Here is a 139,705-nt window from a genome sequence, read left to right on the forward strand (position 1 = left end):
TAAAGTCCTTCACATGAGCTAGTTGAAGCAACATTTTATTTTTTAGAAATGTGAATATAGTTGGCATTCCAGTTTTCCCTGTTGGAGTCAGCCCTTGTCAGTCTCTTGTTCTGACAGGAGCATGGGGGAAAAAAAAAAAAAGGAGTATTAAGGAGTATTATTCACAACTGTCTTATTGTGAGATATGAATTATGGAAGGGGAATATTTGGCAGTAGGTTTGCTGTTTTTTTTTTTTTCAAATGGTTGAATGTGAGACTGACTTTATTGAGAGTCTTATTGCTGAGATTTTATTTTGTGCATCCTGTCTGTAGAAAGCCAAATCTGTCTCAATATAATAGCTCATTCACTGAATACTGAGACCAAAGTAATAAATAAATACATGAGTCTCCTCATAAAGCTATGCTGATTTGTACTATTATGCAAGGTTTTATCTTTCTTCTGATCCTCTGGTAATTACAGCCCTAAAAGCCTTCAGACGTCACATATCCTGCATGCACTGTCTGAGTTTAAGCATATAAAGATAAGAATGGAATACAACGGAGTGTTTGAGCCTTTCCTAGTCAAAACTCATCTATGGCAGCAGAAGCTTTATTTGCTAAAAGGCTGAAGATGAAAGCCCAGAAACCCAGAACTAACACATCAAACTTTTCCAAATTTTTACAGAAGTTTTGTGCTAATCTTTTCCTTGCTTATTTGCAAAGCATTGTTTTTTCAGGGAATTCTGCTCACATCTACACAATGTAATACACACTCCTCTTTACAAATTTACCAGCGCCTTTGCAACTGAGGTACAGCTAACACGCAGAAGCGTGTTTACTAATGTGCAGACCCAGTGCTTGTGTCATTTCATATAAACCATTACTCTCTCCCTGTTCCCTGCAGGTGCTAGCAGCTGGGGTCATCACACTTACAGAGGAAGCTGATGGTTCACACAATCATCTCTTCTACTGAGTAATTTGGTTTTCAGTATTTTCACCTACTCTGAACAGGCCAAGGACTTTCAGACAGCCAACCACACCTGCTGCACCGGTGGTTTTCTTTGGTAGACAGTTATTTTTTATTCCTGAAATATTAAATTGTGTGCAGAAATTTCCATTTTAAACAGAAGTTTAAGAAAAAGACTTTATTTGTTCCTTAAAGACAAAATTAATATGAAGTTTGCAATTATATATAAATTATTGTGCCCCACTTAGGACTGAGGTTGTCCAGGCGAATGCTACAGTACCCAAGATATTCATGACACAAGCAAATAACCTCCAGCAATAACCATAGCACACTATAGTATGTAATTACAGTGGCTCCCAGGCATAAAGCTGTTGTAAAGTACAAAGGTTTGCGTATAGAGAGGTAGTGGAAGTCAGCTCAGGAAATGTTGAATCCTTGTACATAGACACATCAGGTATTTGTTGCAGATTACAGTCATCCTCTGGGAAGCTGAAGTATTACGTAGGTTCTGGCCAGAATCTAATGCAATATTGAGAGAGCCTCTGAATTTGCAGAAAGGCACCCATTTGCTTCAAGCACCGAAAACCTTAGAGCCCTCAAAGATTTTCAGTAACTAAAATGGCACCAGACTATAATTTTTTAAAAATTCTCTTTAAACATGTCACCGAAAGTTGTTATTAATTTCTTCTCCTCCTCATTCAAAATATGTACCTCAAGTTTTCTGGCTAATGACTGGAAGGGTTTACTTTTCTTCAAATAGCTTAATCCTTTCTCTATTAATAGATGTCTCTAAACAAATGTTATCTGACCTTCTGTTTCATGACAGAACTGGGTAAACTCAGCTGTTCAGGAACATGCCTCTTGGTGCCTAGAACTGTTTTATTAAGATATCTTTGAAAAACAAAACTTTATGGGAGAAACAGCTTTGCAAGAACTTCCTAGTATATGTCCATAAGGAATGGCTGGATTATTAAAAGTTATTACAACAGGGGGCTGTCAATGCAGTGTAACCCATGCAAGGATGCATACAGAATGATCCTGTGCTTTAAAAGACCCAAGTTTCTTCCACGAGTATTTCTAGTGAAATTTCAAAAGATTTCTTCTGCCTACAGTTAAGATTTTCCTAGTTATTAGAGATTATGTTAATTTCAAGAAAGAAAAATAAATTAATCCTTAGTTTCTGTGGGATTGTTTCAATGGGAAAGGCAGAATCTTTAGTGAAAGTTACTAGGAAATCAAGGCAGAAGCGTTGAATTGACTTTCTACATAAAAATCCAACTCATTCAGGAGCAAAGCTTTCATTGACTACAGCAGGAACTGGTCTGCAAATGCTAAGTTCTCTTTTATGGAGAAGCACATCTGCCAACGAAAAGTATGCTTTGCGTTGGGTTGTGCCGAATAAAGAAAAGGAACGGATGGTCAGCATTGAAATTCTCTTCAATAGCCAAGCAGAGCATAGCAATGCCAGCAGTGGCAGCTGCAGCTTCTGTGCCTTCCTCATTCACTTCTACAAAAGCCTTGTGGACAATTTTAGAGAGGAAGAGGTCACGTGCCCCTGACATTCCTGACAAGTCAGCCTTGCCACTGTCAAATACATCCAACAAGCCCATAGCGGCTAAATCTGATTCAAGGTCATAGCTTTCTTCTAGCTTGAACTTTGGCAAATACACGTGAACATCAGTGGAATATAGATGCTCTGTCCATTCCTGGAGCTTCTCTAAGGTAAGCTGCTTCTCCAGCTAGAATTAAAAAGACAGGGATCATTACATATAACCAGTGTAGAAATATTTCATTTTCAGTAACATTTACTAGGCTTTATAGAGCAGTATGCAACTATAGAAAAATGACCATACCTGTATCTTTGATACAGATCAAACAAGTGGTATTAAAATTAAGTGGAGTCAGTGCATTTTTTACTGTACAAAGTAATGCAGACATTTGCTTCTTGCTGCAACGTACAGAAGGGAAAAACATGCACTGATAGCAACTAAATCCTGTCATTCTTACTGTTTAATCTAACTAAATGGAATTACATAATTAAAAACAAGTAACAAAAATAATCAGCAGAGAGCTCAAAGAAGCTGATGTGTTCCTGGTCATTTGATGGAAAATAGTCTCGCTAAGGCTAAGAAAACAGAGACTTTCAAAGTTAATGAAAGAAAAGTCCTGTCATTAAAAAAAGTAAGCAAGGCAAGTTAATTCTCATAGTTAACTTTGTTTTTGCAGTCTCCGTCATGGCTCAAGCCAAAGGACACACGAACAGAAGCTACAAAACCAGAACACAACTTCTCTTCCTGATGCAGCATGTGCACTTATTCTTTATTCCACTGCTAACAGAGCATTATCTAAAAATATGCTTGATAGATATGGGGCTCTCAGAACATGGGTTCATTAAGGCTTTAATTGTGAATGGCTGAACTTATCCATTAAATAACTGTATTAGCTTAAACTGTTCACCTTCTGCAGTCCAGTGGAGTCATCTTCAATGTCATCAGGTAACAGCATGATCATACTAAGTTCTCTTCCATCATAAGGCAGCTCTAAAACACGCACGTTCACTTGAGGGATATATCCAAAGTTAAATTTATTTTTCTGATACATCATTTTCACTGTCTTTCTTTCATTCTGGATGGGTAAAAGGCACCAAAAGTAAGTTAAGAAATTATTAAGTTAAAGAAGTAATAGAAAACAAGTTTAAAACGGCTTTCTTGCAAAAACTCTTCCTCCATTTTATCAGGTGATTATAAAACAGCCTTCTTCAGACTCCTGACTGCCTGTTTAATAACAATTCTTCTGAAGACATTATAATGAGTTGCTATTACATTTGGTTCTCCTTAGGCTCCTATAGCACAGTCCTCACAGGAACTAAAACAATTCCTTCAAGTTGCTGTACCTTTATATCACTCTAGCCCCAAAAATTACAATGTTAGAAGTCAACAAAGATCAACTCTGCTCAACATAAAGCAGGTGACTGTGCACAGTTCTTGCAAAGCAGTTAACATAAGCAGAATATAGAACAAGAAAATGGGGCTTAACCAAAAGGTGCGATCATTTTAATACTGCTTACAAACAGGCACAGTTCATAGCAGCTGCAATTGCTCATGGACCGAAAGTCTGCTAGGCACGGGCAGGGTCCTAATCTGTACCTGAGTATTGTCTCTGATACTATTCCAGTAAGTGAGGGAACAAAGAGCTTGCGGAATACAGAAACATACTAAAATGCATTACAAACTCTTTCAGGTGAACTGAAAAAATTCATGAAAGACTTCCTATTTACATTTTTAAAATTATTTTATCTGTAATCAAAGCTTCACTTTAACACCTACATCCTTTGACCTTTTTGTTAGCTATATACTACTAAGACATATGTGTATTACCTTATTTAACTGAAATGGCCTGTCAGTGGTGTTGGCTTCTTCAAATTTTTCTGCCCAGTTCCCTTTGAAATAAATAGCATTCACCAGTACGAGCTTGGTCATGTTATCAACTGAGCCTTCAGACAGCAGATTGGGGATTTTCCCTTCAGAGGGAGCAGAAAAAAAAGGTCACAACAAAATCTTGAAATAAGTTGATGGCATATAAAACATATATGAAGAAACTGTTGCCATAGAAATACTACAAATACAAAACTCTAGTCCATTCCTCTAATAAAGTGTGTTTCAGCACCTGTCTCTTTACTTCACCATACTTTTTAATAGTACACACTACTATAACTTTTGATAGAGAGTAACTTGATGAAAATGTAATATTTTTAGCTTAAACTGTCACATATGATTCATCATACAAGAACTAGAAAACACACACATTTAGGGTTACGGGATTTAGAAATAGATAGACAATATGGACTGGGACTGTTTGAAACAAATTCTGCAACCCATGAGTCTAAACTTATGTTTAGGCATCTCTCCTGCACTCATTGGCCTGAACACAAAAAAAAATGAAAATGTCTCTGAAGTTATGGAACTGTGTAAATGTCTTGCTTAGGCATTTTTCTGGTTCTGTCAATGCATCAATTGAATATCCCAGGGCAAAATCAAACTGTTCCAAAAGCAGCAGGAAAGAAAAGATTCCAGCTGCTGAAGTATGAAACACTGCCAGTTACTTTATGAACCAAAACAGTTTACCTTCAGTTTTCTCCTCTACCCACTGGTTAATTTCTTTCCTGGCTTCATCAAAAGCCTGAAGAAAATCAACTGTAGCCAAATCAGCTCCATATAATTTCTGAGTATTTGTCAGGAAATCCTAGATTTTGGAATGATAAGAATAGCTTTCACTGCATGCAGGTAAGAAAACATCTCTTTATGGTGCAGATAAGGTGCATGTCAAACAGATTATCACCTGCTCTGAGGTAGAGTTCTAACAGTGCACTCCCTAGGGGGTTTCTGGGGTTGGGGTTGTTTTTTTTCCCTCTCAGAGTAAGCCTCATAGTACATCTGGCATGTACACACCTAATGGGGTGCTTACTGCAGGTGTTGCAATATTTACCTGTCATTCTCCTAAAACAGGCTCAGGCACAGCTAGCATAAAACAAAACCCTCTGAAAGAGCTGAAGAGGGATAAAAATAGCTACCTAGGTACACGCAAAGGTTTAATTCACCAGTGAAGAGGCATGTTGTTTAGACATGTTGGGCATCCCCTCCCAAATAAATACAGTGTTTTCACAAATACTTAAGTAATGTGGTCCTAGACCAATTAAAATCCTAAAAAGCTGATTGCAACAAACACAGAGCTGGTTGCATCCTAAAAAGTTGATTGCAACACACGCAGAGCTGGTTGCATCTTAAAAAGCTGGTTGCAACAGAGTAGGATGTTGTGATAGTTACTGTAAATTAAGAACTTAGACCAGTGATTTTTCTCTTGAGCCCAAGAGCAGCAGAACCAAACAAGCAATGAAAAGGATTTGCTGTGTAACATCCTTTAGGTGAGATGTACAGATGCCTGCAGATAAATGTATGTAACACTTCTGTTGACTGCCCAGTAATGTTTAGAAATATGCCTAGAAATTTTTCAACTTCATAAATACTCAAATAGCTGCATTTTTCCCACCAGCTTCCCCCACATCATGACAATCTGCACCAGTGTACCGGCAAAAAGCTGTAGGACTTCTCTCCAAAAAGCTGATTAGCAAGCCGTAAGAGATAGGGAGCATTGCTTCTGTTTATATCCTCAGTCAGAGTCTGAAATCTTGAATGAATATCTTCAACTTTGTCAAAATGAAGTGTCTGAAACAACAGAAGAGAACTAGCTGCTGCTAATACTGTCTTAAATGAACATACAGTATAGGATGGGTCTGATCCACCAGGTAGGTGGGTTGAAGAAAGATAAAAAAAGAGGCTGGAAGCTGCTTAGAGCCTTCTGTAAACCTCAAAGAATGAATGAAACTGTTCCTTGGTGCAACGCTACCTGTATCGGCCACTTGTATTAGGCTCCTGGTTTACACATAGTCACAGCTGAAGCTGTTGCTCACAACCCCGAGTCCTGTCCATGTGACGTCTGCATGCCTCCCCTCTGCGGACCACTGGGCACAAGGAGTCATTCCCAGGTGGGGAATTGAAAAGAGAGACAATGCCACAGAGGTATTTTAGCTTTCTTGCTTCCCCCTTGGCCCAAGGGAACCTGGGGTGTTGCTTTTCAGAACATACAGCCAAAACTAGCACAAGTGAGGTCTTAAGAAAATGTAGAACAATTACCTTTTATGAAAATATAACTGCTTATATATACATTAAAAAAAAACCCTGTATAATCTTAAAAATGAAATGCATCCCTGCAGTTTCTCTTTACCAGTACCTCCTTTCCCAGAGACGAGCTAGCTACCCGAGGCTTACAGATATGACGGCAGGAGCTGCCAGACCTCACAGACAGGGAAGACTAGACCAAGGCAGGGACATCCACTTAAACTTAAACCACATATTTCTCAGTAGGGAAGACTGCTGTGAAACAGCCCCTGGATTCAAAGGAAAGCCCTCGTTTCACCTTACTGGGTTTTTGGTTAGGCCTTGCTGCCCACATTAACACAAGCCGCGTTGTACACATGAATAGCTGAGCAAAACCATCACGGAGGCAACTTGCAATAGGTTTATGATCACAGAAACTAATTTCTACATGCTTGCAAACAGGCCTTGACAGTTATCAATCACGGCCTCCCTAATTAGCTATGTTTTCATAAGTAGAGCTTATGAAAACATAGCTTAATTTTCATAAGTAGAGCTCATAACTACGCTATGGGAACACACATCATTGAAGGTGACCGTGCTGAAACACATTTTTTTCCACCCAAGTTCCTTTTGCATGATTTCTGCTGTCAGTAGGTTTATCCTAGGCGAGGCTGTCAGTTTGATTACATGGCACATATGTTCAAAGTCTGTTTGTACAAGGAGTGAGAAAGTAGTTTTATTGTCTTACTCAGTAAGCAGAGCACCACTCAACAGTATAAAACAGTTCCTCCTAGAGTCCAGAATACAAAGGTGAACTTATTCCTAGGCAAGTACCTGACAATGACTGCAATGAGAGGTCTCACACACCCTTTTGCACTAGTGGGCGTTAGCCTAACAAAGGGAAAAAATAATAATGACCAAGTCCCTTCCGTGCAGGAGGCCTCAGGGGAAACTGGCACACCTCTACATACATCGTTTGTGCAACCGGTAATTAGGTTTTTTTTCAAACTATCCTACCTAACTTAAGGCTATGGTAAGAATAAATATGTGGGCTCAACTCCTCCAAGATACTGGAGTAGCTGCTAAGACACTGATACTTAGGCAGCATCATCATATATTATCACAGTTGTTATGCTTCCAATATAAAACTATATATTACTATTGTGTTTCTTAGAAAATGCACAGTATTATTAGTAATACCCGTACCATTCGTAACCTGGCATTACAAAGCAATAGTTCTTTGTTGAAATGTCTCACAAAAAACTAATAAGGCCTCGCTGCTGGAAACTCCACTCAATTTAAATGGGGGCTGATTAACTAATGAAATTAGTTTCCTACTTTGACAATTAATATGTTAAATTAAGTGAGAAACAAGGGTCATAGCAAATATGGAAAGAGGGCTCTGGAGAAGGGGAGGCAGAAAGTAATTTCAGAAAAGGGCCCGAGGAAGACTCAGTGAGCTTGACAGAAATCTTCTGAGCACATGAAAGTAACATCCTCTTTTCACTTTCCTCCTCTAAAACAAAACATTTTTTTTTTACTCACCTTCAGCACCTGAGCCTCTGTATTACCTCTGGCCCCTAAAAGGACCATGGCCAGAGCAGCAGAGACACTGACAGGAGAGAAGAAAACGTTTCCCGTTGGGTTGGTCTCATTAAGCCTTCTGAGCAGATCAAGTGCAAATCTGCTGTTGGCGTTACACAGGTTCTCCATGGTTATAGCTGAAAAATAAAATAGTCAGTAAGGACTCCAGGAAACATTCCTCCAAAACCTAACCTAACCTTGTGTGGCTCAGAGTAAAGACTGGATTGATCTGCTTGCAGCTGGGTATAGGAACAGCAATAATTTCATTGTCAGTGCATTGGCTGCAGTCTCGAAAAAAAAAAAAAAAAATCAGTCACATTGAAAAAGCCTACCTTTTTTTCCACATAAATTGTATATCCCAGCCTTCCCTATGACACTAACTTTAAAGATGTTATTTTAAAAACATTCCTTACCTTCTGCATTGAAATGGGAAGTATGTGTGCTGGCAGGACTGCAAGTTAAAGCCTTTCAGTCTCACAGACCTGGCACACCCCAGAGAGCTCCCTCACCCAGCTCTCTCCCCAGTCTTCTACCTGAATCCCACACAGGAGATTTAGACACCTTTCAGCAAGTTGTCCGTCTTTGTGGCACAAACCATGCCACGAAATGCTCTCAATCCTGTCAAAGGCTTAAGCGTACACTTACCTCCCTTCAGCAGCGTAAAGCACCGCTGTTTTCACCAGCCCGCCCTGCCGAGCAGAAGCCAGCTACTGGGAAAAGCATCCAGGTACCAACGCACCCGAGTCCCAACGGGGCTGAGCAGCCCTCAGCACAACGGGCAGAGAGCCAGGGCTTTTGTGAGCTGAAGGTGTCGTACCGGCCAGCGAAAGCAGAAGCAATGCGCAGAACAGACAAAGTTTCAGGGCTGACACCTGCAGCCAGAGCTGTGATTCATTTTGGCGAGATGCTCCCTAGGAAGCTCTTGGAGCAGGGTGAAAGGTGCAAGGGCTGGGTCAGATGCAAAAAACACCATGGAAAGGCTAATAGTGGCAGTACCACTCAAGGGTCTAAAACCTTCCTGCCCACCCAGCTCAGAATCCTGCTTCTCTTTGTTACTTGCAGCAGGACTTTTGGATTTGGCCATTTTCTAGCTTATTTCCTCACGGAGTTTCATTTGCCATCAGGCATCTGCGCATCTGCTCCCGGCAACCAGTAATTTCGTTGCAAGTAGTGTCCAGAGCCAATGACATGGAGGAGTTTGCACCAGAATTTGGGTATTTTCAGCACTATCTTTCTACGGAAATTGCAAAATAACATGATTTGCTTCCACTGCCAGATGGATAAATGCCTGGCATCTCTGCAATATTCTTTTATCTAGCTCTATGCTAGATAAAATAAAACTTAACAAAAACAAACCCAAATGTGTAGTATTGCTTTCATTGACGTACACCACCGCACTGTGCATGCGTTTCACCGAAAACAGCCGTTCTACAGCCCCCACCCCAAGGCTGCCCGAGAATCGCCGCCGCCGCGAGGGGGCTGGGGAGCGGGGAGGTGGGGAGAAAATTTTCCGCTTTTCGTCCCGCTACTGTTTCATTCCTGTACAAAGCACCAGGGGGCAGGGGTCTCCCCATCCCCTCCCCTCCCCTCCCCTTCCCTCCCCTCCCCTCCCTCTCCGCAGAGCCGGTTGCCTCCCTACCTGCCCGGGGCCGGCGCGGTGCGGTGCTGCGCTGCGGGAACGGGGGAATCCCCCCCGCGGCGAGGCGGGGCGAGGAGCGGAAGCCTGCGGGGAGCGGGGGGGCGGTGGGCCGCCCGGGAGACGCCTGCATTTCCCTGCTAAGGGGAGTGGGGACGTCGGGAGCGTGACAAAAAAAAAACCAAAACAGTCCCTCCTCCACGAGTGATAGAGGCTTGGGGGTTTTTGTGCGTGTGCCCCGTGGGATAAACGCTGCGGGGCCGCCCAGGGTAGCAGGTCTCTCTCTTCCCTTCAAGGTGTTCAATTTACGCTCAACTCTTCGGTCACATTTGCCTTTTTTAATGTAAACAACCGGTCCACGCTCCCCCCCCCGCACTGCCCGTTCCCGCACCGGGTGCGTAGCACCAGCCCCTGAACCGCAGCGCACAACAGGCAGCCTGCTGATTAAACTGCTACTCCCCCTTTCCCTCCCCCACTCCCCCCCCCAAATATTGCTTTTATTTTCTTCACCCGAGACAGTCGAGCTCCTGTGCAATGGAGTACCGCCAGGATGATGGCCACCGAGCCTGGATTTGCAGTTGTGCACAAAACCAGAGGGAATATTGTGGCCCAGGAAGAGCTTGGCTTAAGAGCTCTTAGATGCACAGCCTCTTTGCTGCAACTCATTGCAAGACATGCCCAAACTTCACGGCAACCCAAGTAAGGATACCTCAGGTTTTCAGTATTTGGTAAAATCCCGCGTTTAACAATGAATTCTGAACAAGCTACATGGAAGGCGGTTGTACTTATCAATAAATAATTGTTTTCTTCAACGTAAATAGATTTAAATAGATTAAAACGAATGCTTTACTTCTGGCTGGAAAAAAAAAAAAAGAAACAGCCTTACAGCACATACAATTTTTTTTTTATTTCAGGAACAGAAACAGCAAACAAACGGCATTAGGAAAGCTATTTCAGCTGTGTCTTTGGTATTACACAGTTAAACTGTTTCAGAAACTATGAATAGGAAAATATATAACAATAGGAAAATATATAACAATAGAAAAAAATAAAGCTTTGTCATTTAAATATTGCATAGGCACCATACACTTTTTCCTTACATTACTTTTTTATAAGGACCAATAACCTAGGTGACAGGTAATAAACCCAGGTGTCCTGTGGTGAGAAAACGATGATCGCAGCCCCCGAATGCCCTATAAGGGATGTCCTATAAGGACATCTGGTACAAAGACATACTTTTATTCCCATCCTTGCCTAAGTGCTTGTCCAGTTATTATCCAAAAACCCCTGTCTCGTCAGGATGCTTAGCAACACTTGGAACAGGCTACTGAAGACTCCTCTCACCGCTAGGGAATGTATCAAGATATTAAATGGATGAATCTGGAAGAAAAAAAAACCAAAAGGGGGGGGGGCGGGAAGGCTGCTAAAGATGTGCTCCAGCCTCATCAGAAACAAATTAACTTCTTCCTTTCCTCTGAGGTGTCACTGCCTGACTTGCTGCTGCCTGGCGGCTACAAAAAGTGACGTGCAATTGGGACTAGCAGGACAGATGAAGCCTTCACTGAGCAAGCAGGATGTTCCTTGCCATCAGCAAGAAGTTAGAGACCTCTGCACGCAGGTGCACAGGGCAGGAGAGTTGTCGTAAGTGGCAGCTGCTGTGTACGTCCAAGTGGCTCTGTTATTCTAGGCAAGCCTGAGATGGAGACCACAGAAGTGGATTCAGGCACAATGGAGCAGACAGTTAGTGCAAAAAGAGTATCCTATTCTAAAGAAATTATGTTATTATATAATGTGCCTCTTCTGCCAAGACATCTCCTTTTTAGGGAGAGCAAAATCTGCCACAGAACAGAATGCTGGAAGTTTTGTTGTGTCGGATGAAGAAGAGGAAGGGATGATCAGCAGTGAATTCTGGAACACGCAGTGCACAGCGCAGCATCATCACTCCTGCCGTGGCAGCTGCTGCTTCAGTGCCTTCTTCATTGACTTCCACAACGGACTTGTGAACCACTTCAGAGAGCACCAGCTCGTTGCCAGCTGACATTCCCGAGAAGTCTGCCGTCCCTATGTCAAATGCGTCAGGCATTCCCATGCTGCTCAAAAGGGGTTTCAGATCATAATTTTCTTCCAGTTTAAATCTGGGTAAAGACACCTTCACCTGTGTACAGTCCATCATTTCAGGATTGATCCAATCTATCAGCTTCTCGTATGTAAGTTCTCTTTCCAGCTAAAGAAAAACACAAAAGTTACATCATTAAAATAAGAGAGTCAGTTTCACACAGCCAAAAGTGGTGATTACTGTGTTTACTTAGTGCACAATATGCATCTTTTTTCCAGGGTTTAGACAGTCTCAAGCCAAAGTGCAAATTATGCATCACTACAGACTATGGCCCCAGCTGAGATCAATCCCATATGCTTTTTGGTAGATACGGTAACAATCAGTTCCTTCCACGTAAAGTTTACTTTTATAAAACATTAGATTGCAGGGTTGTTTTTTTTTTTTTTTTTTTTACATTTTTACATATGGGAAGCAAAGGCACAAGAGAACTGATGACAAGGTCCCAAAGGAACTAAACCCAGTTCTTAACCACATGGTTAAGAACTTCTGGTCTCTTATGGTCTCTTAACCACAGGATCCTCCTTCAGGTTGACAGGCTGATGAAAAAGTCTGCTCAGAATGCCCTCTGGAGTCAGCGTTAGAAAGCCTTATTAATAAATTCCTTGTCCAGAGCATGAAATAGCTAAAACTTTTATCGTATCTCCACAACAGAGGAGACTCTACACTTTCCTGTGAGCCTGCTTCCAGGTGGTGGGCCAGAGACAATCTGCCAGCTGTTCAGAAAGGAAGATTTACGGGACAAGCTACAGGACTTCCTAAGAGCTCCCCCAAATCTCCTCACACCATATATGATGTTCACCATACTATGCCTTCATCATAACCAGAGCTAACTTCTAACCAGTAGCAACGTGAGGCATGCCAACCACTTTGGGGGCAGGGAGGTGTGGGACACTTCAGCTGCTGCTGAGCACCAATGACATGAACAGCTTTGGAACTGAACCACAGGTCTGTATGCAATATCTGGAAGGATACAAACCATCTTTGCTTTCAGCTCAACAACTTACACTTTCCAAGCCAGTGGATTCATCCTGGATTGCATCGGGGAGCAGGATGATCATGCTGAGTTCACCACCGACATAAGGGAGCTCAAGGATCTGGGTCTGGAAGTCCCCGATATAGGTCATGTTAAATGTATCTGTCTTGAACATCATCTGCACAGGTTTGGTCTCTTTCTAAAAATAAAGACATGTTAGTACTGAGATAGTATGCTGGTCTCAAAATACGAAGCAGGCATCCAGTTACTCAGAGCTTTTCAGACTTGGGCTAAGGAGAACTAAGCACACCACAGAGTACAGCTCCACCACTGTCTTTTGTAAAGCAAGAAACCAGAAGTAAGGATCCCACATTAATTACTAATGTGGAAATGTCCGAACTTTCCTTTAAGGCAAAGAGGCAAGGACACATAAATCTGCTCACTTAAGAACTAGTGACAAACACTAAACAGAGCTAGTAAGAAGCAGAGCTGGTGTTCCTTGCTTTAAATTAACACAAAATAATTTCAATGTGCGTAATTTCATTTTTAGTCCACGAGGCTCCAAGTGCTACAACAAAGAGAATTAAAATATTTTTAAATGGTACTAAAAGTGCCACGAAAGTCAGAACATTAATTCTTCAAAATCACATAGATAATAAGAAGTGGAAAGATTTTTCTTCTCAATTTCATTCTCTGCTATCACCTTCCATTTTCACATAGAGCCTCAGCTACTACTGTTTACATCACTATTTCCTCCTTTTCAGTTAAGGGTTTGACTGCTTTCTCCCTTACCTTCATGAGATAATCAAGTAAGTAGCTTTTTGTTTTTAAGTTAAAGGCCATTGAAACAATGCTCAGAGAATATAGCAGACATTATTTTGCAGCAGCAATGATACATGAAAACAATGGATAAGCGAAGATAAGGCCACACAGCATGTGAAAAATCAATGCTGGAAAGGCTCCTGGGATGCTAAAGTAAACCTTTGCTACTGGACAGATTGTAAAATAACTAGCTTAAAACTTCAGGTTACACCTGGGATTTCCAATTGCTTATTTGAGCCTACTCACAGACTTCCGCAGTTCATCAATGGCCCGTCATCAGTAGGACGAAAATACAAACTTAAGCCATTTAGTTTTACATTGAAAGAGATCTGCAGTTGTTTGCTTATCTAAAAGTGAGTTCCAGCACTCCCCACGCTTACATCTTTCAACTTCCTCCAATAGTTACCTGGAACCCAAAGGCTCTGATCTTAAAATAATAATTGACTGAAGAAGACTTACATTCAGAAGTTTATGCACATGTAAAAGTGCTCTTTTCTGCCTCCAACCTAAAGGAACATTTATTTTCTTATCTAGACCAGTTTTATGCTAAAATAATCACATTCACTGACTTCCGTGAAATTGTTCATGACTGTCAAATAGCCTGACAGCTTCACTCAACTGTTTTCTTCTCCTCAGTTCTGTTTTAAGTTCTGTAACTACCTAGAGGGCTACCTCTCTCAAACAAACAAGAAGGGTAAAGGAAAAAAGAAGAGACAGAATGAAAGAAATACTTAACTGGAAGTTTCTAGTAATTACACGAAACATAAGAGGAACTAAATAAAGAGAGTGTACATAATAAAGGGAGAGGGTATAAGGAATTTCATACAGCCTACCCAAGGTAACGCTGCTTGAATGATTTATTTCTTTTTTCTTCAGAGTTCAATGTACTAATTTCAGTGTACTTCAGAGTAACAGTGTATTGTCAGCATTTTAGCACATCATACCTTGTTAATCTGAAATGGCATTTCAGCTGTTCTCCCTTTGTTGAACTGCTTTTCCCAGTTGCCTTTGAAATAGATGGCATTCACCAACACAAGTCTGGTCAGTGAATTGAGAATACCCTCTGCCAACAGGTTCTGGATTTTACCTTTATGATACATAGGAAAAAAAAAAACAAAACATTTTTACAGTTTGACCTGTATCTAATTATTATCTAATCTAGTATCCACTCTGTAATTAATACACAATAGAATTATGTACCAAACAGAGCAAGAGCTCAATGACTGTTTTTTTTTTTTTTTAATTCACACTATTTTATCTTGAAATAGCTATTCACCCAAGCCCTGGCTGCCATTAAATACAACAGGGCGTTCTGCAAAACACTCACCTTCAGTCCTTTCCTGTACCCAGCCATTTATTTGTTTTCTAGAATCCTCCCAAGCATGCATGAAGTCAGTCTGTTGTAGTCCAGCATGGTAGAATTTCTGACTTGACTCTATAAATGACTAAAATGGACATTCAGAACAGCTTTTCAGCAATATATTTTGCTCTCATTCCACTACAGGTGACTCTCAAATACACCAAGAATATTTGCTTGATTTCTTCCTCCAGCTTCACACAGAGCCATTAAAGTTTTGTCTGACATGTTCCTATCAGGTTTTATACCACCTGTTTGAACCAGGAATTGCCCACTGTATGTTATTAAGTCAGACGGCTTGTTTACTATGCTAGAAAGTTCTCCATAACTTAATTGAGTAACGATCCGGGTAGTTCCAAGGGCTTTTTGCCTCAGTGAGAGAACATGATTTTGTAAGTTTCTCCCTACATAAATGTCACTGTTAAAAGTTTTCTATTAGTCTAGGAGGTTTAATTCACTGGCGAAATTGATTTTTCTCAGAGAGGAAAAAATATACCTTCTCTCTGATTTAATAGAGTTAGATCTTTATTACCCAGATGCAAAGAGTATAATCCATGTAATTTTTATCTACTAGAGAAATGAAACATTAGCATTCTTCATAAAAAGAATCACTGTAAATCACTCCCAGGAAAAAAAAAAAAGGAGGAAGGAGGAAGCCTTCTATCTTCTTGCTTCTAAGGAAGTATCTAAAGGACCATGTGTAACACAACATCTATTATCTTTATTTAGATCTTCTGATAAGGAAAATCTTACAAGTAATGTACTCTTCTCAGTATGTTCTCTGGATGATTTACGTAACAGAGAAAAACCACAAAATACTGCCCATGCTGAAGAGAAATACCAATTCTTTTTAATCATATTTACCCATGATCAAGGGGAAAGAGATACATCAACCATTTGCTCCACAGCCAAAAATATGAATGGATCATGAAACCCTGAAGATTTAGAGTCTGATGGGTCTTATAATGCTTTGCACCAGTTCACAGACTATCTAAAAGGAGCTTCTCCACCAAGTTCTGATACCAAGCTTTCACACAATCTATCACACTGCTAGGTCTCAGCCTAGAAAATTTGGAAAGTAAAACTCAAAGCCTGCCTTTGGCCTCCAAAGGAAATAGGCAGCAAGCATATGATACTAAAAAACCCCACAAATTTAATGGTTACTTACTGAGAGAAACTCAAATGTCTTTTCTCCATAAAGTCGGTTAGCAGTTCTCAGTATATATTTGGTGTTTGGATCATTAATTTCAGAGAGAAGTGATTGATACCCATTGTGAGCATTCTCAGCTTTGTTCAGAGAAAGCACCTGTAGAAAGATAAACATCCTCAGCAGAGTCCATGCCTTCTCTAAACACACTTGCTTCAGCACATTTTTTTAATGACTTTGGGATTTAAAAACTGTGACTTTCATCACACCTCCCATCTGGAGCTTATTATGCAAGTCACATATGATGCACTCAGCCAGGTGTTGTACAAGTTATAAATTAGGATACAGAAGAGTCAGCAGTGTTTAATTTCCTTCACTGAAGTGAAGCATCAGAGGATCACAGACTGGTGGAAGCTGGAAGGCACTTCTGGATGTCATCAGGTATCAATCCCCCTGCTCAAGCAGGGCCATCTGTAGCTGGTAGCCCAGGACTCTGTCCAGATGGATTTTGAGCATCTCCAAGCATGGCAATAATATAATGTAAATTTGGAGAAACTTTTATAGATTTAAATGAAAAAAAACAAACCAAAACAAAAAACCTCCTCTGCCACTTTGCAAAAGAGGCAAACATATTAACAAAAACGACTGATTACACATTTAATACTGTCATGGCATAAGTAAAATACATGCCAAGTGATATTAGCCACCTGAGCAACTTTAAAAAAAAAAAAAAATTAAACCAAGGTGCTGCTACCATTTTGACATGCATACAGGGTGGATTTTTCTTTTCTTTTTTCTTTTTTTTATGCACAAAAAATGTATAGTCTGATATTATGCCCAATCTAGCTACTTTATGGAGCTAGATTCATCAAATCTACAAAAAAAATCCTAGATACCCGTTAATGAAATATTGAAGAAAGATCTGTCTCAAAAAAAAACCTAAAACCACAAAAAAACCTCATACAACAAAACCCAAGGATCTCAATTTCATATCAAAGAAAGCTCCCCCTATAAAAACAGGTACTACTTATATACATAGCAAAGAAACACCTCTGCTCTCTGAGACCAGAATAACAATAACAGTTTAGTGTAAGTGCAGGTCACAGACATAATACAGATTTGTTGTTCATATGGTCCAAAATTCAATACACTATGTTTATTTAGACATACCTTTGCTATTTGGGCTTCAGTGTTACCCTTTGAACCCAGCAAAATCATAGACAAAGCAGAAGAAATACTAAAAGGTGAAAAGAATAGATTCTGCCTGCTTTTGTTCTCACACAGCTTTCTTAGGAGGTCGAGTGCGAAAGTAGTATTTGCTGCGCAGAGGCTATCCATGGTTCAGAGCCTGAGAGGTAAAACACAAAACGAGAACAGCTCAAATTTATCTGAATACAAACTGGTAAGTTATTTCTGTCTTTTACATTTCCCAGTATGAACTATGCAGCAAGTGTCCTAAGTAGGCTGGGAAATTATCAACTCACTGAAAAACTGATTTGGAGGATCAAGCAACTTAAATCCATACTAGGCACTTGAGTTATGTCAGGGATTTATTGTTTGCTTTTCTGTTTCAATCCCATACCTGTAACAGAGACAGCAGTTCTCACTGTTGTCATTAGATTCTTCAGTGGATAAAGAATATTAATCTTCTGAGATCATCACATACAACAGTATTTTGTTTAGGATTTATTAAAACAAGTCTATTTTGACTTCACAAAGACAATTATTTGCCTTTACAGGAAAGCCAGAGCAAAAAGTTAGGCATCAGAATGACAGAATTACAAACTCTTACCTTCCTTAAGTCTATATATCTTCAGTATTACCTTCAGCTTACTCGTACGTGTGCACGCTGTGTTTTAAACCTAACAGCCACTCTGGTAGAAGTCAGCAGAATTACTTGACCTATAAGATTTAAAAGAAAAAAAAAAAAAAAAAAAAAGTATTTGGTCAGCATGACAGATTACTGCTGTAGTAAAAAAAGAAAAAAAAAAAATCAAAGTCCATTTCAGCATTTCAGTTCCATTTTATTGCCTACAACACAGAAACACATACAATAAATACCCTGCTTACAGACAACTTTACAGTACATGCACACTTCAACATGTGTAACTTGATGTCTGTCATACTTTATATATGAATCAGCTGCCTAAGTGGTTAACTAACCTGAGATTAAACCACACACCTATAAAAGGAGCAATAAATACTAGAATGCTGAGTTAACTACAGATAAGTATCACCAGCCATTGTAAGATATCAGCTGTTAGTAAAGGTTTCCATGTTTTGCAGTGCCTATGTTGCTACAAAATACAAAACCAACACCTAATTCATATTACTAATACATTATCTAAAACACATAGGTGGAAAGAATAAGTTTCTGCATGCATGATTTTCCACCTAAGAAAATTTCTTGCTAGTAGCTTTGCAATAAACAGTACTCACTTTTCTCTTCTCCCGTAATGGAAAGGAGAAGAAAAAAGAAAAGGAAAAAAAAAAAAAAAAGGGGGCAAGCTTAGATGGAAAGAATCCTCCAATTCTGTCTGAAACAAGTAATTTAACTACATGTACTTTACGGTATAAGTAGTAGGCACTTAGTATTTTCAGTTCTTGTCAGTTACAATGAAGACCAGAATTTTCCTACTGTCCTGATACCTGTCAGATTGCTAGCAATATGGTTTTCTGTTCTGGAGGTCAAAATGCACAGAAATAGCAACAGCAGTAAGCAGTATTACCTAGAAAATTTTTGTAGGGCTTCCATGACAGACAAGAACTTACTGACAAAAGGATGCAACTCATACTATTTGCATACCTGAAAATCAGAGCATTTAATCAAATTGTAAATAATATTTCAACAGCTGGGTCACAAGGCTAGGAGTTGTAGCTCTACAGTTATCCATGCATTTTCTGCAGCTCATGAATAGCAATATAACTACTGATACCCTTCTCATCAGAGGAGTTTTGGAGGTAATGCAGAATGACTCTACTTCTAAGGCACAAAAAACCACATGACACAAGCACGTATTTGTCAGTCAGTTGTGAACTGTTTGCTGCAAAATCCTCAGTGATCTGAAGATTTGCCTGCAGCAACTCGTTCCTCACTCTGGTCTCCCCATGGGCTCTGCACGTCAGCGGTGAGGCACTCATGCGGAGGTTTCTAGATGCTCTGATCCTGTGTGTTCCTACTACTATAAATGTGAAGCATATAATCTCAGCAGTAGACACCTATGCTTTAGGACAGTCTTTATGGACAGAAAGGCTGTATCTAGATTAAACAGCAGATACACACCACCACGTTTCTCGTAACTACCAGTTTTGCCACGGGGGACCCTGGCCAGAGCGGGGCACAGCTGTCCTCCAGGCTGTGGCCCAAGAGACAGATCCCGCCGAGACTGCAACATTGATCAGTGCCGGGTATACAAGGATACCTCCTCACCTGGGCTCAGCTGCCTCACAGGAGCCGCAAGCCGACTGTTTCATACACAGCCAGAGGGGAAGCTCGGGGTGGTGGACATCAGGTGGTGCCCACCTCCACAGAAGCAGCTCCATCGGCGGCACAGACACCCCTTTCCCTATCCCCTGAACCAAAGCATGCTTTCCTGAGGGGATTCTGAATTCTGAGAGTTGGGAGCGATGTTAAAACGCTTGCAGGGTAGGATCTCCAACAGCACCAGGTAACGGCTCCCCACTTCGCACCTCTCCAGGGGCAGGCGGTGGGACACGGGGCAGGGGGGGTGACAAAGCCCGGCGACTGCCCCCGCCCCGCCGCCACCGCCCGCTCTCCGCCCCGTCCGCCTCAGCAGGAACGGAGAGGGGCAGGGAGGAGTCCCGATGATCTGATGCTGTCCCAAGACGCTCAAGCACAAGAAGGCAACGGTCTGGCATTCGCCAGGGCGAAAAAGACCCTCCTCTGCCCTCGCACTAGACGTGTCACCATAAAGCACGTTAACACTCAACATTTCCGTGGTGCCCTCGCCACTCCACGACTACAAATAAAAAGCATTCCCTACGCACCACTGCGATTCCAGCTGACAAGAAGCAGAGGCTGCGTCACGAAGGAGGAAAAAAATATCAAAAGCCAGGCCAGGCAGCCTCTACTTCTTTAAAAAAAAAACCAAAACCCACAAGCGCAAGTTTCCCGCAGAAAACGACATCGCCAGGAACAGGGAGCCGCTGCACTCACCCTGCCGGCCGCGGCGCTCCCGTCCTTCCGGGGCCCTTCCTTTCCCTTCCCTTTTCCCGGAGGCGTTGCCGAGTCAAGGGAAAGGGCGGGAGCTCGGCCCCTCTCAGCCGCGCCCCGGACTTCGACTTTAGGGAAAATGGCCGCTGACCGCAGCCGCAGCGGGGAAGTACCGCAGCCCCCACCCTATCCCACCAAAATGGCCGCCGGCCGCCACGGCGGAGGACCCTGACATTCCCTCCTCAGTCTCCCTTTGTAGATCTCCGCCGGCCTCGCCTCGCCACAGGCGGTGATTTTCCACCTCTGTCTCCCTCTCGTGGCACAGCTGACAGAAAACACCACTAGTCCATGAGGGGTTGTTACTATTAATATTTATTATTTTTGAAGCGGGGGTTGAGTGACTTGAAAGTGAAGTGCAGCTGTAGCCGGAGACCAGATGGGTTTGGCCCCTCCTCACGTACCTGAGGGTCTCAGAGAGGCAAACAGCCCTCACAGAACAACCTGGTCTAATGGAAGGTGTCCCTGCCCATGGCAAGCATGTTGGAACCTGATGATCTTTAAGGTCCCTTCCAACCCATTCTATAAGTCTACGATTTTTAAGGAATCAGTAGAGGGACATGTGAAGCCAATTCAGGTGAAATTGGGAGCTAATGAAGACTTAGAGCTGGGATGTGGAAGGAAGGCAAGGGAATGGCCACAGGCCTTGGAGGCCTCCTTGTCATGCAAGGACCTAAGCAAAGCCTAAAGAGGAGCAGGGTCTAACTGCTGCAGGGTGAGAGTAAGTGCTAAGACTACGTCTGAATCAGGGGTTCTAGTCATGAGGGTGAGGAGAGGGCCTGTGTTAGCGTACATTTGTACACACCACTGTGCAGGGAAGGGATAGAAATGCCATAGCTAATGGCGGTTAGGGGACAGAGCTACCCTTGATGGCCTGGTCTGAGTGGCAACCAGGATGCTCCGTGCCTGCAAGGCATCATGTGCTCCTCATTGCCATGGCTGTCCCTTTGGGATAGGAGAGAAGCACAGGAGGAGCTGTGCCTCAGGCTCTGGGGTGCGTGGTCTGTTGGAGAAAGGGTTCAGGTCCCACTTCCTTCCAGCTGCAGCAGGAGTTTCAGATTTTGTTATTTGCCTCTAAGCTGAAAAGTGAGTGTCTCCTGCTCTGCAGGGTAAGGAGTAACTGACTAGGGTGAGCAGAGTCTGCCAAAGAAGAGGATGGTTTGGGATTTGTTGTGTTTGATGAAGAAGAGGAAAGGGTGGTCAGCTTTAAAAGTCATTGTTGGTGCTTTTGATCTCAGCACCAGGGCTCCTGTGGCAGCTGCTGCCTCAGTACCCTCTTCATTGACCTCCACAAAAGCTTTGTGAATAACTTTTGAGATGAAAAGATCCTTCTCAGCAGACATCCCTGTGAAATCAGCCTGAACGGGGTCAAAAGCATTTCGTATCCCCATGCTGCTCAAAGTGGATTTAAGGTCATAATTCTCTTCCAGCTTCAACTTGGGCAGGTACAGATCCACTTCAGCTTTCATCATGCTGGCTGGTTTGATCCATTCAGCCAGTTTCTCATAGGTCAGCTCTCGTTCAACCTGCAATGAGAGAGATCAGACTGTCAGTGACTTACACTCTGCTTCCTTAAAGGTGGTGAGGTATATGCCTGAACTGTCACAGTAGTTTATAATTTTTTTTCCTGGTGTGAAAATTTTTTTTTCTGTGTTTTGCTTTTTTTTTTGCAATGTGTGACTCATAATGATATTAATAGGCAGTTGCTATGTGTGCAATGGATGACTTTTACTAGTGGTAAATAAGTGGAACGTGTGGGACCTCAGGTATGAATAAAGATATTTGCCCTCATCTGTTTAGAATCTGAAACTGATCCTGGTGTGGTCATGAGTGGCTGTTGATACCTCCTGTGTCAGGGTAGTCAGCACCTGCTGTAAGAAACCTCACCACAAAATATCAGGTGCAAATGCAGACTGCAAATGACATAAAAATGAATTAATACAGCCCTCAGGAGAAGACAACTCCAGAGCATGGTGATTCACATTTGGTCCTTACTTTCCTTGTACTATTCTAGCAATAGAAAAGGGGACAAAAATTAGGCTAGGACAATTGAAGGGACATAAATTTTAGGTGTATCCCTAAATAAAATAGTGTGTTTACAATGTTATCGGATGCCCTGAAACCTAATCTGAGAAATCATGATGGTGTAGTTTATGAAACAAAGCATGCACATATCAGAATCTATTCTATCATGATTTTGAAGCTTGTTCTTCCTCACTCTTTTAATCTGTTTCTGTTACTGTCTCATAGCGTATGTGATGCAACAGTAGGTCTGTTTTACCAGCTCCAGACCAGTAGTGTTATCATTGATGTCATCTGGTAGGAGAACGAACATGCTGAGTTCATTTTCCACATATGGCAGCTCAATGATTTTGAATTTCATGGTGGTTTCATGCAGTATAAAAAATTTCTCTCTCAGAAACATCATCTGTACTGGTTTAGTCTTGGTCTGTGAAACAATTCAGACATAAAAAAAAAAAGGTAGTGTTACTTCATTTCTTAAAATGGATAATAAAGATTGCTTGCTTCATTGAACTGAAAGCAAAAATTTGTAAACAAGTACAAGACTCAGCAGTATTTGCATACTCTGTACCCTTTCCTTTGGACAGTATCACATACACCCCCTTTTCAAAGTCATTGGAGTCTTTACAAGAATCGGCATGTAAACAGACATGTATGATATCTACCTGCTAACAGAATCACATGTAACGTATTTCCTGTTTTAAAATAAAGCAGTTACCTTTGATAAGCAAGTAATTAGTGTATGTATTTCATGTTTTCTACTACATACTAAATTTTTGGAGTGAGGACCTTGATTAGGGAGAAAAAAATGTTCACTTTCTTCCTCTGCATATCATCAACTCTTGCACCTACTTCATACTTCCAGGCAATACTGATTGTCTCACTTTGCCTCTGAACCATATTTCCTGTGACCTGTGCTGGCTTTTCCTCTTTCCCAAACCATAGAGGACCGGATTACCAAAGAAATTGGATTACCCAATAGTCTTTTGAACTCCTATGCTGTATTCTGTTCACAGAGCTAATATATACTAATATATCTATCCACTATCCTTTACATGTGAGTTACATTTGAGTGTTGATCTGTTTGCAGGCTTTGTATCAGGTACGCTGCGAATTAAGCTACCTCTGTGCACCAATTTATTGGGTTTACGTGGCCAGGTTTTGGTAGCTGGGGGCTGCAAGGATGAATTCTGTGAGGAGACATGAGAAGCTGCCTCCACGTCAAGCCAAGCCAGTTCCAGCCAGCTCTAAGACAGACCCACCCCTGTCTGAAGCTGAGCCAGTCAGTGATGTTGGTTGTGCCTCTGTGGAAATATATTTAAGAAAGGGTAAAAACTGCTGTGCAACAGCAGCTGGGAGAGAGGAGTGAGAAACTGTAAGAGAAACAACTCTGCAGATACCAAAGTCAGCGTCAGGAGGTGCTCCAGACACTGGAGCGGAGATTCCCCTTCAGCCCGTGGTGAAGACCGTGCCAGCAGAGATACCCACCCTGCAGCCCATAGAGGAACCCATGCTGGAACAGGTGGATGTGCCCTGAAGGATGCTGCAACACATGGAGAGTTCATGCTGGAGCATGCTCCTGGCAGGACCTGTGATGCTGTGGAGAGGAGCCCACTCAGGACTAGGTTTTCTGGCAGGACCTATGACCCCATGGAGAGGAGCCCACTTAGGAGCAGGTTTACTGGCAGGACCTGTGACCCTGCAAGGTACCGCTGGAGCAGTCCATTCCTGAAGGACTGCATCCCGTGGTAAGGACCCACGCTGCAGCAGTTCATGAAGAACTGCAGCCCATGGGAAGGACTCATGTTGGACATGGATGACTGCGTGCCATGGTGTTTTATCTTTGGCCTTATTTCTCATTATCCTACTTTCATTAATTGGTAATAAATTAAATTAATTTCCCTAAGTCAAGCCTGATTTGCCTGTGATGATAATTTGTAAATGATCTCCCTATCCTTATCTCAACCCGTGAAATTTTCGTTCTGCTTTTCTCCAAATGTCCTGTCGAGAAGGGGGAATAATAGAGCAGCTTGGTGGGCACCTGGCAGCCTGCCAAGATCAGCCCACCATACCGGCATAGCATGACCAATCCTAAAACTGCACATGTAGCGTAGTAGGTTTCAGGTACACAGTCACATCATTGACACAAGCATTTCACGTTGCCGGGCATACAAAAGCTGTTTGCACTCGTAATCTATGTCAAACAAAATATATGCTTCCATTGATAAAGAATTTTGCTTGCCGTTGACATAGTCCAAAAATACGCATGCAGTCAGCTTCTGCGGAAGCGTCAGTGTGTGATCGTTTAAATGCTGTTGGCTCGGCAACGTGCCCTCAGTGTATGCTGAATACATCATCCCCACGCACTCAGCGAAAATGATAAACCCCTCTAAAAATTGCCTCTGAGGTTTTACACAACACCCAGGGTGTATGCGAGTTGTAGGTGTGGAAGTATTGCTCTGAAGGTGACTCAGTCCTTTTTGAAAATGGGACCTTGGTGAATTTCCTCTTGCCCTTAAGCTACTTAACCACGGTGTTCTCAAGTGGTGTGATACCGAAGAGCTGTTAATTAAAGTGAAAATCCTGTTCTCATGGATATGCATAAGTAAGATAACGCTGACTCATTTTCACAGTCGCTGATCTCACTGAGTTTATACCATGTGCCCAGCTGTAAGTAGTGTTTCAGTGGCAGACAAAATGCAGGTGAAATATTTAGAGGTTTCTTACTCTTCAGTAGTAGACATATTGACACGTTAAAAAAGACATACAGACAAGGAGTTTACCTTGCTCAGTCTGAAGGGCATCTCAGAAGTATTTTTCTCCAAAAATTTCTTTTCCCAGCTTCCTTTGAAATAAATGGCATTTACTAAGACCAACACAGTGCGAGAATTGAGAGATCCTGCAGGTAGCAGATTCTGTATTTTCCCTTCAAAATAAGACACATAGGACTGTTATTCCAGTGTGACTGGGTAATTCACCAGTTTTAGTTGTGCCTTCTCGCTGCCTATCTGGCTAGCAAAAATGTTTGCATTTGGGAGGTTTTTTGACTGTACATTTTTCATGGTGTACATATGGTAAAAATGGCTTTTGAAGTATCTCTATATCTTTTCTTTTAAAATGTATTTACTGCAATTTTGTTAGTAAATGGCATTGGAAAGTGGGTAAAGTGAGTAAAGTGGAAAAGCTTGGGTGTTCTGTGGAGTTGGTTGCAAGCAGCTGAAGAATGCAGAAGTAAACCACTCACTAGTCAGAGTGGAGCTACTCAATATCTACCTGTGCCTGTTCAGAGGAACAGAAATAATACAGAAGAGGCTACGGCATGAAGAGAGGGAAGGACCTTGTAAGGAGCAGCAGTTAGGTTTGGAGAGAGGCATTCTTCACTCTATTTAACTGCACTTTGCTCATCACCTCCCCCGAGTTTCCATCTTTTACAGATCCTTGGCTGCAAGGGCTATAAATGTGGAAATACAAATGATTTGAAGGTGAAACAAGAAAAAAGCCCTCAGAGTGGTACTTACTCTCAGTTTCATTTTCAACCCACGAATTGATCTGTACTCTGGCTTCTTCTGCGGCTGTCTTAAAGTTTACGGCTTGTGGCTTTGCATTGTAATAGCTTGTAATGAGCTGTAAGAATTTCTGAAAGGCAGAATTGTAGAATGTATGCTTATTTAGTTAAATTTGAGTTACAAAAATGTTAGAAATAATCACTTCAACAGATTATACAATCTGGTAATACATAATTGAAGAAAATAGAATTTGTTTGAAATGAGATAACCCTTAAAATAGGGTCTGATACATTCTATGCTAAATACTAAGTAAGGGCTGATCAAACCAGTCTCGAGGAAACTGATACTTCAAATTTTTGTGTTTGAAATCCAAAGTGCAAATTTATAATTTTGGAATATCCCATGAAACAAAAATTCTTCGCTTTTAAAATTTTTTCAAAACTAACTTTTTCTATTATTTAAATATTTTTTTCCTGCTTTACGATGTAGAATTCAGTACAACAGGGAAGAATAGTCTCATGTAAAGTTGAAACAAGGCTTTTAGATTTGCTTCAGATACAAGGAAGCTGCCAAGAGTTTATGAGGACAATAGAGGATCGAGCATAAAGGGAATGTTCTGGTATAATAAAGACATGACAGAAAAGCAGAATTAACATTTGCGTTGCTGTCTGCTGTGAAACAGTTTGTGGAGACTCCTAGCAGGAAATTCTCTAGATTCTCTGTAAAGCATAGGTACATGAGATTATGGAGAAAATGAGAATAAGCACTAAGAAAGACAAATTGCTAATTAGTCAGGAGATTAAAACAAACTCCAAGATCAAAGAACAGTAATTCTAAGATGATTAATACAACGTCAGTTTTGAAAAAGATTTCAAAGATACAGGTAATTACAAGCTCATAAGTCCGTATGGGGCGAATGAATAGAATAGGTCTAGTGGGCGTATGGATAAACATGGCGTATCGGAGGAGTGTCAACAGCTTTTTGTAATAGGAAGTCCTGAATCACAAATCTGTTAGAGTTTTTTGAAGGTATCAGGAAGCATGTGAGTAAGAAGGTTGAGCTATTACAGTCTGTTTGAATTATTTGTAAGACTTCTCACCAAAGGCTAACCATCCATGGGACTACAGGGATCGGTCTTGTTTGTTTAAACGACTGTAAACTGAGAGTAGGAGGAAATAGTGTTCACAGTGAGGGCTATTACTACTGGACTATCACAGGCATATGTGCTGGGATATGCACTAAAATATTTATTCTATAAAATACAGGTCTAAATATTTACATTAAAATACATATATTAAAATATGTATAAATTATCCGGTGAAGACCACACCACAGAGCATGATTATTGCTGTTCAGAAATGACGTGTTGAAGCTGTAATGGACAGCTGCGTGAAAAAAATCTGCCCAAGAGTGGCCAAAAAGGCAAATACAATTTTAAGAGTTACAAAGAAAGGAGTAGGGAAAAAAAGAGAGAATATTAGAATCTCACTGTATAAAGCTATGGTGTGCCCATTGGCTGAGTTCTCTGTGAAGCTCTGGCCTCCCCAGTCTCAGAAATGCTAGAGTATAAAAGATAGAGTGTCTGGGAACAAGGATGACCAGAGATATGGAGAAGCATCCTCTTGAGGAAAAAACGAGCCAATAATGATGCCAACAGGTAGCAGGCTCAAAAAACACAGGCACTTCCTAGAGTGTATAGTTCAGCTATGGAACTCCTGATGCTGAGGGCTGCAGTAGATTGAAAAGGTAAGTCTGTAAATTCATGAAAGAACAGCTCATCAAGGTCTATTAAGTAGACATACTCTCTGGTTCAGGAAGTCCCCGAACTGCAGATGGCTTGGTAACCACAGCAGATTCTGGAGAAGCATCACTACACAGCATGCCTTGTTCTCATGCCCTTCCTAAACTGTTGCCTGGTGTTGGAGACAAATGGACCTCTTGTCTGTCCAAGGCTAGCCCCATATGGCTGACCTCATGTTTTCACTGAAACCACAATGCTATAATTTGGAAAAATTTTATCATCTCCTTTGATAATCCCTCTTATTGTCAAAATATTCTCAAGTAAAGATGTTCAACTCACAGGCAGTAATGGGTAGGTCTTTTCCTCATACAGTTGGTTCGCACTCTTCAGCAAGTAGGTGCTTCTGGGTTTGTTGATGGTGGACAGGAGCTCTTTGAACCCAGAGTGGATGTTTTCGGCTTGCTTGTTCTCAGAATCCTTGGAAAGAGACACCAATTAGTATGGAATATTTGTTTTTCTGTCTTAAGTGTTGCACCTGCTGTGGTTATTTAAAATGTCCATATTGTTGTAATTAAAAAGGAGTTTCAGGGGATGGAGCTCTTTTTTTGAGTATTTCGCATGTTTGCAGCACTATTTATAAACAGACAAATTCTTTTCTGTCTTTTCTTTTCCTGCAGTGCTGTGTAGGGCTTTGGGGACATCAGCTGATGCTGCACCCAGGAAGTTGAATCTCCTCATTTCAGTCATGGTCAGGCCTAATTTTCAGTTTCACAAAGACCCATCAGTGCTGCCTGGCAGCTTTTGAGGAGATGCTCTGTTCTGACAGACACTAATGTCTGGCGTGGACTTCCCAACTCTTCAGATTTTGTCTGTTTCACATGGGTTTTGCTGTTGCTGTTTGGATTTTAGATGGAGCTTGTCCTGGATGTCAATGTTGATGGTTTTAGGGAGCATGAGCTTGCTTGCCAGCTGTTGACAGCTGTTGCTTCGCTAACAGAGGAATAAACTGCAAACTGTCAGCTGCCCCCCACCAGCTTCTTGGGTGCAGTCTCCTCCTTCATGGCATATACCACGCCCTGCACGTGAGACACTGAGAGTCTGTGCCACTGACTTATGGTGACTTGTCATAAGGTTGGTCTGGTGGTTTTCATTGCTCTGGTCTTTTCTCACTGATGCTGAGACATGGGCTGCTGGGAAAGACACCTAGGAAAGAATTTCATAGCCAGAGGACACAGGATAGGAGAGGCTGGGTTTTGCAGGGGGATGGGAACAGACTGAAGAGGAAATGTCTGAATACCCAGATTAGGCAGACTTGGCTACAAGTCAGTGAGTTGCTAAAATGAATGTAGATGTAATGATTCATCTTGAAGATTCATCCCCTGCCACGTAGAGAGAGAATGATACAACCTCCTCCTCCCTTTTATTTCCAGTTTCTCTAATCTGGTTTCTTTGAGCTTACTTTTATTTTCTGTGCTAAAGAAACATGGCTTGTTTGAGTTTACAAGCCTTTTGGTGCTTGGGGACTTCATTTGATGAAAAAGGTTGGGCAGTTCTGCCTGGTGGCAAGTCTCTGGGAAGCTGATGAACAAGGGTGAATTAGCGTGTGTTATCTTAAAGAGGAATTTTATTTACCTGATGAGTCCATGCATGTAATGGTTTTAAAATAGAAGGAAGGAGATTCAGACTGGACATCAGGAAAAATTTTTTACACTGAGGGTGGTGGAACACTGGAACAGGTTGCCCAGAGAGGTGGTGGATGCCCCATCCCTGGAAATATTCAAGGCCAGGTTGGAGTGGGCTCTCAGCAACCTGATGGGGTTGAAGATGTCCCTGCTCCTTACAGGGGGGTTGGACCTTTAAAGGTCCCTTCCAACCCAAACTATTCTATGATTCTATGAAAAAGCTGGAAGGGAGTTTATTGGGTAGGACTGTAGACAGGTGTGAATGCGAGTAGTTGTTTTTCACAACAGAAAAAAAAACCAAAACCTGAAACTGATGAAACAGAATTGTTCTAAACACATTAGGACAATTGATTTGTTGATATTACCATGGACCAGCTAAAATCAAGTAGCACAGTATTAGGGCCAATCAAAATGCTGTTAGTGTCTCAGTTCTGCTTTTGAAGGCCTGAGTTCATGAGTTTTATGGTAATATTATCTGCTTGCTTGATCTTTCTCTTTCTATTATATACTTCTTACTGAAGTGAGACAGTAGCTTTAGACTGAAGATAAACAAATGTAAGAAGGCTAAAGCAGTAGTTGTGATGAACTATCCCTTTCTCAGAGATTTTTTTTTTCTCTGAGTCTTTTGTTGTAATAAATACCATCTTTCTTTTCTTTGGTCTCCCCGGAGAAGGCCTTGTTGTCTCAGATGAACCTTCTTCTCCTGCAAGCTGGTTAAAATGAAGAACCTGTGAGGATGATAAATGTTCACAAAACCAGCTTATTTTTTGAAGATAAATGTGCCAAAGGGTTATGTAATTATGTTAGTTTTCTACAGTAATTCATCACCATGCCAAATGATAGTCTGTTAAAGTTATATAGGTCTATAAATTACTGTCAATTTAGTCTCTATAACGATATCATTATTGTATAGAATTTAGTCACATTTGCTGCTTAATAATAGATCAATATTATGGCTTAAATATAAATATATTTAGATAAATGGCCCGTTCATGCTTGGCTATGTGGAATTTATTTTCAGATCATGACCACTTGCAGTGCTCTGAAAGTTGTAAGTGTAAGCTAAATGTAGGAGTAGTGCAGAGCAGGGAGATCTTGGAAATAAAGTAGAGGAACAGTGACCTGCAGGACTGCTGGCAGCGTGAGTGGGGTTATTTCCTGTACCAAACATTATGGCAGGTCAGTGTTCTCCCATGTTGTTCCTTTTTTTTTCCCCTTAGGCAGAAGAATAATGCAATTTATGTGGAAACCACCTGTAAGTTGATATACTGCTAATGTCAGAGCTTACCTCAGCCATCTGGGTTGCAGTGTCGCCTTTTGCACCCAGATAGACCATGGCGAGAGCAGTTGCAATACTCCAAGGAGAAAAGAAAATGTTTGGGCTGTTGGAGGTTTCATTCAGCTTTTTGTAAAGGTCCAGAGTGAAGCTGTTGGTTGACACTGCAAGAGACTCCATGGGTATAGCCTGAGACAAATGAGTGTCAGAGAGAGATGATGACTGCTTCTTCACTTCTTTTTAAACACACAAAGCTGCTAGTGGGAGATTGCCTGCAGCCTCTGAAATGCAGTGGGGGGGTGTCCCTGTAATGGGTAAAATACTGCACACAGACCAAGTACAGTCAGCTATTAGGTTTCTTTTTAAGACCTGCGTTATTTCTCCCTTCCCCATCACTCCTCAATGTCCTCAGCTATTTAATTTATTCTTCATCAAATGAGTACAATTTTAGCTAGAAGTGTTTTCACAGAGCAAACTTGTTTCAAAAAAAACATTTGCTTACATTTCATAGAATTGTTCTTTGATTGTGAGAGAGTGAAACACAATTATTTCTCACTGTGCTGCTTTGAGCTTTTTTCTGTTTCTTTAAACTTCCTGTGCTCTTATTTTCTGCTGAAAAAAAAGCATGGTGAATTCATGCAATTCACTACGTGCTTCTTGAAGGCTACTAGAGAGCTGTAAATTTCTATGTGTTCTTGGTGTAGGTAAGCCCACATTTGGAAGCTGTAGCTGGATTTGTTGATTACTGTTTTTCAAGTAACCTCTTGTATCTTACATAAACCCCAAATAGTTCCTGTTTTAAACAACAACAATTTTTTCCCTGGTTTTCTGCTGGTTTATCAGAATCTGCAGATTTTCAATCCTCATTCTGCTTCTTTTTCTAAGTATGTTTTTACAGGACAAAACCAAACCAAACAAAAAACCAACCCCAGGATTAAATTGATGTTCCATACATGGATCCAGAACAAACCTGTGCTTCTTGTTAGCATATTTTAGATCACTCTAATACTGCTGACAAATATTAAGGTAAATTCAAAAATTTATATGATCTTCACCAGTATAAGCACTACTAAAACATGTAGTAAAGTCGGTGTAAGATGGCATCAGGTGAAAGGTTAAGCATTAGATCAACAAAAGCAACTGGACATTTAAATCTATATTCACCTACAATTTGTGTACTTAAATAAAAACCATCAATCGTCAAAACCAACTGCTCTGCAGTGTTAGGGATGCCCAGAGCCTCTGGGATCCTCAAGCTTCCCAGGGCTCCACAATTGCTTTGAAGCATTCCAGGAATGCTTCAGAGGTGAATGCCCTGCAGCCTAGCTCATATCTAAGCATTTTTACAACCTTCAAATCAGATACCTCTTACTGCTGTGCCCGGAGATGCTGATACTCCCAGAGCCTATCTAGAGAACAGGGCTGAGCTGGACATTTTTGCCTGAAGAATTTCAAACCAACATCTCTGTCTCCTGTTCTCAGAGGGTACCTGAACTGAATCTGCAGGGAGTAGTCAAGCATTTCTCAGGCTTGAGAGAGAAAACGTGTGTGTGTTTCTGTGAGGTCCACTGGTCTACTAGCCACTTTGGTCATCTGGGACAGGGAAAGTCTGGATGCCTGATCCAGTAGTTATTTGATACTAATGACGTAAAGGCTTGAAGGAATACACACAATGCTGAGCATCCAAAACATTGTGCTACAGACTCATGCTGTCTTCTGTGTTCAATTACAGGATCAGTAGGAGTGTATTCTCTCCTGCAGCCTGGTCTCAGTCCTGTGATCCTGAATTGAATGGTAGCCTGATCATTAAGCCACCCTTCCTACAGGTTAGGAGACTTTCTGCCCTCCCAGGCTGTGTTGGTTTTGCCCAGCCTGGGCACATTCTGACCACTGTGCCTTGGCACAGGGGTTTCCTAAAGGCTACACTTTGTACTAATAAATGAGCAGTCCCTTCCCCCTGTGTAACTTTTATGCCATCGTTTAACTGCTCAATTCCAAAGAATTTAATGTGAATTTTTAAGACTTCCAAAGTAAATCTAGTTATTTTGATAGGAATATTTACACTACCTGAAATCCTGACAGAGAGAGGAGTTAAGATCTGTCTTCAGTCGGGATCTGTGGCGGTCTGTGAGGCAATGAATACTTACTTCTAGAAATGTAGAAATGTTTGCACTTCCCTTTTCTTATCTGCATACTCTTCTTGTTTTAATGTGGATATTCTGTCATTTATTCCTACTTTGCTTCTCTATCACCTACTTTCAGAACTTACACAGAAAGACCTCCTTACTTCAAGGCCACTGTTAGCTGATGTATGTCCTGAAACGTGAAGGCCAGTGTGCCTTTCTCCCACAGGTGTCCTCTACAACCTTGGCATTTGGCCTGCCAAAGTCTAGTAATTGCAGAAAAGAATTGAACCACCCTGTGTTGACAAGGGACATGTTGAAATAATTTTACAGCTTCCTTTTCTTTTTGCTCTGTGAACTGGGGCAATGAGTAGAAACTAATCTCAAAGATATGGCTAAAAGGGAATATTAAAATAGGCTGTTAGTCTCATTCACCCTGTGGTCAAATTGGAGAGGGGAAGGATTTTAATACTTGTGGCATTCAGGTCACATAAAGCCCTTATTTTGTGATATTTTACATTTTTGCTCTTCTGTTTCAGAAAATGGATCACAAAAGCAGCTCAGAAGGTATTTACGCAGTCACCCAAAATAAGTGATGAAATAAGAGTGGACACTGGACTCATTTGAACTGGTGGATGTTGCTCTGAGACTGCTGCTCCTAGCAGAGGAGGTGAAGATGCTTTTGATACCTACAGACCCTACACTGTACCGAGCCTATTATTTCTCTGTAGTGAGCTGAGAGAGTTTGGACCATCTACCAGAAGCTGCAGAACTGCTTGGAAGCTCTGCTTGCAATGTTTTCTTTTACTGAGACTGTTTGTTGTATTGGAGTAGAGAGCCAAACAGCAGAATGTGCAAAATTGGAGATCAGGAAAGGTATAATACAAAACAGTTACGTGTACAAAAATGTTTTACTTTAAACCAGTGTGATTAGCAATTCTACTGTTTTTCTCTGGTTTTATCTATATGACTTAAGCTGCATTGATAAATTTCCTTTGCCATCATTATGTGTTTTCTGCTACATTTATGGTCAGTTAGGAATGGTCTCTGTCCACTGGTATGACACAAGCAAAGTAAACCAATTACCAGCATGCAGTTAATATAGACAGAGAAAGGATCAGTATACAAAGTACAAGTCCATATTTTGAACTAGAATTACATTTTTGTGCTTATATTCACTTTGAATCTAACTGGTACTTATGCCATACAAGGTTTCACGAGTGATATAAGTGCCTCTCTTTTTTCATGTGTTTTATTTTTAAATGTGTGCAGGTTTTGTGCCTGGAATATCCATCTTGTATCTTATTTTCTTGCTTTGGAAATATATCAGACACTATTATGTTTAGTTGTGTGCTTAAGAAGTGTTTCTGAAACTGCTGTTATCTATGTTTTAGCTAAATGTCTAGGAGAAGAAAAAAACCCAAACAACAGGTAGTGTTACTACAAGCTACAAAGATTGGCCAAAAACACAGGAAAATGAAGAAAGGGTACCCAAACTGTGTAGACACTCTGTGTGGTATGTTTCAGCTGCTGCAAGATCCTGTTTAGTAAGAGAGAGAGGAATTTCAAAGAGGAGCAAACTGGCCAAAGAAAGGGTGCTCTTGGTTTTGCTGTGCCAGATGGAAATAGTGAGAGGAAATAGTCAATTGCTGCAACCAGAATGGTAGAAACAAGGTTTCACAGCATCACAAAGCCTAACCTGTTGACCTCAAGTGCATTGACCTCTGACAAATGGTCTAAGAAGTCTTGATAAAACCAGTCATTTTCCTCTGGCATACTGATGAAGTCATTTTGGCTTTTTTTGAAACCATCTTTAATTCCCATCTTGCTCAGCATAGATGTGAGCTTGTATGTTTGTGCCTGTTTGATTGTTCTGCTCCCATACCTATACTTTGTAAATGGTCCACTCTGAGTGCACCCTTTCGGCATTTCTTGAAGGTCAGTTCTCTTTCAGTTACATCTAGTTAAAGGCAGCACGATTTCAAATCAATGCTAGACTAAGTCAAATTATGGATTTTTACTCTGCAGGAAATCCGTTTCAGCTATGTCCCCCAGGAAGAAACTGAGAGCAAGTATCACATATTTTGCAATAGAACTAAAGGATTGGACTATAAATAACATTTTAAAAGGGATTTTTTTTTTGTGCCTGCTACTGATGGCAGAGTAAAACATTTAAAACTACGGCTGCATTTGCATTTCAGTTCTAAAGCAGGGATTTTTTTTTTTCTGTGCCCTTGTATTGAATACTAACAATACACCAGTGCATCAGTTTTTATTAATGTGTGCTGTGTCTGCCATTTGTGCTTGTCATGAGGTCAATCTACCACAGAGGTGCCAGGGATTATTTTATGATGCTGACATTTGCATTGGGAGACAAAAACCCCATCTTTCATTGTAGGATGAACTGAAAGCATGTTAATCTATTGTGTTTTGACAGGCATGGAATCACTAAGTGACAAGTGGTCCGTGCTCGTAGTGTGTTTGTATTGAGGCTTATTTCAGCACTTTCCTGTAGATACTTCTTTAGTTTTCAAAGTCTCGACACGTTTTAACCCAGTGTTTCTTGAAAGCAGTTATTTGGAAATGCAGTTATGTAGCACCTATTACTTGGCTACCTTTGAGTATTTTAAAAATATGATTGAATAACATTTTCCCTAGTATGGAAGAATAAAATTGAACTGTCTTTTAAAGGCATCAGATCACCCTTTGTGGCAAACAGGAGAGAAAGGACAGTGCTTGGGGGAGCCCTTGCTGAGAGGAGCATTGGAACGCCATGACCTGTTCATGGCGTAGGAGCTGTCCTGCCCCAGATCTGTCTTCTCTTCCTTTCCCCCATCCAGGCCTGTTGCCGGTCAGCCTGCCGCCTCCAGGAGCTCTCAGGTCTTATGGAACAACAACAGCAAGCGTGGCTAGCACACTGGAAATTCACATTCCCAGGACTGCCTCCCTTGCTATGGGAATGGGAGGGATATAGCAATCAACAAAACAGCTAAAGTGGAATCACTTCAAGCTTAGGCATGTAAAGAATGAAGTGCCAATAGAAAAGCCTTGAGGGAAAACCTCTGAACTCTGTACAGGGGAATCTACATGCTTGGGTGCCTCTCTCAAATCCCACTACACTAATGCAGGCAGCATGGGCAACAAAGAGGAGCGCTTAGAAGTTTGTGTGTGATTACAGGGCTGTTACCTCGTTGGGATCATGGAGATATGGTGGGATAGGTCACACAAGTGGAGTGCTGCAGTGAAGGGATACAGGCTTTTCAGGAAGCACAGGCTGAGAAGGCAAGGAGAGGCAGTTTCCCTTTGTGTGAAAGAGCAGGTGGAGTACACAGTGGTCTGCTTTGGCACAGGTTGAGAGCCATTCAAGAGCTTATGGGTCAGGTTTCGCGGGCAGGACACCACCAGTGCTGTTGTAGTGGGTACCTCCTATAGACTACCTGATTATGAAGTAGATCAGGCCTTATTCAAACAACTGAAAGAAGCCTGGTCCTTATAGGAGACCACCCTGATATCTGCTGGAAGAACAATACATTAGGGCTCAAGAAATCTACGGGATTTCTAGAGTACGTTGATAACAACTTCTTGGCACAAGTGACTGAGGAGCCAACAAGGAATGATGCTCTGCTGGACTTGATATTGAGAAAGAAGGAAGAACTGGTCATGGATGTGAAAGTCAGAAGCAGCCTTGGCTGCAGTGACCGTGAGATGATGGAGCTCAGGATCCTAAGAGGAAGTAGCAGGGCAAAAAACAGGACTACAGCCTTGGATTTCAGGAGATCTTCAGAGATCTGCTTGGAAGAATCCAATGAGTTATGGCACTGGAGAGAAGAGGAGCCCAGGAGACGTAGTTGATATTCAAGAATCACCTCCTCCAACCTCAAGGTTCAGGAGCATTTAAACAAATAGAATATACGTAAGTCTGTGAGCCCTGATGGTGTGTACACACAAGTGCTGGGGGAGCTGGCTCGTATCATTGTGAGATTTCTCTCAATTATCTTTGAAAGGCCATGGTAACTGGAAAAAGTTCCTGAAGACTGAAGGAGGGCAGATGTCACAACTGACTTCAAAAGATTCAGGTAACTACAGGATCATCAGCCTGATCTTAGTCCCTGGGAAGGTGATGGAGAAAATCCTCATGGGAACCATTTCCAAACACATGAAGGACAAGAAGTTGATCAAGAGCAGTCAGCATGGATTTATGAAGGGGAAATCATGCTTAACCAACCTGAGAGCCTTCTACAATGAGTTAACTAGCTTGATGGATGAGGGGAGAACAATGGACGTTGTTTACCTTGACTTTAGTACAACTTCTGACACTGTCTCCCATAACATCCTCATGGACAAGCTGACAAAGTATGAGTTAGGTAAGTGAACCCAGCCAGGCCCAGAGGGTTGTGATCAGTGGCACAAAGTCCTGTTGGAGTCAAGTCAGTAGTGGTGTACCCCAAGGGTCAATACTAGGGCCAGTACTGTTTAATGTCTTCTTTAATGACCAGGATGCTGGGACAGAGTGCCCCCTGAGCAAGTTTGCAGACAACTGAAAACTGGGAGGAGTGGCTGATACATGGGAAGGTTGTGCTGCCATTCAGAAGGACTCGGATGCAGCAGAATATTGGGAGGAGAGGAATTTTGTGAAGTTCAACAAGGGGAAATGCAAAGTTCTGCCTCTGGGGAGGAATAACCGTAGGCATCAGTACACACTGGGGACTGACTGTCTGGAAAGCAGCTGTACAGAGAAGGACCTTGGGGTCCTGGTGGACAACAAGCTGACCATAAGCCAGCAGTGCACCTTCACAGCAAAGAAGGCCTACAGCATTGTGGGCTGCATGAGCGTGAATGTTGCCAGCAGGTTGAGTGAGGTCCCTCTCTGCTCAGCCCTGATGAGACTATGGCTGGAGTGCTGTGTGCAGTTCTAGACTTCTCAGCATAAGGAAGATATGATTTTTCCATATCTTCCCCCTGAACAGGGCCACAAAGATGATTAAGGGAGTGGAGCGTCTTTCATATGAGAAGAGGCTGAGAAAGTTGGGACTTACAGCCTGGAGGAAAGAAAGCTCAGGGAGATCTTATCTATGTGCATAAATACCTTATGGGATGTAACGAAGAAGAAGGAAACAGACTTTTCTCAGTAGTGCCCAGTGAGAGGACAAGAGACAATGGGTACAAATTAAAAATATGAAACTCAGTCTGAACCCAAGAAAAGACTTTTTTGCTCTGAGGATGATCAACCACTGGCACAGGTTACCTGGAGAGATTGTGTAATCTCAGTGTTCTGTGATAATGCCTCTGTGATAACATATTTAAGAAGGGGAAAAATGAAAAAAAAAAAAAACAAAAAAAAAAAAGAAGTGAAGAAGCAGAAGCAGGGGGCAGAGAAGGGGAGGCGCGAGCCTTGTGGGCCTTGCAGCCCTCACCCTCTGGCCTCCTGCTGGGCAGCCGAGTGGGCCTGACTTGGCCCAGCTGGGCTGCAAGAAGTGGAGAGGAGATGAGATGTGAATGAGATGTGAAGAGAACCTGAGAGGTGTCTGCCTTAGCCGATTGTGAAGAATTTCTTTTGAGACAAGCAGCTGCAGACGCCAAGGCCAGTGAAGAAGGAGTGGGAGGAGTAATGCGGCTCCTGGCCAAGATTCCCCTGCAGCCTGTGGTGATGACCACGGTGAGGCCGGCTGTCCCCCTGCAGCCCATGGAGGCCCATGGAGGAGCAGAGATCCACCTGCAGCCTGTGGAGGACCCCACGCTGGGGCAGGTGGATGCTCAAAGGAGGCTGTGGCCCATGGAGGGCGCATGCTGGGGCAGCTGGTTCCTGAGGGACTGCACCCTATGGAAGAAAGACCTGCACTGGAGCAGTTTCATGAAGGGCTGTAACCCGTGGGAGGGACCCCACACTGGAGCAGGGGAGGAATGTGAGGAGTTCTTCCCCCAGGGAGGAAGGAGCAGGGTAAAGCGATATGTGATGGACTGACCACAACCCCCATTCCCTCTTCCTCCCTGTGCTGTTTGGGCATGGGAAGGAGGGTAGAGATAATTGAAATGAAGTTAAGCCTGGGAAGAGAGAGGAGTGGGGGGAAGTTGGTTTTGTTCTCTTCCTCATTATCCTGCTTTGGTTTTATTAATAATAATAAATGAATAGTTTTCCCCAAGTCACATCTATTTTGCCTGTAACAGTAACTTTAATGATCTCTCCCTGTGCTTATCTCAGACCTTGAGCCTTTTTGTTGTATTATCTCTCCCCTATTCCCTTGGAGGGTGGGGGGAGTGAGAGAGAGACTGTGTAGCTTGGTCCCAAGCGGAGCTAAACTGCAACAGTCTTACTGGAAGGTGTGCTTTGGCATCATGCCCCAAGCAAAGCTGAGACTAGGAGTAACTTGGTACCAAAACCAGCCTGTTTGACCCTTTGCACCTCTCACCGTCTGGCAGACACCGTGCTGTAGTTCCTCAGAGACCCTCAGAGCTGTTGTTTTGCAGAGCCTTGCAGTGTAGTATGAGTGTGGGGATGCACAAAAATGAGCATGGGAAGACCTTTCGTTTGGTGTGGCATGGAACTCTTCCCACCTCTTTGGGCATCTTTTCCTCTTACATGAAGTGACTCTTCAAACAGGATATACACAATTTAGGAGTTCCCAGTAATTACTTATTGTTGAATATACACAGCAGAGAGAGAGGATTAACATGCTACAGGGCTAAGAATTAACATGCTTACCACTCTGATGAATCTTTGCTGGCCAGGCGTCGCTCCAGTGGAGGAGGGCTGGTTTTTGTTGGTCCCTAGAAGAGGCTCACCCTTGATGTTGCTAGTTGTTGTTTTCCAATTCTTCTTTTTTTTTTTTTAATTAGGAATTTATACCCCCTCATGCACGTGTTTCTCCTCCTGAAGCCTCGCTATGCTGACTATTCCATCCTGACAATAACTTTTCTTTGTGTTTTTACTTTTCTTATTTTGCATGGCCTTCACTTGTGTGCTTCACCACACCTGAACAACAAACTTCTGAGTAAAGCTGAGTCAATAGCACACAACTGGGCTGCACCAGTATGGGTCCTGGATGACAGACAGCTGAACCCTGAGCTGAGGGCAAGGGAGAGCACTGATTTTAGAAACAGCTCTTTGTACAGGGAGGAAGATGCAGTATACTTTGTTGGGTGGAGACGTATTTCCAAATAGAATACCTTTTGTGGAGGTGGAGTGAGTTGTAATTTTAGGTGGAATTTTGCTGAGAGTAAATGTGTTTGCAGTACCTCCCTCCTGCAATACAATCTTGTTGCCTTAGATAATGTTGTCTGACATGTGCTTACTGAGTACCACAATGGTTACAAAACTTTATGCTGTTCCTCATGGCCATAGGAAAGCAGAACTGCTGCCCTCCCAAGCCGACTGAGGGAACTGATGTTGCCAGTGTGGCATTGCTTGTTCACTGTTGTACATGGGCAAAAGGGATGTTTGGAAGCTGCTCTTCTGGGCTACAGGTACTAGTCAGAGTTTTTATTTCTAGTATGATGTGACAGGAAAAAACCCTCCCGAGTAGCTCCCAGGGGGGCTGATAGTGCAATAAGCAGTGGTCAAAAATGGGAAACTAAATGCTTAAAAAGAAAAGATTAAATGCCTTGACTCAGTGAGAAATAATTTCATTTGATTTGGTACGTTTAGTAAATGCCTAGGATGTCATGCTGAATAACTGTGTTTTCGGGGCTTTTGGAAGCCTAGTGGAAAAAAAGACACTAAGTGTGTCAGCTTTGTCAATTGGGATGATGTGGTAGTTGGTTTGGAATGGCAAGAATGGAAACGTGCTCTAGGTGTGCACCTTACATGATGCTTACAAGAAAACCAGGTAAGTCAGTGTTTTGAATAACACAAACAGAACTCTAAGTTCATTTATTGGATTAAATGCAGATCAGGGTAAAGTTACAAAGTAAAGCATCAGCCAAAATCTCACTGATGTTTCTGCAAATCTCATTATTATCTTTGCTGAGATGCACTCATAAGTTACATAACTCATGGAAAATCATTACATTAATCATACATTGATCAATGATACAGTAGCGAGAAAAAATGTGCATGTTAGCCAGGAAACAGGTATAATTAGGTTAAATTAAAAAGAGGAAGCAGATTTGAATTCTGGAGGTTTTAAATTGCAAATCAATAAGAGGTAGCAAGAAGCGTGTTGCTCATAGTTTTCTTAACATTTTTGCTAGTTGGAACTCTCAGTGACCTCAACCTACAAAGTTTAGAAAAATGAGGAAAAAATGCAAGGTGATTAGAAGACAGCAATTAAATGTTAAGGGCTGGACTGTTTGCCCTCGCTGCCTCATTTTTTCGTGAAGTTGCAAGGGCAAGAGAGAATGAATGTAATGTGTCTATGTGTAAGCAGTGAGAAAGGGGAAGGTGAGGGGCCTTTTGAGATTATCCAATTTCCAAGAGCCTTTCAATTTTAAATGAACATAAGGAAACTGCATTGTAATGCAAATACATGTTGCCCAGTGAGGAAAAGATAGCATATAGATTTCTACAAATTCTTTTTTTTTTCCCTTCAGGGATTTTTTTTTTTCCTCTCTGGGAGATCGAAGAGGATGAACTGTATTTCCCTTGAAGTCAGCACTCAGCATGGGGCTAGATGATGGCCTGTGTGCAGAGAGCTTTTATGGGCTCCACCTTACTCTTGAACAATGAAGTTTGGTCCCAGGGAGTAAAATTCTGCACTCTGTTTTCTATGGAGGACTGTCTCATTGGAACAATGGAAAGGAGCAGAAGAGGGATGGTCTTTGAGGCACAGAGTGGTCTCTGGGTGCTGCCTTACTTGGGGAGGGAAGAAAAAGGACATACACTTCCAGTACATATGGCTGCATAGCTTAAGGCTGAGCTTTTAACACTGCAGTTCACATTTTTCCATTGAGCAGTGAACCTTGGGTGCTGTCTGGGAGCAAGTAATAACTCATTCCTGAGGAGAGCAGAATCTGCCAAAAAAGAGGATGCTCTTGGATTTGTTGTGTCTGATGAAGAAGTGGAAAGGGTGGTCAGCCCTAAATTGCAGTACATTGCTAATAGGTGCACTTGTTAGTACTACAATTACAGCAGTAGCAGCAGCTGCCTCAGTGCCTTTCTCATCAACTGCAACAAAAGACTTGTGAACAACTTTGGAGATCGTCACATCAGCCTTCTCAGCCATTCCACTGAAATCAGCATTGCTGCTGAAGGCACTGCGCATTCCCATGCTGATCAGATTATCCCTGAGGTCGTATCGCTCCTCCATTGTGAACTTAGGTAGGTACAGATCCACGAGAGTTTTGGTCATCTTCTTGGAATCAGTCCATTCAGACAGCTTCTCATATGTCAGTTCTCTTTCCAGCTATTGTTTAAGAAAGAGAAGGAATTGGATGTTTGCAAGGGGAAAAAAAAATAAGTAACTATGAAATAGTAAATTTTATGACAATTTAATGAATTAAACAGTTGTGAAATGGCAAATTTAACATTTAACTGAAAGCATGAAATATAAATTAGTTTTACTGATTATCAGAGGCAGGGCATGCAACAAACACTTGAGACTTCATGCTGCAAGGTTTTGAGCACCAGCCTTGCCAAATATATTGCAAAAGAAAGACAGGGCACTCAACACCTGCAGCTGCCATCCCTGAGGTTGTTCTTTCCTCTCTTTTAATTGTCTTGATATGAAGGAAATTGCTGGAACATTCCCAGCTGTGCGGCTGGTGGTTAGGTCCAGTTTTATAGAAACAGATGTTAATACTGTATGTATTTCCTTGGCAATTTTAAAACAAACTGCTTCCAGCAAAAACTTTCACTGCCACTTTGTGTCCTGCACACTATATCACCAGGGCTCAGCTTAGATCGAATGGAGGAGAGCAATGAGTGGTATTCTTGATGTGATAGACGTCAAGAATTTAACAGTCTTGCAATTGTAGGAAGTACAGTGGCAGATCTCGTTATTGTAGCAAATGCAGTCTCACCAAAATCCCAGTTTTTCAGATAGCAACCAAATGTCTAACGCTTACAGATCATGTATGGTTGTGTGTCAGTCATGGGACTGTTGAAGAGATAAGTATATGATCATGCACAGTGTGGACTGTCTTCAGTTCTTACCAAACTAAGGGCACTCAGTGTGGAGGAAATTTCTTGGGATTAGATAGGTTTTAAAAGGAAAGTAACTGAGCGGGTGGAAGAGATGAAAGAGCACACCCTCAGAGGGGAAGATATGGTCACCAGCCTGTATTTTTTTTTTAAATGACTGTGTAGTGATTGATACAAAATGGATGTAGCATACTTCTACCTGTTCGAGACCCGTACTACTATCTTTGATGTCATCGGGAAGAAGGATGAACATACTGAGTTCTTGTTTCACATACGGCAACTCAATCATTTTGAAATTCATTGTTTCCATGATGAGAACTGGAAATGTATCTCTCATATACATCATCTTCACAGGCTTGGTCTTGTTCTGTAAAGTATTTATTTATAAGTAAGAAATCATTCCTTGAAAAGAAAGATGATGATGACTTAGTGCAGTGGAGGGAGAGGAAACTTTTTAAAGCAGTTTAATAACAGCGATTTGTGATTCATTTTCCAAAGCTCTTCTTAACTGGGCAGTATTGCTTATCTTGGTGTTTGTCCCAGAGCATTTTGTTGGGGGCTGAACTGACCGATTTTTCTCTTCTCCCCAAAACATACACAGTAGCCCAAAGAGGATGGAGGAAGAGAGTTAGAAATGTCTGCAAGGATTAGGGGGATGGATATGGCCTTACAAACTTCAGCAGAGAAACAGCTATGGTTTAAGAGGATAAGTGTCTTGCAGTTTTTCTGTGGTCTCCTCTCTCTGGCAATAAAAAGTGACTAGCTGATTGCTCTTTATGTCACAACCATTAACAGAAGATAACGCTAAGGTCTGAGCAAAGGGCCTCATGATGAGGGGAGTTCCTGGCAAGCAGTCATCTTTGCAGAAGTATGTAACCTCTCTTAACATCTACATCCCTTCATTGAGGGAAGCAGCCGATGTATACATGCTAATCAGAAGGCAGAAGCTACAGTTGGTGGAAATTGCACAGAGCTCTTGTTTTTTTTTGATGTGAATTAATTGACATCTCTTCTGGATACACATCATTAATATTTCTTCTAGTCTCACCCAACCATGCACCCATTTGGGGTACCATGTTGCAGCTATATTTCAGCAGTTACGTTTGCGCCTGGCTAAGGTGCACAGCACAGAGGCCCAGGAACTGTACTCACCCATGACATGGCATGTAGTTCTTGTCCATGAAGCTTGGACTCTCAAAATTGTGATTTTACAATCACACTTTTAGCACTGTTTTACAAAAAGGTGTTAGGTGACTCTAGTGCTTTTGGAAATGGTAGCTGTCATCTGGAGCTCATTGACATTTACCTGAGCAGCATCTTAATGTCGCAGTGAGCTGAGCTCTGACACATTTTGCTGTAATCAGCTTTTCACAGAGTTTAGTTACCACAGAGATACCTAAAAGACTTACGAAACTGAGAGATTTCAGCAGTAGCTGTTGTCATTAGGCTGTTTATGGTAAGAAGGGTACTGGAGGATCTTACCTTGCTCAGTCGGAAGGGTTGCAGTTCCGTATCTCTTGCCCGAAATTTAACTTCCCATTCTGCCTTGAAGTAAATGGCATTTACCAGAATCAGCCTGGTAGTGTTTGTCACATCTCGTGAACCGAGCAAATTCTTGATTTTGCCTTTTGAAATCAGAAGAGTCAAGTTTAATTCCAGTGTAGCACAACGAGGACATGCTTTGATTTTTTTTTTTCTCTCAGTTCAACTCCTTAGTGAAAAAGCCCATTCCTCAGTGCCCTACTCCCTAAAATACTCCCCTGACATAAATCAATTCGTTGGTTAACAGTTTCCAAAGCTGTTTGCTGCCCAGTTCTCCTGGCTAGCTGACAGCGATTGACTTCTTCCCCAGAAAATGTCACAGCTTCATGGCAAGCAGCTAGACGCAGAAAGCCATATAGTGCCTCACCAGCCGGTTATGCCACGTAAAAGGAGGCCAGTGCAGGATGGTACAGCGAGGTAGGCATCCCTACCTGCCTTGGAGCACACTGGTCGGCAGAGGTGTTTCTCTCCTGTCTGCTCTGCCTTACGGTGCCTGGGTGCAGTGCCAGGGCAGCAGTGGTGCTTCAGGACCAGCTGATGCAGAGCACAGCTGAGTCAATGGAAGACTCACCAAGGAGCTCCCTGAGATCTGGATCAGGTGTTTGAAGCTGCTTAAGTGTGCTTCTCTTTTCTCTGTCCTTGCACTGCATCTCTGCTCACTGTCCATATTGGAAGGCATGGCCTGGCTGCTGCAGTAGCACGTGGGGAAGCAAGGGCACCTGCCCAAAGGAAATGGCGGGCTGACTTAGAGAAGAGGATGGATGCTGTGGTTGAGCTCAGCTTACCCTCAGTTTGTTTTTCAACCCAGGAGTTTACTTCCTTTCTGGATTGTTCCGGTGCTGTTCTAAAGTTAACCTTCTGTGGCTCCGCTTTGTAGTAGTTCTTACTGAGCTGTATGTATTGCTGCAAAATGAGAACAACAGCAAAAAAAAGTAAGTTCTACACTATACTGGATTTTTCCATCCTAAAAGGAAGTTGTTGGCTCTTGGACTTCTTGATAGCTTCTTGGGCCTAGAGGACTGCAGGATCTTGCTTGTTACTCTCTGTTGAACTGTGAGTTAACAGTTAATAATAACCAAAGAACAGAAGTGTCCCATGGATGTGCTTATTTTAATGTCTCATTTACAATCATGTATATTGGGTGTTCCGATAATAGAGCTGTATTGCATAAAAAGGAATCCCTACACTACAGCCAAAGGGCAATGGATCCTTAAATACTGTGAGCAGACTGACTGGTATTTTCCAGTTAAGTACATAACTGGAATCCACTGCTTTTATTTGTAGTATTCGGGGTCAGCTTCAAACCTATTACTGGCAAGTAATAAGAAATAATTTTTGCACCTTTTCTTACTCCTCTCTGAGATTTAACTTACAGGCAATAATGGGAAGGTGTTGTCCACGTAAATGCGGTTGGCACTTTTTAGCGAGTAGGTGCTTCTGGGTTTGTTGATGGCAGTCAGAAGCTCTTTGAAGCCAGAATGGATATCTTCAGCTTGCTTGTGCTCAGGATCCTTGGAAAGAAAAAACATACATTCAGCAATTGCATTTTTGCATGAAGTTTTCAAAACATGGACGTGTATGGGAGCGGGATGTGTGGTCCTCTCTCTTACTTTTTATTTTCCCAAGTTTACCATCACTGCAAATTGCAGGGCTCTGTTTATGACTGGATTAGCTGATTTTCCATATAGCAAAACTTCCAGACTATTCCAGTGACTTGTCCTTCCATGCTTCTCAGAGTCTGAGTGAAAGGAACTGACCTTGAACATGTTGTGAAGTATGTTGGGGATTGTAATTTAAAGAGGAGTGCAGACAAGAAATACTGGACTCCTAAAGCTGTATCTGGACATTTTGATTCTGGAGATACTTTATTTGGAATGTCAGTTGTAATAGATACCAGTTTTCTTCTCTTTGGTCTCCCTCGAGAAGGTCTGGCCACAGAAGAAGAGCCTTCAGATCCTGCTGTTTGAGTGAAATGAAGAACCTGCAAGTAGAGTTTCCAAAGGTAAGAAATAGGTGTGAAGGAACTAGTGTGACTTAAAGCCAAATGGAGATCAAATGGTTGTCTTCGTTTACTCCTTATGATAACTCACTCTGCTATCTGCTGCACCAAAGGGATGCTGAAGCTTTAGTATACATAAATCCCATAGAGTAACAATGAGCAGCACTGTCCCCCTCACAGAGCATTGATGCAGTGCTCCTGTCTGCACACTGCAAGGCTGAACTCCCTTCCACAGCTTAGCAATAGCAATGTGTTTATGCTAGAGAATGCATAGCATTATGCAATATGCAATAGCCGTGTGTTTATGAGAAACCCAAATGTTTCTCCCCACAATAATGGTACAAAGTCATCTGAACAGGAGAGTGGTGACACAGAGGAGAGTCCTCAGGAGTGCTGAGCACCACAGCTCCCTTTGAGCCAGCAATGTGCGCATGTGGCATTAGGAAGGATTGGGTCAGAGGATGTAGAGATGACAAACCTTTCCTATTTTCCTGCTGGATTGTCAGGCAGTTGTTTAGGAAAGCAAAAATCAAGATAGAAAGATGCATCCTGGCCAGGGGAGAGAGGGAGAATGCTGGCATCTGCAAACCTCCTGCCAATTAGTTGGGAGCTGCTGGCATCAGCTGTTTGCTTCTCAAAGGGAATATACCATCTATGCCAGAATCATAGAATCACAGAATAAATTAGAATGTGTAGAATAATATAGAAAAAATCAGGTTCAGAGAACCTCAGTGCTCAGTGTGTGATACCCACAGGACACTTTCTCTTAGTGGAGAAGTAGAGGACCTGCTATGAAATTAATAAAATTTATCATTCACTTGTTACATTCTCTGGTCTGCCTTGGTTCCTTGTCATTGTGGTGGCAAGTTTTTCTATCTAACACTAGATTTTGCAGCCAGTACAAGAGCCAGGTACTGTATGAGGCGTATGCTTCATAGAGCAACCTACCTCTGCCATCTCAGTTGCTGTATTGCCTTTTGCACCCAGGTACGTCAGAGCCAGAGCAGATGATATACTCCAAGGAGAAAAGAAAATGTTTTTGCCCTTGTTGGTCTCATTCAGCTTGTTGAAAAGATCAACTGTAAACTTGCCAACTGATGTTGAGACCAGTTCCATTTCTACAACCTGGAAAGAGGCAACAGGCAGAATTGTACTATTTGAATGTTTAAAATTATGTACACAGTGCGTATTAGTGAGAAATGTTACATGTGCAACACAATGCCTTGGCACCCACTAAAACTAATAGCCCTAGTTGTATGTTCATCTTCCACACAGACACTGCCACCTGTTAGGAGAAGCAATTTCTTTTACAATTTTTTTTTAATCCAGATACTATTTTCTTATAATTGTGCATACGTCTTCTTTTATACAGCTGCAGTTTTCTTTGTGTTTCTTTCTGCCTTTGGTTTAAAAAAAATGTGCAGAATTGTAAGCTGCATATTTTTCTTCCTTTTTGTCCTTAACTAATGATTTATCATTAGCAATGTTCCCAGGGGAATTTAAGTGCAGTTTTGGTACATAGGTTCACAAGACACCTGAGTTTCCCACGTCTTCATTTTGGATCTGTATAGAATTGAGAGCTGACACTGAGAAAAAATTTAGGCATAATTCTTAAGCTTGTGTGCTTTTCCTGGCCAGTCACCTATTCTGAGTAGTATCATGAATAGCAAAGCTATTTGCTTTTAGACTGAGGGAGTTTTATTCATGTTGTGTACCTACCACCCCTTCTGTTTGTTCCAGCAATTTTATTTTCCCCACAAACTGGCAGATTCCTGATCTTATGAGTACTCCAGACTTTAAAATACCTGCCCAACAGTACCTGACTCATCTTGTTTTCCAGTCAAGAAACCAGAAATGTTATTGTTGTTGTTGTTATTATTATTATTATCATTATTGTTAAGATTTATGGAATGGAGCTACAGAAATAGTGGGGCAATCTCTGAAGTCTACAGGTATTTATTTGGTTGCCAAACCACTACAGTTCTGGCAATCAGTGTGCTGTCAGTACCAAATCTGTACCACAGAGTGATTTTCTTTCCTTGGAGAACACAACCAAGAGAGCAACCAGAAGAAAATTACTCTGTTTTCTGCTAATTAATACTCCTGTGAGTCCTTGGCCTGATAATGTGCAGTGCTGTGCCTTTGCAGAATGAAAATGGCCTTTTCTTCACCTGAAGTACAGGACTCCCTTATCAAACTGAAGATTTTAATTAATAAGACACTTACTGCCCTAAGAAAACTTTCCTTTCTTATGATCAATTCTGCCCCGAATTAGCAATCTTCTTTAGGCTTACAGATCTATTTTCCCTAAGGGCTAACATCTAGAAAAACATGAGACAAGAATAATGCACTATAACAATGGTATATGAAAGTTTACCTATACAGTTATGCAAGCCACACACCACTTTTTAAAAGCATCAGAAAAGCTACTTAAATTGGTTTAAATATTTACCTCTGATCCCGTGAGAGAGACCTAGGTCTTGTCCTCGTTCAGATTCTGCTTTTGTGTGTTAGGCAATGAATAAATTTAGAAATATAGTACTGCTTGCACCTCCCTTTCCTTCTCCCCTACATCGAGGCTGTTTCCGCCTACCCAAAGCTCCTTTTGACCAAATCTCCAAAAGAGCTGTCACTTTTCAGTTTTAGGCATTTCAGAAGGACAATAGTCTACTGACAGGATAGCAGAACAGTTCACCCATTTCAATGGTCTTCTGCTGTTGTGGAGAAACTGGTTTGTTGTTTAAAATAAATTACTAGTAAAAAGGTTACACAACTAGAATGTTTGGTTTTGGTTTCTGGATATAAGCAGATATTGTGGTATGTCAGAATAAAACATCAAGCATAGTGATTGAATTAGGCACTGGGAGTCCAGCTTCGGATTGGAGATCATTAGGAGCATCAACAGAGGCAAAGCCATGAAGGACCATTCAGAGTAAGAGATGGACACCCCACCAGTTGTGTTGGTGAAGAAATCTCATTGCAACCATGGCTGGGAATCATTTGACAGAAATACAAAAAAACCCCACTGAATTAGTGCACAGTACTTGCATGTAGTGAAGGAAGGCAAGGACTGAAACAATCCCACTGGGAGGGCTCAAGCAAGGATGGAGTGAAAAAATAAAAGGGCAAACATGGCACCGTAGCTGTCACTCTGCAGTCCCAGGAGAGAGCCAGGCTGTTGTTGGGTGGTGGAAGAAGGAGAAGGTGGGGGCAATAACTGTAAGACCGTGGGAGATAGGGGAAGGGGAATGGAGGAAGGGAAGGAAACTGTACTGTGTACTAAGCATTTTGCTGCAAGCCTGATTACAGAAACTGTTTTCTAAAAAGTGGCAGAAATCAACGTTGTGCAAGGCAGTGAAGAAATGCCAGAAATTAAACAAGAGTTGGTTTTAATACAATGAGTAAGTCCTCAAGAAATCAGGATGGGAGAATGATCAGCTGAATGGTTAGGTGGTGGGAAAGCCCAAGCCAGGAGAGTCCAAGTCCCAAATAAGTGAGCAAACTAGCTCCCTTTGCTAGTCAAGATGCAAGGATGCCAGGCAGGATGAGAAAGGCAGGTGGCAAGGCAGAATGGCTGGTGACAAGAGAGAGAAAATCACACATCTTAGTTGAAGGGACATCCAGAGGTCAACATCCTGCTTGGAGCAGGGCCATCAGTAGACAAGGTCAGCCACAGCCCTTCTGAGGATGGAGATTCCCCAACTTTTCTAGGCAACCTTCTCCAGTGCTGTGCTGCTCAGCTTGGGAAAAGGTTCTTCCCTAATGTGCAACTCACCCTTCAAGTGGTGTGGCCATTGCCATTTGGAAATTATCTGGCACTGCCAAGAAGACATTAACTCTGTCATCTTTGCAACATGGTTAAAATACTTGAAGGAGAGAGAAAAGGTGACTCACATTTCCATTGATTTTAAAGGCCTAAGAGTGAATTTGGGTGCATGTTGTCACGGTTTTGTTCCTCCTTGGCCTCCTAGGTGTGGCTTTCCTGTCTTTATTCCTGAGGCACATCAGGAAGTTCTTAAAAGACTTGGCCATGGGGACTTGGCCATCAGGTGAAGCAGGGCATGGCAACATTGCACCTGAATGCTCAGGGATCCTGTGTCACGTTTCACAGTTGAGTCAGAGGGGACCCTGGAAGCAGCTAGTGACATGGGAAGAAAACAGAAAGGACTCTGGCAGTCAGCAGTTTCCTCTCTGTTAGGAAAAAAGGAGTCCTGCCATCTCAGGAAGAGATACTTCTAGTAAGATGCTGGTGGTGTGTGCAAGTCCTCTAAGAGACACAGACCTTTTCTCTCTGTTTTGAATTCAGAGAGTTAGGAGCATCCCCTGCAAATGTGCGTGACTGATTAGGACACTCTCCTTCTTAGGAGAAAGAACTGTGACAGGAGTAAATGTGTACTGGGGAATTTGCATATAATCTTCCAGAAGGCACTTAGGGAGTTAGTATTTGATCCTTCCTCAAACCAGTGAAAGAAGTGACAAAGCAAAAGGACAGTAAAGCAGTGCAGTGCTGCTTTAGTATACATAAATCCCATAGAGTAACAATGAGCAGCACTGTGTGAGCTGGCAACAGTGTTGAATGCATGAAAGGTTACAGAGAAGAAGGCTTCAAGGCACACACGTTTTATTTTCCCCCAATTCTATATTGTTGTTCAATATTTTCCAATTGCTGTGGGACAGAGATTAGAAAGTACATGTGTTAGCCCCTTTGCGTGCACAAAAGAAGCACTGGTATCAGGAAGACAGAGAACTTTACAGGTTTGTTTCATTAACAGCTGTGCCAGGCTGCGAAGTTGGTATAAAGCTGACATGAATGCGGGTGAGGTAGCTCTCCTGGCATGACCAGCTTAGTGAGCTGAAACCAATGGAGATGTAGCAGCGTTCTGCAGGAAGGAGGCTTTTTCTGTTTCTTTTCTTCTTTTGTACCAAAGTAAGTGTGTTGGGAATAACTGGTTTAGATCAACTTAGTCTGTTCTTCATTGTGGCAGTTCTGGTTCAGAAAGCACTGAAAAGATGCATCAATGTTGTTCTGTGCACAGTTTAGTATTTTTGGGGTAGTGCTAACCATTTTTCGGTTCTTTGGCTAGGAAAATGAGCCAGAAACTTGAATTCCAGGTTATTCTTAATACGTGCTCTCTTCCGACATTGAGAGATTTGTCAACAGTGCAGGAAAATGAAGAAGTAGTGCACAGACTATTTAGATGCTCTTTGTGGTGTGTATTTTGTTCATTGTTGTTGTGAGGGCCTGTTCAGTAATGGTCCAGTTTCTAGGGGGAAGAGAACCTTCCCAAGAAGAGGATACTCTTTGTCTTGTTGTGCCTGATAAAGAAGAGGAAAGGGTGATCTGCTACAAAAATAACAGCAGCACCAAGACTTCGTGATGCCAGTGCTGCTGAACTGGCAGCTGCTGCCTCTGTGCCTTCTTCATTGACTTCTAGATAACACTTGTGAAAAACTTGTGACAAAAACAGCTCGCCATTCTCTGACATTCCTGTGAAATCAGCTTGACCTTCAGTGAAGGCATCTTGTATCCCCATCCTGCTCAAAGTAGATTTGAGCTCATATTTCTCTTCTAAAGTGAACCTGGGCAGATAAACCTCCATTTTAACTTTCTCCATTATTTCTGGGCTGGTCCATGAAGACAAGGTTTCAAAAGTCAATTCTTTTTCTAGCTGCAGTTGGTAAAAAGAGAATCAGAAAATTACAGAGTGTTCAAAAACCTGTGTCCTAAGGGCTATTTCTTCTCTTTTTTTTTTAAACAGAGAACTTTTCAAGATGTTGCAAGAGTACAAAAAACCCCAAACCAAACAGTAGTGAAAGACCAATTTGGAGATCTTTTTGGCTAAAGGAGTATGTTACTTTTCAGTAGGTTAATGCAGTATTTGAACTGTTTTCAGTAATTGGGAATATAGCAGGGCTAAATGGATGCAGAACAAAAACATCAGTGTCAAGTAACAATAGTCTGGTTGATTTGTTGTTCACATTTCTGTCTTCCCTACCTTTTAGAGTTTACTGAAAAGAGCTTTTTTTTTTTTTTCCTGCAGAACACCCACTAACGTCAATGAGAATCAAGTAGTTTATTATCCAGATGCAGGATCTGCCTCTTTACAGAAGGTGGCAGTGTCCATATGTAGTAGCCTGGAAAGCAATGGAGGCTGTCCAATTTGGTGTCGGTTTTTTGTTTTGTTTGTTTGGGTTTTTTTTTTTTTAATGAAATAATAGCTATCTGAATCGGTACAGATAGTGAATCGCAGGAGAGCTGGCTTTCTGTCTTCATTTTTGTTCAGGTGGAAGAGAAGCCAGTCTTGTAGGGTTTGGTTTGCCTATTTCCAGGACTGATCAACATTAAGAACCACAGAAGTGCCAGCTGACACTGTCTATCTGAACTCCAAGAGGTTCGAGTTCACACTGCTAGACCAAGTTTGGAGTTTGCCTTTTCTTGAGCCTGATCAGTACCCTCCTTCCTAGAAATGTGACTGCAACCTGGTCTTTTACCTCACATATGCATAAAATAATTAAATAATGACACTTGTTTTTACACATGATTTATGTTCTCAGTTGCTTTACCTTTTGTAGGCCAGTGATGTCACTTGGTAGCAGGATAAACATGCTGAGGTCATTATTGACGTATGGAAGCTCAAGAACGTCAGTCTGGACTGATTCTACGTAGGTCCAGTTAAATTTATCACTCAGGTGCATCATTGGCACTGGTTTAGTTGTATGCTGCAAAAAAATCAAATTAGACGTTTGCCGTTTGTACTCTGACTGAACAGTAAAGGACTGAGTTAAAGGAGCACAGTGGAAGTTTATTGTATTTACTGTATGGGCTACCCAGTGTGTCTGAGATATCCTTATGGCTCTAAGTGGGGACACAGGATCTACAGAGGACCTCTGGTCTTCTGGAAAGGCACTTGGAAGCTAGGCAGGCTAAGCTGTCTCAGGTGACACCTATTACAGGAAGCTATATTCCACTCTGATTTGTTGCATGGTTAAAAATGAAAATGTAAAGAACTAACCCATACAGTTTTGTTCTCTCTTTGTTTTCTCTGTCTTTAGAGAATGGAAGCTTGTTTTAAGTCACCTTCTGACACTTTCACTTGTGACTCAGGTGCTAGTATGTGTCTGCAGTCTTTGTGCTGAAGATGTGGTGAAGAAAATATACTGTATGCATTAAATGAAATAATTTTCATACTGGATTTCACGTGGATTTAAAGACTGACAGGAATTTCTCTCCCTCATCTTTTTCACTGCTTCTTTCACCTGCAGTCTAGGATATAGGTTAGTATATTCCCATACCATGTTTATTCTGAAAGGTCTTTGCCTGGTAGCTTCAGCTTCAAACTTTGTTGCCCAGTTTCCTTTGAAGTAGAGCACATTTATTAGGACGAGTCTGATGAGCGAATCCATGGATCCAGGAGGCAGCAGATTTTGGATTTTACCTAGAGAAAACAGAAGGACATTTACCTATTTGTACCGTTTTACTGTTTTATAGTAAATGTTGGCACAATTTCTGGAGATATAAGCCAGGGAAATTTTAAGTGCTGACACAGCATGCTTCTAGCTTGAGATTATGCACAAATATGTGATTAGTATGGTAACCTTGATTTACAAAGAGTAAGCCGCATTTCTGACATGTTCAGATGGAGGACACTAATTTAGTACGGGCTTGTTGGTGAATGGCTGCTTTAAGAAAACTGATCTGATTTACCTTTCTAAGGTGAATTGTTTACCTGCCTCAGACCCCTTGGGTACAGAGACTTTGTTCAATGCCAAAATGGCTTCTTTTTGAATTGGAAGAGGAGAGGCAGGAGCTTACCTTCAGTCTGGTGTTCGACCCTGGAATTGATCTCTCTTCTGATTTCATCTGCTGCTCCCACAAAGTCAACAGATTGTGGCTCTGCATTGTAGTATTTCTTGGCTAACTGTAAGTATTCCTGCAGTGCAAGAGAGACAGATGTCTTATGTTTGTTGCCTGCCAATATGAATGCTAATAACTAGAGCCAAATAGAGAGAAAACATGATAAAAATAACATAGAATACATGTAGAACATCTTGTCAAATAAGCAAAGTATTTTTAGTGGAAATACTCAATTTAAATAGTTGCACCTAATCACATCTGGAAATCACTCTGCAATTAGATACACATCCCGTAAAATGAAAATTTTTCTCAGGAAGAGTCTCATAGAAAATATTTACGTTAAGGATAACAACAGGATTTGCAGATGTAATGAAAATATTTAAAGGCATGCAGTTTATGATACGTTGTCATAGATAGATGATAAAGGTTAAATGGCACTACATGATGTGAATAAATGGCCTACGTACCTTACTGAAGGGCAATGTTTGTTCTCCATATAACTGGCTGACACTTTTAAGCAGGTAGTTTTTAGCGGGTTGGTTGATTTCAAAGTTGAGTGCTTTAAACCCAGTATGGATATTATCCGCTTTGCCAATTTCTGTCTTGGAGAAAAGGAAAAAAAAGTTACACATTTGTTGTGTAAAATAGTTCAAAATTTCCAATTTCTTGCTCTATGTAAAGTGTTTCTATTGAGGTGATCTGTTATCTGTATTGCAACACAAGAGGTGTTCTAAACCAGACAGCTATTAAAAGAATATTTGAAAGTATTAAAAGTTGCAGACGTGGTATAGACACTGTAAGTATCTTGGAATGAAATTGGTAAGAGCCTAAATGATAGAAAACATTCAAAGGTTTCTAAGTGGAGATTGTGAAACCTGATGTATACTTCTATTGAAGTAACAGGATTAAATGAATGTGGGCTCAACTCTCAAATGAGCTCAAGGAAGTTAAGCTGTGAATTAGTAACCTAAAAATCTGTGCTGTATTCATCTTGTCATTACCTCAGAATCAGAGGCATGAACAGACACTTGCATTTCTAAACTGCTAGAATGGTCCTTTTGCCCTCTCCGCAGCACTCTCTAATTCTTACAGTTCAGACAAGCATTACTCATTAAAAACAATCCCTCTCCTGTTCATGCAGTGTAAATAAGTTGTTGACATAACCCCTAAAATAAATCTTCCCGGCACAGGATTTGGCTGTGGAGTGCAGATCCAAGTTCTCATTCATCAGAACTCATAGCCGCAGGGGCTTTGTGGGCAGCCGCAGGGCTCAATCCCACAAAGAATAAGGATGACGGGAAAGGGCAGGGAGAAGAGCTTGACGCCACCGTGGTCGAATTGTCAATGAGGAAAACCTGCCTGTGCTGACTCAGAGGGATTACATTTGCTTTTCTGTATTCTGTCAATATATATTGACAGAGAATGGTAACATTAAATTTTAAATTTTGCAAATTTGAGGTTAGTTTTTGCAATTCTACCTAAAAAGGGGAAGCATGTAAAGAGTATTGCATTAGATGAAGTTATCACAGGATGCTGTGCCAATTAATTGTGTATGCTACCTCTGAGGAAGGCAAACCTAGGCAATGCAAATGTGGAAGGAAAATACAAGCAAGAGAAGATGTGGCCATGCCCATAGCTTGATCACTAGACTTGGTAAGATACCTTCTGTAAACAGGTATATTGATTCGATAGATGATCTTCCACTCTGGAATAGACTTGCATTTTTACGGTTGTGGTGATGTTTCTGGCTCCTTCAGCTTTGTTAAAGTGAAGTACCTGTAGTGGAAAATGCAATAATAAATACAACAATAGAAAAAATGCAAAGATAGAAAATTTGCTGTTACAGTAAAATCTTATGGTGATGTCATGGGACTGGTGATGAAGAGCGTGAAACTCAAATTTTATTCTTGTGTCCAGTCCTGACTGAATATGAAATCTGTGGTTAGGGCTTGAGGCCCATGTCTACAAAATGGCATGAGCACACTAAGGTGAGAGTTGCAGGGAAAAACTCTCATGTAACTGCCCTTTCTAGAGGAATCTGCCTGCTTTGAGTTATTCCCTGGGCTGACCAGTTAATGCCTAGGAAGAGCCAGTTATGTCCAGATGGAGACTGTCAAAGCAGAAGTCTAAGTGGAAGCACTGCTATGTGTCAGAAAGCACGAAAATGATAGGGACAGTTTCATGCCTTAAATCCCTTGCTCTGGGCATGTGCACCTTACCTAGGCTACAAAGGGCTGCGTCCAAGCCTGGAACATTTTTCAGAAGAGCTATGCCTCGTTTGTTTGTTTGTTTGTTTGTTTTCCCTTCTTCCTAGCAGAAGATCGCTCCTTTCTTTGTTACCCTGCTGGGCCTCTTTTGTCTTGTAAATCAGGCATTAGATCACTACCTGAGCAGGTGGGACGACTTCTCACCTTCCCATCTGCTTGCCTCAGCAGATGCAACCTCACAAGCCTCACCTCCTAGGATAGGAGCTGGGTAACTGCACACTCGGGCTGCTCTCGCTGATGCCTGGAGAAGCTATGAACTTCGCACAAATACGACTTAAGGATTTCAGGAAGTGATTTTGCCTGTAAAATACGTACCCCAAAGAAAGAGTTGTAGTCTCACCGTGTTTCTTCTCCAATCTTGTGGATGTGGATTTATATTTAACAAAGTGCAAATCTTATGATAGCTATAGGGGAGAGTCTTTTTGTGTGGGGTCATTTCCAAAGAGATGAGATGTGAGATGGGAATTGCCTGTGGCAGAGTAGAAGGAGAATCCAGGTCTCCCACTCCCTGGTGAGTGCTCAAGTTACTGAGCTTTGGGATAAAGACCCCTTCTTTCAGCTGATGAGATTTAAAAGGAGACAATGTGCCACCTCTCTCTCTCACCAGTGCCACCTCTCTCATTTTTTGGGGGTCTTGTTTCCAGAGGATAGACTATTTCTTTGACCTGCACAAGTGCAGAACTGGTCTATTCCTTGCAGTGTACATCAGGGGTGAGACAGGAGCTGCGTATTTGTGTAGAGTTTTGATTACAGTAATTTTTCTGCTTATGCACTTTTTTTTCTGTTCCATCATAGCAAATTTATTCCAAGAGATAAACCCTTTCAGACAGCTACCTTTTGAAGCCCAGACTCACCTTTGCCATCTGATTTGCAGTGTTACCTTTGGCTCCCAAATAAACAGTAGCCAGGGCAGATGAAATACTGAAAGGGGAGAACAAAATATTCTTGTCACCATTTTCCTGACACTCCTGTTTGAAAAAGTCGAGAGCAAAGCTTGTGTTTGCTTTATTCAAAGCTTCCATTGTTCTGAACCTGCACAGAAAGGGAGAAAATGTGCTATTAGTGAATGACTAATTTTGACTGCTGTGTCTGCAAGTTTCTCTTCAGTTTTTGAAGTTTCTTTTGTGATTTAAAGGCTTTCTAAAAGTATTTATCTCTATGAAGAATGAGGAGGATTAACTATTATAAAGTCAAATAAGGTTTAGCATGTCCTGTTTCACTGGTGACACTAGCTATCATTTGGGTTAGGGAAAAAAACAGCCTCCAACCTTGCTTTGCCTTTGTTCACCAGGACATTTATTGCACTGCCCTTTACAGCAACTTGGAGTGACTCTTGACAGTATTAGTCACCGGTGCCTGGCTAGAGGATACTGAGAGACTGTCTCTTATGACAACTTTTATGCTTCAGTTAGTGCAAGAGCCTTTTGATGCTCCTAACTGTAGTGAACAAATACTCTGGTAACAGTAACAGTCAAACTATTCCTTTTTGACTTTCAAAACTGTCCCGAAACTCTGTCTTACAGCGCTAGCCCAGATCCTAGCTTCCCAGTTCTTCTGCAGGACAAGGTTTCCATATTCAGCAGATGGCAAATGTTGCTATTTGTCATTTGCCTTGCAGGTTTAGCTGAGAGATCTCGGCAGGGATGAGGAGCTGTTCTGGTTGGTATAGAATAAAAACAGTTTTTGTCCTGAGCAGCTTGCAAAATGGGAACTGATCCAACATTTGTAAGAACTGCAGAGCACAGGGACAAATTAGCTGACTTAAGCAAACACAGTGGTTCTTACTCTGCTATGGTAGATGTGCTAGCCAGTGAACTCTAGAAATTACAGAATTCTGTACCATAACTGGCTTTTCCTGTATATTTTTAAGACTTCCACCTTCTACACCATGCCTGTACCATCTTAGTAAATTACTTTCCCAAGCATTTGTTGTTTCCAATTCAGATCCCTGTTGCCTTTTTCTATGCATTTGTCAACAAAGCAACATCATCCGAGCGTATATGAAATAAATAATCTCTAGAAATAATTACAGTACCTTGTTTTGCGCAGGAAGAAACAGTGCTGCTCTGGGTGTCTCCAAGGTTTCTGCAGTTCACATGAAGAGTAGGGTGAATTTATAGTGTGTCTGGCCAGTTCTGCAAAGGTTCTTATGAGTCATGACCATGAAATTTATTATGCCCTGAAGGTCACATCCCTCTGGAAGACCTGAATCATCTCAGAGTAGGATGTGAAGTGATGGTGAGTATGATATCATCCAAGAACCTTACAAAACTGCAGAATTATTTCTGTAAGCACTTTTGTGGCAATAGGGTAGTAACAACTTGAACCTGCACTACTTTAAACAACTTTTCTTTTGAGGTTAGCAGGATTTTAAAAAACCCATGCAGTTGCTGACCTACTTTCATGATTCATCTAGTAGAAATTATTTCTGAGGAACAGACAGAGAGAGGACAGTGACTTCTTATATATGAGTTTTTCTATTGTCTATTTCCTACTGAGAAAGTATTAGTCACTCCTGGTGGGTTTCTGTTTTAGAAAAATTGATTTTGCTAATCTTGGAGGATTCTAAGACTGTACAACAAGGGGAATGTTGTCACTGTGAGATAGTGAAGGGTGAGAAACAGGCACCAGACTCTTGTTTTTATTATCACTGGCAACATCACTAGAACCTGATGTGGGTCTTAAATGAGACTTCTTTTTTCTTCTGCTTCTGATTCTCCACCCTAATCTGAAAGCTGCTGCTTGACCAGTGTAGCACCTCAGAGGTCTATTCCTTATTTTCCATTCCAGAAATTGATATTCTATCAAATCCTCTTTTTCTTCTTGCCTTGGCTACTAATATACCTCCTTCCCCAATTTTCCTCGCAGTCATGCTTTCTCTTCCTCTATTGTTATTTTTGTAGCTGTCCATCTCCACTCTCACCCCCGAGTGAAAAACCCTGTGTAATCCTACCCTTGCACTTTATTTAATTCTTTACCTCTCCGCACTGTTGATACTACTTGAAAAGCTGGAAAGGAGCTGCTTGTCTCTCCAGGGCTGCCTCCTCAATACTGAGCAAAACTCACTGACAAGGTCTATCTCCTTGGCATTAAACTGCCTTCTGAGACCTTTCTTCTGACCTGCTGCCTATGGACATACATTTCACGTGGGCTTACATGGTGGCTGGCACAGAGGATCCTGTAATGAGGGATGAGCCATGGGAGTACCTGCAAAATTCGGTGTAGGGCATTGGAGGGTGCAGCGGTAAGGAGTCCCTTGCCAATTGTGAAACTTCTGCATCAACAGAACTTGGGAACCAAAAGCTTTGTTAAAGTTGCTTTCCTACTTGTGAGGAACCACATAACTTTAATCAGATGGTGTTTTCCTGCCCCTCAGGTCTTTTGAAATTGTAGCTACACAAAACCAACATGTTTCAGTGTGAGTTGTAATTAGATGCATGTGTTAACATTTTCCAGAAAACAGCATAGCATAGGAAAGGTGTTCACTGCAGAATTAATTGCTTCCATTGCGCCTGGGAAAGTTGTAATTTGTTTTTGTTGGCCTTAAGTGATTTCCAAAGCCTAAATTATTTGAATAATCTTTACAAATTTACCCATGTTGAATGAGTGATAGATACAGTGGATAGACTTCATCCCTTGGAGCAATTACTGTGGATTTTCTGGTTTTAAAGCAGGGATGAATTTAATTTGCTAACCTGTAATATTGCCTGCTGCTTTACAAGAAGTGTTTGAGGTGTTCTGTTTATGCAGAAATGCTGGGTTAGACTGAGGACAGGGCTCAGGGGATGATCTCCTGCTGTGAGTACTCTCACTCCCACTCGGTACTAAGTCAATACAGCAGCACACTAGAAAGACTTATATGTGTATTTGCAGTATCCTTCCTGTGGGAAGCAAACCCGTGGGCTCTTTCACTGTAGTCATTGATGTTTCCATTTGGTCAGGACAAATACTGGCAGGACAGCAGTGCCCTGGTCAGATCTCAGCTACATAAATGCATTTTGTTTTCCTCCAGTTTCCACGTAACTTAGCACAGGTCACTTTCCTACGCAGTGTGTTGCTCTAGCAGTAAGTGAAATGCTTGATGTCTAAACAGAACATTTTAACATGCTCTATAAAGGCTCTTGAGGGTCTTGAGAGAAAGACTTTCTGTCACAGAAAAATGGTAGCATTTGCTTTCATGCAATATTTTAGGATACAACTTTCCATAGCTGGTTTTCATGTTAATCAGTAGCTTATTTTAGCTACCAACCCTGTATAGCTCTTGGAAATCTGATTTAATTCAAAACTAACATGTTCTGTATTTCAAGTAAATCAAAAGACAAAGTGATATTTGAAGGAAATATGTTCAGTTTCCCTGACATAATCAAATATTTTTTACCCATATAAGCACTGTTTATTTACTTGGGAGGGAAGAATTTCTGATTCAGGCAGCAAAGCACTCTATTCACATTTTTGGCTCACCCAGAGCAGGCCAGTAGATTTTAGACATGGAAGGATTTTAAATCTTCCCCAAATCTTTAAAAGGATTTCTGGAGATAAAAGAGGCATGAGGAGGAGAAGGGTTTTGAAATCTGGGGATATTGGAATCCCTTTGGAGATCTGATGCAACTTTTTTTTAACCTCTGTGTGATTTAAAGTTAAAATTTTGATACTTAGTTTCATAACAGTCCTGTTATTGACAGGGACCAAAACTGTAAGGAGGACAGGGACACAGAAACGGAGGTAATAGTAAAGGTGCTGAGTGACTAGATACATGAACTTCCCTGCACTGAGGACTCTCCTCTGAGTGATGCCTCTGCCATAGTGTAATTGAGAACACGGCATGAGCTTTTCCTAAACTTGTCAACTAAACTAAAATAATAACGTTTATACTTAGCCTAGACTGGTTATAACAGATTTTGGGTTGTACCATAACAGACTTTTATGTAGGATAACTTTATATCATCCTGAAATCTCAAATAGTTTTAAAGTTTATTAAAGATTAGTTCTCTGCGTATCTTGTTTCCCTTTAAAGCTTTGGTTGAGGACACACGTGACTTTATTTTGAAAGAGAGGAGATAGCTATCTGTTGTGTACCTCCTATGAGTAAGTTTGCAAGCCTTCCCTTGCCAAGCAATCTTTTTGACGTACTCTGACAGTACTCAAAGCCTTGTTGCCAGAGGGTGTGGTGAGGTTCCTGTATAAATTATTACTGAGGCATTTTGTTCCACACCTGCAGAAAGCAAAGGTGTGGTTAGATTTGACAGTACTGGCACAATTCCTCATACTCTACTATTACTTCTACATGCTTTGGCTTAGACACTGTAATTAAAGGTAGCGTTTGTCCTGAGAAATTCAGCCCTGTTAAGATGTGCAACACTTCTGAGAAGGGACTGATCTGTATATCTGAAAAGAGTTTATCTGTTAATGAACATGCACACTATTTTCACATATGCAAGGGTGCAATTTTCCTGTGACTGACTCAGGCAGTGAGCATTTTTAAAGTATCCGAGGTAGCAGTTAACATCAAAAATATGAAGAGTGGCCTGAGTTTCTCAATCATGATACACAGTACTGCATTATGAGTAATGATATATGTGTGGCTTGTATGCTCTTTAACCGAAACTTGTCATTTTTCCGAAGAAATATCTCAAAGGGTGTAACTGTATGTCAGCTGTGCAACTACTGACTCAGAAAGTTGATCCCAGCTTTGTGTTAATGGGAGTTTCCCAGGATGCAGTGCTATAATGCAAGATATACCATGTTGTGGGATGAGGAATATGAATATCAAGTCAATGTATCTTCAAAACAAATTTCTAAATCCTAAACAGGTGCCTTGTGCTAATGTGCAAGAGCAGAGTGCAGAGCAAGAGTTATCTTTTAAGAAACCCATTTAAACATTTGCTATTTTTTCATACAACTTGACTGCAAATTTTCTTGCCTGATGGAATGACCAGGGCTTTCACAAGGCAGTCTGTATTTTCAGAAGTTTCAGCAGGAAAATTTCCCAGATACTCACTTGTGGAAGTGTACTGGATGTTTTTGCTATTCACTGATCTGCTTGGCACCTACTGGCCCAAAATAGTTTCATGGTTTTCAGACTACACTGGGACTGATCTGTACTACCTGGTTAAATGCATGTACAAAGGCAGTAAGCCTTTGCCCTGGAGGAGAATAACCCCAAAAAGGGGATTTGGAATGGAATTTCCCCCCGAGACTGACAGGGACCTTGGGTGAGGTGGAGTGTCAATAGCATAATTTGAAAATGTCTTACCAATGTCTTTGCCATTGCAAGATTCTTCTGTCTTTCCATCTCTCATGTTCTCTGCCTGTTGCACAAAGGAGCTCAGTCTCTTGAGACCTGACATCCTTTTACATGGTTCAAGTTAGCAAACTTTGTATAACAGTAACCAAGTAGAAATTAATGACGTGATACACACCAAGTACAACAAGATGATCTCATATTACCTTCCGCTTTCACACAAAATGAGATGGAAAGTTTTTATCTTGTTCCTCAGGATTTTGTGAGAGATGCATCTACCTGCCCTTTGTCCTGCAAAAGTGTGAACTTGCAGGGTATTGTGCTTAGGAACTTCTTTTAAAATATCCTTATGATCATATGCTTTTCTTTGCCAAAGCATTTCCAAACTCTTTGGAGCTGCCCTTCCTAGCTGTGATTCAGCTGTATGCAGATCTTCATGGCTCTATTATCTTTTGGACTGGTATCTGTGGCTCTTTTAGCTCTTTCAAGGCCAAAAGCAGAACTCCCTTTGTGTAGTTTAAAACTAGTGTGATTGTCCCTTTCAGCTACTTTAGACTTTTCTTTCTTCTTAGTCTATCTCCCTTCATTTTCTAGAGCTTTGGCTTTATCTTCCGAGGCTTTCTTAATATCTCTTGCTTCTGCGGTTGCTAATTCCTTGACTGGGAACAGAGACAGACCAAGCCATAGACTAAGACTAATTTGAGTTCAGCAGTACAGAAGCAACACCAGACTAAGCAAAGTTAGCAGATTATGTGTAAGGAGAGGCAGAACACTTGGAATCTGTTTGTGGCTGGAGGAATGGGCCCTCACCCTACCTCCTGCAGATGCAACTGAGATGTGGCTTGGGCTTTGTAGTTGAGCAGCAGGCAGCCTTATTGCATGGCAGCTGATCCCTCTAGGCAGTAGGAGTGGCAACACTCTCCTCCCGCTTTCTTTCTTGGTCCCAAACCTTCCTCTCCCTGACATTTCTCCTATTAGAAACAGGGCTGCCCTCTTCCCTCACTGCTTCAAGTAGATAGAGATTGCTGAAGGGCACGGAGGATAAAGGAGGACATGGTAAGGGTGGGGTGGTCAGCACCTTGGGGAAAAGGAGTTACTGGACAGCAAAGAACTGTGCTCAAGGGAAATGAGGCAGAATGAGAGAGAAAAGAGGGAAGAGGAAAGAGGAACTGCTCTTACACACAGCCTTGTGAAGTTTAATGATTCTTCCTCCACCCCGTTAGTTCACCTTTAATTCCCGTATTTCTGCCTTCCTTCTAGGAATTAATCTGATACGTCACTGTTCCCACATTCCATATTGACCTCTTCTCAGACAGCACTGGTATTTTACTTGTGTGACTAAGAAGTCACAGCACTTACAGCTGAACTGTAAAGATTTGCTCACCTCCAGGATCCTGTTCCTGTCATCTGTAAGATGCCACTAATAGAAGTTCATTGTTTGCCTGCATTGATTTTGGATTTTGGGTTGCTATTGCTAACATTTGTAAAAAGTAGGAAAGTGCTGTATGAGTTGAAAAAATAAAAACTCAAAATTAGTTTGGAATCTTTTTTTTTTTTTTTTCCCCAGAATTAGCATGCAACTGTGAGCATTTGCTTATGTCACAAGACAGTTAGACCATATGGTATTGGAGTCTTTATCTTGGGACGTATAACAAGGAGAGTATAATAGTGAGGAAAGGGAGGCCAGGTACAAATGATAGCACATTGATATCCACATACAGGAAAATGGAGACAAAGTATAAATTATGTTACTAGGACTAAAAATGTGTAGCATGAAGGTATGTATCATCTCATCTTTCCTCCTAAGCATTGTTAACCATACTAGGAATTTGCTGTTCACAGGGTGACTAATCCAAGCACAGCTTGGGATTTACAGAAATATTCTATAGACTTGGGGTGCAAAGGGAGTTAAAAGTGAGGAGAGACAGTGAGAGCTTTGTGGGCTGACCATGGAAGAATCAAAGTGAAGGAACTGGTGAGGCTCATTCTCACATGTGGACAACTCTCATTTGGTAAGAGAAAGCTAAGCTGACTGAATGGCTGACACTACTTCTACATTAGTGACATTTGGATTTATGTTTAAAATTAAATTAACCAGAAGGTTGTGGATTCTCCAGCCTTAAAGATATGCAACGTGTGACTGGGAAGGGCCCCAAATAACCTGGCATAGCTTTGAACACCAGACAACTGTTCAGCTGCGCTTTCCAACCCAAGTTACTCTCTAATTCCGTGAACTTCAGGAGACCAGTTTTTGCAAATAACTGACTTTGTTCAACTGAGCAATATTACTCACCTTCTTACATATTTGAAGAATTAGGACTGGAATAAACAATAGAGCCTTAGGGTCAAATCCTGTCATCTCTGTGGAAATTCTTTTTGCTAATTACTTTCCTACTGTAAGACTGCAGGCAGGTGAACAAGTGTAGTCTTGCATCTGCGCAACTCGCTAATCCTTTGAACTAACTGTGTCTCTTTGCACATCTGAAATAACAAATATATATATAGGGTGTGATGGCAGAGCAGTAAAAGCCTCTTACGAAACCCAAAATGGTTTCTAGGTTTTCAGTCTCTGAAAACATAGGTCCGACAATGTTAAGGCAGTGACCGCTGAGGTCAAGAATATGACTGCCTGTTGCTGTGCTGGCAGAAGTCAGCAGAAATCTGGAGGCTGCCCTGAAACTATCTGTCCGTGTACAGGAACAGATGTACTTCTTTGCATCAGAAGTATGTTTTAATTGATAAGAACTACCATGGCCTAGAAACAGTGCAGTTCTGCTGAAAATGAAGTGTCCTGAGTATTTTATGTGCCCTGTTTCCACAACCACATCAACAGAAACTCCAGGGCAGTAGTAAACACCTTGTTAGCTCTCTTGCAATAAATTTCCCCATTTGTTATCTCCCTACCAGTGATTGACTAAGATAGGGGAAAGTGAAGGAAAATATTTGAACTATTTATACACTAGTGAAGGTGGTGTCATGTTATCAGCCCTCTTTTGCAAGATCGTGTTTGCTACCAGCAAGTTATGCCCCTTAGGTGCTGACAAAGTATCTTGATGGGGCTGAGGGTGGAGGGCAGTAGCCAAAACAAGTAGAAGAAACAAAACACTGTGTGATGGAACTGAGAAAACATACCACCCCTGACCACCCAGCACTTGTGCCATGCTGTGCGTACTGGAGTCAGGAAAGAGCATAGCTTTCTTACCGTCACTTCACCCCCCTAAACCCTTCTCTTTCTTGCAGTACTTCTCTGTGGCCATTCCTCACAGATCTGTTTTCTTTCTTGTTTCAGTGACAAAGGGAAGAATAATTCATTCCAGAAAGAAACTGTAACTTGCCATAAACATCGCTTCTTTTATCATGGCAGTGACAAAATCAGAGCCTATAAAGCTTTATACATACACCACAAAGATAACTAGAAAACTCCTTTCAATTTCCCATTCCCATGTTTTCTCTGAGGCAATGATGTTGTCTCAGTGGGATGTAGATTCTGCACGTACACAGCTGCCTTCCAAGCTGCTTATCAACTCCTGTTTCAGAGAGAGTGGATGAATCAGAGTTTATGCTGAAAGTGCTGTATCTGACTAGTTTGAGTTGCATGCATGAGGGATTACAGGTCATGCTGTTCCCTTCCTGGCAGAAAATTCTTCTCAACGTTGTATCTTAGCCCAGAGTTAGGACAGACACTCATTCCTCATCTCGCTGTAAGCAATGAACCAACTCTTAATAAAGACTCATCCAATATCTCAAGTTGTGTTGTGGTTTAGCCCTGATCACCACACAGTGTCTCGCTTGCCCTTCCCCTTGCCAGCAGGATAGGGGAGAGAATTGGGAAGAAAGGGAAACTCGTGGGTTGAGATGAAGACAGTTTACTAGAATAGCAAAGGAAAAAGGCAATACTAACAAATATAAGGATACTAAAATATACAAAATGAACAATGCATGATTTCTCACCACCTGATGTCCCAATGACCGATACAGCCCATCCTGAGCAGCGACCATGGAAATGAAACTGAGCAGCAAGCAAAGGAGCAAGACGGAGAAAGCCAGATGCCCCCCCAGGCAACTCCGACTTAAATACTGAACATGATGTTTATGGCATAGAATACTCTCTTTGCCCAGTTTGGGTCAATTCTTCTGGCTGTATCTCTCCCAGCTTCCTGCACCTGCACATTAGCGAGACCTGGAAAGCCAGACAGTGTCCTTGATGTCATTAGCAACAACTCATAACATGAGTGTGTTTATCAACATTCTTTACATCCGAAATCCAAAACACATCAGCTACTGAGAGGAAAATTAACTCCATCCCTGCCAAAACCAGGACAAGTTGGAAGGGACCCAGAAGGATCATTGAGTCCAACTCCCTGCTCCTCACAGGACCACCTAAAACTAAACCATATGACTAAGAACATTGTACAGATACTCCTTGAACTCTGACAGGCTTGGTGCCATGACCAGTTCCTGGGAAGCCTGTTCCAGTGACCGATGACCCTTTCAGTGAAGAATGTTTCCTAATGTGAAACCTTATCTTTCCCTGACGCAGCTTCATTCCATTTCCTTGTGTCCTATAGCTGGTCACCAGAGAGAAGAGATCAGCACCTTCCCCTCCACTGCTCGCCTTGAGGAAGTTGTAGACTGCAATGAGGTCATCCCTCAGCTTTCTCTTCTCCAAGCTGAACAAACCAAGTGACCTCAGCCACTCCTCATAAGTCTTGCCCTTGAGGCCTTTCACCACCTTGGTCGCCCTCCTCTGGACACACTCTCACAGTTTGATGTCGTTATTTTGGCGCCCAAAACTGCGCACAGTACTAGAGGTGAGGCTGCACCAGTGCATTGTAGAGTGGGACTATCACCACCCTCGACCAGCTAGCTATGCTGTGCTTGATGCACCCCGGGACACAGTTGACACCTTTGGCTGGCAGGGGAGACTGTTGGTGCATGTTCAACTTGTCATCAACCCAATCTCTTTCCATGGGGCTGCTCTCCCGCCTCCTGTCCCCTCATTTGTATATATAACCAGGCTTACCCCTTCTCAGGTGCACTTGAAATACTCCAAATGAAATGCATTTGCTTAAACATGTTTTTATTATGATTAAAGGAGCAAAAGAGTACATCCACAAGACCCATTACATACCAATACATGGAAAACTATTTGAATGGTAACGTGCCATATTTGGTCATGATGATCGAGCCAAAAAGGTTTAAGGAGAAATATGAATTATAAGATTTCTAAAATGCATCTTTAGAAAGTGAGGAAGAGCCTTGCAGTATCAGGAGCACAAAGAAAATGCAATTGCCTTGTCAGAGTACAGGTGGTTTGTGACAGTTTAGAATTTAACCTGGGAGCTTTCAAGTGACTCATTCCAAAGGAGTCACCACAAAGCTTGGCCATAGAGAAACTTGGCTTAATTGGAAGGCTGCAATTTTTTTTTCCATAAAACTTCTGCTGATAAATGGGATTGTGATTTTTCAGTGTGATGATTCAGCACTATTATTGTTAACTTGCACCAGGAACATCTCTGTTCATGCCCATGCTTTCTTTGGGTCTGATTTTTATTCCCTTAACCCTTCATCCATTAGTAAATAATATTATTCTAAGCAGAAAGGGAAGGCAAAGGGTCCCTGTTTTCATGGAATAATTTGTCTGATTTAACTTTCTTTTTTTTAAAGAAAGCCTTCTGGATTAAAAAAATATGGATGAAAGAGAGAGTATGCCTTTCTTTTTACCCCTGATACTGCAGTGCTTTGGGTCTTGCTGTGAGAGGATAGAAACTCTTTCAGCTTTCTTGTCTTTAAGGGGAAAAGCATCTGCCAAAGAAGAGGATGCTGTTTGTTGCATTGTGCTTGATCAAGAAGAGGAAAGGGTGGTCAGCCCTAAACTCTTCAGAGACACTTGTAGCGTCTATCCCAGCTTCTGATGAGCCTACCACCTCACTGCCTGCTTCAGAGATTTCCGCAAATGCCTGATGGACGGCTTCAGACATCTTCAGGCTCTCTTCAGCAGAGATACCTGAGAGATTGGCTGATGAACTGAACAGGTCAGTAATACCCAAGGCCATTAAGACAGATGTGAGGTTGTATTTTTCCTCTATCTTCATGCGAGGGAGGTACACTTTCATTATCCTCTCTTCCATCGGACTAGAACTGGTCCACTCCATGAGTTTTTCAACGGTGATTGCATTCTCAAGCTGGAAGGAGACAAGAGAAGGAGGTCTCTGGGATGAGAGCACAACTTCCTTTGTGGCAATACAGTACCAGTGTATTTTTTTTCTTTTAAACTGACTGCTCTTGGCATGGCATTTTTCCTAGGTATATACAGATTAAGGTATCTAGAAGAGGAAAGCAAACTACGAATTTTGCTTATCTGGTCTGTCCTGCTTTCTATTTCTTTAGTAGTCTCACTGCAAATTAATTTTTTAATGAGATGCCTACTCAGCAAATTTCACGTAAAGCTCTTCCCTATTTATCTTCTTAAATTATTCTGTGCTTTTGAGTTGGAAGCTCTATCTACATTCAAGACCTCCAAGTAGCCAAGTATTAATGTTAACCAGTTACTAATACCTGAACTATCAGTTGTTGCTATACTAGGAACTAATATTTTTTCTGAGAATTTGGCTTTTTGAAAATTAAAAGCTAAGTTGTAAAGTAGCCCTCCATTTCAGTTACACTGTACCAGTCCAAGCTCACTCAGTTCAAAGTTATATTTGCCAATTAAGAAAGAATATTTAAAATAGCATAGTCACCAGTTGCATTGGTGACCACTAGAGGAGTGGGTACCCTTGTTACTGATCAACATCCAGAATAATTGGATGGTTTCTTTCATTACTAATGTTGCTTTATGCCTAGAAATGCTTCTTTCCCTGCTAACTTACTAAATATGTCTCTGCTAACTTACTAAATATGCAGATCTTGCCCTGGAAGATAGTAACACCATGTCAATGTAGTCTCTCTTACCATCTTTTCCAAATATGTTTTTTTTCTTATGCACATCGATTGTGTTTTATCCAAGTTCTTCCTTTTCAGACTTTCTAATCATGATATATAGTGCTTGTTTTCCTACATAGACCTACTTTTTCTTTTTTTTCCAGATTTGTATGTAATCTTCAGTATGCATACCTGCAATCATAACTGGTGGAAATTTAGCTGTATTCAAATGCCTCTTCATTTTTTATAATTTAGATTCTTTGAGTAAGTGTACAAGTATTTCAATTAACTGTCATTTATTACATAACTTTTCCGAGTCAGACTAACTACAGTCATGCTAATGGCAATATCCCATGTCTGTATCCTGCTCATATCAACAATAGTATGTCATGTACATTTGATTTTCTGAAATGGCTTTAACCATTCCAGTATCCTCATATCCAGTTTTTAGATAGTTTAATTTTTGAAGATATGAAGGAAGCATGTTGAGTACTGCCAAACTAAACAATTATTACAACTCAGAAATCTAACATGAACTTCCCAGGAAGCTCCTCAGTGAGCAGGAGTAGAGATTATAAGACCTTTGGAGTTCAAGCTGCTGGAGTAACAGCTGCTTAGCTGAGAAGAATCTGTTCTGCAGTGGCCAATACTTAACCCACTAAAGCAGTTCTTTAAGCAATCCATACTCAGCACAAACTATTGCAGCGCCACTGAGAGAGTTGCATGCTTCTGTGCAACAATCCCACGTTGCTAGTGTTCAGATCTGTGCTGGTGAAGTATTTTAGGGTAACTTTATCATGAAGGGCTTTGCAACACCTATATTTCACTGTGTTTATGGTTTTCTGAAACCCAGCTGCCAGGGCCGTACCTGCTCCAGGCCAGAGACTTCATCAGGCAACAGCACCAGCATACTCAGCTCCCCGCTGGCGTATGGAAGTTCCAGGATCTTCATTTTCTCTGCAGCCATCACTGCCACTTTAAATGAACCAATCTGATACATCATCTGCACAGGTTTGCTTTCTTGCTGCAAAACCAAATAATATATTTTTAACAAAGGTTATTTTTAGAGTCTAGGAATGTCTCCTTACAGTTAAAACTACTGATTGCTCTTGTCCAGGAAGACTATATAATAATGTGTCTGCTCTCTTCATAAATTCTAGGAGATTACACTTTTAAGGTGATGTATCCCCATGTACCTCAGATATTCTGAAAGGCACTGCCTGGGTGTCTTCATCCTTAAATGCTTTCTGCCACATTCCTTTGAAGTAAATGGCGTTGACAAGGACCATTTCAGTCTGGGGATCCACAGAGCTCGGTTGAAGGATGTTTTTGATCATTCCTTTAAGAAAGAGAAACACATGTATATAAGACATCTGTGTATAACATGTCTTACTTGACAATCACAACATTAAATGAAAGGTATAGAATTTGTGAGGGGGAGGATGTGTGTCAGGGACATTGTTTTGGTTTTTCAGCTGTAATCTTATACTTTTGAGGTTGACTTGCTCACTGCTCTTGGCAATAGCTATTGTTTCACTCTTTGTACAGAATTATAATGAGATTGTAAGACAGAGATTTACTTGTTACAAAATGAGTAAATCTGTGTATTTTGTGACAATGGGAAGAACCATTGGAACCTTTTATCCCAAGATGGTCTCCAACTCCAACAGTAAACATAAATACTTCTTACTTCAAACCAAAGTTGAAAGGAGATGTCTATATAAAAAAGATAACAGGAAAGGAAACCAGAATTTTACTCTACTTTGTAATTATACTGTATTCTTGCTTATTCTGCAGTCCTCATGCACATAGCAAGCTCCCTGAGTCCTTTCCTACCAGTAGCTTAATCATGGCCTGGTTGTCTCCTGCAAAGTGTGACACCACACCAGAGGTTGTGTGATTGTGAATATTTTAATTTCAGTTAAAATTTGGTGTCTTTTATCTGTGTTTGCTGTTCAGGCCATGTGTTTCAAGCATGAGGGAAAGGAATGTTTTGAGGCATGGAAGGAAGAGACTGGAAGAATGGAGAAACCACATAGAGATGCACTAGGGTGAAAATCCCAATTATGGTATAATTCTTTCTATGCATTTCATACACCTCCCTACCATTCCTTAACTCTATGGTTTTCCATTGCCCTTTACCAGTTGAGATTTCTCAAGTACCTTATGACTGCATGCCCTACTTTACAAGCACACAACAACTCTGGGAAGCTTGAGGGCAAAGTGCACTGATCAAAGGATATCTAGATTCTCAACATTAGTGTCAAACCACTTGTCACTGTGTACAAAGCACACTCTAGTACTGTCCCTTTCAACAGAACTGGAAGTATTACATGGCCCAAAGCATGTAATATGGAGATATAGAGAGTTCTCTAAAAGGGATATGTCTGAGGGGAAAAAAAAAAATGTTAAATGATAGTTCCATATCTGGGAACTAATCTATTATCAAGGAGCAGGAACAGAGGGAGAGGTTTTGGATTTTTTTGTCTACTGACTTAAGCTGTACAATCATGGTGGCAGAAGGGAAAATACCTATGCCGATACAGGGATTGCTCTTACCATTTGTCTGACTTTCAACCCAGGAATTTATGGCCTCTCTAGCTTGATCTGCAGCCGTTTGAAAACTGATACTTTCCAAGCCTCCTTTATACAGTTCCTTCACACATTGTAAATATTCCTGCACAGAAAGAGTACGCAGTTTTCAGATCAGAATGTCAAAGCATTTCGCAAATATGAAATGCAAGACTGAAATTAACAGATATGAATATTCTGCTTATTAAGGCTAATCAGTAAGCCATGATTCTAGTTCATAAGCATCTTAAGATTTGACATTCATTGCTTTAAGCAATGCTTACATTTTAAATATTTTCCAGAACTGAGTTTGATCCAAATGTGGCATTTGTTTCAGTTGAAGTGTGTTTTATTTTGACCACTCTTAAACTTTTTATTTTGCAACAGTATTTTCCTTTAATTTCAAATTAAATATTCCTTTCCATAACAAAACTTGGAAAATTTTTGAGAACCTGAAGTTATTTTTCAGATTTATTTTACAAGTCAAGAAAACAGTTGGAGTTAACTTTCCAACAAGTTACCTTTATTAATTATACCTTGACATGACTGGATCATGATTGTACATTGCACAAACATCTTTTTGGCTAGGGATATTTTTTCCTCGAGACTGTAAAGGGTTAGGGCTGTGATAGAGAGAAGTCATGAATTCTATCTTCCATACAGAAGAAAATTCCTTTAGCAGAACCTAGACCTCTGATAGTGCTTTTGCATTACAGAATGGTACAGCTTTGACATGGAAATACACTCAGATCAGATCTTAGAGCAACTCACCGGTAGGATTGGGTATCTCTCTTCAGCATAAAGTCTACTGGCAACGCTGAGTGAATAATTGTCACTTGGTTTGGTGATTTGGTTGAACATGTCTTTAAGTGAAGTGTGGACGCTTACAGATGTGCCGCACTGAATTGTTGGCATGAAAACAAAGAAAAAGATAGATGATGTTATTCTAGTTTTAGTACTTAGTAGGTTTTTCATACTGTATGAGAAGAGTAAAGTAGTTCAGATACTTCTGCTTACAAAACTGTTGTTTGTCCTGTATGTCTCCTTGCTATAATTACACTGAGGTAGTAATTTTCTAATATATGCAATTCTGTGCTGTTTCTCTACTGTAATTTAATCATACCTCTCTCAGGGGGACTCTTAATTACCCGCTACAGTAATTTAGCTCCAGCAGATCAGGTAGGCTTTCCTCCATTCCCAACCAGTCCCATTTAACCAATAACATCCAACTACCTGGCATAAGTGTACAAGTATCTATAATTTTCCCTATTTGCCCAATATTTTGGTGCTGATTTTCATCTTCTGCTTGTTCTGAGTCCTCTGTTACCTCCCTTCTCTCTCTTCTTCTGAACAAAGTGTTCCCCCATGTGCTGGATGCAGAGCACTAGCTACTCATCAGAGAGGAGCTGGAATGGCTAGGAGACTGCTTTAACTGCTAGGTTTTGCTCCCAGGAGAAAGTGACAGAGAGAAGGAGATGAAATTATTTCTGTACCTGAGATTCAATGCTCTCTCCAAATCCTGTGATTTTATCGAAGTGAACAACCTGTAATTGAAAATAACAGTAGTAGAAATAACAGGTATGACAACAATGGTTATGCAACTGAGGTGAACAGATGATGTTTGAAGTAAACCTGTTGGCTAAATAAGAAGTTGGATGACTCAAAAGGTGCAATCCGTCTGTACCATCTGTGAATAGCTGTGCATAATGTTGCCTGCTTAGATTATGTCTTTTTCTAATTAACCTCTAGAAATAAGCTCCAGTGTGAGCTGTAAATAGTACTAACTTTCTTCCAAGTAACAAGCCAACCACTCTGAAGGCAGTGAGAGCTGTAGGAAACTTGCGGAACATTTTGCAGACTGGAGAAATATTTTGGCTATTTCCCTTGAGGCTTTACCTACTTTCCTGACTCTAAACAAAGGACCACTGGAATGTGTTGTTCTCTTTGAGAATCCCACTGCTAACAATGATAAAATTAAGATTTAAATCCAGTTTCAAGATTTCTGCCTGATATATTTAACACAATGGGAGTCTGAGTTGGCCACAGCTTTCGATAACTCTGGAGCCAGATTTTTTATCCTCTAAGCTATGCAAGGGACATTATCATATAATTAAGTGCTTTGGCTCTGTTGAGCAGCAGGAAGGTTTAAAACTTTAACTGTAGCCTCACCTTGTCTATCTGAGCCCTGGTGTTTTCTCTTGCACCTAGGTAGACCAGGGACAGAGCCGAAATGATGATCAGTGGGGAGTAGCAGACATTCTCATTGACATGCTGGACTCTCAGTTCCTTGAATACATCAAAACAAAATTCCGTGCTTGCTGCACCAATGGAGCCCATTGTGAAACCAGTATTGTCTAGAGCAAACAGCAGAAGTACAATTACAATGTAATAACAGAATATCATACAAACACAGCACAATGCACTTTAATAGTAGCTTTTAGGCAATTAAATATAAATAAGTATATATACTTATATAAGTAATTCTGTGGTAACATGCCTATTGCTATGCCCAATTCTTGTGCATGTTAGAAACTCTATTCATAAATCTATTTCTTTTGCATTTGTATTCAGTTGCCTTTTTGGCAGTAAAGTTTCTCAGAGGTCTTAAATCTGTATGTGATTTCTGTTTAGCTTTTCAAAACAGTCAAACAACAATTTCCTATACATATTTTCGTTCAGTGAAGGCTAGAATTCCTTGGTACTTTGAAGTACCTTTGACGAAAACAAGAAAATGTGATCTGTCTTTGACATATGTGCAAAGCTGGAAACTTAAAGTACAAATTTTAGTAAACTTGCTCTAGGTTTGAACTGATGTAAGTAAAAGCAGAGGCTAGCTGACTGTTTGTATCTTCTAAAAATAAATAAGTGCAGCAAAATATCTACTTGTTGCACAGTACTTACTGTCAGTAGATCTTCAAAGGCTTGTATCTTAACCTTTGTTTTAATAATGGAAGAATGGATAGGCAAAATATATTTTCTAAGGTCTAGGACTGATGCACAAAATTAATATTTGACTCTATTGTGCTTTCAGATGTAGCTTGCTTTGCTTAAATATATCTGTATAAACTATGCTATAACCTTTCTGAGAAATTAAATTTTGTTAGTGACATTCAGACAGAATAGAAATGCAGGCATGATAAAATAGCAATGTCTACCGTAATACAGCACTATTAAATTAATATTTGTTTGTGGCATAGACCAGTAAAAGCTTTGTATTTGTTTCTATCCGAGGCTGCTGTAAAGTGCTGGACAGTGTAAGACTTGTGCAGCCGCTGTGCTTATATAAAGCACAACATTTGAGGTCAGCATGAATCTAGTTTCCTTCCTGTGATTTATAGAAATTGTGAAAGTGTATTGTCTTTCAAAATGCAGCCCCCTATGTAGATGCGTAATGCTGGGATCTCAAGTTTGTCTTTGGAGTATTGAATCCCACCAAGGTTTTTAGTGACCATGAACATGAGTCTACAAATTCATTCACACACACGCACTTTTATGTCACTTTCCTTTCCATATACAAATTCACCTTTCTAGATTATTGTAAAAAATATAAGTAAATATAAGTCTGTATAGCCACACACATTTTTATCCTGTGTAGTGTTCAGCAGCTGTATTTTCCAGGGATGCAACTGTTAGAGAAATTTCACACTAAAATAAACATAGCATATTCACTGAATGCCACAGTTTTGCTCTCAGTGCACTCTTTTGAACTGGAGCTCAATGAGGCAAACTTATCCTTTTACTGCCAAGATCAAACTTAAAAGATACTGAATGAAAGGATAAACTGCTTTATTCTGAAAATAATAATTTAGGCACAAAGAAAAAGCTTTTAAAAGTGTCCTGTAAACAAATACTCAGATTTTACACAGAATAAAGTAGTGCAGACCGCATACACATAGGTGAGAAGTTTTTGTAGAGACTATATTGTAAATATTCTATCCTTAAAGACAGCAAATATAACACAATAATTGCTCTTTTTTAAAGTTTAGGCATAAGCAATAAATAGTATAGTGAGAAGGTAAATTTTGCTAGAGGAAAGCTTACCTTTTGAGCTTCAGCACCAAAGGCAATACAGCTTTCCAGCTGTATGTAGACTGGCTGAGCACTTGGGAATTTATACCATCTGAATTGTGACCCACCCGCTGCTGCCCGTCAGAGGTTTGACCTTTGACACCATAAAAATAATTTAATGGGTTTAGGTCAGATTTTAAATTCAATAGATCCATTTTTGATTGAAGGGAGAGCAAATATTAGGATTTTATTCTGTATAACAAAGTGTTTTCCACCAGTACATCAGGACTGTTGAACTGGAGAAAAATCTGTGACATAATGCTCATATTCCTTTAAGCCTCATTTGCAAATAGATACTGGAGTGCTAAGAAAAAACAAAATGTGAAAATCTTAGTGATGGAAAACATAATTAGCAGTTACTCGTCAATCTGTCAATAATTAGTCAATTTATTATTATGATTATAGTAAGAGACCAGAAGTCTCTTTCAGCTGATCTTTTTTGAATGTACAAAATGAAGCTGAGCCATGCTAGATGGAAGATAAGTGAGAACAGGACTTGGCCTATTATTCTGCTAACAAAACTGGGCAAATAAAGAAGGATGCACGTGAGAAAACCAATTGAGATGAAAGTCAAAAGCAGGCACACTTTCTTTGAAAAATTGAGATATTTTTAAAAGATGTTTGATGGGTTGTGAAGGTTTTATAGCAAACTATTTTCTTCTCAGGGAGTAATAGAAAAACATAGCTCCAGTTAAAGTAAAAAGTATTCAATTCCAACCGTGTTTGTGGTATGGACTTGCAATGTATCTCTCAGATCTTCCATGGGTAACTTAATGGCCTGTCAGATGATGGAGGAACTGTGAAATCCAGCTGAGGGAGTGTTCATGGTCTGTGGGATAATCATAATGTACAATAGAAAATTTATTTAACTTATAAAAGCTATTGTTCTGTATTGAAATAATAGAATGGACAAACAGTATAGAAACTATTCTGACCTCTGTAAAGGACTATGTGGTTTTAAAAAGGGTCAGGGTGGGGGAAATCCCAAAGTCAGTACAACATAGTGCTTTAGAACATGTATGGAGATGACTGTGATCTCCATTAAGGAGAGGAGGTAGGCTCCTATACCGCTGTCAAAAGTTTACACAGTGCTGTTTTCTTTGCCTCAGTCTGCTTCCTTTTGTGAAAATAAATGTGCCATAGAAATCTACATTCTCCTTGCCAAGTTGTTGCTGCCAAGGCCGTCTGAGGACTTAAGCAGGACAAGATTATAGTGGAAGTGGGGTTTTTTTTTGTTAGATCTTTACTCCACAGGCATCAGCCAAATGTTTTTGGTTTTTTTTGTTTTGTTTTCCCCACAGATAGTCTGACAGATACATACCTATACTTAAGCACAGAGTAATTCTTCTCACTTTTTTTTAAAGTTAGACCCGTTTCTTCTATTTTAGCCCCTAAGAAAGCCTAAAATGTGTGTCTGCTCTTTCTGATATTAGAAGTGCTTCTCAGAAAACATTATCCCTACTTATAAAATATGTATTAGTATGCTGATGGAGAAAGGGAATGGAAACTGAGTCTCCCAGGTGTGTTGTTAATCAAAAATCTCTACCATCTGGTCAATCAAACACCAGTAATGAGTTATGTACAGGTATCCTACTTAGCTCTTTGTATCTGTTTGTTAATATACAAATTATATTGTATATATAGACCAGGTAGACCTGGTCTACCTGGTAGACCAGGTAGTCCTGCCACACTGAAACATCTGGGTGAAATAACAAGGAAAAGAAGGGGGTTTTTGCCTCTCAGTGAGGCAAGAAAGTGTTTACCAGCCAGCCAGGTGCTCGAGAAGACATCCATATTGTTTAGTGTGTTGCCTCTTTTGGATGTTATGAATAAATTCTTTTATTAACACTTCACCATAACCTATCTTAAGAGAGGTGAATAACAACAGGGTTTTTCTTACCCAGCAGTTTGGTGTGCCAGTGAGCTAAGGCACTGAACACTTAAACAAGTACCCTCTTTTTTATCTACTGTAAGAGTCTGTTCCCATTTCATGTGTGTAGCTCAGGAGGTGAGGTGATACTACAGACATCAGGAGAGGCAGAAGTGCTTTCCAGTGCTAGGTGGCCAGAAGAATATCTGGCATATAATAAAATACCAGAAGGTGTGCCTGGACCCTGAGAGTCACAGGGAGCGTGTGACACCTTGCTTTGTTTTTAAGCTTCGTGTCCAGCAAACAGTGGTTATCAGGAGTCCTTCAAAGCTGAAGATGAAAAGGCTGACGAGGACTGGCCAAAATGGGCAGATGTGTCAACACCTAATAAGCTGTTTTCTCACACTGTTCATAGTGAACTTCAGATCTGTGCCACCATTTTCACTCTTTATCCTTTTATTTTGTTCAGGGCCACTTTGTCTTCACAGGGGTTTACTTATATTTCTACCACACCGGTCTTCCATTCTGGCATAAAAGACTTGGCTAATACATTTAACTAAGTCAAATCTGCCTTCCAAATGTCCGTCAATCCTCTTTCCTGAACAACTATGATTCCCCTTCCCTTAATCTGATTTATCATACATGAATTACATAAACGTCCCGACCTCTGTCACAGGCCCAGCTCATCACAAATGGCCTGTATTTCAGGACGTACAAACATATCCAGGAAGCAGCTACAGTTTTGTCAGTGGTCATTTTTTCATACTATCACACTGCCAATATAGAATAAAAATGATCCCAGAAGTGTTTTTTATACCTAGTGAACTTGTCTCCTGTGTAGTGTCCTGGTTCCAGATCTGCACAAGAGTTTTGCGTGTGTTTGACCTGCAGAGCTTTGTTTCATGAGTTATACAAAAGGCATGTTTTCTCTCCAGGAATTGGTTGGTGGTTCAAAACTCACTCAAAATAAGCAAAGACTTGGAGGATAAGAATCTGTGCTTTGACAGTGGACGAGAAAGACATGCTGCACTCTTTCCTAGAGGCCTCTTTTGGTTTTCTATGCTCAAACTGATATTGCTTGCAAGGCCAGTTGCAAGCAACAGAATCTACTCATGAACAAGTGAAGATCTTGATCAGAACAGGCCATCAGCACACAAAATGTCTTGTATAGTCTGCTTGATAGGGGGTCTAGAGAGAGTAAGCAAACCTTCCTGCAGTTGGAAGGCTACCTGGGACAACTGGCAATGGATTGCCCTGTCCAGCACAGCGGTGCAAAGCAATGCAAACAGTTCTGTCACATATCTTTGTTTGACAATGCTTGTCCCAAGAAAGAGGTCAGCAAAGGCTCTGCTGCCCTTCTGCCAGGCATTTCATTGTGGAGCTGTCCCTAAAACAACAGACTCTTGAGTACGTAAGCCTTGCACACTTGAGATCATAAAAGGCACTTTTTATCCAAAAGGATATGAAGTCCAGGTCAGCTTACAGGCCAAAGCCTCTTGCCCAATCACAAAAACCTATGTAGAAATCGAGATTTTTTTGGTGTGCTCCTTGTTTCTGCTTTATTGCCACTAGAAAGGAGCCTGTTAATTGTTTTGTGTTTGTCTTCATTCCACATTGTGAATCTGGAAGCAGCCTTTCCATGAGGGACAGAAGCAACCATTCACAGAGCGAGAAGTCATTTTACCCAGAGTGATTGCAGCTGACTGTCTAAGTGGTGGTCATTGCAGACCTTGGTGCTGTAGCTCTCAGTGATGGTTTCTCTCTCAGTTGCTCTATGAGATTGTGTTTTTTCCCAAGACCAAAGACAATGAGGTGTCTGGTCAAGCTCCTTCAGATAGGAGCTCATAGCCCACCTGGTACCTTTCTGCAGCTGCACTGTGCCACTCCAAAGAAACTGACATTGTTGCCTGCAGCGCTGCCTTGATCTCTCACAGATTGCATTTGCCATTACTCTGTCACTGAGATATCCCATGTTAGGTCTTACATTCATTTTAACCTGACAACCTTAGTTGTACAGGTGGTGACTTCTTAATGCTCCCCCATTAATATTTTATCTGACAGAGGCTGATGTGGTCCTTCATGGCATAACTTTCAATGATCACATCCTACAGGCCAGCAACAGGGTGGATGGGAGTATCAGACTCAGAACCTGGAAGCCTTCCTAACTGTGATTGAATGCGTTTTAACCTCACCTACATGCAAAGCCTTTCACTTGCTCCCATACATGCCACATATCTTGCTGCTGAAGCAATATACAGGCTATCTCAGAGATGAAAGTGCCTTCATTCTGACTGAGCTCAAATACAAAAAGAAAGTGCACGAGAGGTGGAAGCACGGACAATCCAGCTGACAGGAGTATAGAAGCTTTTCCTATTCATGTAGTGATGGAATTTGAAAAGCAAAAGTTCTGCTGGAGGAAAAACTGACAAGGATGTGCGGGGCAGTAAGAAAAGCTTCTTTAGGTGAAACAGCAGCAAGGAGACTAAGGAAAAGTTAGGATGATTGGGGAATGTTCCTGATGATTTGAAAAAGGGACTCATTTTCAGAAAGGGTAAGGAAGAGAATTCAGGAGACTACAGATCTCTGCAGTCACTTAAAAGGTACAGTGCACTACTGCAAGGCACTAGGGCTAGTGTTCGTTATGATCTGCATTAAGAAAGGCACTCAGACTCTGTAAGATATTCCTTAAAACAACATTTATTGCAGCTGACATTAAAAGAAAAAAGAGAGTAGTACAGATAATCTTACATTTCCTCAGATGCAGGGAACCTGAAGTTGTGCAGCATTGGACAGACCACCAGTCAAGGCATGGCATACAGTGTAGGTCCCCTTCATGGAGACAGATGTTCACTGACACTTTGGTCTTTAGGATTTTCTAAAGAAGAAAACAATTCCATTCATTTCTACTGTGAAACAAAAGGATATTCACATGAAAACATCCTGCTTCCCTTTATGATAAACACAAGGACACAGGTGGTGCAATCACCCATGCCAAGTGAGAGCTACCTACAGTTTCCTTCCTTCTCACTGGCACAAAAAGTTTACCCTGCAGCCCAAGGCTATGTGCAGCACAGCATGGGATGCGAAGCCAACCTATATGCTTGACACAGGACAGTCCTGTGCCTTCTTGTGTCAACTGTTATGTGGATCACTAACAGTTGTCCTTGATGTACAATGGTATTTGAGTTCGAATCACTACAGAAGGCTGTGAAGCAAAGCCTCCTGGGAGCATTTCAAGACATATGAAGGAATGATGCAAAAAGCCAGCGTTGTTTTACCAAGGGCAAATCTCTCCTGACCAACCTAATTTTCTTGTAGGAAGGAATGGCTTGTTCTATAACGAAGGAGAGAGCAGAGGATGTTGTACACCTTGACTTTAGTAAGGCCTTCTGCATGGGCTCCGAGAGAATCCTTGTAGCCAGATTAGAGAGAGATAGACACAGTAAGCAGACGATAATGTTGGCAGACAATTAACTGGACTGCCAGGCGCAGCAGGAGCAGGGTTGCTCCATGAGGACAGTGAGCTGGGCCAAGGATTGCCCCAGGATGGTCAATGCCCTCACCAGCTGGCACCACACCACAAGGTCTGGCAGCAAGAGAAGAACTAGGCCCATGTTCCACCCTGTGGGACTAGAGTCACAGGCACAAGGGCCAGTGGGATAGGAGACTCACTGACAAGGGTTCAGTCCCCTGGTACCTGAAAAGGGGAAGCATAGCAGACCCTGAAATGGTGGCTGATCCAACCAAGTGTTCACATTGTAAGGCAATATCATAGTGATAGGGAAGGTCCAAGGTCAAGCCAGAAAATCAGTCTGCAAGCAAGGACCAAGAGGGCCCATGGCTGGGCAAGGCAGGGCTGTGGGGATTTGGAGACTGGCCCTGCTGTGGTATCACTGGGGCAGGTGCTGATGGCCCTCGGGGGGTGACATGGAGTCTTAGGCCATGGGCCACGTGGAAGAAGCCCCATGAGAGGTCAGGGCTCAGACACAGCAACCTCCCATCTGAGCAAAGTGTGTCTTCACTCCTTACCGAGACCTGGGCTCAGGAATGGCCCAATGGCTGTGGGGTGTTAGTGGGATGTTTCAGAGAACATAGAGGGCAGAGACATCCAGCTGGAAAGGGACATGGCATGAGAGTCCTGGGGCTGAGTGAGAGGGTCAGGTTCCCCTAGTAGACCCCAGAGTCTGGCTGGGCACAAGCTGGAGGGGAAGGAGGGTCTGGGTGGAAGGGCATTCACTCAGAAGTCTGAGTCTGAGTAATGGGTTAAGTGCTGTGGGAAGATCAGGAAGTTTTCTAAGGACAAGGCCCTGCATGACCAGAGACTGGGCTCCTCAGTGCTCGGCAGAGGGCTCAAGGAAACCTGAGCTTTTTGCCAGGAAGCAGCAAGGGCCAGCTTCTCCCCAAGGAAAGACAAACCAGGAGGCAAGGGGGATCCCACAGCCAGCAGGACAGGAGCCTCACCAGCCAGGGCTCAGTCCCACAGGACATGAGCAGAGCAGACTCAGAGATCGCAAACCATTCCAACCAAAAGTCCAGATCATAAGGCAATGTCATGACTATAAGGTAGGTCAAAGGACAAACCACAAAGTCAATTCACATGTCAGAGCTAGGCTCAGGTCCAGTGATCACAAGGCAGGGCCGAGGTCACACTAGGAGTCCTTGGCCAGGCATGGGCACAGCTGTGTTTGAATTGTAGAGTTGATGTAGCACAGAGAGGGACTGAAGGTCCAGGGCACAGCTTAGAGCTCCTGGGCCCATAGACGTGGGTAGAGGGTCCAGGTCAGGACCATTAAAGGCTTATTAATGCACTCAGAGCCCTATCACTCACTCACTCATGAGCAAAAGAGATGAGCCTGGAGACAAGGCTACAAGGTCTGGGTCTAAGGTTCATCAGGAGGCAGGTCTAGAGACAGGCACCTACAGTGTACTTCAGGCAGGGACTGAAGTGCCAAGGCTCAGCTGAAATGGGCTTCTATTGTGAGCAACAGTCTTGACTTGGGGAATTTCACATGATTTCTTGCTGATTAACATAACATTTTTGGTTTTGAATCAGGAATTGAAAAAAAACAATGTAACAAACTATGAAACAGACACTTAGACCTTTAATCCCACTTCAGCACACTCAACTTCAGCCCAAAAGCTCTCCTTCTTTGCTTCCTAGTTTCAGCTAGGAAGTCCCTTTGGTGAAGCAGCAGGCAATGCAAGATGTTGGGGTTGGCGTATAAGTGTTTCTATCTGCCAGCTGTTGCTGCTCACTCTTTTCCTGTGCTCTAGTCTGCTCCATGGCCTGCAGTTCCACAGGGATGTCCTTGCTCCAGTGTTGGTCACCTGTGGGCTGCAGTCCCTTTGTGGTGTCACTCCCCTGGCATGGGTTGCCTGTGGCTGCAGTCCCTCAGAGGTGCCTCCTCTGGCATGGAGTACCTGCTCCCAAGAATGTGCCTTCAGCTATCCTCTCAGTAACATCTCCTTCCATGTGTTTCCTCTCTTTTGTTTCTCCAAACACATCTCTCACATTTTTCCTGCCATCTTTTCTTAATTATGCTTGAGCAAAGGTGCTATATGCTCCTCTGATTGTCTGAAGATTTGGCATAGAATGAGTTCTTTTCTCCCATTACAGGGCCAGTTGCAACTGGCTGTGGCTGCCCAAGGGCATTTCATGTCCTCCTCTCACAAAGACCACCCCTAGTACCAAACTGCTGCCAGCACCCGGTACAGGCTCCTAGGCCCATGCACTGAGGGTGTGGCGGAAAGCTCCTGTTGAGGTGGTCATGCTGTCAGGGTCCTAACATTGGCTGTTTTCAGATCTGGGACTTCAATAGTGGGTAGTATTTTCTACATATTTATTAACTCTTAATGGATTTCTATTCCATTATTTTATCCAGTCTCCCTTTAAAATAATGTAAAATTTCATCACTTCCAGCATTCTTTGACCATAGGGTCCATCATTCAGCTGCCTGTTTGTTGTCAGCTACCTCTATGTGGGTTTTTTAAAATCTGCTTTCTACTAATAATATCCTTATGTTCCTGTGTCAGAAGAGATACTGAATAGTCAATCTCTGCCATTGTCTCCATATCATCCAGGACTTCAGAAACATCTGCTTTTGAGAACATCACCCCTCTCCTAGCAGTCTGCCCAGCTTTGAATCAGAGCACTGTTTGTAATAGAGCTGTGAGGTGCCTCCATGGGGGTCAACATCTGCCTCACTTGAGAGAAGCATTTAAATTGAGTCTTTTGATTGTAGTCCTTGCTGCCTTGCATGCCTGCACCTGGCCACGAACCTCACCAAGAAGTGGTAATGCACCACTGCAAGTGTTCATTTTGGACACTGATAAGAGACTGATTAAAATGTAATTTATTGGAGATAACAGGAGAGGGCAAAAGGAGCTGGCATAGATAATTTCATGTACCTTCAGATGGCGGGAACGCCAAGCTGTGCAGCACTGGATGGATCTTTATTCAGGGCACAGCACACTGTGTATCCCATGCATACAGAGGTTCATTGGTTATATGATCTTTACAGACAGAGGTTCACTGGTGATATGATCTTTACAGCTTTTATAGGTATGTTATTAGAAGTAAATAACTCTGTTTATAATTTCTACCGTTGAAGAAAAGTATATTTATATAGAAGCATGCTGCTTCACTTTAAGATAGAGACAAGGATGTCCTGACAGACTCATTACTAGGTGCCAATCGGGAGCTGTCTATGAGTCCTCCATTATGATTAGCAGGCAAAGTTTATCCCACAGCTATGTGATACGTTGTCCTGGTTTTGGCAAGGATGGAGTTAGTTTTCCTCTTAGTAGCTGATGCGTTTTGGATTTTGGATGTGAAGAATGTTGATAAACACACTCATATTATGGGGCATCCACCACCTCTCTGTTCCAGTGTTCCACCACCCTCGTTGTAAAAAACAACAGGTTCTCTGAGTTCTCTTCCTCTGGTGACTACAATTAGAGCATACTGCCTCCAAAGTCTTGTGCCTTCAGCCATGGATTTGGTTTGCTTAGGAGAAGGTAGGCCTTTCTTCCAAGTCAGATGTGCCGAGATGTATGGAATGGTCTCAGACAATTATATTCCCCAAAGGGCAGATGATATATATCAGCTCCAACCCTTCCCCAAACGATATGAGAAGGAAAGGCACACTTAGTCCACAGAGCACTTGTAAAGCTGTCCTATGCAGCATTAAAAAGAATGTGATTGTGTGTGTCTGTTTTTGTTCCACAGACCCCTACAGTACCGTGTAGCAAAAACAACACAGCACATAGTGAAAATGGAGTGTAGCAGATGGACAGATGGCAATCTCTTGACATATCAACTTCAGTCATGCTAACTGAGAACAAAAAGGACTGACAATACTCAGACTCGATGGGAACTGGGATTCATGTTTTTAAACTCTTGCTGGGCTTCAGAGCTCAGAAGCAGCAGGCAGTGCTTTCTGCCCTCGTGGCTGCTCTCCCCTCATCCCTTTCTAACACCCTCCTTGCTGCTCTTCCCAGAATTTCTTCCCATGGGGGCTGCAGCAGCCACATTCACCCTTGCAGCTCCTTCACAGCAAGTCCTGCTGGCCCAGACCAGCAATGCATAGGCGTAGTTCTGGTCCCAGCTATTGATACAGGGGGGTATAGGTTTTATTCAATTTTGCCAAATCTGCACTTTTACCTCTAATTTCAGCCTCTACAGAGGATGTTTTCTTCTCCATAAAACAAATAGCTCTATCCCTTATACAGCACTTGATTGTGATATTATTTTTTCATTCAGGGCACAGACATCTTAAAATGCCTCTGGACTTTCACCAAATAATATTTCTGTCCTTTTCTTTAAAAATTAATGGGTTCCAAGTACAGTGCCACCGATCTACATTTTCAGTATATACATCAGAATTATTTACTTGCACAAAAATTAAAATAAGAACAAAATTGGAAGCTACAGTAAGCTCCTAAACCTAGTTTTCAACAGATGTCTGTCTGAAGACTTAAACATCACTTCGTGTCCCTAGTGACACCTAATGGCCCAATTTAAAAACAGTCAAAGAGTTCTGTTTCACAATGAGAACATTAGGTGGACTCTGTGTTTTGAACATCTCTCTCGTGTGTAGTTTTAGGACGCCACTTACCATTTCAGCCTTGATTTTCTCCATTCCTTTGCTTTAAAATAATCATAAAGTAAAAGAAAGATTGAACAAGAGGATAGCTAATTTTTTTTTCATGTTGTAGCATCATAGAATAGTTTGGGTTGGAAGGGACCTTTAAAGGTCTTCTAGTCCAATTCCCCTGCAAGGTCCAGGGACACCTTCAACTACGTGTAATTATTTATTTATGTAGTAAATTGTTGTAGTTTAGCCCTGATTGAGACCAGACTACGCAGTCTCTCTCTCATTCCCCCCACCCTCTGAGAGAACAGGGAGAGATAATATAAGAAAAAAAGGCTTGAGGTTTGAGATAAGGACAGGGCGAGATCATTAAAGTTACTGTTATGGGCAAAACAGACCCAACTTGGGGAAAACTATTGATTTATTTCTAAAAACAAAGCAGGATAATAAGACAGAGAACAAGATAACCTCCCCCCACCCCTCCCTCTTCCTGAGCTTAACATTATCTTTACAACCTTGCCCCCCGAGCAGCACAGGGGGAAGAGGGAATGGGGGTTACGGTCAGTTCATCACACGTCGCTTTACACCGCTACTTCCTCGTCGTGAGAATAAATTTTAAATAAAATTATTTATGTAATAAATAGTTCCATAATAAATGTTTATATTTGTTGTCATTGTACCTAGGAAGTGCAGGTGACAGACATGCTTGTTTCAGTTTAATAACAGTTTTATAATTGTTTAATAACCTTACACATGCTGCTCCTTAGGAGAATATTTTACAAATCCTGCCTTTTTCTTTTTTTTTTTAACTTGCGGCAAAACTCTGTTGACTGCTTTTGGCTATAAGGGAAGCAGAACATAATATGCACAGTAAACCTTGAAATGTCATATTTCTTCAAATACTTTTTTGCTTGAATACTTGTGTCACCTGTAGGTAATCTTTTTTCACTGTCTTGGGAGGACCAGTATTTGCAGTTCTCCCATAGACTTCATAGCAGCTATGTAAATGTGTTTCCCTCCTGCCAGCATCATCATTTGAAGTTATATTTAATGCTGACTTTGCAAATGGTTGAGGTAGCTCCAAATACTGCTATGTGTCTCCTTTTTTAAACAGTTTTTAACTACAGATACTGTAATTTGTACTTCCGCATATGTATCCTAGCAGAAGGGAGATTGCTTAACTCAGCAATTAACACTAATAATCTTTTTAATTGGAAATTGGATAAACTGTAACCTAAATAACCTTCCCTCTAAAGACTGTGAAATAGGAAAGGACATTTCCAGAGGATTAGCACATCAAGAGGCAATAAGAAAGATTTCTTCGTATGATTCTTGTGGGTACTAGGGAGATGAAGCAGTCCACCCTTTAAAACAAACACTTTTCTCATGTTTTTGAAGTTATATCTTTTAGGCATCACCTTGATATATTTACTGAGGACACTTAGAGGAAATCTTTTAAAACTATCTGATTTAAAAATCAGTTATTTGGTATGCCTTATGGAGATAAACTCAAGGTAAGCATAGGAGCTGTAGGGTTTACTTTGCTTAAGCTCAAAATTTTTTTAAAAAATCTTAAGCTGTTTAGCAACTTCATATATGGGTACAATCTCATTTTGAAAATAGGATCTAAATCTTAGTCTAAGACACTTCTGTCAGTAATCACTGCCTACTATATAATATGTTTCAGCTTGTGTGGTGAGGTAAACCAGAATAGGTAATGACGTATTTAGTTTGCAGTGCTTTTATTAGAATAAATAGAAGGACCACTAACTAACATTCAAAAAAATCAATGATATATCACGGAAATGAAGATGGGAAGTTGTATCAGTCAGGAAGATGTTGTATTTGGAGATGATGATTTATGAAGAAATGGTAGACTTTCTGTATGCTCCATTAGAACAAGAGACACAGCCTTATATTATGTTGTTCTGGTTTTATTTAGTGAGGGGGGTGCTACATTGGCAGCTTCTGTAAGAAATTGCTAGAAGTAGTTTCCCCTTTGTTCAGCGGACTCGGCCGGGCCTAGGGCGGACCCACTGCTGGCCAGGGCCAAGCCAACTGGTAGCAGAATGTTCCCTGATAACACCTCTGTGATAACATATTTAAGAAGGGGGGAAAAAAAATTTAAAAAAAAGAAAAAAAAAGAGAGAAGATGTGAAGAAGCAGAAGCGGGAGCAGAGAGGAGGAAGCGCGAGCCTTGTGGGCCTTGCAGGCCTCATCCTCTGGCCTCCCACCAGGCAGCCAACTGGGCCCAACTCGGCCCGGCCTGGCTGCAAGAAGTGGAGAGGAGATGAGATGTGAATGAGATGTAAAAAGATCCTGAGAGGCGTCTGCCAGCCTGTTGTGAAGAATTTTTCTTGTGAGAGGAATGGCTGCAGACGCCAAGGTCAGTTCAGAAGGAGGGAGAGGAGTAATGCTGCTCCTGGCCAGAATTTCCCCCCTGCAGACTGTGGTGACGACCATGGTGGAGCAGGCTGTCCCCCTGCAGCACATGGAGGTCCACGGAGGAGCAGAGATCTACCTGGAGCCCATGGAGGACCCCATGTCAGGGCAGGTGGATGCCTGAAGGAGGCTGTGGCCCATGGAGGACCCGCTGGGGCAGCTGTTCTGGAGGGACTGAACCCTGTGGAAAAACGACCCACGCCGGAGCAGTTCACAAAGAATTGCAGCCCGTGGGAGGGACGCCACGCTGGAGCAGGGGAGGAATGTGAGGAGTTCTTCCCCTGAGGAGGAAGGAGCAGGGTAAAGTGATGTGTGATGAACCCTCATTCCCTATTCCCCCCTGTGCTGCTGGGGGGGCAAGGTGGTAGAGATAATGTTAAGCCCGGGAAGAGGGAGGGGTGGGGGGAAGTTATCTTGTTCTCATTCTCATTATCTGGCTTTGGTTTTAATAATAAACTAATAGTTTTCCCCAAGTCAAGTCTGTTTTGCCCGTAACGGTAACTTTAATGATCTCTCCCTGGCCTTATCTCAAACCTCAAGCTTTTTGTGGGGATGGAAGGGAGTGAGAGAGAGACTGTGTAGTCTGGTCCCGATCGGGGCTAAACTGTGACATGTGTTCGGCACAAAGAAGCTCAAATGCATTCCTGGAAGAATGATGCTTTGCTGAAGTTTAGAATTTCATCTGAAGTTGTCCAAGCACCAATTCCAGGATGGTAGCCCAGAAATTTCAGCAGAACGGACCAAGATTATTCTGAAAGCTGTGTTTATTTCACAGAACTCCTATAGACAGACTAGTTTCTCAACAGCAGTAGCAGGATTTCTCACAAAAATCAAAACACTGGCCCTATCTCTCAGGGTATTCAATGACCATGGAAAATACTCCTAAGCTACCTCCTGAAATTTTCATTCAATCCTAGATATAAATCCTGATTACATCTTGTGTTAGCAGAAATACCTGCATCTAAAGATCTGAAAAGTCACATGCTTCTTCAAGAATGTCTCCCTAGATATTGAAGGCTTTCCACTTGGAGAAAATATTGAAGAGATGAAATTATACTACAATACTACAGTAAGGGATGTCTGTTTCTGAGGGAAAGGCAAGCATTATTTCCAACTCTTTTTCTCCTTAGGGGGAACAATATCTACCAAAGAAGAGGATTATGTTGCTTGGATTGTGTTTGATCAAGAAAAGGAAAGGGTGGTCAGCCCTAAACTCTTCAAACTCAGAGGAATCTTTGACGTCTCCAATCACATCCCCTGCACCTGCCATCTCGGTGCCTTCTTCATTGACTTCCATGTATGCCTCATGGACGGCCTCAGATATCTTCAGGCTCTCTGATGAAGAGATGCCAGACAGATTGGCCGAAGGGCTGAACAGGTCAGTCATACCCAGGGCCATTAAGACAGATGTGAGGTTATATTTTTCCTCAATCTTCATGCGCGGGAGGTACACTTTCACTCTCTTCTTTTCCATCATATTGGGACTGGTCCACTCCATGAGTTTTTCAAAGCTGATGTTGTTCTCAAGCTGCAAAGAGAGGCAGGGAATGACATGCCTGAGACAAGAGTGCAATGGCCTTAACAGTTGTGTTTATCTTGTTATTATTTTTTTTCCATTTACTTTGTGTACACAGTAGAACTCATACTTAAATGAATTTGTTTGTCCTGCATGCTTCTTTCTGACTACAGCCTATATCTCATCTGTCCTGATTAATTTCTCCGAAACTTTGTCATCTGAAAATTTATTCATCAGAGCAAGACTTTTTTTTTTTGTGAAAATATATTTCTTGGAAACATAAAATCAAATTGGTCCCCAAACTATTCCTCCTGGAACATGTTTTATTGATCTCTTCCCTCATCTTAATTCCTTTTAATGCTACTTTTCCCATTTTCCTTTTAGTCAGCTCCTGGAATGCTTTCCTGATCATTTCCTTTTTTATTTCTCCTTATATAAACTTTTCTTAATTAGCAAACCATTGGGTGCTCTCTTGGAAGATTGAAATTACTTGAAATTTAAAAAAAATAAATCCTGCTAGCATGTCTGTTTCTGGTACCTATGGAAACTGCTACATATAAGCAACATCCTCTTCTGCAGGGCCACAGCAGCAGTAGGCTCCTTTACCTTCATTTGATTAGATTGAGCCCAGGGCTCTCCTAAAAGAGAGCACCTGGTAGCACCTGGGGACTTTTTGAGCTTCCCTGCCTGCCCAGCACAGCTGTGGTGTGGGCAGCTGGGGTGTAAATGAACAGCAAAAGGTCTGACAGTAGCCAAGTCCCACTGAAGTGGTAACTCTTCTGCTTCCCCTGCCAGGGCCATACCTGCTCCAGGCCGGAGACATCATCAGGCAACAGCACCAGCATGCTCAGCTCTCCGCTGGCATACGGGAGCTCCAGGATCTTCATTTTCTCTGCAGCCACCACTGCCACTTTGAAGGTGCTGTTCTGACGCATCATTTGCACAGGTCTGCTTTCTTGCTGCACAAACAGAAACATGAGACAACGTGACCAGGGAGTAATTTTTTTCTTTAGAGAGGCATGTGGACGACCCCTTTGAAAGGGACAAGGCTCAATCTTCAAGCATGTCGCTTTTGAAGAAGAGCTGTGTTTCTGTTTTCCACTCTTGTCTGCTAGTGTGACCTGGAAGCCTGGTCAGACACAGCTCTTGCAAATATTCCTTGGCCTTAGGCCCAGGCACTATCAGTGAGCTAAATCACCCAACCCGTGACAGCAAGAGATTGTATGTGTAACATGTGTGAGCCAACAGCTGTCCTGGCCAGAAGCTCTGGCCGTGACCCCTACCTCTGTCACATTGAAGGGCACTTCCTGAGTGTCTTCTTCTTTAAATGGTGTCTTCCATATCCCTTTGAAGTAAATGGCATTCACAAGGACCAGCATAGTATCAAGATCAACAGAGCCTGGTTCAAGGAAATCTTGGATCCGTCCTTTAAGGAAGAAGCAGGGCAGAGTGGTAAGATACACCTCCTCTGGTGTGCACAAATTGCTTCAATGAAGGGCATGGGTGTGGGGGGTGACACTTTGTGGAGTTTTGTTCTTGTGAAAATAAGCAACCTGCTCTTGCTTGACTCCCCTTTTCTAGACATTATGAAGAGAGGAAGACAAGGGTATAGATTATAGTAGGTAGAGGGAAATATCTGCTACCCATTTTTTAGTCCTTACCATTTGTCTCTTTCTCCACCCAGGAATTAATGAGCTGTCTTGCTTCCTCTGTAGCTGTTTTGAAGTTAATTTCTTCCAGCCTTGCTTTGTAGAATTTCTTGGCACACTGTAAGTATTCCTGTAAGCAGAAGGATTGCAGTTGTCAGACTGACGAGCACTTGAAAATGTATGGATGTGAAAAGCAACACTGAAATGAAGCAGAATGGTTAAAAAAACAGTGAACCTTTAAGCTTGTGTTTGAACATGTCGGTCACAGCCGACTTCCTATAACTGAATCATAAAGCTGGACAAGAAAGACTAGGTCTGGCACATTTTTTTCAGATAGAATTCTAAGTTAAAATTTTGAAATATTTTATTAATTTTACTGAAACAGTTTAAGTTTAACAGACATTTTTATGGACAGACAATGTTTGTTTCCTTCTCTTTGTGCCCACTTTTAATTTTGAATACTGTGTTCTTACAGTCTTAGATTTTAAAATCAAAGCTTCCTTTCACTGGGAAGGCTTGATTTTTGGCTTTGAAAGAATCCAAATTTGACAATTTCAATCTTCATGCTTTCAAGTCACAAAATGTTTTTAACTTCCCTTAAAAGTTATATTTTTCATTGAGAGCCATTTTCTAGCAAATGAACAGCAATCTTGATTACTCCCTGTGACTTTTGCAACATGGGCATGTTTTATGCCATTATACTTTTGCCTGGCCTCCACCTAAAAATAGAAGAACGTTCAAACTTGTTCTGAACCAGTTCCCCTCCTGGCTCACAACCACGTTTTCATCAACAGACAGTGGGCTATTGTAGGTGATGCTTCTCTAGCGTAGAGTCACAGGGGCCTTTATGGGGAATCTCCATGAAGTCCAGTCACAGTGCAACTCACCGGAAGAACGGAGCAAGTTTTTTCAATATAGAGTCTGTCAGCGATCTTGAGTGAGTACGTAGCATTTGGCATGGTGATGTCTGAGAGAAAATCCTTGAGTGAATTGTGGATGTATTCAGAAGTGCCACACTGAGGTGATGACATGAAAATTAGAAGATAACATTGCATTAACTTCTTCTTAGCTAGGAAATAAGACCCTAAAGAGTTTGTCCCTATCAGTAAGAGTTATGCTGCAGTGGCGTCCTCCCACAGACATAGGGCTGTGACCTTTGGGACAGCAGGTGCTCTTGTGATGGCGCATTGAACTGACAAGTTCATCCTTCTCAAGATAATTCCCCTGAAATGTGCTTTTTTAAGAGTGAAGTTGCATTCCTGTCACTGAGACTTCTGGATTCTTCTCTGCCCAGCATCTTCCTGCCCTGCTTTGGAGTCTCGCAGCTGCAAGTCTGACTGCTGTACCCTGGCTCCAGGTGCTGAGCCCCTTTCACATGTTGCCCCCAGCAGCACTTGCCCAGGAAGGCACCCTGGTACCCAAAGCATCCTGCCCTACCCTGTCACTTGTTCTGGTCCAAGATGTGCAACCTGTCTTCTTTCCCTGGTTTTTAACTAATAGGTGATTTACAACCTCCTTTCCTCCCTCCACAGATCTCCTTAGTTTGAGAGCGTTATCATAGTTTTTGACAGGGTCTGAAACTCCCAGGAGGAGAGGTAGAACAGTTCTAGTTTTGTTCTGAGGAGAAAATGAGACAGAAAGGGAGATCAAGTTATTTCTTTACCTGGGAGTCAGTAGTGTCTCCAACTCCTGTAATGTTATCAAAGTGAAGAGCCTGCAAGAGAAAATGACAGTGGTAGAAACGAAAAGCATGATCAAAAATTATGTAAATTTGAGATTTACACATGATGCTTGAGGTAAAATTGTTGGCTCAGAAGAAAAATTTGCTGAGAACATAGACGAACTATTTACAAGTCAGCTTGCAACTGGTTTATGCCCTCTGTGGCCTTCTGAGAAACTGTAAATACCACTCTTCGCTGAGATTATATTTTTTTTCTAGTGAATGCCTATAAATTAACTGAGTTACATATTATGTACTGCTAATAATATTATCTCTTCCTTCCTTCCTGGGATTTATTTTTTTTAATATATTAAAAAAAAAAGTCTGATCACATTATCTAGAAGATGTCAGAATTAAGAAAAAAAGTCATATAATAAAATTATTATAAAATTACTGACTAGTAATCCATTTTGGTATTGTTCGTGAGATATTTCTCTTTTCTAAGTCAAAACTAACTGCCCCTTATACTGAAAATACACTTTTTTTTTTTTTGTATTTTCTCTAAATAAGTCTCTATTCAGTTCTCCATTTTGTGACTTTGACTTATTTCTGGTGCATTAAAATGCCTGAGAAGCTCATCAGTGGATAATACATTTCAGTGACATGACTTGGAAGGAACAAGACGCACAAGTAGGGGTCACTTTACACACATGTAAGTAACTTACCTTCTCCATCTGAGACTGAGTGTTACCTCTTGCTCCCAGATAGACCATGGCGAGGGCTGAAATTATGTTCAAGGGGGAATAAAAGATGTTGTCGTTGGCATGATAAACTTTCACCTCTTTGAATACATCAAAACAAAATTCTGCATTTGCTGCACTGATGGAGCTCATTGTGAAGTCACTGTTGTCTAAAGCAAACAGAAAGACTCTAACTTATTATGATGAAATATATTAATTTTAATGCAAGAAATTAAGGGCACTTGAACCCCTGAACTCAGTGCATGGGTTTTTTTCAGCAAGCAGAATCCAGTGGTGTGGATTTTAAAAGAGGAGGTGCTTTTGGATTTATGAGCAATCAAAATGCTGGACAGCTACCAGTTATGCATAGGCTGGTGATTCTTTTATTTGAATCTTGAGTTCAGCTTCTCTGTACATGTATACCATATTATTGACAATGTTACAAAGAATATTAGTTACCTTGAAAGAAGTTCACTAACAGTCTTTTCTCATCTCTTAAGGAAAAAACCCACACATAGATTTGTTCTCCGAATCTTCATTATTTTGAGACTCCAAACCAGGTTCTTCACTGTAGTTTTTAACATTACTTTTAAAGTCAGTTAACAGATCAACCCTCTATGATCCAAACTAGAGTTAATTCCAGTATACAATGTGCAAGTCTGAAGGAACTGTGTAAGTTTTGCTAGATTTACTCAAAATTCAGCCTCGTGTAAACGGAAGCTAGGTTCTTACATCACCCACTTTATCAAAGGTCTCAAATGTTAGCAACACTGCCTTAATTTTTTAAAATAGAGTAATGAAGGCACAGCAATGAAGACTGCAAATAATTTACCAAATTCATTCAGTTTATGATGAACATCTATAGCTAGTACGTGTTCCGTTCATTGTTGACTCAATTATATCTCACTGTTTTAAAAAAGTGTTTTTTAATTTTTAGTATCATCTTTTCCATAAAATCCACCTTTCAATAAGACAGTGCTTGTTTAGCCTTGTGTTTAATTTGCAGAGATCTTCACATCTTCAATATTTAAGTATTTTTTTCTGCTCTATTTCTGACACTCTTTTAAAATTTTCCTTGTAATTTCAGCACCTAGGATTTCATCTAACACTGAAGGGAAGGATTTTTCAGTAAAGACGACAACACAGAGTAGAAAATGCAGTACTGTAAAGTCTAATGCAGCAGTATAGTTTTTATATATAACTTCCCACATGTTGACACAAGCAGAGAGAACTTTGCTAGGCTGGAATTTCCTCATTTGCATCAGAAAGCTCTTGGGAATCTTTAAGCAGTGCAAACTTTAATTTGTTTCCCTCTGTGGGTACTAGAGAACAAAATCCAGCATACTCTGCCAAATTTATCACAGTCACTATGGAATCAACATGTTCATGTAACAGTCATCTCTTAATGTGGGATAATTTGAACAGCAGTGCATCTAGCTGTTTCCCTCCTAGAAAGGATGCTCAATCTCTCTCTAAATTGAACCACTTATATGGGTGATGTAAGGTAGATTTTTTTTATTATTTACCAGTTCTGCTAGATATTATATATTAGGCTTTAAGCTCCATTTATGGTCTTGGTGAAGAAACATATTTATGAAGCAACTGCTTCTTTTTTTTTTTTTTTTTTTTTTTTAGTCTGAGAAAATGTAACTATTTAAAGATAACACAGAGCTGCAGTATGCTGGAGTCACCTGAACATGCTGCATTCCTTAATTTCAGAGAATATCTGAATATCTTCCATAAATCCTGCAACTGAGCTTTAGTTGCATCCTCTTGAATTTAAACAAATTCAATTTTATCTTTCAATTCTAAATGAAAAAATTAAAAGGATAGAGGAAGAAGGAAGAAAGATTGTCATAACATTTCACCAGCTTTTCAATGTGGAAGAGCTAGTAAACAAAACTTTAGTTAATACAAACAAATACTTTGAGTTTATGCATGGCAGAATGTAAAACAGTAAAATAATGCAGCACACATGTGAAGGTGAGATGAGGTTTCTGCAGAAGGCATCCTTTAATCATTTGTTTCTTCAACTGACACTAAAGGTCATAAACACAAAGTTTCATCAATCTTTTTGTAAGTTTTTTAAGTGATAATTTTTTAAAAAATGCAGATTAGAACTTAAATCATAATTGAAAGAAATGCTTACCTTATCAGGTTCACCTGTAAAGGTAATAGTACAGCTTCTCAGCTGCACTTGGGGCAGACTTGCTGAACTCCTCGAAATATATCTTGTGTAATTTTATGACACGCCCTACGCTGTCTGTTCTGTGTTTACCAAATAAAATGATGGATGGAACTCTATGTCAGACATACACTTTTACTTGGAATAAGTCCATTCTTTAAAAAAAAAAAAAAAAAAAAAAAAAAAAAAAAAGCCTGAATGGAAGGATTTTACCCCAAATTCTCCAGAATGGAAGATTCATTCATCATAGCATGTGAAACCCGGCAGAAAAGGAAGAAACATATTGAAATGGCTGAAGCAAAACTAATGATAAAAGCTGTTCATTGGAACTTGAATACTAAGTATGATTTAATTATGGCAGCAAATATTGCGGCATGGCTAGTGAAAATAAAACAAAAACATGAGAAATTCAGCCTTGCAGAATGTCTCTAAAATTTTGAGTTAATTTCTTTATTATTCCTCTGTAATGAGTGCTGGCAGGCCAGACCCCTCTCAGATTCACCATTCTGTGAACTCAAAAAATCTGGTAAGATCAGGATATGCAGGACTGCTTGCTACCGTATACCCATACTATACTTACTCCAACATTTCTCTCTGCCATTGTTGCCTGGACTACCAACAGCACCAGTCTTTCTTCCTAGCAGCATCCATAGCTCTTGCTGAGGGATGGAGAAACTTCTGCTACTAAGGAACTTGAGAAAGAGCAAATCCTTCAAATGTTAATTGCCAAATTTAATAATATTGAAATAGATTATTCTGAAAAAAACTTGTATGTAATTACTTGGTGCGACTCACAGCCTGCATTGTAAAAGACCACAGACTGTTTCACAGAGCACAGTTTTTTGTCCTAGAGCAATCTAACTCAGGGAACTCAGACATAGTCACACTCTGTGCAACACATCAGTGGAACAAAACTATCAGTGAGCATACTCTGGGAATATAAATTAATTTCAAAAGCAATATTTAGAGCACCTGTATAGAGAAGAATTACAGAGCTGGAGAAAGGTGTGTTGGGGAAAGAGGATGAGCAGAGAAGAAAGACAAGACTTCTGTTGCTTTTTAAATTCAGACATCAGGATATTTAGACCCCAGTCAGATACTACCAGAAAAGGATTTGAACTTGCTGCTAAAATTTTGAAGAGTGGTTTAAGGTGAGTTGTTTTTTTCCTTCTCCACAGCTCACAGCACCAGATGCTAGGTTCAAAATGTGCCTTTTGTACACACAGAGACCATTCTTACAGATCTTCCACAAGTAACTTCATGGCACATCAGTTGAACAAACCAGCTAAAGAAACATTCATGGTCTGCAGGACAGTCATAATATACAATAGCAAGCATAAAACAGTCACACAATTTCTTTGAAATAAAAGAATGAACAGACAATAAAAGAAACTACTTTGACCTCTCTAAATGCCGTGTGATTTTAAAACAGAAATCTAAAGTCAATACACAAAATGCCTCTGAAATTGTGTAGAACAAATTATGCATAATTTGTTCTACACAATTTCAGAGGCATAAGGAGGTGGACTCCTTAACCCTTTTAGTTGTCTATACAAGTGGAAAGCCTCTGAGTCATCCATACCTCTCTCCCTAATCCAGTTCTTATTCAGTTGAAGATGTCAGTGCAATAATAGCCATGAAGAGCTCAGTCTGGAGTGGTGCACTTACAGCTAGTACTTTACATGGCACAGTTAGTAGCCCAGGCCAGTCTGCTACAGCTGTTGCTATGCCTTGACAGTGCTTTTGAGGAAAGGTCATTAGGCCTCGCCTCACATTTGTGGCCCATCACTGCAAATCAATTGTAAAGAGAATGAGCTGTTTTCTCACAGGAGTGGTACATAAATTGGTCACCACCGTTGTGAGTCCCACTTAGCTGAAAATGGTATAACCGCACTGGTGGAAAGGCAGCAAAAATGGGTGAATGTGTCTGTAGATGGTGAATATCTTTAACCAGACAACTGGGAGTGCTCCCAAAACTGCAAGCTGTTCCTGTCTCTGCTGCCACTTCTGCCTTTCATGCTTAAGACTCCTTTGTTTCTATTCAAACAAGCTTTAACACTTATAGCCATGGTCCATGGTTTTATACAGCTCAGAAGTAAAAGGATTAGTCAGTATGCTTTACCCTGTCACTTCTAACTCTTGAGTATGCCTTGAATCTTTTTCCCTGACAATCAAATTGTCTAGCAGTATACTCCAGCTCACCATACGTCAGCTATCTTGGCATTTGCACAACATCTACCTGAATCACATTTGGATCATCATAGATGGCCTGTGACTTAGTAGCTACAAAGATGTTCAGTGAGTCAGTGCAGTTGTTTCATAAGAGCCAATTTGCAGCATTAATGTTGTTAGCAATGGCATGGTTTTCAAAATACTTCTGACTTGTATATTCATTATTGAAAGGAATTTTTTGTTTTGCAGTTGTTCTGGTTTTGTTTGGTGAGGGGGGGGCTAACGTGGTAGCTTCTGTAGGAAACTGCTAGAAGTCGCTCCCCTTTGTTCAGTGGACTTGGCCGGGCCTAGGGCAGACCTGCTGCTGGCCAAGGCCAAGCCAATTGGTAGCAGAATGTTCCGTGATAACGCCTCTGCGATAACGTATTTAAGAAGGGGAAAACAGAAAAAAAAGCCTTGTGGGCCTTGCAGGCCTCACCCTCTGGCCTCCCGCCTGGCGGCCAACTGGGCTCAACTCGGCCCAGCCTGGCTGCGAGAAGTGGAGAGGAGATGAGATGTAAATGAGATGTAAAAAGGATCCTGAGAGGCGTCTGCCAGCCTGTTGTGAGGAACGGCTGCAGACGCCAAGGTCAGTGAAGAAGGACGGGAGGAGTAATGCAGCTGCTGGCCAAGATTCCCCTGCAGCCTGTGGTGATGACCATGGTGGAGCAGGTTGTCCCCCTGCAGCCCATGGAGGTCCACGGAGGGGCAGAGATCCACTTGGAGCACATGGAGGACCCCACGCTGGAGGAGGTGGAGGCCTGAAGGAGGCTGTGGCCCGTGGAGGGCCCGCTGGGGCAGCTGTTCTGGAGGGACTGCACCCTGTGGAAGAGATGACCCACGCCGCAGCAGTTTCACAAAGGACCGTGGCCCGGGGGAGGGACCTCACAATGGAGCAGAGGAGGAATGCGAGGAATTCTTCCCCCAACAACGAAGTAGCGGTGTAAAACAACGTGTGATGAACTGACCATGACCCCCATTCCCTCTTCCCCCCCTGTTCTACTCGGGGTGGGGGGGAAGTTAGTAGAGTTAAGCCCGGGAAGAGGGAGGGGTGGGAGGAGGTTATCTTGTTCCCTGTCTCATTCTCCTGCTAGTTTTAGAAATAAATGAATACTTTTCCCCAAGTCAAGTCTGTTTTGCCTGTAACGGTAACTTTAAGGACTTCTCCCCATCCTTATCTCAAATCTTGAGCCGTTTTCCTTATATCATCTCCCCCTCTTCTCTTTGGGGTGGGGGGTGTGAGAGAGAGACTGCGTAGTCTGGTCCTGATCCGGGCTGAACTACGACAGCAGTAGAAAAGGGGCAGTACACTCCTCCAGAAGCATGTTAATACACAACCCAGGTTACGGTTTTTGTTAGCATTTCTCTTTTTTATTTGTCAAATGAATGATTAATGTAAAGAAAGTTGCAGAAGCAACAAAATCACTCCGCAAGTAAGTAAAAATTTTGATCATGATCACCTATCAGTGCAGAATCATAAGAATATAAGAGGTACTGTATAGTGTACTCGGCAAATTTAGATCTGTCATGGAGTCTAGAGAGATTAAGCAAAACTTCCTATAGTTGAAACTCTTCCTTGGATAAAAGATAATGGGTTGCCTTGTCCAGCACAGCTGTGTAATGCAGTACAAACACAAAAGGATATGTTTTGCCACATATCCTTGTATCAACAATGCTTGTCGCAGGAAAGAGATCAGCTGAGGCTCTGCTGTCCTTTGCTCTGCCAGGCATTTCATTGTGGAGCTGTCCCTAAACCAACAGACTCTCGGACATCTGAGGCTTTCCAAAAGGATATGAAGTCCAGGTCAGCTCACAGACCAAAGCCTCTGATTCAATCACAACAACCCACGCAGAACTCAAGATTTTGTTGTCATCCACACTGCTGCTCTTTTGCCAGTAGGAAGGAGCAGGTCGATTGTTTCATGTTTGTCTTGCTCAGAGGGACTGCCAGTGATTGTTTAGTTAGTTACCATTGCAGACCTTGGTGCTATAGCTATCAGTGATTATTTCTCTCTCACTTGTCCTGTAGGACTGTGTTCTTTCCCCCGTCTGACAACAATGAGGTGTCTGGTCAAGCTCCTTCAGACAGGAGCTCATAGCCCACCTGGCACCCTTCTGCAGCAATTCTGTGCCGTTCTGAAGAGATGGACATTGTTGCCTGCAGTGCTGCCTTGACCATTCACAGACTGTGACAGGGTTGTGCGTACCTCAGTGTTGACAGAACGGATTTCTCCAGTGAAAGCATCTTCAGAAAGATCCTGTGATGGCTTTGGTCACAAGTCTCTCACACCTACTCACTGCATTTGCTTAGCAGTGCACACAGCAGCCAGGGTCTGCTGCTATACAGGTTCTGGGCCAACGCACACTGCAGTCCCTTTATCAGTCACCATAGCGTATGTAAAGTCCCTTGCTCATGCCTCAAGTCCCTGGGATCACCCAGCAGCCAGCACGAAGCTGCGGATGGTCTTACCTCGCTGGGTCCTAAGGAGGCAGCATGGTAACCAGGCCCTTACACCCGGCATGCACATGGTGCAGGACAGGTGTCCACTGGCATTGCTACAACTGGTTTAATGGCTATGCCATATGGGAGCTTAGTTAGCAGGGTCCCTCCCCACAGAGAAGACTGTTTGTGGCAGCCTGTGACTAGCACTGCTCATGTCACGCTGCCTGTCGCTTTACCTCCCACCGCTCACTAGAAGGCTGCCCAGCATGCCAATTATCTTGGCACATGCTCCCAGGAAAAATAGCATTTTTCTTTTACACAAAATAGGATAAACTAATCTTTTTGTTTGTTTCAACACAGGCATCCTTCCATGAAGCCTTGCTCTCTTCTGACTACTGAGATTCTTAATAATATTCCTGGCATGTTTCCTGCCTCCCCCTCAGGAAAAGACTGCTGCAGAGAAGGAGAGAAAGAGAAATGTCACTGCACAAAGCTCCACGCCATCAAGTCAGCTTTGCAGAAAAGAACTGGGGGTCCTGGTGGACAATGAGCTGACTGTGAGTCCTTGTAGCAAAGAAAGTCAACAGCATCATGAGCTGCTTTAGAAAAAGCATTACCAGCAGGTAGAGGGAGGTTATCCTTCCCCTCTGCTCCGCACTAGTAGAACCACAGCTGGAGCACTGTGTCCAGCTCCGGGCTTTCCGGTACAAAAAAGATGTGGATGTACTGGAGCAGGACCAGAGGACAGCCACAAAGATGATGAAGTGATTAAAGTATCTGTCATGAGAGAAGAGGCTCAGAGGGATGGGACTTGTTACCCTGGAGAGGAGAAAGTGCTGGAGGGATCTTATCTGTGTGCATAACTTGATGGGAGGGTGAAAAGAAGATGGAGCAAGACTTTCTCCAGTGAACACGCAAGAGGGAATGGGCACAACTTGAAATAGCATAAATTTAATTTAAATATAAGAAAATACATTTGGTTATGGAGAGGAAGGTAAAGCTGAGTTGCTCAAAGAGGCTGGGGAATCTCTGTCCTTCGAAATATTCAAAACCCAGCAGGATGGTCCCAAGCAACCTGCTGTAGCTGACTTTGCTTGAAAGAGGGAGCTTGGAACAGACCATTGGCAGAGGTCACTTCCAATCCCAGCTGTTCTCTAATGTTGTGTTATATGTAGAGGAAGACGTCAAGGGAGATGGAGACAGCAGAGTTATTGCATGTTAATGTGCAAAGAAAGTACCACGGTGCAGATGAGGGACTTGGAATGGGAGTGTATGGCAAGTCCCACAGAGGGGTACTGTTTCCGTGTTGTATGAGGAGCAACATTTCCTCATACTGGGAGGCCCTTGGACCTCTGTGCTTTCTGGATGTGTGTTAGTTGCACCAAGACATACAGAAGGTTTCAGACGTTGTCTTGCCTCCCATGTGTTACCTGCCAAGCCTTCTGTCTGATGCTGCACAGAAGTCTGTCAGAGAAACAGGGTCTCAATTCTTCAGAAAACAAAAATGCCAGAAACTTTTGGAAAGTTACAGCAAAAATGCCAGTAGCAACAAGGAGATTTTCAAGGTTTATTTATCTTGGTCTTTTTTCAAATAAAAAAAAAATTTGGAGCATTTTAATATTGTTAAAATTTTCACAAAATTTGCTTTTTTTTTAAAGCGAATACACTCAGCTGCCAATTGACGTGAGAGCCAGAACCGTGCCTGGGACATGAAACCTGCCAGGTGAAAGTGCAGAGGTGCTCAAGGCAGAGCACAGGGTCCAGCCATGCTCCTGAAACACCTGCAGCTTTCTACTGCGTGCATGCGCCATGGGTGAGGGGACAGAGAGGCTTAACCACAAACTCCTTCTCTATGGGACACAGGAAGGGCTGCTTCTTCCAAATCTCCCCAGGGTTTTAGAGATCTCGGAGACCACAGCAGTCTTTCATCATCCCACCAGCCAAGTCTGCCACCCCCGTCATGGGCAATACTTTTTCACTGCCCTTTGTATGTTGTGCCTCCTACCTGGTCTGTGGTGGCAGGGCCAGGTCTTAGCCATTGGTACTTCTTTTTTGATTCAGTATTGCTGAATTTCCACTTTTTGCTGCCTCCTCTTTTCCATTTTGAGAAAGGGAAAGCTTTGCACTTGCTTGCTCCTTTGCTTTTTTCCTGTTCCTGTTCCTTCATTTTGACCTTTATTGTCATTCAGGAAAAAACATTGGTCACTGAGGCATGTCTTTGTACTTAAAGCACTTTCCAGTTTAATAATGGTAGGAAGGCTAGTTTGCAAATATAACTCTTTTCAAGTCATCTTATTGTTTAAGTGTCCTGGCTGCTGCAGTCAACTGCTTCTGACTACAGAAGATGCAAAAGGTGAATAAACTGCTTATGATAAACCTCAAGATGTTGAAATTTCACATCTCTTGGAACTGTTCATATCACTGCTTTAATTTCTAAAGAATGAAAATTAAAGTATACTTGGTGAAATAGCTGGTTCTAGCACTGAAAAATAGCTGAGTCTGTATCACAAATATCCTGATGATATTCAAATAATGTGGATATCAGACCTGTGGCACCAGCTGCTTTCCTCTACAGATCTGCTTTTATCATACCACACTATGTGCTAAAGCAGAAATAGCCAATATTAACAACAGAGTTCCTCCTCTCAAGACTGTCAATGGAGAAATGCTTTGCCTAATAATTCTCAATCTACTTAGTCTTTCTTATGCCTTTTGAGTTATATGATTTTGTATTATTTCATCATCTAAAATGGCAGAGCTGCTGGAATAGTTGTTCCTTGAACTGTTTACTAGACTAGTTGTCAGTGCATCTTTAATACCCATTGAAATTGTATTGAAAAATACATAATAATAAATTAATATTCTATTGGCCTATTTCTTGGTAATCTGTAATACAGAGAGGAATCAAACTCTAGATGTGTGCATTTATGCATTTCATAAATGCCTAGGAAACTTCATATCTACACGCTTTATTCATTCTAAAAATAGGATTTTGTACTGAATCCCCTTTTACTCACAATAGTTAGAAATGTAATGGTATTTTTAGGGTTTGTGGTCCAGAAAATTAATGTAATTCTCATTACAAGAATTTGTGATTTTCTTTTATTATATTAACAAAACAAAGCAATTATATGCATCAAAATCATTAATGTATGATTAGAATGAAAACAGGACATAGTGTAGAGGCAATATATCCATATTCACAGACAGCAGTGGACACATAGGAAGAAAAAGGCAGAGAATATTAGGATTCTCCTATATTTCTTAAAACAAGAGAAGCAGCCTTGAATTATCACAGAAACAAAGAAGCCCAGTTGCATTTATGGAAGAATAATTTACTCGAGTTTTGAGCTTCACCTTAGGGCTTGCCAGGGACTAATAGAAGTTTAATTGCTAGCTCAGCAGAGATAGGGATTTTTTTGAAAGCTGTGATTTTTCACAAAACTCCCATGGAGAAATCAGATTCTTTAATACCACTTGCAGGATTTTTCACAAAAATCAAAATGCTCTCAAATTTCAAGTGTCTTCCAATGTTTAAAACAAGAATTGAGACAAGCTATTTTGCCTGGCAGTTCTCGCTGAGTTCTGGAGCATCTGGATCATCCAGATATCCATGTTTCAGGCTTTGAATCTATACTTTGTGAGAAGGCATGACTGCGCCTACACAAAGTTAGATCTCTTTGTGGTCCCTGAAGTGGAAGGGAGACTCTCTATTATTTTAGAGAACCTCTGCAAGAAGTTCAAAATTAGGGGAGGAACTCATGGTGAGAGGACAACTCTGTTGATAGTGGACATGTACACCATTTCCAAACAGCTAAGTGAAAAAAATTAAAATTTATATTGGCACCAGTCAATAACCTGCATAGCAGAATCTTATTCACAAGTGTCTCCTCCAAAGTGGGGATCTTAAAGCCTGTGTTTCAGGAACATTTGTTTGTCAGCAGGATGCTACCAGGGAATGGGATGAGTGCAGCCCATGGCTTTCTGTGTAACGGACTCCCAAAGATTTAGAGTCATGCCTGCAACTTGTTCCTCAAGTGAAAATCACTTGGGCCCTTCCTGGCTGATGGGTGCCTCTGTTCTCTGTTGGCTCAGTCTTTCCTGAGCTCAAGCAATCCTGAAACCAGTGTGAGAAGGGAAAGAGGAAAACATGCTTGCTGCTGTTACCTCACCTGCAGGTATGTCTTTGCTATAGAAGTTTCCCAAATGAGCATTTCTTAGGTTAGGCTGTCCACTTCCAGAAAATATTGAAGAGATGAAATTATACTACAATGTTACAGTAAAGGGGGTCTGTTTTTGAGGGGAAGGCAAGCATTATTTCCAACTCTTTCTTTCTTTAGGGGGAACAATATCTACCAAAGAAGAGGATGCTGTTGGTGGGATTGTGTTTGATCAAGAAAAGGAAAGGATGGTCAGCCCTAAACTCTTCAAACTCAGAGGAATCTTTGACGTCTCCAATCACATCCCCTGCACCTGCCATCTCGGTGCCCTCTTCATTGATTTCCATGTATGCCTCATGGATGGCCTCAGATATCGTCAGGCTCTCTGATGAAGAGATGCCAGACAGATTGGCCGAAGGGCTGAATAGATCAGTCATACCCAAGGCCATTAAGACATTTGTGAGGTTATATTTTTCCTCTATCTTCATGCGCGGAAGGTACACTTTCACTCTCTTCCTTTCCATCATATTGGGACTGGTCCACTCCGTAAGTTTTTCAAAGCTGATACTGTTCTCAAGCTGCAAAGAGAGGCAGGGAATTAAATGCTTGGGATGCAAATACAACTTCTTCCTGCCATTCATTTTAGTCAAGGTTATCATAAAAAAAAAACCAAACCAAACCAGAATGCTCCCTGAAATGCATCTTATCAACATCCTTCTTGTAGTTTTTTATTTGCCTCTCCAGTACTGCCTGTGTCACTATCCTTTTATTCAATTTCTTACCCACCTGGCACATCCCCTTGTGTCCAACTAACTTTGCGTCTCAAAAGGCATAACAATTTTACAGCCTAGCAAATAAGTCAGCTTGGAAAGAGACTGCAAAAAAAATGTCATGAAAATTTACCTATAGTTGATGCTACCTAACAAATGCAAAATCTTCTACATCTTTAATAACTCTACTTTATAATATAATTCCCTAAAATTGCTGAAATAATAATAATGTATTATATAGTGCAGTTTGCATCCCTTTTTCCCTTTCTTGAGTACAGATAGGTAAATTGATAATACCTTGATAACTATATTTTAAATTATTTACATTGGAATTCAGATTTTTTTGCTACGTCTTCCGGAAATTCTGCATGAAGGTAAACCAGTCCACCTGACTGAAGCAAATTAAGGCTTCCAGTTTTGTTTCTCCCTTGCATCTGTCCATTTTTATTTCCTCTTTGCTCCTCTTTGCATTCTGTCTTTACTCAGTTGTTTATCTTAATTTTTTCCAAGACCAAGGCAATAGTTTCATTTAATTTTGCACAGTCAGTAGATTATATTTATGTTTTTACCTCAGTGCATACTGCTCCCACTTTTTTTTCTCTTTAAAGGACAAAACCATTTTTTACCAGTTTTTCCTGCATCTGGCAAAAATTGACTCAAAATATATTCTTTTACTTTCTATGCTGACCTCGTTTTCTGTCCTTGTATGTTCATGGATTCTTTCTACTGTTGATGTTCATCCCATCAGACCCAGGTCTCTTCTGTTTTCTTTATTTGATGTGTAATTTCCAAATATGTTCTATGCATTTCCTTTCCATCTCTGCATTTAACACTCTCTGAAGTCTTAACTGATGAAGTGTTTTTCATCCGTCAGTTTAGCTTGATCAGTTTCACCATTACAAAATCAAGATTACTTTAATAAGAATATGCTTTATCTAACCTTGATTTTCATTCCACGATGACATAATCAGATCAATTTTTGATGGCAGTCCATTTATGATGTTTAATGAAGGTTTTGTTAACAAAAATTCTTAGTGATTCCTGCAAAGAACGCCTAATTCTCATCAGCTTTAGCAACATTTCCTCAACAGTTCATATGGAGGAGGGGGTGAAATTACCTCTCAATGAAAAAGAGTATATCTGTCCATACATACATCCTCTTCTGCAGGGCCACAGCAGCAGTAGGCTCCTTTACCTTCATTTGATTAGACTGAGCCCAGGGCTCTCCTAAAAGACCAGTCTCTGCCTGAGCACCTGGTAGCACCTGGGGACTTTTTGAGCTTCCCTGCCTGCCCAGCACAGCTGTGGTGTGGGCAGCTGGGGTGTAAATGAACAGCAAAAGGTCTGACAGTAGCCAAGTCCCACTGAAGTGGTAACTCTTCTGCTTCCCCTGCCAGGGCCATACCTGCTCCAGGCCGGAAACATCATCAGGCAACAGCACCAGCATGCTCAGCTCTCCGCTGGCATACGGGAGCTCCAGGATCTTCATTTTCTCTGCAGCCACCACTGCCACTTTGAAGGTGCTGTTCTGATGCATCATTTGAACAGGTCTGCTTTCTTGCTGCACAAACAGAAACATGAGACAACGTGACCAGGGAGTAATTTTTTCTTTAGGCAGGCATGTGGACGACCCCTTTGAAAGTGACAGAGCTCAATGTTCAAGCATGTTGCCTTTGAAGAAGAGCTGTGTTTCTGTTTTCCTCTCTTATCTGCTAGCGTGCTCTGGTCAGACATAGCTCTTGCAAACCTGACAGCGAGGGGCCCAGTGAAATCCCTCGGCCAATGACCACAGCATGCTGTATGTGTAACACCCAGCCCACTGGCCGTACAAGCCAGAAGCCTGGCTTCCTGGCCAGAAGCTGTGTCTGTGCCCCCCTACCTCTGTCACATTGAAGGGCACTTCCCGAGTGTCTTCTTCTTTAAATGGTGTCTTCCATATCCCTTTGAAGTAAATGGCGTTCACAAGGACCAGCATAGTATCGAGACCAACAGAGCCTGGTTCAAGGAAATCTTGAATCTGTCCTTTAAGGAAGAAGCAAGGCAGAGAGTGGTAAGTTTCATAGCAGTGGTCTTGCATTTTAGAGGTCAATTGACATGCTGCTGCTGGATTCTACTTCCTCTTCTTCAGAGGCCTGCATGTGGAATTTAAGTTGATGAGGATGATATAATACAGTATGACTGGCACCCAGCCAGACATTTCCGCAAGAAGATAGATATATTCAAGATTGGTATACATCCTGGGGAATATTTCTAACCAGTGCTTGGGAAAAAAAAAATATATAGAAAAGAAGGAACAAGAGAGGGAAGCAGAGATATAGATTTTCTGTTTCTCACTGTGCTTCTTTCTCACACTTTACTGTTATTTTTCCTCCCACCTCAGCACAATAAATGTACACAAGCTCCTGAGTTATTCCTTTCCCACTCTCAGCCTAATGCGTGCATTACCTTATCCTCTGGAAGCTCATTTCTTATCCATTCAGCACATCCTTGTAAAATTATGCGAATATTCTAGAGAAGCTGGGACTAACTTGCCATGAGTTAAACTCTCCATACACTAAAAGTGTGCATATCCTGGCACCTCTGCTTTTCCTAGATATGTTTAAAACAAACTGTCACTGCCACGCAGGTGCAATAGGATCATCTCTTTCCACAGGAAATATCCAGTAATGCATATGGGAGGAGGACATTTCTCCTCTAATGTTTAGTCTTCCCAGAAGTAGTTCAAACGCCATTGCAAGAGGGAAGTATATTTCAAAATCTTGTCTGACCTTACCGTTTGTCTGACTTTCCACCCAGGAATTAATGAGCCGTCTGGCTTGATCTGGTGCTGTTTTGAAGCTGACCATTTCCAGACCTGCTCTGTACAGTTTCTTCACACATTTTAAGTAGATCTATAAAGACAGAAATTACAGTCGCTAAACTAGACATTTTTTTAAAACAGTATGAAGGTGAAATAAAATATGGCTAAAAGGATTTCTATAGTGATGCCATGGTCAGGCTGTTCTCATTTCTTGCTTTCTGGAAGAACCTGCTAAAACTGGGCCAGAAAAAATTATTCTGATCCATGACATTTTCATATCTGACATTTTTACTAACTGAACATTTAAGAGTATATATTAGAAGTGTTTAAATATTTTATTGAAGAAAGTCTGATCCAAAACCATTGTTTCGGGTTCATTTGGGTGTGTTTTATTATCGTTACGTCCATTCCTTTTTAAAAAAAAAAAAAGTATTTTTCCACATTTTTAAAGATAAGAAGTTTTCTTTATTTAGAATAATGCATGATTTGTTTTGAAAATGACAAATGAAAGATTTTGACACTTTCAAAAGTTGTTTTTGAGGTGCGGTTTTCAAGTGAAGAAATATGCTGAAGTCAAATTTTTTCCTGAAAAAAAACCCAAACGACCTATTAAAGTGAAAAGACTTTAGGGGAGCAAGTGGAGAGGGGGAAATTACATTACCAAATAGTTTTTATTATTACTCCATTCATTTTTTAATAGGGCCATCTTTTTGCCTGGAATTACTTTAATTCTGGCTATTGTCAGAACTGTGGCAAAGGGAAAAGCTGTAGAAGTGGGGACCACTGGATTAACAGATCACCTACTTTGGCCAGTCCTCCTGGACTACAGGTTTTTACAGGGTCTAGCAAGAAATCATTCTGATGCACCACTCACCGGTAGGATTGGACATGTCTTTTCAGCATACAGTCTGTTGGCAATGTGAACTGAATGATTGGCTTTTGGTGCAGTGATATCAGACAGAAGTTCTTTAAACAGTACGTGGATATTCACTGACTTGCCACACTGAATTGTTGATAAGAAGATAAAAAGGTATATCTGTTAGCTTATTTTGCTAGAAATAGAATTATTTATAAGGCACAAATAACATGGGAAAACACACAGTCTTTGGACATTTGCAAATGAAAATGTGCTACAGTCTAAACGCCCCATGGGAGGGATGTTCAATATAAGCAGCTAATAATGTACCATTAATTCATAGCATATGATGACACTCATTCTAGGTGACAGCAAGCAGAAAACTTCAGTGATGAATCTCAAATCATATGGCACAGGAGTGAGGTAACAAAAAAGAAAAATTCAAGTGTCAATGATTGCAATGGGCTAGTTGTCACAGATGTAGAGCCTCTAGTTCCCAGCTTGTGTTTCATTTTTTGTGGCAGCCTTATGCTGAAGCTGCAAATGGGAGAAGAGTGCTAGATGATGAGGGAGTCAAGAAGTGTCTCATAATATAGTGGAAAAAATGGATCAACTGTCTAATCCCCCAGGAATAGTGTCTCAGGTGACACAGGCGAAGAGTGTGTAAGAAAAGTCCACAATGTTAACAGCAGCTGGAACTCCTCCTTTCTAAATGCTTAACCAGCCACTAAATGCTCTAATTGATATTACCTTTATTTGTCTTTACTTAAAAAAAAAAAAGTCTTCTTGTTCTTTGCAAGTACCACCTTGTGCTTGTGGATCCTAAGTGGATGGGTACAGACCAGGGAGCATGGCTTGTGTTATCTTTACAGAGGCAGCAGATTAACATGGGGGAAAGTACACGGATGGTATCAAGGTACTGGGAGCCCTCTTAGTGCTCTTGGGGTAGCACTAGTCCCCATAGCTTTTGGAAGAGTGTGGTTACTTTCTAGCCTTTGAGGCTTCTGCTCTTTTTTCTGCTGAAGCATCTTCCTGCCCACTTTGCAGTCTCAGCTGCCAGTCTGACTGCTGTACCCTGGCTCCAGGTGCACTTGCAGGTGTGCAGATGCTCACCTACACAAGAAGGTAGTCTGGTCCCAAAAGCATCCTGTTCTGTCCTATCACTTGTTCTTGTGCAACATGTGCAGCTTATCTTCTTTTTCTGTTTTTTTTTTGTTTTTTTTTTAAACTTACATCTCTCAAAATAAGAGCATTAACAAAGGTTTGGGAAAGTGTTGAACCTACTTGAAGCACAGTTAGAACAGTCTGTTCTCTGGAGAAAAATGTGAAAGAGAAATAAATGTACCTTAGATTTTTGTACCTTGGTCTGAGTAGTTCCTCCAAATCCTGCAATTTTGTCAAAGTGAAGAACCTGCAATTGAAAGTAGCAATAGAAGAGATTAAGTGCATGAAGTCCATGGAGAGTCATTGATGTTTGTGTTGAAACTATAGGTTTGGACTAACCAGGTCTGATTAGCATATAGATGAACTAAAATTTCATTATTTCAGATGAACTGAAATTTCATGTGAGCTTTAAATCAGTTTATTTACTGCATGTGCCACACTGAAAATTTGTGACTATGATCCTAAGCTTATATCCCTTCTTTTCCAGTTAATGGTATTCAGTCTATAAGCCAGCTACAACCTCACTGTCACTCTTTTTTTTCTGAATGTTTTGTCTTTTGTATATTACAATTTGTCCTTTCCACCTGGAATGAATCAGGTCTGTGAGACAATATAAGCTGAAGCATGAGATCTGCCTTAACCATTCTTCAAGACTGCTCTTTCTTAATGGAAACTAAAGGCTGTTCTAACCCTTTGTAGAGAAAAGCAATGGTAAATGAAAACTCAGCTCCAAATCCAAACTTCATAGTCTGGAATGCCATTCTTTTTCTAGGCAGGTTTGAATCCAGTGCCAAATGTGGTTGTGTGACTCTCTTCCCTCAACTGGAGAATGTCCTGAAGATGTAAATAGATAATCTGTTCAACCTGTGTTGAACAGGATCAAAAAGAGTTTGTATACATTTACGTAACTTACCTTCTCCATCTGGTACTCAGTGTTACCTCTTGCTCCCAAATAAACCATGGCCAAGGCTGCAATGATGGTCAGGGGGGAGTAGAAGATGTTGTCATTGGCATGGTGGACTTTCAGCTCTTTGAATACATCAAAAGAAAATTCTGCATTTGCTGCACTGATGGAGCCCATTGCAAAATCTGTGTTGTCTGAAGCAAAGAGAAATATGACTGTATAGTGGTAATATGTAGCATTTATTTTAAAAAGTACTATCAATAGCCCAGAAACTTGTAGTTCATTGCTGGTTTTGTGGTGCTAAACCAACTAACGATGTGAAGCTTACAAATTCTGTGATCATTAGAAATATTGTAACTCCTGACCCATTTATCTGTGAATGTGTATTTGTTTTCTTTCAGCAAGATACTAGCTCTTCGTCAAGATATTATCTTGTGCTTGCCTTTTAGGAATTAGGCAGTTTCATACATGCTTCAATATGATAAATATAACACTGAATGTGTGAGTTTCCCTATGGCTATCTAGAGGATTCTGAATGATGTTTGAGATAATGAAAACTTCATATTTCATTTCTTCTGTGGCTGCACTGGACCATGCTCTGAATCTCTAAATCAACTGTAAACAAGTCACTATGCTCTTAGTGCACTTCTTACTGTTCCTTAGTACAGCCACCCACAAATTGGGAGGTTGCTCTCCTGTAGTTTAGATGCTAAACTATAGATTTGGGGGGAGGGGGGGGCGTTTCTTTGCTGTAGCCCCATTTCAGACATTTAGTCTCTGCTTATGCTTTTTTGTTGAGAAAAAGCACAAGCATATATATCATAAATATGGGGTTTGGCAGTACAGCTTGGAAAAGCGTAGAGCTGCATTCATTCAGTCAGGTGCAAGCCCTGTACATGCAAATGAATGTAACATGTTAAGGATATTCATTGAAGTCTTCAGGCATTCTCTCTTTTGAATCTGAGACCAAGAAAGTTGCGTACTCTTCTTGCACCTCTAAGCCAGTTGAAGTTGGAGGAATAGCAGCGTATCCATAGTTTGGAGCAGGTGTGGTTGATTATGTGACCTGAGAGGCATCTGGCTCTAATGACTGTGCCGCCACACAACCTATGAATCATCATACTGCACCTCACCTGTGTTCTCCAGAGAGTGAGACAGAAAAGAGAAATGCCTTTATTCCCCAAAAAAATTATTAAAATTATAAAATAACAGTTTTAATGTGACACCAGATTTAAAAAAAAAAAAAAAAAGAGGTATTTCTACTCAAAGCTATGGTGTACAAACACTCAGATTTTGCACACCTAAAATTATTTGACAGTCAAACAGTGTAAGGTATATTGATAAGGCAATGTAAAATTACTGTATATGCTGTCTTTTTACATATCTGTCTTATACTTACCTTAGAACTCTTAAACATAATATCTTTTTTTTTTCCAAATTAAAGAATACAAATTAGAAATCATATTTTACTTGGAGAAATACTTACCCAACAAACTTCAGAGAGGCATGTATTAACCCAGCTTGCCAGCTGAACCTAAACAGATTCTCTGAGCTCTTGGTGCTATATATTGTACCATTTGAGACACTCCCACTGTCAGCCTTCAGGAAGTCATCTTTTGAGTGACCTTTCATCACAACTTTTTGATTCATTGCACTTTGAAACATTGAGTAGACGGACCTTAGACTGTTACTTTACTGGCAGCAAGTCAACATTTCTTTACTGAAGCAAAATCTAATTTTAAAAATGAATTATTCAAGCTTTTGCTGTAATTGATAAGGCTATACCAAAGCAATTGGAGTTCCAGTCTAAAACTATGTTTCCCATAGTTCTTCTGAATTTACACAGTAATGTGATTAGGTCATATTGGGTAACTAAAGTCACATGAAAAACAAATGCAAAAAAAACCTGAGGAAAATCAGTGTTACAAACATATCTAGCGAAACTTAATACATTTTTAATAAACCTAGCTGTAACATCAGATCAGGTGATTCTCACAGTCAAGTGACACTAAAGATCCCAAAATATTACAGGAAAATAAGACCTTGTCATAGTGCAGTGACCTAGGAGTGAGCAAATGGCTCCCACCACTGTTCATTATTAGTGAGCATCCACAGATATAGCTGAGGAAAGAGTCTGGAATTACCAGGGAGCACAAAAAAGTGCATCAGTCTCTGAAAACCTAGCTGGTTCTCTTCTTATCTACAAGGCACTGTTAAGTGCAGAAAGCACTGTAGCAGAGAACTCCCACCAAGAGTGAACGGAAAAGTGGATACTGGGCTAACTGCTGAAGGTCTAATAAGTATGTAACAACTCACTACAGAGTCTCTGCAGTGGAACAGAGGGAAGTTCCTCATGGACAGTGACCATCTGGTGTTGTCAAAATAATACAATTCCAAGCAGAGCCAGCCGCAGGATGATCATTCTACTCAGAAGATTTTGAAATTGATTTTTTTCCATGTAAGAACAAACTCAAACCTTTCTGTTTATTTTTCAAGACCAAAATAGTACTGAAAGGTATTTTGGTCTGCCAAAATGCAGAAGTATGTTCCTGGAGTTCAAGGACTGGTATGGTTTATAGCTTGTACTTGTTAAAAACGCAGCCACATCTATGTCTGTGCCTAGGTGAGACCAAAGTTTTTTACCTGAGGTCAAACTATAGAGTCTACAGCTTACATGTGGAGGAGGGAAGAAGGACTCAGGAGAAAGCATGTTTTGCTAAAACTTCATTTTGATTAAAACATTCAGAGCAGCAGTGTTGAGGTGAAGCAGAGGTCTGAGGGTGGGCACGGCAGAGGAAGAATTTGAGGAACAGTCAGGAATTACATACTTGCTGGGCTGTAAGTCAGACCCCAGAGTACTCAGATATTCAGAAATTGATTTTAACCAGCTAGTAAAGGATGATTGAGGGTCAGCTTTTAATTTTCATTCTCTACAGGTCATGGCAACAAGGCCCATGGTACGTGCACAGGCCATTCTCATAGATCTTCCATACCAACCTTTTTACTATGGCAGGTGAATAAACTACAGAATCTGTCTGCAGGAACATTCATGGTCTGTTAGACAATCATAATGCACAATATCAAATATAATTTGATTGTAAAAAGCTATTACTCTTTATTGAATAATAGACTTGATGAGCAGTAAAGAAACAAATCTGGCATCTGTAAAGGCCATAGAGGTGGATAATAGAAATCCCAAATTTGTACATATTAAGTCACAGAGCACATAGCAGTAGGTGCACGCTCTGTGGAAGGGAAAGCAAGCTACTTTACCCTTAACAGTGTGTTTTGTTTTGCTGAAATGCAGGCTTGTACGTGCAGAGCCTGGTAAATGGTGTGGCTTTCAGTTTCCCAACTCAGCATGAGCTTTTCATCTGGGGGTGCTATAGCACTGATGAGGATGGGAAAATCTAAAGACAGTAGCTTTCCTCTCACCTTGTTTAATGTTCCTTATTCTGTGACCTGGGCTGCTGTAGTTTTTACTCTATCCTATCAAACTGTTACTGCCCACTAGCACAGGTTTTGTGTGGAAAGAGCTGTAGTGTGTCTTCTCTTATTCTCCCATTTTCATAAATTCACATTAGAGTTCCAGCTACTGGTCAGCAGTTGCTCAAACTGGCCAGCTCTTTGCCTAATGTCCAAGATTTTCTCAACGAATACTTTATTCACCAACTCCTTTAGAAGAGGGCAAGTAGGTGTTTCTGGTATGTTCTCCCAGCCAATATAATTGCCTTCTTTGTACACTCCACATTTCATACCTCTGCACGACCACCATAACTGTTCTCCACACAGATAAGCTGGTTGAACGTCTGATAACTGCTAGCTTCTGAATTATCATAGCCACCCTAATGTGAAAAACTACTTTGTCAAGGCAGGCAAGATAGTTTAAAACACCCCAAGTAAATGAGCTCATGGAAGAGAGGAAGTTTGCTTCTGTCAGTAGTCATGCATGTGGCAGCACGACTTCTCCAGAGAGTAATCCGTCACTACACACTACTGGGTTTGTTTTGTATTTTTTTCTATACTGAGTCTTAGTGCAAAAGTGGCTGCAGAAGCAGCCTGTGAGCAGCTGAAAATTTTTATCAGAATGGGCTACCATATGCAGTCGTCAGCAGAGAAAGTTCTCTTTTGTAACTTTGCTTAGTTAGGGCACTGGTCCTGGGGAAATCAGATGCTTCTCCTGAAATTCAAAAACTAAGAATGTGGTACTGTAAAGCAAGATAAACAGGTTAAAATCTGCTCTATATCCATGTTTGTCCCAAGAAAGAGGTCAGCAAGGACTCTGCCACCCTTTGTGCATAAAGTAGTTGATGGTGTTTGCCCCTCTTCCCCAATGTTGGCATAATCAAGGAGATATTAAGCAGCAGGAAAAAACAGCTCTTTCCAGCATTTCTTTGTTCAGATTTTGACATTTCATTTCTTATGGTTGCTCATTGTGCAGTGTTCTGGATGTAATGTTTGCTTAAGGTTTGGATGACCTGTCCATCTGCATCATGCTTAGCAGAGGCTATACTGGCATCTCTCAATGGTCTTAAATGAACTGAGATGTGGCCAAAGAAGTACAGCCTACAGGATTTCAGATGCTTTTTATTCAATGGTGGCATTTGCTGTGCTGGAGGTGACCAGCTGTGTGTGGTGCACACAGAGTCTAAGGCAGACTGTCACTGGTATTGGCACTAGCACTTTTAAGACAACCAGCATCTTGTACTAAACCTCTCAAAGAGTCAGTGTGTCAGACCCAGGGTAAAGTTAATGCCTAACGTGTCCTTTCCCCTTCAGAGCTCATAGTAGCTGGTGTGTCAATGTGTATTGTGTTTGCACAGCAACCCAAGGTAAAGGGAGGCCAAGCACATCCACCGGTCCTCCATGCCTCATGATTGCTGGTTGGCTCTGGCAATAACTCCATTTGTTACAATAAAGCAGCAGTAAAGGGGTGACTTTTTTCTGCTGCACATGCTTGCCAAAAGAAAGCAAGAGGCTTGCCCAATTGCCACTTCTCAGGTAGCTGGATCTCACTCACTGCAACGGTGTCATGCTCACGGTGCTCTCTGGCAAGCGGTGATGATCTTTGCCTGCCACACATAGCTGCTGAGCAGCTCTTTTGTGCAGCCTCTGAAGGGACCTAAGTTTGTCAATGCTTTCTTCTTTTTCTTTATAGTATTAGCTCCAATAAATGGCGTTTGAGACAATACCTTACAGAGTCTGAGTGCCTTTCTTACTGGGATCATAAAGAATCAGGGCTTCCTCATATAAAACATTCTACCAGTTATAATTTGAAGGAAATAAACACTAGTCTTCATAGGGGACAAGAAGTATTACTCAAAACTGCCCTCCTTAGTTTTTTTCAGTGACAACTCAAAAATCTTTCTCTGCTCTTCTCGGCCATCTGTTGCAAATCTTTTGAAGATATAATTTATGTTATATATGAGTACTAAGAAATAATTTAAAGGAAAGCAAAATATCAGAGGAAAAATGAGGAAAACTGCAACCATCAGAGAGACTAGAGTCCAGTGGAAAGGTAAATACAGAAATTGAGAGTTACTCAGCAATCAGACCACGGAAAGACATAGATCTGTTTAGTGTGGGACAAATGGGCAGTTATCTTTCCATGAATGCTCATGCAAACAGTATTTTACTTATTTTGCTTTGCTTTTTGGCAGTGTACATGTTTGTAGGCTGTGAGGTATGCTGGCATGGTTCAACAGGCTGTGCGGCAACGCCCAGCATCAAGCCTGTGCCTGGGGAAGAGGCAGTGGCATCCCCTTCAGGATTGTGTCTGCTCCAGGCACCGTTCAGAGTCTCCGTCTTTTCTCTGCTCTGCAAGCTCTTTTGTTTGGCATTGCACATTTACAAAATACAGTTCCTAACAGGAGAAGCACTTGCTGACAGAGATCTACCTTCTATTTTTAAGTAAATGTCTCTGATTTTGGGGAGCACTGCCTTCTACACCAGGAGCTGCTACCACTATGCTAGGCGCAGGAGGCTACTTTCCAGGTCCTGGTTGTTTTCACTACAATTGTAGATGTTTTATAAATTAAGATGGCAAATAGTAAAATAGATTATGTGAAGAGAAAATGGATTTTTTAAAAAATTATACTGTATTTTGTTTCCAGTTTCAAAATTATCTAGTTAGTTTATTTAGTTTTAAACTAAGTTTAAAAAAAAAAATTACAAAGAATATAAATGACTCCTTCTACTGTAGTAAGCTAAGTAACAATCCTTGCTTCAGCCACACTGTCTCCTCTGCTCACACACAGGATTCCTTTTCCTGTTGTGAGACCTGTGCTCTTCAGGATAATATTTTGCAGCACTTGCCTTTATCACATATGCCATTAATTGGTTTTCTTTTACATTTTATCTGAAAATATATAGGTCTGATTATGCAAGCTAGTACATTCTAACACTGTTCATTTCATATTTTTTTTCTAACATAAGTATTTTATATTTGAGACAAACCAGATACATACAAAATACCAATGGCAGTCACTGAAAAACATGCAGGGCTATTTTTTGCATACCCTATTAATCAGAAGAGCCCCCAGCCTGTGTTTTATGTTCTGTTCTCTTACCAGCTAATTGACATGAAAACTGTGCCTCTATGGGTAATTTTACTATTTCAGGCTGTATTTCATACTGAAATTACAGCCATGTGAGACAGCTCCACAGACTATCATGAGTCTGCTTTATTTAGCAATTGAATTTGTGTTGAGTACTGTAATTGACTGTAATTTTTCCTGTATAACTCAGCATTTGGAAGTGCCCTTTGAATCCATAGTTCTGAAATGGCACTAGTATGCTCGCAACACTTCCCTTCTTTCCTGTGAGCAACAGGAAAAGAAGAGTGAGTCATCAAAGAAGTGGAATATTTTTCCTTTAAAGGGAAGTATTTTTCATGTATCTGTGGATTTTGGACATTGCCTGCTGCCAAACTGGGCAGGTTACTCTCTTCTCTGTAACTCCTTACTATGCCTGCCCACCACCTGCTCCACAACATCCAGGAGGTGGTTTAGGGAACTAGATCATCAGCAAGCAAATTAACTTTCCCAAAATTTTCCTCTTGATTTAAGTCCCACAGAACTGCTCATGGAATCATAGAATAGTTCGAGTTGGAAGGGACCTTTAAAGGTCATCTAGTCCAACCCCCCTGCAAGGAGCAGGGACATCTTCAGCTACATCAGGTTGCTTAGAGCCCCTTATTCACCGATGCTGTAACCCCATCATAGAAGGCCACCAAACCAGGTAAGTAATAGTGGTGATGTAAGGGAGTAGAAACACATGGAAGGAAGGAGACAAGGGGAGCAGCATCCTCCTGTTCTTCACTGGCATTAGACTGGCTCAGCCATATCCTAAAACCACACTCTTAATTCCCTGGTAAAATCAAATGTGGGAGAGAAGCAGTAGGTGAGGTTCGGGGTTTACGTGTCCTAATGTCAAGCTGTCCAGTGCCTAAACTTAGTATGATGAATATTTTTAAATAGGAGGTAGACTTCATTGTCACTCACATTTTTCACTTGCTATATTAGACTATTCCTCTGTCCACTTAATTCTGCAGACTACTACATTTAATATTGTTGTAGTTTAGCCCCGACTGGGACCAGACTATGAAGTCTCTCTCTCACTTACCCCACCCTCTGAGAGAATAGGGACAGATAATATAAGGGGAAAAAGGCTCGAGGTTTGAGGTAAGAACAAGGAGAGATCATTAAAGTTACCATTACAGGCAAAACAGACTCGACTTGAGGAAAACTATTCATTTATTACTAAAACCAAAGCAAGATAATGAGAACGAGAACAAGATAATTTCCCCCCACCCCCCCCCCTCCCCAGGTTTAACATTATCTCTACCACGTTTCCCTTCGAGCGGCACCTGGGGGAAGAGGGAACGGGGGTTATGGTCAGTTCATCACACGTCGCTTTACACTGCTCCTTCCTCCTCACGGGAAGGACTCCTCACATTCCTCCCCTACTCCTTCGTGGGGTCCCTCCCACGGGCCACAGTCCTTCTTGAAACTGCTCTGGCGTGGGTCACCTCTTCCACGGGGTGCAGTCCCTCCAGAACAGCTGCCCCAGCGGGCCCTCCACGGGCCACAGCCTCCTTCAGGCATCCGCCTGCTCTGGCGTGGGGTCCTCCACAGGCTGCAGGTGGATCTCTGTCCCTCTGTGGGCCTCCATGGGCTGCAGGGGAATCTTGGCCAGGAGCCGCATTAGTCCTCCCCCTCCTTCACTGACCTTTGTGCCTGTAGCTGTGCCTTTCACAAGAAATTTTTCACAACAGGCTGGCAGATGCCTTTCAGATTCTCTTCACATCTCTTCTCCTCTCCACTTCTTGCAGCCGGGCCAGGCTGAGTTGGGCCCAGATGGGCACCTCGTGGGAGGCCAGAGGGTGAGGGCTGCAAGGCTCACAAGGCTCGCACCTCCCCCTCTCTGCCTCTGCTTCATCACCTCTTCACTTCTTTTTTTTTTTTTCTGTTTTTCCCCTTCTTAAATACACTATCACAGAGGCATTATCACAGAACATTCTGCTACCAATTGGCTTGGCCTTGGCCAGCAGCAGGTCTGCCCTAGGCCTGGCCGAGTCCACTGAACAAAGGGGAAAAAACTTCTAGCAGCTTCCTACAGAAGCTACCACCGTAGCCCCCCCCCCCCCCCAAAATAAAACCAGAACAAATATTTAGTTTGCAGTGGTTTTATTATGATAAATGGAACAAATACAGGCTACTCCTCTAAATACCATCACCATAGATTTTTTCATTAGTTTTTGTGCTAAGGAGAAATAAAACAGATGGAACAAGGAACTCATGCTATCGAAGGCACAAAGACAGTTGTTTTTTAGAAGTGAGAATAGTTGATAGTTGATTATAGTTTTATGTGGGAATTAAGTGTCTAATTCACAGCCATTGCAGAGGAGGCCTTCTCAGAAAAGGCCTTCCATTATTCTGAAACCCTATTTTTGTTACCTGGAAGTTTATGAAGAAGTTGGAGAACTTCCTAGCACATACAGGGTTTCTCACAGGAAAAAAAAAAAAAAAAGTAAAGGGTCTGCCCTACTTGAGAGGAAGCAAAATTACACCAGAAAAGTTGTCTTCTTTCTCTGCTCTCTGAGAACAAAACCTGAGAGTTTCAGCTTGAACCATTACCCTCGGTCAATATTTAAGGAGGAGTCCCACAGGAATACTTTGCTACTCCCATACAAAGTGGCATTTTCCTTGAGACCTATGAGAGGTTCTGTGGGTAAAGCTAAAAGAGGCTGAGTACCTGAGTTTATCCTTTTAATGCAGATCCCTATCCTTTTGTCTCCTTCATGTTGGAGAATGTATCACTCATCTTTGTAGCACTAAAAGAATGTATTTATTGAAGACATACTACATTAGGAAAGGCTCAAAATAAGATTTTCTACATGGGTGTTTCTAGAGGCCTACAGATCTTTGGCAAATATCATATAGTGTATTTTAAGGTAGATGTCATTTTAGCGAGGCCTCCTAAAAGTAAAGCATGTCTGAAGTTGATGTTAGAAAGGAAATAGTTAACATTTTTTAGGGGTTTTTTTTATGTCTAATTTGGCTCTTATTGGATAGTCTTTTTTTTTTTTTTTTTTTTTTTGCAAATTAACACTTTAGGATAAAGTCTAGTGAAAATGTGCTTCATAATGGGGATGTTAGTGGGGAGGAAGATATAATTTCCAAAATAACCTCCACTTAAGGGGAGGAATATCTTCCAAAGAAGAGAATGGTGTTAGTCGGTTTGTCTCTGATGAAGAAGAGGAATGGATGATCAGCTTTGAACTCATAAGAAACTGGGAAACACAGAGGCTCTGGAACAAGCTCCATGGCACTACCTGCTTCACTGCCCTCTTCGTTGACTTCCACAAATGACTTCTGGATGGCCTTGGACACAACCAAACCATCTTTCCTAGAGATTCCTGACAAATCAGCTTTTCCCCAGTCAAAAACGTTCATCACTCCCATCTCCTGAAGAATTTTGTTGAGAACATAACTTTCCTCCATCTTGAACCGAGGCAGGTACACCTTCACTCTCAGTTTTTGCATCCTATCCAAGCTGGTCCATCCTGCTAGTTTTTCATATGTGAGGGTGCATTCAAGCTGTAAGGCAGTATTGATAGTAAAGATTGACACCATAATGAATGGAAGGAAAAGATAATAAGGTTGTTTTTCCCACTTGTCTTCTGACCACACTAGAGCAATGTTAAAGTATTGCTCTGATTGCAGGCCCTTATGTATGCTACTAGAGAGAAAAGGAAGTATTACCTGTTCAAGGCCAGAAAAGTCCTCACAGACAACTTCAGGAAGAAGAATGAACATGCTCAGTTCATCATTAAAGTATGGGAGCTCTATCACTTTCATTTTCACTTCCTCTATGAAGGCCATGTTAAAATAACCTTCCTGAAACATCATCTGCACTGTCCTTCTATCATTCTGGAACACATGAAACATATTAAACAGAAAATACAGAAATGATCACCCTTGTTTAAATTGGTTTCAGTACTGAGATTAGAGTTCAGTCCAGAAACGTGTCATGGGTTTAATGTACTTGTAGCATTGATGTGTTCCTCTCTCTTAACTGTAGCTCCAATGCAGTTACCTATTTTAGAAGCATAAAATCTACTTTTTCTTTTCTGCTGATGTCAGATTACTTTAGTCACAACTCCCTTGTAACGTCCTTCTTTTTTTCTGGCATGTCAGATGAGGAAACTGATGCAACTGATGCAACCATGAATCTAAATTCTTCATGAATAATATATACATTCTTCTGAGATAATTTGTCTTTAGCTCATTGTTTCCTGAAAACAAACACTGTTCTGCTGGTAAATAGTGTCAGAGGAACAGAATCCTCAAATTCAGTCCCAAAAGCAGACTGTTTTTGAGACAGAATGCTTAGTTGCAAAATCCCCAACAGAGTCAGTGCATGTGCTCAGTGACTTTGACTCGACCAGGATCTCAGCTGCACAAGACCCACTTCTGATGTGAATAGAAACAGCTACATATTTGGTAATCAAAGCGGAGAGAAGATCTGGCTTATTATTCTTCTGGCTGAAGACCAGTGTTTTTGCCTTGAGATAACAGAGAGGAGGAAAGCTTCCACCTGTTCTTATAGGAGACTCACATCTGATTTCCACCCCCATGCTGTTTCAGTTCCTATCCATACTGTACCTTGTTCAGTTGGAAATATGCTTCCTTAGTGTCTTCTTTCTTAAATTCTACTGCCCATTTTCCTTTAAAATATATAGCATTGACCAGGACAAGTACAGGAGAGGGATCAATAAACCCAGCAGCAAATAGGTCTTTGATTTTACCTTTAAAATAATGAATTAAGAAGAATCATTACTTTGTTTGGGAAATCCGATGCACTTGACTATTAATACTTATTTCTGTAAATATGAAAAGTAGTATAATATTGTCAGACAAATAACAAAAGTTTATGTACACCTTCTGAAACCAAGAACTCAAGGTATTTTTGTACTTCTTCCTGTGTTTATTTCCTCTGGAGAAAAAAAAAAAAAAAGCAGTAGGTGTTTAATATATAAAAATCTTGCTACCTTTGGAAGAAAAGGTGGAAACTGAAATTCAGATGTGATATTCCTAACATGTTCAAATGCAAACTAAACAACCTGCACATTTTCTTCTTTACCTTTTGTCTCATTTTCCACCCAGGAGTTAATCTTCTCTCTGGCTTCTTCTTCAGTGTATTTAAAATTGACTGGTTCCAGTTCTGCTCGATAGAATTTCTTTGTGGAATTCAAGTATTGCTGGAAAGTACAAATGAGAGAAGTTTGTTGCAATGTGATGATTTTTATAAGATAGGAAATTTCATGGCTTCAAGACAATTCCATGTAATACATCAGCAAGGGATAAATGGGTAAAAAGGCATATGCAATAAATTCATTGAAATAACTCAGGCATTCAGGTTTTAGAGATATATATTTTTAATAAAAAAATTTGCAAATGTTATTTTTTCTGTATTTTCAAGCTGTACTGAGCAGTCAAAATGTCTCAGCACAGTAAAAAAAATAACTAAGATCAAAATCTGGTACCTTTCTTTAAGCTTATATATCATTGTTATGCTGCCTGTCTTCCTCCAGCCACCAAATGAAGAAAGTTGCCTTATTTTGAACAAATAATCAGTATTGATAATATCACAATGAGATATGTGTATGTGTGTATATATTACTCTCTGTAGAAACATACACAGTAAAACTTGTATTAAGTATAAAACTTTTCCAGGCTGCTGGTCACCTTCTTCTGGCTCTGAAAAGCTCTCTTCACCCAGAGCGTATATTTTTGGAAGCAAGATGAAATTTTGGCTTGTGAAGAGAAAGATAGTTACAGAGATAAAAAAGCACTGTTTCAGGCAATACTCATAAACACAGTAAGTCTGGTTTCCTGATGAAATTATTTATGCACTTGCATATTGCCTGGGCTGTCAGTGTTCCACAGGAATGGTCTAAGGTGGTCAGTTCCACTTAAATTAGACTAATTGACAAAAAATCTCAAAGATACTACTCTCTTCTAAGCCTTGTTTGAAAAGGCAGAGGAATCACAGAGTCCCAAATTCGCATAGACTCTGAAGGAAAGATGGAAGAGTAATTGCAATCGTTTTACTGGAAACAGAGAAGGCACTCTGTGGAGGAAAAAAGTCTTCTGCTGGTCACAGAGCTTTGTTTCTTGGATAGAAATGATGCAGCAAGCACCAGTTCTGTTAGACACCAGGTATTGTGGTAAGGATATATTGAAGTGATTAATGGTATCACTTTCTCTGGAATGCTCAGCGAGAGCTGTTACCGTAGATCTGCTTCTTTATATAAAAGCTTTTAAGTCATGGCTTCCCAGTGCTCTGCTGTTCCCAAAGTCTAACCACTGGGCAATTGGGATGGAAAGGCTCCCTGACTGCACGAGCTGTGGAGTGCAGTCATTTAGCAGTGCACCCTGACAGCACTGTCGTGTTTAATTTCCCTTTGCAGTTTATGATGGAAGAAATTCTGCTGAGCTCGTAACTCCCAGGAGCTGTTAAAATGGACACCATGGCCCCTTACCTGGAAGAAGGGATAAGTAATTTCTCCAAAGAGCCTGTTGGCAATGGTGAGAGAGCAGCCTGGTCTGGGTTCACTGACTGCAGCCAACAGAGCTTGGAACTGGGAATGGACTCCTCCAGCTTCTTCACACTTCAAACAGGAAAACAGAAGTTTCATGGTAGGCTTGAGCTTTCCTGTGCAAAGCTGGACCTGAGAGTGAACTGCAGCCTCTGTGTGAGAAGCCTGACTCCACCCAGTTGATACAGGTGTTGGAATAAGTGCATCAGGACACCACCTGATGTACCTGCTGTACCAGATGTACAGAATGACAAAACGATTCCCCTTCAGGCCTGCAGTAGCCCACCTCCAAATCACATCATATCCTACAGTGATGGCTCTGTGCACACTGATCAAATGTCTGCTGGCTTAGAGCCTGGGAGGACCAAGCTCCAAGGTGCCTTTGGCATGCTCTGTAGACAAATGTTTGCAGGTGGCAATTTAAGCACTTATCATGTTTTAGAGTGGTACTACTGTTTTGGTTAGAAACTTGTCATAAGAAGGCTTAGATGTTGAAATGTGTGATCGCACAAGGTCCCTTAAATAACTAACAAAAGAACAGTAATAAGCAGGTTTACAAATCCAGACAGAGAGGCTGATTAGCCCTGCCGTGCTTTGTGATTAAATGATGGTTTGCAAGGAAAAGAGCTGACAAACCAGCACCTGTTGCTTCATCTCAGCACCACAACTGTATCTTACCTTCTCAGAAGGGCATCTGTTTTCTTGGCTTGTACTGCTCAAAACGTCACTGAAATGAAATACCTGCAATGCAAATGTTTGTTGAATCCAGCTGAGTGACAGTACCTCAAAGCTAAACTATATTGCAAGCCTATTCCAAAACGCAGCCAGACAAAGTCAATGGGGAAAGTCCCATTTGTCCTTTATCATGAGATACTTGCAAGTGAATAAGAAGTTTTTGCAGATGGTGAGCTCGTGAAATCTTTGAAATGTTTCTTCTTCAGAGAGAAGACTTTGAGTATCCAGAGAAGGCAGAAGACCATATCTAAGGGAACCACCACTTCAGAGCCCTGGAGAGTGGAGGGATACCTCCAAAACACTTTCTTTAGCACTGATGTATTAATTGAACAATCAATTACTGTAATAGTATTTAGTCTGAAAAAGTTTGGTATTCGGAATATCATAAGAGAAAGCATTTTTAAAGGGCGCTCTGTGTGCATCACTCCTTTGGATGCTTAGGAACTAAGCATGGTACTGTCAGCCTCTTGGCTCATATCTTGCCACCATCCCCCTTTCAGTGCAAAGGAAACCCACCTTCTCAATCTGTTGAAGTGTGCTGCCCCTAGCTCCGAGGACAACCATCCCAAACGCAGCTGAGAGACTTAGTGGGGAGAAGAAGATGTTTTCATTTCTTTTACTTTTGCTTATCTCTCTGAAAAAGTCAAGGCAGAACTTGGCATTGGCTGTGCTGAGAGAGCACATTTTGGATCTGCGATTGCCTGCAACAAGGGGAACAGAGACTTAGGCTTCTCATCCCTATGCCTGCTAAGCTTAGATGCCTTGGTAGAGCATCTAGGATTTCACAGTGAACTTTAGACTGAAACAATTCATCTGAAAACTAGCACCTTGAATGGTAGGAGAATCACATTTTCAGAAACAGTATTCTGAGTTCAACTGTTTCTTCAGTTCAAGCAATAGCTATGGCTTTGTTACTTAGTCCTAACCTTGTCCTAGCCACAGTACTAGCTCACTTTATGTCCTGATCTTTCTTGCCTCAAGTCTTCTAGGCATAGTACTTATTAATTACACTCCTTGATTATACCTCACTCTCTGTCTCTCTGAAAACTTTGTATAATTAATCAGCTGTGCCTCGCATACTGTGTCCTTCTAAGGATGCTTAATGAACGTTCAACAGAAAATTTAACTACAGATAGGCCCACTTAGCAAGATTTTCAACAAGGCCACATTGTGTATTAGTGGAAAATTCCAGTCTTTACTTGCAGCTTTAACACTTTTCTTAGCTATAATATTTCAGTTATGATCACAATTATTACTAGCAGATGGACTTGAATGTTCTGCAAAACTCTTCACATCCTACACCTAGGAGAGCGTTCCTTTCTTATGAAACCCTTTCCCCAATGTCTTCATCCAGTAAAGTGATGTAGAGGCATCTGATCCCTTAGAATGCCAGTTCAGTATTTAGGGTTTCCAGCTATTCTAAGGCCCTTTTGCTTTGATTCCTATTGAGTCTGAATAACATTCTCCACAAATGTGAAAGATACCTTTCTCCCATTACACAAGAAAATTAAATTATCCATATAAATATTTAAAATATAGAATGGTGTAGAAAGATTATGTTCTCATAAATTACCAATCTAGGTCATGCAGAAGTTTTAATCTTCTTTAGGAACTCACCTAGTAAAGTCATTGTACAAGTTAAGCACAGCTTCACCGCACAACCTGTACATTTTAATGTAATCTAAAACATTGCACAGCATCTTGAAAACATTCTCGCATTCTTCAAAGTATGTTACATACAGTATATATGTGCTAAGCAAACATATACATCACTAATACACACATCAATCTTTAGACATTTCATAGTTATGTCATTTGTAATGTAAAGGTTAGAATTGAAGGTCAGGGAGATATTTACCTTCTCCTCAGGACTGATGGTGTCAACTGGACTGCTGAGCTTGTTGACCAGGCTGTAAAGCCATTGCCACTCCCAGAGGCAGAATAATTCTTGTTGATAATGAATCACATTCCTGACTGTTGCAAGTAATTAGTATAATTAGGGGACCTTTTGTGGAATCTTGACTTTTTCCTTATCCCCAAGAATTCAGAAAGAAGCCACAATTATAAATGCATACTGAGTTGTAAAAAAAAAAAAAAAAAAGAAAAAAAAAAGAAAAAAATCTACTTAATTAAATCTACTTTACCTGTAAAAAAAAAAAATTCTACTAAATTTTATGCATGTTGCTGTGAGAAATGGCACTACCAAATGCAAACACATATGTTTTTGTAACAGAAATTAATTATTAAAGCCTCTATAGGTGGCACAGTAGAGGAAAGAAAAATATATAATATAAAAGTACCTATTTTGCCAACTGTGACATGACGAATAGGTTCCAGAGTGGACGTAGGACAATTCCTTTTTCCTGATCCAATTTTGTGCTTCTGAAGACTTCTTTCTTAAAGATTCCTTCCAAGGAGCTTTTCCTACCTGTTCTCTTCTTCATCTGGAAATTTTGTCCTTAATGGAGAAGAGGAATTTAGCCATTTTTTCAGATTTTGCTGAATATCCAACAGCTTGGACAAACAAGTAGCTTGCTTTCATTTGCATGACATCCTAGAACAGCAGGTGCAGTACACGCATGGCACAACCGTGCGAAGTGTGTGCTCCCTGGAGACACTGCAGCTGAGCACTCCGCAGTTCCTGCAGTGATGCAGCACAGTGTGCATTCATATCAATTGCACATCACATGCAGACTAACTCTGCTGCACCTAGGGTGCTGTGCTTCCTGCGGAGACACTGCAGTTAGGGACTCCCCATGCATCATCTGCATTTCCCAAGGTTTTCCTGATGGAAATATGAGAGCCCTGTTCCTCTCCTGGGGATTCCTGATATTTCTGCTGTAACTGGATAAGGTATATGCCACAAGGGGCAAAACATAGAGAAACTATCCATCTCCACACAGTCTTCTTTCAAAACCTTACATTCTGCCATTGTGTTTACAAGAAAGCTGGACGGGTTCTGTCCAGGTAGGCTTTCCACAAGACACTCATGTGTCAACTAAGTTTAGCCCAGGACTTCTCATGACTCCTCACTTTTACCAGTGACTCTGAGGAATTCTGGTCCTTGCCTTATATTGCTTCAGCAAGACATAGGTAGCAGGAACAGAACAACCTAATTTTAAGAAGCAGTATGTTTCTGGGGTTAGTCTCCTGAAAGAAAAAAAAAAAGTCTTCCTTCACATTTAGGCTGATCTGATGTGTGGGTAGGCAAATATTTGCATGAGTGTATGCAAGCACAAACACTTATAATGTTGTTTTGTAAGAAGTACTTAATTACTGCTACTAACATATACTTATATATCAACCCAATCAGATACTGGGCTTCTCTGGTATTTAGAAAGAGACCTGAAGATGGTCATGGGTAGTCTCAGAGTCAGGAGACTTTCTTTATTCCTTTCCAAGGGTAAGCTTCCTAACGGGAAAAGATAAATAACAGGAGGATTTTTTTTTTTTTTTAAAGCTTACAGAGAAGTAGTTGCTGAGATGTGTGTGATTATTCTTTGCTACAAGTCGACACACTGCAGAAGCCTGGATGGATACAGTTCCCCCTTGGCTTTTTTTTCTCACAGTTTTCAGCCATATGCTTCCCTTGCTGTCAGTGTCTGCAGTATGCAGCAGGGAAGCAGATTCTTGTTGAGGAACCAGAGGCTGATCTCAAGCTTGCCAGCAAAGGCTCTTCTTGTCCCTTTCATCTGACAAAATGCACATTCTGCTACCACTCTGAGGCTGCTCAGGTGGTAATTACATAGTACTCAATGTATCTGAGGTTGCCTATGAGTAAAGATACCATTGGATAAATAGAGTTGCTGAATAGCAAGAGCAAAACAAGGACTCCTGTGATTCTCGCTGGGCCAAGGACCAAGAGGGCCAGGCCTATTTGCCAGACACCTGCTAAGTAAGCATCACACAAAAATAGCAGACCTTCTACATCATATTAGAGCAATTAGAGTGATAAAGCATCTGTGATGATCCACAGCAACTTTAGCATGACAGAAAAATATCACTTGCTGTTGATGAAGAAGGGGGAGAGAATTCAGATGTTGTTGATGGCCTCAGCTCATTTAGGAAGCACCATGTGAGCAATGTCTAATATTAATTTCTGTAATTTTCAGGCTAAAAAGAGAGCTTAGTAAAAAGCAAGTATCACCTTCTAAATTGAATTCTAAAAGCTGAATTAATCACTGAATTTACTGGCAACAGAGTGCAGAAACTGATGAGTGTCAATAGTGCAAAGACTTGGGCCACCTCACACTAGTCATTCAACTTGCCAGGGAAGAGTTGAGCCCAGCATTGGTTTTTCCTACTTGAACTTCTTTGTGCACCCTAAGTCTTTCCATGATTGCAATGGACCCCTTTATTCTCCAGAGAAATTTTGACATGATGAAAAACAGCATCCAAAAATTCTTCATCTTTGATTTACTTATCTTATCAGCATCAAAAAATAGTTCTAGCAATGCAGCCAGTTCTGCCTATTGTACCTTCTCTGCTTACACCCTTTCTTACCTGCTTATGAGCCATGACTAACATAAAATTACATTTGTAAGCAAGGATATCTGCATGTGTCTTCTTAACTGGCTTCCACACAGTAAGGGATTATGACTAGACAGATAAATATTTCTGCATTGTGAGCCTATTTTACAATGCCAACTGATCCAGGCTTTGTGACTCACTTATGCTATCTCTGGATATCATTCCTTTGTGGCAGTTTAAATCATTTTATAAGCCAGGTCTTTTTACCTAAATAACAAATGCAGCATTTTTTTTTAAGCTGTGAGATACAGAATGTCCATAAATATTCCTGTCCTAGCTCTACCTCAAGTAGTTAAACTTTTATCCACCTCAATGCATAGCTGTTCTTGTCAGTCAGCATTGTCGGGTGCAGTGATGAAGATAGCAGAAAACTTCCATTGCATTTTAAAAAAAGGAGCTGTTTTTCTATTTTGATTAAGCACTAAAAAAGATAACGGAGCTGTTTTTTGGGGTTTTTGAAAGCACAAAAGACATTGATTTGCATTTTGAATTTCATTCCTACAAAGGTAGTGACTGGTTACCTTTTTTTTTTAACTAATAAAATGTATGCGTGAATAAAAATTCTGCTGGGGTGAAACATCAGGATTTTGGCATTTCAATCTAGGCAACAGTCAATAGATGATACTGCAGTGATTTCTCCAGATATCAGGTCTTATTATTTAATTGCTGAGGCCCTGATAATCCTCCAAACAAATCATTCTGCAGCCCAAAAAATGATGAGAACCCAGAGCACAAATTCAAAGTGAAACTTGTCTATCATAATTCTGGTGGACTCTGGGGTGCTTCAAGTGACAGAAATGGGAGTTAGGCACCTTTATGTACTTTTGAAAAGGAAACTCCTTGGTTTTTATCACTTAAGTATTTGTACTTAGAATACTCAAGATTTTTTCAGTGTAACTGAGGACATTGGAGAGTGATAAACTCTCATAACAAATATTTATTGTTTCATCACTGGTAGAGGCATAGGTAATATCAAAGAACAAGGTGTATCTTCAGAAAAATGGGGCTTACCACAAGGATTTATACAGTGCTAATTTGAACAAAATTTGGTGAGAAATTCCCAAACGTTTTGGACAATGCAACACATTCAACACAGATCCTTTTCACATCGTTCTTGGGGCTGAGTTGTAACTAACAAAGGACTGCTCAGAAACATTTTGTACCTGAAGAAATGGGAGACACTCACTGCAAAATCTGCATTCAGTCACTGGCCACAATTTACATGGTGTGCAGATTCCTTCCTCTGGGGCACTGGTACCCAACCATGGAAAATACTACGAGTGGGAAATGGTTTTCATATAGAAGAAGCTGAGAATAAAATCTGTTGTCCGTGTGGCAAACAAAGTTTCTAAGAATAACATGTATGAAAAAAAAGGAATGAAAAATCTATTCACACCAGCAGATCTTGTAAAAAAAATAAACTGATACACTGAGCAAATGTCTGTTGTTCTTTTGCAATTCTGTGTAGCCATTAATTAGCTTTGATTGTAAAAGACAGAAATGTGTGGCTGGAAGGAGCCTTGAGATTGTTTAGTGTATCTGCTGCCCTAAGGCTGGATCAAAGATGTCTAGATTACACTTAATAGGTGTTTGTTGAACCTTCTTTTAGAAGCTTCTAAACAGTTTCCAAACCTTGCAGAGCAGCCCCCCCACTGCTGCTCCCTGGCCCTGGGTGCAAGGTGGCCTCTCATCCCACTGTCTGTGGAGCCTCATTCCCTTCAAAGTGGTAGCAAATGAAAAATAACATGCAAGGTCTTCATTTTCCCCATTATGCACAGTACAAAGAAGTAGAAAGAATGCTCTGGTGCCAGGCCATGAAAGTCAGGTTTCAGTACGCACACATGTGTGCAGAGAGAGAGAAAAATGAGATTGACTCTTTTCCCCAGGATCCCAGTTTGCAGGCTGGGCAAACTGGATTTTTTGCTTCACGGAGACTGCAAGTCAGATGAGGGTGTTTGGAAAGGAGAGCTTTGAGACCTGTAGCTGCCACCTCTTTCAGTTTGCTGTTTGTGAAGAACATGGCCCAGACTGACAGAAGGCTCCTGCTCCTTTTTCATTTCGAAATGTAAGCTTCTAACAGCAGTTCCCAGGAAAAGGGAAAGAAACCCACCTTTTCCATCTCTTTGGCTGCGTTGTCTCTGGCACACAGCTGGACCATGCTCAGGGCAGCTGAGATGGTCAGTGGAGAGAAGATATTTTCATTTCTTTTTATTTAGCTCAGCTCTTTGAAGAAGTCCAAGCAGAACTTGGTGTTTGCTGCACTGAGGGAGCCCAGCATGGCGAGGCCAAGGCCTACAACAGGACAACTATGCAATCCACCTCACAAACATTGCCGTGGCCCGAGCACACATGCAGAGAGAGTTGGAAGTGCGGAGTCTTTCTCGGGAAGCAACACCCCAAGCACTGACTCACTCCTGGAAGCAGGTTTCAGATCACTCTATAGCAGAGCACCCCTCACTCCTTGAGCCAAACAACCACCTCTGGGCAAATCAGCCCTTTAGTCATGCTCTTCCTCTTCCCCTGTCTGCTTCAACTAACTCCACACTCACTTTCACACCCTCAATTTTTTTTTCTAAAGGCTGTACACTGTGTAAATACAGTCACGTAGTCAACATCCTGTTTTTCTTGCAAGAACTGCTACACGGTTTAGAAGCAATGGTCAATCTTCAGACACTGCTTCACTGAAGTATATTGTCTAAAAACTGGTTTTGTTTGTATATTGAGTAAAACATAAAGCACATCGTATGAAAGCAACTAACAGAAAGACCAGCAAATTGGATTGCCAAGTCATAGCCAAACAACAATGCGGAAAGGCCTTCCTCTACCTCCTGAATTTGAGGTAACAAGTTTATACATGTTGCAGCACTTCTAAGATAACTGCCTTACCGTTTATCTCATTTTGCCTTTTCAGGGAAGTACCAAATCCCCTCCTGCTGCTGAGCAAGCTTGTTCACTCAAGTAAAGAATTTGGCTACATACTTCCTACATCCTGGGATTGCGACATCCACGAAACATGGAAGTCAGCCCTGGGCAGAAACAGCGCAGACGGCCTTTGTGCATGGCTGCAACACACTTTGCTCCCCTCCAGCTTCTGTTTCCAGTCCTGTTGCTACCCTGAAGAAAGCTAAAGCTGAGAAAGTTATCTTCTCTCAGGGAGAGCTGACTCTGGCAGCTTCTTTGCTCATGGAAGGCAGTCTCCTGCCCCATCTTAAATCAAAACCAACCACTGTGTAGTCTGGCTCCCTGGCCAGTTTATTTATGAAGAAATAATGTGTCCTGGGGAAATCAAGGGCCGACAGAGAGAGTACCAGCAGAATGGCTTTTCACATCCTGCAGAAAAGTGGGAGACACTATCCAGTCTCTTCTGGTTTTCACTCTCTGAAACAAGTAGTGAAAGAAGGAAATATGTTTTTTTCACCTCCCAGAGAGGATGCATCCAATTGACGCTACTGCATCTCATTAGCTTGCTCTGCTGAATTACCTGAAAGACACAACAAGCATCTGCAGAAAGCATACAGTAACAGCAATAGGGAAATAGAAACAAATCAGAAAACAAAAGTCTGATATGCAGTGCACAGAGAGGCATCTCTCCCTGAAGTACTTATGTGCGTCTGATAACTTCTGTCTTGTGGGGAGCCCTGATAGTCCTGCAGCAGATGACAGAGCTGGGCCCATAACCACAACATGTTATTTCTTCTTTAACCTAGGCTGACTCCATTAAGCAAAATGCAGCTAAGCCCCTATACAGATATCACATGATAATTGCATTAATACAATGTGAAGATGTCATTTGGGGGACTTTCCCCTATTACAAAACTCTGGATTGAGAAAGCCTTTCCCCTCAGCAGTAGCCCCCCTACCGTTTAGTAAGATAATTTCTCACTTGGCAGGCTGAGGGCTGTGGAGAAGGCAGGACTTGTCTTTGCTGACCTGTGTTTGGGCCTGCTTCGTGCTGGCAGACTGCAGGGGAGAAAAGTGACAGGCAGTGGAGTGGGCTGAGGCGGAGGGCATGTGGATAAGGAGCTGTCAGCAGCAAGAGCGGAGGCAGAGGTGCGGCTGGTGCTGTGAGGCTGCAGTGAGCGCTGTGCCAAAAGGAAGCTGCCTCGTGAGGCGTTGCGCAAGGAAAGAAGACATTCATCAGCATATGCAACCAGGGTCCATCAGCAGTGCTTTTCCAGAGTGGTTAAAACCATCAGTAAGCATATGGAAAAGCTGGACCCTGTTTCCAAACTGCAGCAGTCAAGTGAGGAAGCAACACAAAGCAATCTTGGAGCTGTGCATGTGGCAGTGCTCTTATACAAAAGCTGTGACACACAACATACAACTTCAGGCCTGAGGATTGAGATGAAAAAGCTGCACAGCAGCACCGTCTGAAGAGCTGAAAGGAAACTCACAATTGAACTACTTTATTAACTATTTTCTTTCCTAGGCAGATTTTAAGAAAGTGAAGCAAGATTCATGGTATCAGAAAGACACAGAGCAAAATATCATTATTGTTAGGATAATAATAATAACTCACCTATAGATACTTGTTTTCTGTAACAGTGTTACTGGATTAAAACAAAAATAGTTCTGGGAATAGAGACTACAAACCACAAGTCATCTGCAAGGTGTTCCAGTTATTGAACTGCAAAGTTATCAGTCTTTGAGTTCTCCTCTTGTGTCATTAAGTTGCATTCATCTGAGTAAGCGCACAACTTCAAAAGGAAGGTGGATAGTTCTCCACCCAGAATATGCTAAAACCTAGTGCCTGATAGTGCTTAGTGTGCTCTCTGGGGACATGTAGGTGTTAATTCCAGCGAGGGCATGGGGTACACTGAAGACAGGCTCTTTGCCTCCTGACCCACATGAGTTTCTCCACTGCAGAAGTTACGTACCATTTTCACTCAAAAAATAAAGTTGCTCTAATGGTATTTTCAGTGAGCCCTGTTTGAATAAGTCAAGTAAGGTCTGCTTTGAATGTGCTCACTAGATGTTCTCCAGGGACTTGCTCCTCATTCCACCTTATTCCTGGATTTCAGCATGGGCAAAGTACCTCACTGCTCACATCAAGGCTGTTCAGGACAAACAAAGGAAAATGCTAGCTGCTAGAGAATTTACAAAAGGTGAAAATAAAATGCCTACAGATTTTGGATACTTCTATATGCATAGGGAAAGAGAATTTTTCTTCCAGATGTTTTTTTGGATGTACATGCTTAAAGCCAGCCTACATTCTGTTTAGGAGAGATGTATAATTATTTTACTGTTGCTTCTCCTTTCAGAAACCATCTATAATTCTGTGCTCTAAACATGTTATTTGCTGGTTCTCCATTACATATACACAGAAAAATGCAGTCATGAAGTGCAGGAAGTGTGACTTCTGAATCTGGTTTTCATAAAGTCTATGAATACTTTGATGTCGTACCTGCTAGAAGTGATTACAATTCCCTATAGAAAAGCATACTTTAGTGAGAGAGTAAAATCGAGGATTTGGTGAGACAACTTTTGAATAAATATGGAAATTAAAAGTCTAGATTACCCCGCTGCCATTACTGTGTGACTGACTATACAGCTGGAGTAGCATAGCACCTTGGATAGTAAAGAAGGCATGAAACTACTTACATTACCATCAGTCAAGGCTAGCCTTTGATGTGTGGTAATGTTATATTGTATCAAATATTACATTAGTGTAATTAATAATAATAAATTATCACTTTATAAAAGTTAAGCTATTTATATTTATAATAAATCGATATAATAAATTATGTTCTTTTGGTAGGGATGAGGAAATAAGAATATTTGTAAGAAATCAGTGACAGGATTGTTTCTAAACACCATTTGATTACTGTTAGTATTTTTATTAATGATAATGCTATGTTCAGTCTTAAGATCTGAATATCTGCTAAAATATCAGTCTGTGGCACTAAAACCAAAACTAAAAATTATTAACAGCCAAATTCTGAGAAGTTCACAGGACAACTTAGGAAATAACAGGTCAAATAAATCCTGGAAAGTAGCCTCTCTTGAAGTGTACCAATTGAACCTTTTCTGGTTTACTTTTTAGTCTTTGGGGTAAAGCTTTTCCCAAGAGTCTAATCAGTGTTTAGGCTTTCTGCAGCAGTAGCTCTGGGAGTCTTGACTCCTCTGGAAATGTAAGTATGTCATCTTTGTTCGATTTGAAATACATGTTTAACCAATTTCTGAAGTAAAATATAACTCTCTTCTTTGAAGATAAGTGAATAATACAAACAATTGTGCACGGAGCAGGCATTTCACTTTACTGCTTATAAGGTACCGACTGATTTTGAATGATGAATCCTCTAAGAAGGGCTATGGCCCAGTGACTTAAAGAAGAAAGCTGAAATGCTATGCAACCCGGGTGCACCGTGCCAAGTTTCAAGAGGAGGAGCAGAGACTTGCTGTGTACGTTTCTACTGCCACCGCTTGCCTTGCACCGAGGGGAAACTGCATGCGAAGTTAGCTCAGACTGAATCCAAACATTAAAAAAGATACTCTGAAAGTGAAACTTTCAACATTGATCACGTTTCTAAATCTAGTTTCAGGCCATGAGCACTTAAAACTTACTTCTTCACCTTATAGCTTAAAAGCTATATATTTTGCCAGTAACAATTAATCTAATCACAGCTGAGTTTCTCCCACTTCCAGTTCTGAACAGGAGTAGAAAAAAAAAGGCAGATCCCACACAGTTCACTAAGTATAACACCGCATATTAAAGCCAGTGAAACTTGAGATTTTAAAATGTACATTAATGTTTTGGGTCTAAGACACAATACCCAATAACTCTTCTGGTTTTCACTGACTCAGATCTTTTGTGACACAATGTGGTTGCTATAAACTGGTTTGACCAGCTGTAAATCAGTAACTGACTGGAGTTGAGTGGGATTAGCCAAATTCAGCTAACCAGTGTGCAAGAGACAGAACCATAGAATGGGGCTTGGGTTGAAGGGGACCTAGTCTGACCCTGGGAGCTCAGGGTAGGGCAGCAAATGCCTTGCCATTTGCAAAGGGGATGCCTGCTGCCCTGGCGAACTGTGGACTGTGGGGAGAGAAGAGGCATTGGACCTTGTTTGCATGGATGGGCACTGGCAGAGAGAGGCAGTCCCTTTGGTAGAGTTTGTGATGAGAGGAAAAAATTAAGTAAAAAAAAAAATCTATGTTGCATAGATATTTGTTTTGTTCCTTCATGACATTGATTTTTTCATCGTTTGTGAGATTGCAGCAGTTGCAAAACCACTGCTATTGTGTGTACCAGAAATGGCCCAGCCACATCCCTTACGGGCTCATCACATCGCTTCACGGCTCCCGTGCTCTGGCGGCACAGGAACGGCCCAGCTCAGCCAGTGCTAAACGTAAACATTTATTGCAAACCTCTCCCCTCTATTTCTGTCAGGACGAAGCTCCTTCATTCTTCACTGTTAGCAACTGCAAAGCCATCCCCCTGCTAACCCACAGTGTCGTCAGAAATTCCTTTTTTAACTCAAGGATAGGGAAAAAGGATACGCTGGGGGTTGGGGACTGCATAATCATTTCTGAGAAAAGGTGGGAATGAAAGAAAGATATTTTTTTTTTTTCCCTGTGGCATTTGCCACTTCATCACAGGAATCTCTGTCTCTGCCTTTTCAGAAAGGCGGTTGATTTTTGAGGTTGCAGTGCTCAGAACTTCCCCAGGGAATGTAAACACTGTATGATGACAGCTTTAGGTAATAAGAACACCACGTAACAGGCAATCTGGGCTGCCAGCCTCCAGAAGGGAAACAGGGACACAGCCTGGAGAGCTGCTGCTGCAGCTGTACCTCACCTTTGGATTAGACAGTCAAGAGTAGTCTCTTTATTTGATTCTTTTTCTTCAGTTGACTCATTTATTGTCCTGCTTCTGTCTGTTCGTGCTCAATTATCATTCACTTTTATTTCCTAGACTTTCCTGTCCAAAGGGCCCCAGGTAACTTACAGTGCATAAGCTATGGTAATCATAAATGCAGAACATTAGGGTGCTTTACACCCAATTATATTGCGAACAGCTAATGTATCCTTTCCTTTTTATGGGTCATAAAGTATGTTGCAAACATTAATTTGTTAAACCTCACACAGAATCTGCCTGAGGAAGATGTTACTTATGTTAAACCAGCAACTTAACAACTATGTCTCCCTGTCAGTGAGCAGCAAGTTTAATTTTTCTCCCAAAGACTAAAAACCTTCCCAGGTCATGTTTAACAGTGATTTCCATGATTTACACTGCCCTTTATGAAACCTTTCTTCATTTCTCAGAGCATGGAGAGAGCCTTGTCTTTATGAATGCATCTCAGATTGCTAAAATTCACTAGGCAGCAGCATGCAAAAAAGAAAACACAATTCTTGGAAGTTCATGGCTATGGTTTTCTATGTCAGTAACTTCAATGGGGTGCTTTAAACAATTTTCCTTCTATTTCTTGAGACTGAATTCACTTGATTTATCCCCATATAAAAGGCAGGTTTCTTTACTATATAAATAATTAACCATCTTTAGGAATGTGTGTTTTCACATCCTGTTCCTGTAGACACTGTGCATACAAAATTCTCCTTGGAGTCATTTGAGAACTTAGTGGGGGCTTAGGGGAGGTTGTCCAGAGAGGTGGTGGAGTCTCTGTCCTTGGAGATATCCAAAAGCCATCTGGAGATGGTCCTGGGCAACCAGCTGCTGGTGGCTTTGCTTGAGCAGGGGAGGTGGACCAGACGACCTCCAGAGGTGCTTTCTGACCTCAACCATTCTGTGAGTTTTTATTTCAAAAATGAATGCAGAAAAAGTCCAGTAAAAAGAAGGCCCAAATCCTGTCCTCCTGTATATATAGTTACTGTTATAATCAACTCCCTTTCCAGAAGTGTTCATGTGGGCAGAGTCATGTCCTTTTCCCTGACTGACTATTATAATAAAAACCCAGGCTACTAATAAAACTCACACAGAAAGATCCAAGGCTCGAGAAAGGAGTACACGTCACACCATTCTTCCAATTGGTAAAATGACACTTCAGATGTAGGCATACATGCAAATGAATAAATGAAGACAAAGCTGCTTCTAGCATAAGCTTTTTATATAGCACAGACTAGCACAAAGGCAGAACCAGTACACACTACGGGGGAGAAAGTGATACAGTTATCAGTAAACAGGAATATTTGCTGTAAATAAGTATCTCCTACTTGGCTGTGAGCAGCTGCTACAGTGCAGGGAATTATCAAGGTCAGATCTCCACTGTGCAAAGGATTTGCCACAGCTACAGAACACTGATAAGGAAAAAGTGTCTCTAAAGCACCTCTCTGCTGACCAGGACCCAGCTGGCCAGAAATTAAAAAATCACAGCAGATCTACTCTGTTTTTACGGGCAGTTACTGAAAATTGTTGCAGACAATTCTCCTCAGACAGCAGCATACCAACTCCACCTTCGCAAGCCCAGGCAGGTGCCGTATGGCTTGCCTACATGGCTGGGCTGGGGAACTGTAAGGAATGCAGGTGCATATGTGGGCATCGAGGAAACAAAATGTTAT

The 139,705-nt window shown here is 41.3% G+C and overlaps 9 protein-coding genes and 1 long non-coding RNA gene across 20 annotated transcripts; 1 reads left to right on the forward strand and 9 right to left on the reverse strand.

Annotated features, from left to right (window-relative positions):
- Window positions 1-1,109: 1,109 nt before the first annotated feature.
- Window positions 1,110-9,849, reverse strand: LOC104481924 (leukocyte elastase inhibitor). Of its 3 annotated transcripts, none has more exons than XM_086740304.1 (7): window positions 9,824-9,849; window positions 8,146-8,321; window positions 6,031-6,168; window positions 5,071-5,188; window positions 4,324-4,466; window positions 3,404-3,571; window positions 1,110-2,685 (listed from the first exon to the last, which is right to left on the reverse strand). In XM_086740304.1, the coding sequence occupies exons 2-7, from the start codon at window positions 8,311-8,313 to the stop codon at window positions 2,290-2,292; spliced, it is 1,131 nt and encodes a 376-aa protein (XP_086596430.1). In that variant the 5' UTR covers window positions 8,314-8,321; window positions 9,824-9,849; the 3' UTR covers window positions 1,110-2,289. The 3 variants fall into 3 exon arrangements, with proteins under 3 accessions (XP_086596430.1, XP_086596429.1, XP_086596431.1); XM_086740303.1 differs by lacking the exon at window positions 9,824-9,849 and adding an exon at window positions 8,830-9,251; XM_086740305.1 differs by lacking the exons at window positions 5,071-5,188; window positions 8,146-8,321; window positions 9,824-9,849 and having other exon boundaries at window positions 6,031-6,157.
- On the forward strand, window positions 6,159-9,539 carry LOC147601707 (uncharacterized). Its single transcript, XR_015257640.1, has 2 exons — window positions 6,159-6,522; window positions 9,247-9,539. It is a non-coding gene; the product is annotated as an uncharacterized LOC147601707 (long non-coding RNA).
- Window positions 9,850-11,241: 1,392 nt separating the features above from the next.
- On the reverse strand, window positions 11,242-20,563 carry LOC147601708 (serpin B6-like). 2 transcript variants are annotated; one of them, XM_086740301.1, is made up of 8 exons: window positions 20,413-20,563; window positions 18,028-18,137; window positions 17,406-17,583; window positions 16,257-16,394; window positions 15,059-15,176; window positions 14,676-14,818; window positions 12,941-13,108; window positions 11,242-12,044 (listed from the first exon to the last, which is right to left on the reverse strand). In XM_086740301.1, exons 3-8 carry the CDS (start codon window positions 17,571-17,573, stop codon window positions 11,640-11,642), a joined length of 1,140 nt encoding a protein of 379 aa, XP_086596427.1. In that variant the 5' UTR covers window positions 17,574-17,583; window positions 18,028-18,137; window positions 20,413-20,563; the 3' UTR covers window positions 11,242-11,639. The 2 variants fall into 2 exon arrangements, with proteins under 2 accessions (XP_086596427.1, XP_086596428.1); XM_086740302.1 differs by lacking the exon at window positions 20,413-20,563 and adding an exon at window positions 19,666-19,685.
- A 200-nt stretch (window positions 20,564-20,763) lies between these two features.
- On the reverse strand, window positions 20,764-32,806 carry LOC104483059 (heterochromatin-associated protein MENT). The gene is made up of 8 exons (XM_010124732.2): window positions 32,762-32,806; window positions 30,707-30,883; window positions 30,060-30,146; window positions 28,076-28,213; window positions 26,007-26,124; window positions 25,272-25,414; window positions 22,748-22,915; window positions 20,764-21,992 (listed from the first exon to the last, which is right to left on the reverse strand). Exons 2-8 carry the CDS (start codon window positions 30,872-30,874, stop codon window positions 21,591-21,593), a joined length of 1,224 nt encoding a protein of 407 aa, XP_010123034.2. The 5' UTR covers window positions 30,875-30,883; window positions 32,762-32,806; the 3' UTR covers window positions 20,764-21,590.
- Window positions 32,807-40,657: 7,851 nt separating this feature from the next.
- LOC147601709 (heterochromatin-associated protein MENT-like) lies at window positions 40,658-48,928 on the reverse strand. The gene is made up of 8 exons (XM_086740306.1): window positions 48,886-48,928; window positions 47,382-47,558; window positions 46,329-46,415; window positions 45,808-45,945; window positions 45,220-45,337; window positions 44,375-44,517; window positions 43,092-43,259; window positions 40,658-42,155 (listed from the first exon to the last, which is right to left on the reverse strand). Exons 2-8 carry the CDS (start codon window positions 47,547-47,549, stop codon window positions 41,742-41,744), a joined length of 1,236 nt encoding a protein of 411 aa, XP_086596432.1. The 5' UTR covers window positions 47,550-47,558; window positions 48,886-48,928; the 3' UTR covers window positions 40,658-41,741.
- A 2,104-nt stretch (window positions 48,929-51,032) lies between these two features.
- On the reverse strand, window positions 51,033-58,606 carry LOC104483060 (serpin B10). Of its 3 annotated transcripts, none has more exons than XM_010124734.2 (8): window positions 58,591-58,606; window positions 57,410-57,587; window positions 55,951-56,064; window positions 54,756-54,890; window positions 54,247-54,364; window positions 53,727-53,869; window positions 52,998-53,153; window positions 51,033-52,102 (listed from the first exon to the last, which is right to left on the reverse strand). In XM_010124734.2, the coding sequence occupies exons 2-8, from the start codon at window positions 57,575-57,577 to the stop codon at window positions 51,698-51,700; spliced, it is 1,239 nt and encodes a 412-aa protein (XP_010123036.2). In that variant the 5' UTR covers window positions 57,578-57,587; window positions 58,591-58,606; the 3' UTR covers window positions 51,033-51,697. The 3 variants fall into 3 exon arrangements, with proteins under 3 accessions (XP_010123036.2, XP_086598060.1, XP_086598061.1); XM_086741934.1 differs by having other exon boundaries at window positions 57,508-57,587; window positions 58,591-58,601; XM_086741935.1 differs by lacking the exons at window positions 57,410-57,587; window positions 58,591-58,606 and adding an exon at window positions 56,871-57,345.
- Window positions 58,607-68,585: 9,979 nt separating this feature from the next.
- On the reverse strand, window positions 68,586-74,691 carry LOC104483058 (ovalbumin). 2 transcript variants are annotated; one of them, XM_010124731.2, is made up of 7 exons: window positions 74,458-74,691; window positions 73,782-73,832; window positions 73,060-73,188; window positions 72,277-72,394; window positions 70,914-71,056; window positions 70,586-70,741; window positions 68,586-68,981 (listed from the first exon to the last, which is right to left on the reverse strand). In XM_010124731.2, exons 1-7 carry the CDS (start codon window positions 74,689-74,691, stop codon window positions 68,586-68,588), a joined length of 1,227 nt encoding a protein of 408 aa, XP_010123033.2. The 2 variants fall into 2 exon arrangements, with proteins under 2 accessions (XP_010123033.2, XP_086596433.1); XM_086740307.1 differs by having other exon boundaries at window positions 73,060-73,195; window positions 73,774-73,832; window positions 74,458-74,673.
- Window positions 74,692-89,887: 15,196 nt separating this feature from the next.
- LOC104477965 (ovalbumin-related protein Y) lies at window positions 89,888-94,479 on the reverse strand. 2 transcript variants are annotated; one of them, XM_010118195.2, is made up of 7 exons: window positions 94,312-94,479; window positions 93,590-93,640; window positions 92,814-92,942; window positions 91,939-92,056; window positions 91,561-91,703; window positions 91,081-91,236; window positions 89,888-90,289 (listed from the first exon to the last, which is right to left on the reverse strand). In XM_010118195.2, the coding sequence occupies exons 1-7, from the start codon at window positions 94,477-94,479 to the stop codon at window positions 89,888-89,890; spliced, it is 1,167 nt and encodes a 388-aa protein (XP_010116497.2). The 2 variants fall into 2 exon arrangements, with proteins under 2 accessions (XP_010116497.2, XP_086596434.1); XM_086740308.1 differs by having other exon boundaries at window positions 92,814-92,947; window positions 93,580-93,640.
- Window positions 94,480-105,501: 11,022 nt separating this feature from the next.
- Window positions 105,502-112,103, reverse strand: LOC104477966 (ovalbumin-related protein X). 4 transcript variants are annotated; one of them, XM_086740309.1, is made up of 7 exons: window positions 111,829-112,103; window positions 111,097-111,162; window positions 109,770-109,898; window positions 108,869-108,986; window positions 107,975-108,117; window positions 107,501-107,656; window positions 105,502-105,903 (listed from the first exon to the last, which is right to left on the reverse strand). In XM_086740309.1, exons 1-7 carry the CDS (start codon window positions 111,994-111,996, stop codon window positions 105,502-105,504), a joined length of 1,182 nt encoding a protein of 393 aa, XP_086596435.1. In that variant the 5' UTR covers window positions 111,997-112,103. The 4 variants fall into 4 exon arrangements, with proteins under 4 accessions (XP_086596435.1, XP_010116498.2, XP_086596437.1 ...); XM_010118196.2 differs by having other exon boundaries at window positions 111,112-111,162; window positions 111,829-112,008; XM_086740311.1 differs by having other exon boundaries at window positions 107,975-108,112; window positions 108,864-108,986; window positions 111,112-111,162; window positions 111,829-111,996.
- A 9,411-nt stretch (window positions 112,104-121,514) lies between these two features.
- LOC104478639 (serpin B4) lies at window positions 121,515-126,343 on the reverse strand. The gene is made up of 7 exons (XM_086740312.1): window positions 126,176-126,343; window positions 125,603-125,665; window positions 124,868-124,996; window positions 123,466-123,583; window positions 122,988-123,130; window positions 122,085-122,252; window positions 121,515-121,919 (listed from the first exon to the last, which is right to left on the reverse strand). Exons 1-7 carry the CDS (start codon window positions 126,341-126,343, stop codon window positions 121,515-121,517), a joined length of 1,194 nt encoding a protein of 397 aa, XP_086596438.1.
- Window positions 126,344-139,705: the final 13,362 nt, after the last annotated feature.

The sequence above is a fragment of the Chlamydotis macqueenii genome, chromosome 2, assembly GCF_036417535.1.
Source record: "Chlamydotis macqueenii isolate bChlMac1 chromosome 2, bChlMac1.mat, whole genome shotgun sequence".
Lineage (NCBI taxonomy): Eukaryota > Metazoa > Chordata > Aves > Otidiformes > Otididae > Chlamydotis > Chlamydotis macqueenii.

Bases quoted from the DNA above. Each gene is read 5' to 3' on its own strand.
- LOC104481924 (XM_086740304.1), bottom strand. From the start codon at position 8,313: ATGGAGAACCTGTGTAACGCCAACAGCAGATTTGCACTTGATCTGCTC. The intron at 5,189-6,030 runs GTACACTGGTGC...TCCAAAATCTAG, and splicing joins AGTCCTACAGCTTTTTGCCG to GATTTCCTGACAAATACTCA. The intron at 4,467-5,070 runs GTAAACTGTTTT...CTCCCTCTGAAG, and splicing joins GGTAGAGGAGAAAACTGAAG to GGAAAATCCCCAATCTGCTG.
- LOC147601708 (XM_086740301.1), bottom strand. From the start codon at position 17,573: ATGGATAGCCTCTGCGCAGCAAATACTACTTTCGCACTCGACCTCCTA. The intron at 16,395-17,405 runs GTATGTCTAAAT...ATCTTTCTACAG, and splicing joins CTGAAGCCCAAATAGCAAAG to GTGCTTTCTCTGAACAAAGC. The intron at 14,819-15,058 runs GTGAGTGTTTTG...TGTATCATAAAG, and splicing joins GGTACAGGAAAGGACTGAAG to GTAAAATCCAGAACCTGTTG.
- LOC104483059 (XM_010124732.2), bottom strand. From the start codon at position 30,874: ATGGAGTCTCTTGCAGTGTCAACCAACAGCTTCACTCTGGACCTTTAC. The intron at 28,214-30,059 runs GTATTTATTACA...TCTCTTTCCAAG, and splicing joins GACCAAAGAAAAGAAAGATG to GATTCTGAGAACAAGCAAGC. The intron at 26,125-28,075 runs GTGAGTTGAACA...TCTGCCTTTCAG, and splicing joins AGACCTACCCATTACTGCCT to AAATTCTTACAGCTCATTAC.
- LOC147601709 (XM_086740306.1), bottom strand. From the start codon at position 47,549: ATGGAACTGGTCTCAACATCAGTTGGCAAGTTTACAGTTGATCTTTTC. The intron at 46,416-47,381 runs GTAGGTTGCTCT...CTCTACTTGCAG, and splicing joins CAGCAACTGAGATGGCAGAG to GTTCTTCATTTCACTCAAAC. The intron at 44,518-45,219 runs GTAAGCTGAGCT...TGATTTCAAAAG, and splicing joins GGTTGAAAAACAAACTGAGG to GCAAAATCAAGAATTTGCTC.
- LOC104483060 (XM_010124734.2), bottom strand. From the start codon at position 57,577: ATGGAAGCTTTGAATAAAGCAAACACAAGCTTTGCTCTCGACTTTTTC. The intron at 56,065-57,409 runs GTGAGTCTGGGC...TTTCCACTACAG, and splicing joins CTGCAAATCAGATGGCAAAG to GTACTTCACTTTAACAAAGC. The intron at 53,154-53,726 runs GTATGGGAATAT...ATTTTTTTGCAG, and splicing joins GACCTTTCAGAATAAACATG to CATACAACTAAACCAGTGCC.
- LOC104483058 (XM_010124731.2), bottom strand. From the start codon at position 74,691: ATGATATTCTGTTATTACATTGTAATTGTACTTCTGCTGTTTGCTCTA. The intron at 73,833-74,457 runs GTGAGGCTACAG...TTTCAATTACAG, and splicing joins CCAGGGCTCAGATAGACAAG to GTTGTTCACTTCGATAAAAT. The intron at 71,057-72,276 runs GTAAGAGCAATC...TCTTTCTTAAAG, and splicing joins GGTTGAAAGTCAGACAAATG to GAATGATCAAAAACATCCTT.
- LOC104477965 (XM_086740308.1), bottom strand. From the start codon at position 94,479: ATGAGCTCCATCAGTGCAGCAAATGCAGAATTTTGTTTTGATGTATTC. The intron at 91,237-91,560 runs GTAGGGGTCACG...CTGTTTGTGCAG, and splicing joins TGCCCTTCAATGTGACAGAG to CAAGAAAGCAGACCTGTGCA. The intron at 90,290-91,080 runs GTATGGCCCTGG...CTCTCTTTGCAG, and splicing joins ATGTCTCCGGCCTGGAGCAG to CTTGAGAACAACATCAGCTT.
- LOC104477966 (XM_086740309.1), bottom strand. From the start codon at position 111,996: ATGGGCTCCATCAGTGCAGCAAATGCAGAATTTTCTTTTGATGTATTC. The intron at 111,163-111,828 runs GTAAGTTACGTA...TTTCAATTGCAG, and splicing joins CTGAGTACCAGATGGAGAAG to GTTCTTCACTTTGACAAAAT. The intron at 107,657-107,974 runs GTAGGGGGGCAC...CTGTTTGTGCAG, and splicing joins TGCCCTTCAATGTGACAGAG to CAAGAAAGCAGACCTGTTCA.
- LOC104478639 (XM_086740312.1), bottom strand. From the start codon at position 126,343: ATGTGCTCTCTCAGCACAGCCAATGCCAAGTTCTGCCTTGACTTTTTC. The intron at 125,666-126,175 runs GTGGGTTTCCTT...TTTGCATTGCAG, and splicing joins CACTTCAACAGATTGAGAAG to GTATTTCATTTCAGTGACGT. The intron at 123,131-123,465 runs GTAAAGAAGAAA...ATTATTTTAAAG, and splicing joins GGTGGAAAATGAGACAAAAG to GTAAAATCAAAGACCTATTT.